Raw genomic sequence first — 144,179 nt, 5'->3', positions numbered from 1 at the left:
GGGACAGATACCCAGAAACAGGTTTGGCAAACAGAAAGCAGGCACAGAAACTAGAAGAGATAAAACAGAGTCTGATGCAAGGGATAAGAAAGGAACCCTAGGCCACAAGTGAGAATAGAGGGACAGGCACGGAGAGGAGAACATTGTCATCTATTCAAGTCTATGGGGAGGTCATGCTGATTCAAGCTTGCAACTTCATTGGAAACAAGTGGCCGGACTTGGGGTTCATCACACCTACAGTGCCCTTGTGCCTTAAGCATAATGCAAAGTCAAGAAAGATGTCTTGAGGACATTGAAGAGAAGAATCGATGCCTCCTTTCCAAGGCCCATAGCATTCTTTGCAGGTCAGTCTCTTTTTCCGAAGCTCTGGTGTCACGTGGGCCCACTGGGCACATGGTAATGTGTCCCAAGAGATGTCTTGGAAGCCTTGAAGGAATGGAGCCCTGTCACGCTTGGGGTATGTCTCTTTGTTTGGAAGTGCTCTACAAGGGTGCTGAAAAGCACCCTCTTCCACAGGGCTTCGTTCCTTCGTGAAGGCTGCCCTCCCAGGCTAGTGTGCTCTGTTTGCCTCCATCGAAATTCTCTCCCCCTACCTCTTGCCGTAGAAGGATTATTGATTATGTGTTTTGACACCATATGTAAGGAAGTTGCACGAAAATTAGAACTTTACAGTTGTGTTTCAAGAAAAATAAACAGGCCAGGGTAGAGGATGTAGGGCAAACAAATGGCACACCCTATAAAAATTAAGTAAGCCCGTATCTGGACGGAATCTAGGGGAACGTTCAAGGATCAGGGGTCAAGTTCGAAACTTCCCAAATCCGGAAAAGAGACAGAAAAATATCTTTCCTGGAGAGTGGAATTCATCCGATTTGTCTAAGTTGTCTTGGAAACATTGTGTCCGTGAAGGGGGTTGCCAGGACCACCTCGAATTTGGAGTTTCTGATCTCAGGATGTCAAACCAACCCACATGACCACGTGTTCTCAGTGCTTAGTTTGACCTAGGCTAGGGTAGCCAAGAGTCCTACAAGTGACCGGTGCAAATTCAAGGACAACAACCAAGAGTCACGAAAGCACTCACACCTCACCCTAGAGAACATACAGCGATTAAAGAAATACAAACTAATCCCTTGGAATGAAGGAGAACGGACTGATAAGCATGTCTAAGGGAGATAGCTGAGAAAGACCATGACGAGTATACTATGGAAAAGAAAAAGAGGACCCAGAAAATGGAAGGTGAACAGAAATCACACCTGAATTATCCACAATGAAAGATGATGTCCGTCTTTAGACAGACTCTGCTGGAACGTTTGAAAGTCAGAGAAATTCACAAGCCAAAAAACGGCAGCGAAGGTCAAGCATGGGCTAACTGGGAAGGGTGAGTTATGAGACTGCTCCAAGCAGGCTCTGAAACCTGTATCCAGGAAGCATGCTGGACCTCAGAGACACAATTATGACAAATCCTCTGACATCACAATGGACCCGAAAAACAACCTAGCCTCATCTACACAGTGCTAGAGTTGGGCTCACTAGTATATTTAACTCCCATTGCACTCAACTGCACGTTGCCACTGAACATGTAAGTGGCCGGCCGGTGGTGCAGTGGTGAGGTCCGCACCTTCTGGGTCTGTGGCCCAGTATGGGCTGGGTGGAATCCTCGGTTTGGGCCCCCTCACCACTGCTTCAGTTGTTCTGGTGCAGGCGTCCGAGGTAGAGTAGAGGCAGATGGGAAGGGACGTTGGACAGGGCCAGACTTCCACAGCAAATACAGGAGCATTGCCAGCAGATGTGAGCACAGCAATGCACTTGTGCCAAAACAAAACCAATTAAAAGTTGCAAAGAACAGAAAAACTGAAGCTAAGGAAAAAAAAAACAAAAAAACAGGAGCTTGCCATTACGAAGAATAGGATCTCTGTGAATAACCTTAGCAAAACAGGTGAATTCTATGTTAATTCAAAAACTAGCAAACCTTTGGGGAAAGAAACTCAAGAAGACACAAGAAAAAAAAAGATATCGAGGGATCGAGGAATGGAAGGATTAACACACTTGAAAGGTTCATACCGCAGTAAGGAATCTCTGGATTCCATGCAATCCCAGTCAAAGTTGCAGCAGTATTTGCCACAGAGAAGAAGAGAGAATCCTAAAGTTTCTAGCCAGCAACACGAGACCCTGACTAGGCAAAGGAATCCTCAGGAAAACGAACAAAGCAGCACGTGTCACAATTTCTGATTTCAACATAGAGGACGAAGCGCTAGGTACCGAAACGGCACAGTCTGGGCCCCAAAACAGGCATGAAGACCCATGCAAAACAATTGAGAGCCCAGAGCCCAACTCAAACTTACATGGACAGCCCATTTTGGACCAGGGAGCCAAGTGGAGACAGCGGAGGAAGGAGAGTCTCTACAATAAACGGTGCTGGGAAGCCTGCACAGCCACATGGAACACAACGAGAGTACACCATGATGTTACACCTGGCACACACACCACCTGAAATGGATTAAAGCCTTGAATGGCAGACTTGAAACCGTGAACCTTGTAGGAGAAGACCTAGGCAGAGTGCTCTTTGCCATCTGTCTGAGCCGCCTATTTGGAAGAAGCATGTCTGACTGGGCAAGGGCAACAAAGGAAACAAGAAACAAACGGGACCACATCAAACGCACACACTTCTGCCCACTCAAGGAAACCATCAACTGAATACTAAGACACCACAACGATTGGGAGAGGATGTTTGCAAACCACACATCGGACAAGGGGTGAAAAGCCCAAAGATACAATCAACTCGCACGTCTCCACAAGAAAAAAAACAAGCCAATGAAAACCTGGTCAAAAGATGGAAGCAGAGATTTCTCCGAAGAAGACAGAAAGAGGGCCAGTAGGTGCATGAAAACTTGTTCACCATCATGAAGTCTCAGGAAAATGCAAATCCAAACTGCAAGGCCATGGCAGCTCACTGTGGTCAGCATGGCTAGAAGGAAGCAGACAGGAAATAACAAGTGTCAGAGAGGAGGTGGAGAGAAGGGAAGCCTCCTGCACTGCTGGTGGGAGTGTAACCCGGTGCAGCCACGATGCCAAAGGTGTGGAACTGCCTCAGAAGTTTAAGTATCCATGTCCCGTATGACCCAGCTATTAATCTGCCGCTTGCTTATCCAAAAAAGTCAGAAAGACTACCGCATAAAGACATGTGCATGGCTGTGTTCACCACAGTCTTACTCCGGATATCCAAGACTTGGAAAGCACCCTGGTGTCCAGCAAGGGATGATTGGAGAAGGAAGATGGGCTATAGCCACACAATGGTATACCACTCAGCCGGAACAAATGATGCAATCCAGCCATTTGTGACCACCAGAATGGCTGTGAGGGTTTTAGGGGAAGTGTAACAAGCCCCAGTGAGAAATTCAAATACCATAGAATCTCACTTACAAGGAGAAGAAAAAGCAAGCACTAACCAACAGGTGGCACTGAACATTTGTATGCGGGCTCCCAGAGGCAAAGAGGGGCGGTGACGGAGGGTGAAAGAGAAGATTAGGCACAAGTGTGTGGTGAGGGCCTGTGATTAGTCTTACACTGGTGAAGATGATGTAAGCTACACAGAAGTCTAAAGCAATGAGGATGTGAATCTGGAAGTTATAGTACGTTCTAATGCAGGGTCATGGCTATAAATTCACCTCAAATCAAAAATCCAAAAAGGGGTCCAGAATGATGTCATAAAGCTTTGGGGGCGGAAAGAGTTTACAGAAGGTGAACTTCCAAGGATGGAAAATCACCTCCAAATGCTTACAGATGCTACAGAAAGGCAGACCATTCCAAATAGGTGAAGAGGAATACTACGAAGAGAACATGATCAGTCCTAAACCCATGAACGAACGGAAAATGTTACCGTCCATGATGTTATTACTAATCACCTTCACGAATAATCCAAACAGGCCCACGTCTTCCCAAGTTCAGGCAAAAGGTTGGTCCAAAAGTACAATTCAGGGCCGGCCCTGTGGTGGAGCAGGTAAGTGCCCACATTCCGCTTGGGCGGCCCGGGCCTCACTGTTTCACCTTACGAGTGCATATCACATTAGTAGTGTTAGGAAATATAGATTTCATGGTATGGTGCGGGCAGAGATCATAAATAAGCAGCAATTGTGAGGATACGTTATCAATACGCACAAGAAAAGGAACCATAAGAATATTACAATCTATGGAAGTATCTGGTACACTTCCCAAAGGCAGAAGGAAGGAAAACTTGTGACCTGCCAAGGTGGAATTGGCAGAGTGCCACGAGATGACACCATCATTGTGCATCAGAACATTCCCTGGGCAACTTCAACTTGTGAGGGAGTCCAGGACTTTTTCTGGGTAAGGTCCACCCATTTTGCCATCTACCCAAGATATAAGAGATAAAACCCAGGATAATCTTACAGGAGTGAAACCAGTGTCTAGAGAGAATGTAGGAGCCCTTTCGAAGTTCAAGGAGAAAGATAGAAACTGACAACAATTGCAGAAAAAGGAAAACTATCCTACCTAGACAGGGTGAGGAGTCAGACTGGTCTGAGATGGCTGTGAAACTCTGTGTGCACGGAGGTTGTCAGGACAACTTCGAATTTTGAGGTCGCTTATGACATCACGGTGAACATGTCCCCCAGGGTGGCCGCATGGTTACAGTCTGAGGATTGGCCTAGGCTAGGCTATTAAAGGGACAGATACCCAGAAACAGGTTTGGCAAACAGAAAGCAGGCACAGAAACTAGAAGAGATAAAACAGAGTCTGATGCAAGGGATAAGAAAGGAACCCTAGGCCACAAGTGAGAATAGAGGGACAGGCACGGAGAGGAGAACATTGTCATCTATTCAAGTCTATGGGGAGGTCATGCTGATTCAAGCTTGCAACTTCATTGGAAACAAGTGGCCGGACTTGGGGTTCATCACACCTACAGTGCCCTTGTGCCTTAAGCATAATGCAAAGTCAAGAAAGATGTCTTGAGGACATTGAAGAGAAGAATCGATGCCTCCTTTCCAAGGCCCATAGCATTCTTTGAAGGTCAGTCTCTTTTTCCGAAGCTCTGGTGTCACGTGGGCCCACTGGGCACATGGTAATGTGTCCCAAGAGATGTCTTGGAAGCCTTGAAGGAATGGAGCCCTGTCACGCTTGGGGTATGTCTCTTTGTTTGGAAGTGCTCTACAAGGGTGCTGAAAAGCACCCTCTTCCACAGGGCTTCGTTCCTTCGTGAAGGCTGCCCTCCCAGGCTAGTGTGCTCTGTTTGCCTCCATCGAAATTCTCTCCCCCTACCTCTTGCCGTAGAAGGATTATTGATTATGTGTTTTGACACCATATGTAAGGAAGTTGCACGAAAATTAGAACTTTACAGTTGTGTTTCAAGAAAAATAAACAGGCCAGGGTAGAGGATGTAGGGCAAACAAATGGCACACCCTATAAAAATTAAGTAAGCCCGTATCTGGACGGAATCTAGGGGAACGTTCAAGGATCAGGGGTCAAGTTCGAAACTTCCCAAATCCGGAAAAGAGACAGAAAAATATCTTTCCTGGAGAGTGGAATTCATCCGATTTGTCTAAGTTGTCTTGGAAACATTGTGTCCGTGAAGGGGGTTGCCAGGACCACCTCGAATTTGGAGTTTCTGATCTCAGGATGTCAAACCAACCCACATGACCACGTGTTCTCAGTGCTTAGTTTGACCTAGGCTAGGGTAGCCAAGAGTCCTACAAGTGACCGGTGCAAATTCAAGGACAACAACCAAGAGTCACGAAAGCACTCACACCTCACCCTAGAGAACATACAGCGATTAACGAAATACAAACTAATCCCTTGGAATGAAGGAGAACGGACTGATAAGCATGTCTAAGGGAGATAGCTGAGAAAGACCATGACGAGTATACTATGGAAAAGAAAAAGAGGACCCAGAAAATGGAAGGTGAACAGAAATCACACCTGAATTATCCACAATGAAAGATGATGTCCGTCTTTAGACAGACTCTGCTGGAACGTTTGAAAGTCAGAGAAATTCACAAGCCAAAAAACGGCAGCGAAGGTCAAGCATGGGCTAACTGGGAAGGGTGAGTTATGAGACTGCTCCAAGCAGGCTCTGAAACCTGTATCCAGGAAGCATGCTGGACCTCAGAGACACAATTATGACAAATCCTCTGACATCACAATGGACCCGAAAAACAACCTAGCCTCATCTACACAGTGCTAGAGTTGGGCTCACTAGTATATTTAACTCCCGTTGCACTCAACTGCACGTTGCCACTGAACATGTAAGTGGCCGGCCGGTGGTGCAGTGGTGAGGTCCGCACCTTCTGGGTCTGTGGCCCAGTATGGGCTGGGTGGAATCCTCGGTTTGGGCCCCCTCACCACTGCTTCAGTTGTTCTGGTGCAGGCGTCCGAGGTAGAGTAGAGGCAGATGGGAAGGGACGTTGGACAGGGCCAGACTTCCACAGCAAATACAGGAGCATTGCCAGCAGATGTGAGCACAGCAATGCACTTGTGCCAAAACAAAACCAATTAAAAGTTGCAAAGAACAGAAAAACTGAAGCTAAGGAAAAAAAAAAACAAAAAAACAGGAGCTTGCCATTACGAAGAATAGGATCTCTGTGAATAACCTTAGCAAAACAGGTGAATTCTATGTTAATTCAAAAACTAGCAAACCTTTGGGGAAAGAAACTCAAGAAGACACAAGAAAAAAAAAGATATCGAGGGATCGAGGAATGGAAGGATTAACACACTTGAAAGGTTCATACCGCAGTAAGGAATCTCTGGATTCCATGCAATCCCAGTCAAAGTTGCAGCAGTATTTGCCACAGAGAAGAAGAGAGAATCCTAAAGTTTCTAGCCAGCAACACGAGACCCTGACTAGGCAAAGGAATCCTCAGGAAAACGAACAAAGCAGCACGTGTCACAATTTCTGATTTCAACATAGAGGACGAAGCGCTAGGTACCGAAACGGCACAGTCTGGGCCCCAAAACAGGCATGAAGACCCATGCAAAACAATTGAGAGCCCAGAGCCCAACTCAAACTTACATGGACAGCCCATTTTGGACCAGGGAGCCAAGTGGAGACAGCGGAGGAAGGAGAGTCTCTACAATAAACGGTGCTGGGAAGCCTGCACAGCCACATGGAACACAACGAGAGTACACCATGATGTTACACCTGGCACACACACCACCTGAAATGGATTAAAGCCTTGAATGGCAGACTTGAAACCGTGAACCTTGTAGGAGAAGACCTAGGCAGAGTGCTCTTTGCCATCTGTCTGAGCCGCCTATTTGGAAGAAGCATGTCTGACTGGGCAAGGGCAACAAAGGAAACAAGAAACAAACGGGACCACATCAAACGCACACACTTCTGCCCACTCAAGGAAACCATCAACTGAATACTAAGACACCACAACGATTGGGAGAGGATGTTTGCAAACCACACATCGGACAAGGGGTGAAAAGCCCAAAGATACAATCAACTCGCACGTCTCCACAAGAAAAAAAACAAGCCAATGAAAACCTGGTCAAAAGATGGAAGCAGAGATTTCTCCGAAGAAGACAGAAAGAGGGCCAGTAGGTGCATGAAAACTTGTTCACCATCATGAAGTCTCAGGAAAATGCAAATCCAAACTGCAAGGCCATGGCAGCTCACTGTGGTCAGCATGGCTAGAAGGAAGCAGACAGGAAATAACAAGTGTCAGAGAGGAGGTGGAGAGAAGGGAAGCCTCCTGCACTGCTGGTGGGAGTGTAACCCGGTGCAGCCACGATGCCAAAGGTGTGGAACTGCCTCAGAAGTTTAAGTATCCATGTCCCGTATGACCCAGCTATTAATCTGCCGCTTGCTTATCCAAAACAGTCAGAAAGACTACCGCATAAAGACATGTGCATGGCTGTGTTCACCACAGTCTTACTCCGGATATCCAAGACTTGGAAAGCACCCTGGTGTCCAGCAAGGGATGATTGGAGAAGGAAGATGGGCTATAGCCACACAATGGTATACCACTCAGCCGGAACAAATGATGCAATCCAGCCATTTGTGACCACCAGAATGGCTGTGAGGGTTTTAGGGGAAGTGTAACAAGCCCCAGTGAGAAATTCAAATACCATAGAATCTCACTTACAAGGAGAAGAAAAAGCAAGCACTAACCAACAGGTGGCACTGAACATTTGTATGCGGGCTCCCAGAGGCAAAGAGGGGCGGTGACGGAGGGTGAAAGAGAAGATTAGGCACAAGTGTGTGGTGAGGGCCTGTGATTAGTCTTACACTGGTGAAGATGATGTAAGCTACACAGAAGTCTAAAGCAATGAGGATGTGAATCTGGAAGTTATAGTACGTTCTAATGCAGGGTCATGGCTATAAATTCACCTCAAATCAAAAATCCAAAAAGGGGTCCAGAATGATGTCATAAAGCTTTGGGGGCGGAAAGAGTTTACAGAAGGTGAACTTCCAAGGATGGAAAATCACCTCCAAATGCTTACAGATGCTACAGAAAGGCAGACCATTCCAAATAGGTGAAGAGGAATACTACGAAGAGAACATGATCAGTCCTAAACCCATGAACGAACGGAAAATGTTACCGTCCATGATGTTATTACTAATCACCTTCACGAATAATCCAAACAGGCCCACGTCTTCCCAAGTTCAGGCAAAAGGTTGGTCCAAAAGTACAATTCAGGGCCGGCCCTGTGGTGGAGCAGGTAAGTGCCCACATTCCGCTTGGGCGGCCCGGGCCTCACTGTTTCACCTTACGAGTGCATATCACATTAGTAGTGTTAGGAAATATAGATTTCATGGTATGGTGCGGGCAGAGATCATAAATAAGCAGCAATTGTGAGGATACGTTATCAATACGCACAAGAAAAGGAACCATAAGAATATTACAATCTATGGAAGTATCTGGTACACTTCCCAAAGGCAGAAGGAAGGAAAACTTGTGACCTGCCAAGGTGGAATTGGCAGAGTGCCACGAGATGACACCATCATTGTGCATCAGAACATTCCCTGGGCAACTTCAACTTGTGAGGGAGTCCAGGACTTTTTCTGGGTAAGGTCCACCCATTTTGCCATCTACCCAAGATATAAGAGATAAAACCCAGGATAATCTTACAGGAGTGAAACCAGTGTCTAGAGAGAATGTAGGAGCCCTTTCGAAGTTCAAGGAGAAAGATAGAAACTGACAACAATTGCAGAAAAAGGAAAACTATCCTACCTAGACAGGGTGAGGAGTCAGACTGGTCTGAGATGGCTGTGAAACTCTGTGTGCACGGAGGTTGTCAGGACAACTTCGAATTTTGAGGTCGCTTATGACATCACGGTGAACATGTCCCCCAGGGTGGCCGCATGGTTACAGTCTGAGGATTGGCCTAGGCTAGGCTATTAAAGGGACAGATACCCAGAAACAGGTTTGGCAAACAGAAAGCAGGCACAGAAACTAGAAGAGATAAAACAGAGTCTGATGCAAGGGATAAGAAAGGAACCCTAGGCCACAAGTGAGAATAGAGGGACAGGCACGGAGAGGAGAACATTGTCATCTATTCAAGTCTATGGGGAGGTCATGCTGATTCAAGCTTGCAACTTCATTGGAAACAAGTGGCCGGACTTGGGGTTCATCACACCTACAGTGCCCTTGTGCCTTAAGCATAATGCAAAGTCAAGAAAGATGTCTTGAGGACATTGAAGAGAAGAATCGATGCCTCCTTTCCAAGGCCCATAGCATTCTTTGAAGGTCAGTCTCTTTTTCCGAAGCTCTGGTGTCACGTGGGCCCACTGGGCACATGGTAATGTGTCCCAAGAGATGTCTTGGAAGCCTTGAAGGAATGGAGCCCTGTCACGCTTGGGGTATGTCTCTTTGTTTGGAAGTGCTCTACAAGGGTGCTGAAAAGCACCCTCTTCCACAGGGCTTCGTTCCTTCGTGAAGGCTGCCCTCCCAGGCTAGTGTGCTCTGTTTGCCTCCATCGAAATTCTCTCCCCCTACCTCTTGCCGTAGAAGGATTATTGATTATGTGTTTTGACACCATATGTAAGGAAGTTGCACGAAAATTAGAACTTTACAGTTGTGTTTCAAGAAAAATAAACAGGCCAGGGTAGAGGATGTAGGGCAAACAAATGGCACACCCTATAAAAATTAAGTAAGCCCGTATCTGGACGGAATCTAGGGGAACGTTCAAGGATCAGGGGTCAAGTTCGAAACTTCCCAAATCCGGAAAAGAGACAGAAAAATATCTTTCCTGGAGAGTGGAATTCATCCGATTTGTCTAAGTTGTCTTGGAAACATTGTGTCCGTGAAGGGGGTTGCCAGGACCACCTCGAATTTGGAGTTTCTGATCTCAGGATGTCAAACCAACCCACATGACCACGTGTTCTCAGTGCTTAGTTTGACCTAGGCTAGGGTAGCCAAGAGTCCTACAAGTGACCGGTGCAAATTCAAGGACAACAACCAAGAGTCACGAAAGCACTCACACCTCACCCTAGAGAACATACAGCGATTAAAGAAATACAAACTAATCCCTTGGAATGAAGGAGAACGGACTGATAAGCATGTCTAAGGGAGATAGCTGAGAAAGACCATGACGAGTATACTATGGAAAAGAAAAAGAGGACCCAGAAAATGGAAGGTGAACAGAAATCACACCTGAATTATCCACAATGAAAGATGATGTCCGTCTTTAGACAGACTCTGCTGGAACGTTTGAAAGTCAGAGAAATTCACAAGCCAAAAAACGGCAGCGAAGGTCAAGCATGGGCTAACTGGGAAGGGTGAGTTATGAGACTGCTCCAAGCAGGCTCTGAAACCTGTATCCAGGAAGCATGCTGGACCTCAGAGACACAATTATGACAAATCCTCTGACATCACAATGGACCCGAAAAACAACCTAGCCTCATCTACACAGTGCTAGAGTTGGGCTCACTAGTATATTTAACTCCCGTTGCACTCAACTGCACGTTGCCACTGAACATGTAAGTGGCCGGCCGGTGGTGCAGTGGTGAGGTCCGCACCTTCTGGGTCTGTGGCCCAGTATGGGCTGGGTGGAATCCTCGGTTTGGGCCTCCTCACCACTGCTTCAGTTGTTCTGGTGCAGGCGTCCGAGGTAGAGTAGAGGCAGATGGGAAGGGACGTTGGACAGGGCCAGACTTCCACAGCAAATACAGGAGCATTGCCAGCAGATGTGAGCACAGCAATGCACTTGTGCCAAAACAAAACCAATTAAAAGTTGCAAAGAACAGAAAAACTGAAGCTAAGGAAAAAAAAAACAAAAAAACAGGAGCTTGCCATTACGAAGAATAGGATCTCTGTGAATAACCTTAGCAAAACAGGTGAATTCTATGTTAATTCAAAAACTAGCAAACCTTTGGGGAAAGAAACTCAAGAAGACACAAGAAAAAAAAAGATATCGAGGGATCGAGGAATGGAAGGATTAACACACTTGAAAGGTTCATACCGCAGTAAGGAATCTCTGGATTCCATGCAATCCCAGTCAAAGTTGCAGCAGTATTTGCCACAGAGAAGAAGAGAGAATCCTAAAGTTTCTAGCCAGCAACACGAGACCCTGACTAGGCAAAGGAATCCTCAGGAAAACGAACAAAGCAGCACGTGTCACAATTTCTGATTTCAACATAGAGGACGAAGCGCTAGGTACCGAAACGGCACAGTCTGGGCCCCAAAACAGGCATGAAGACCCATGCAAAACAATTGAGAGCCCAGAGCCCAACTCAAACTTACATGGACAGCCCATTTTGGACCAGGGAGCCAAGTGGAGACAGCGGAGGAAGGAGAGTCTCTACAATAAACGGTGCTGGGAAGCCTGCACAGCCACATGGAACACAACGAGAGTACACCATGATGTTACACCTGGCACACACACCACCTGAAATGGATTAAAGCCTTGAATGGCAGACTTGAAACCGTGAACCTTGTAGGAGAAGACCTAGGCAGAGTGCTCTTTGCCATCTGTCTGAGCCGCCTATTTGGAAGAAGCATGTCTGACTGGGCAAGGGCAACAAAGGAAACAAGAAACAAACGGGACCACATCAAATGCACACACTTCTGCCCACTCAAGGAAACCATCAACTGAATACTAAGACACCACAACGATTGGGAGAGGATGTTTGCAAACCACACATCGGACAAGGGGTGAAAAGCCCAAAGATACAATCAACTCGCACGTCTCCACAAGAAAAAAAACAAGCCAATGAAAACCTGGTCAAAAGATGGAAGCAGAGATTTCTCCGAAGAAGACAGAAAGAGGGCCAGTAGGTGCATGAAAACTTGTTCACCATCATTAAGTCTCAGGAAAATGCAAATCCAAACTGCAAGGCCATGGCAGCTCACTGTGGTCAGCATGGCTAGAAGGAAGCAGACAGGAAATAACAAGTGTCAGAGAGGAGGTGGAGAGAAGGGAAGCCTCCTGCACTGCTGGTGGGAGTGTAACCCGGTGCAGCCACGATGCCAAAGGTGTGGAACTGCCTCAGAAGTTTAAGTATCCATGTCCCGTATGACCCAGCTATTAATCTGCCGCTTGCTTATCCAAAACAGTCAGAAAGACTACCGCATAAAGACATGTGCATGGCTGTGTTCACCACAGTCTTACTCCGGATATCCAAGACTTGGAAAGCACCCTGGTGTCCAGCAAGGGATGATTGGAGAAGGAAGATGGGCTATAGCCACACAATGGTATACCACTCAGCCGGAACAAATGATGCAATCCAGCCATTTGTGACCACCAGAATGGCTGTGAGGGTTTTAGGGGAAGTGTAACAAGCCCCAGTGAGAAATTCAAATACCATAGAATCTCACTTACAAGGAGAAGAAAAAGCAAGCACTAACCAACAGGTGGCACTGAACATTTGTATGCGGGCTCCCAGAGGCAAAGAGGGGCGGTGACGGAGGGTGAAAGAGAAGATTAGGCACAAGTGTGTGGTGAGGGCCTGTGATTAGTCTTACACTGGTGAAGATGATGTAAGCTACACAGAAGTCTAAAGCAATGAGGATGTGAATCTGGAAGTTATAGTACGTTCTAATGCAGGGTCATGGCTATAAATTCACCTCAAATCAAAAATCCAAAAAGGGGTCCAGAATGATGTCATAAAGCTTTGGGGGCGGAAAGAGTTTACAGAAGGTGAACTTCCAAGGATGGAAAATCACCTCCAAATGCTTACAGATGCTACAGAAAGGCAGACCATTCCAAATAGGTGAAGAGGAATACTACGAAGAGAACATGATCAGTCCTAAACCCATGAACGAACGGAAAATGTTACCGTCCATGATGTTATTACTAATCACCTTCACGAATAATCCAAACAGGCCCACGTCTTCCCAAGTTCAGGCAAAAGGTTGGTCCAAAAGTACAATTCAGGGCCGGCCCTGTGGTGGAGCAGGTAAGTGCCCACATTCCGCTTGGGCGGCCCGGGCCTCACTGTTTCACCTTACGAGTGCATATCACATTAGTAGTGTTAGGAAATATAGATTTCATGGTATGGTGCGGGCAGAGATCATAAATAAGCAGCAATTGTGAGGATACGTTATCAATACGCACAAGAAAAGGAACCATAAGAATATTACAATCTATGGAAGTATCTGGTACACTTCCCAAAGGCAGAAGGAAGGAAAACTTGTGACCTGCCAAGGTGGAATTGGCAGAGTGCCACGAGATGACACCATCATTGTGCATCAGAACATTCCCTGGGCAACTTCAACTTGTGAGGGAGTCCAGGACTTTTTCTGGGTAAGGTCCACCCATTTTGCCATCTACCCAAGATATAAGAGATAAAACCCAGGATAATCTTACAGGAGTGAAACCAGTGTCTAGAGAGAATGTAGGAGCCCTTTCGAAGTTCAAGGAGAAAGATAGAAACTGACAACAATTGCAGAAAAAGGAAAACTATCCTACCTAGACAGGGTGAGGAGTCAGACTGGTCTGAGATGGCTGTGAAACTCTGTGTGCACGGAGGTTGTCAGGACAACTTCGAATTTTGAGGTCGCTTATGACATCACGGTGAACATGTCCCCCAGGGTGGCCGCATGGTTACAGTCTGAGGATTGGCCTAGGCTAGGCTATTAAAGGGACAGATACCCAGAAACAGGTTTGGCAAACAGAAAGCAGGCACAGAAACTAGAAGAGATAAAACAGAGTCTGATGCAAGGGATAAGAAAGGAACCCTAGGCCACAAGTGAGAATAGAGGGACAGGCACGGAGAGGAGAACATTGTCATCTATTCAAGTCTATGGGGAGGTCATGCTGATTCAAGCTTGCAACTTCATTGGAAACAAGTGGCCGGACTTGGGGTTCATCACACCTACAGTGCCCTTGTGCCTTAAGCATAATGCAAAGTCAAGAAAGATGTCTTGAGGACATTGAAGAGAAGAATCGATGCCTCCTTTCCAAGGCCCATAGCATTCTTTGAAGGTCAGTCTCTTTTTCCGAAGCTCTGGTGTCACGTGGGCCCACTGGGCACATGGTAATGTGTCCCAAGAGATGTCTTGGAAGCCTTGAAGGAATGGAGCCCTGTCACGCTTGGGGTATGTCTCTTTGTTTGGAAGTGCTCTACAAGGGTGCTGAAAAGCACCCTCTTCCACAGGGCTTCGTTCCTTCGTGAAGGCTGCCCTCCCAGGCTAGTGTGCTCTGTTTGCCTCCATCGAAATTCTCTCCCCCTACCTCTTGCCGTAGAAGGATTATTGATTATGTGTTTTGACACCATATGTAAGGAAGTTGCACGAAAATTAGAACTTTACAGTTGTGTTTCAAGAAAAATAAACAGGCCAGGGTAGAGGATGTAGGGCAAACAAATGGCACACCCTATAAAAATTAAGTAAGCCCGTATCTGGACGGAATCTAGGGGAACGTTCAAGGATCAGGGGTCAAGTTCGAAACTTCCCAAATCCGGAAAAGAGACAGAAAAATATCTTTCCTGGAGAGTGGAATTCATCCGATTTGTCTAAGTTGTCTTGGAAACATTGTGTCCGTGAAGGGGGTTGCCAGGACCACCTCGAATTTGGAGTTTCTGATCTCAGGATGTCAAACCAACCCACATGACCACGTGTTCTCAGTGCTTAGTTTGACCTAGGCTAGGGTAGCCAAGAGTCCTACAAGTGACCGGTGCAAATTCAAGGACAACAACCAAGAGTCACGAAAGCACTCACACCTCACCCTAGAGAACATACAGCGATTAAAGAAATACAAACTAATCCCTCGGAATGAAGGAGAACGGACTGATAAGCATGTCTAAGGGAGATAGCTGAGAAAGACCATGACGAGTATACTATGGAAAAGAAAAAGAGGACCCAGAAAATGGAAGGTGAACAGAAATCACACCTGAATTATCCACAATGAAAGATGATGTCCGTCTTTAGACAGACTCTGCTGGAACGTTTGAAAGTCAGAGAAATTCACAAGCCAAAAAACGGCAGCGAAGGTCAAGCATGGGCTAACTGGGAAGGGTGAGTTATGAGACTGCTCCAAGCAGGCTCTGAAACCTGTATCCAGGAAGCATGCTGGACCTCAGAGACACAATTATGACAAATCCTCTGACATCACAATGGACCCGAAAAACAACCTAGCCTCATCTACACAGTGCTAGAGTTGGGCTCACTAGTATATTTAACTCCCATTGCACTCAACTGCACGTTGCCACTGAACATGTAAGTGGCCGGCCGGTGGTGCAGTGGTGAGGTCCGCACCTTCTGGGTCTGTGGCCCAGTATGGGCTGGGTGGAATCCTCGGTTTGGGCCTCCTCACCACTGCTTCAGTTGTTCTGGTGCAGGCGTCCGAGGTAGAGTAGAGGCAGATGGGAAGGGACGTTGGACAGGGCCAGACTTCCACAGCAAATACAGGAGCATTGCCAGCAGATGTGAGCACAGCAATGCACTTGTGCCAAAACAAAACCAATTAAAAGTTGCAAAGAACAGAAAAACTGAAGCTAAGGAAAAAAAAAACAAAAAAACAGGAGCTTGCCATTACGAAGAATAGGATCTCTGTGAATAACCTTAGCAAAACAGGTGAATTCTATGTTAATTCAAAAACTAGCAAACCTTTGGGGAAAGAAACTCAAGAAGACACAAGAAAAAAAAAGATATCGAGGGATCGAGGAATGGAAGGATTAACACACTTGAAAGGTTCATACCGCAGTAAGGAATCTCTGGATTCCATGCAATCCCAGTCAAAGTTGCAGCAGTATTTGCCACAGAGAAGAAGAGAGAATCCTAAAGTTTCTAGCCAGCAACACGAGACCCTGACTAGGCAAAGGAATCCTCAGGAAAACGAACAAAGCAGCACGTGTCACAATTTCTGATTTCAACATAGAGGACGAAGCGCTAGGTACCGAAACGGCACAGTCTGGGCCCCAAAACAGGCATGAAGACCCATGCAAAACAATTGAGAGCCCAGAGCCCAACTCAAACTTACATGGACAGCCCATTTTGGACCAGGGAGCCAAGTGGAGACAGCGGAGGAAGGAGAGTCTCTACAATAAACGGTGCTGGGAAGCCTGCACAGCCACATGGAACACAACGAGAGTACACCATGATGTTACACCTGGCACACACACCACCTGAAATGGATTAAAGCCTTGAATGGCAGACTTGAAACCGTGAACCTTGTAGGAGAAGACCTAGGCAGAGTGCTCTTTGCCATCTGTCTGAGCCGCCTATTTGGAAGAAGCATGTCTGACTGGGCAAGGGCAACAAAGGAAACAAGAAACAAACGGGACCACATCAAATGCACACACTTCTGCCCACTCAAGGAAACCATCAACTGAATACTAAGACACCACAACGATTGGGAGAGGATGTTTGCAAACCACACATCGGACAAGGGGTGAAAAGCCCAAAGATACAATCAACTCGCACGTCTCCACAAGAAAAAAAACAAGCCAATGAAAACCTGGTCAAAAGATGGAAGCAGAGATTTCTCCGAAGAAGACAGAAAGAGGGCCAGTAGGTGCATGAAAACTTGTTCACCATCATTAAGTCTCAGGAAAATGCAAATCCAAACTGCAAGGCCATGGCAGCTCACTGTGGTCAGCATGGCTAGAAGGAAGCAGACAGGAAATAACAAGTGTCAGAGAGGAGGTGGAGAGAAGGGAAGCCTCCTGCACTGCTGGTGGGAGTGTAACCCGGTGCAGCCACGATGCCAAAGGTGTGGAACTGCCTCAGAAGTTTAAGTATCCATGTCCCGTATGACCCAGCTATTAATCTGCCGCTTGCTTATCCAAAAAAGTCAGAAAGACTACCGCATAAAGACATGTGCATGGCTGTGTTCACCACAGTCTTACTCCTGATATCCAAGACTTGGAAAGCACCCTGGTGTCCAGCAAGGGATGATTGGAGAAGGAAGATGGGCTATAGCCACACAATGGTATACCACTCAGCCGGAACAAATGATGCAATCCAGCCATTTGTGACCACCAGAATGGCTGTGAGGGTTTTAGGGGAAGTGTAACAAGCCCCAGTGAGAAATTCAAATACCATAGAATCTCACTTACAAGGCGAAGAAAAAGCAAGCACTAACCAACAGGTGGCACTGAACATTTGTATGCGGGCTCCCAGAGGCAAAGAGGGGCGGTGACGGAGGGTGAAAGAGAAGATTAGGCACAAGTGTGTGGTGAGGGCCTGTGATTAGTCTTACACTGGTGAAGATGATGTAAGCTACACAGAAGTCTAAAGCAATGAGGATGTGAATCTGGAAGTTATAGTACGTTCTAATGCAGGGTCATGGCTATAAATTCACCTCAAATCAAAAATCCAAAACGGGGTCCAGAATGATGTCATAAAGCTTTGGGGGCGGAAAGAGTTTACGGAAGGTGAACTTCCAAGGATGGAAAATCACCTCCAAATGCTTACAGATGCTACAGAAAGGCAGACCATTCCAAATAGGTGAAGAGGAATACTACGAAGAGAACATGATCAGTCCTAAACCCATGAACGAACGGAAAATGTTACCGTCCATGATGTTATTACTAATCACCTTCACGAATAATCCAAACAGGCCCACGTCTTCCCAAGTTCAGGCAAAAGGTTGGTCCAAAAGTACAATTCAGGGCCGGCCCTGTGGTGGAGCAGGTAAGTGCCCACATTCCGCTTGGGCGGCCCGGGCCTCACTGTTTCACATTACGAGTGCATATCACATTAGTAGTGTTAGGAAATATAGATTTCATGGTATGGTGCGGGCAGAGATCATAAATAAGCAGCAATTGTGAGGATACGTTATCAATACGCACAAGAAAAGGAACCATAAGAATATTACAATCTATGGAAGTATCTGGTACACTTCCCAAAGGCAGAAGGAAGGAAAACTTGTGACCTGCCAAGGTGGAATTGGCAGAGTGCCACGAGATGACACCATCATTGTGCATCAGAACATTCCCTGGGCAACTTCAACTTGTGAGGGAGTCCAGGACTTTTTCTGGGTAAGGTCCACCCATTTTGCCATCTACCCAAGATATAAGAGATAAAACCCAGGATAATCTTACAGGAGTGAAACCAGTGTCTAGAGAGAATGTAGGAGCCCTTTCGAAGTTCAAGGAGAAAGATAGAAACTGACAACAATTGCAGAAAAAGGAAAACTATCCTACCTAGACAGGGTGAGGAGTCAGACTGGTCTGAGATGGCTGTGAAACTCTGTGTGCACGGAGGTTGTCAGGACAACTTCGAATTTTGAGGTCGCTTATGACATCACGGTGAACATGTCCCCCAGGGTGGCCGCATGGTTACAGTCTGAGGATTGGCCTAGGCTAGGCTATTAAAGGGACAGATACCCAGAAACAGGTTTGGCAAACAGAAAGCAGGCACAGAAACTAGAAGAGATAAAACAGAGTCTGATGCAAGGGATAAGAAAGGAACCCTAGGCCACAAGTGAGAATAGAGGGACAGGCACGGAGAGGAGAACATTGTCATCTATTCAAGTCTATGGGGAGGTCATGCTGATTCAAGCTTGCAACTTCATTGGAAACAAGTGGCCGGACTTGGGGTTCATCACACCTACAGTGCCCTTGTGCCTTAAGCATAATGCAAAGTCAAGAAAGATGTCTTGAGGACATTGAAGAGAAGAATCGATGCCTCCTTTCCAAGGCCCATAGCATTCTTTGAAGGTCAGTCTCTTTTTCCGAAGCTCTGGTGTCACGTGGGCCCACTGGGCACATGGTAATGTGTCCCAAGAGATGTCTTGGAAGCCTTGAAGGAATGGAGCCCTGTCACGCTTGGGGTATGTCTCTTTGTTTGGAAGTGCTCTACAAGGGTGCTGAAAAGCACCCTCTTCCACAGGGCTTCGTTCCTTCGTGAAGGCTGCCCTCCCAGGCTAGTGTGCTCTGTTTGCCTCCATCGAAATTCTCTCCCCCTACCTCTTGCCGTAGAAGGATTATTGATTATGTGTTTTGACACCATATGTAAGGAAGTTGCACGAAAATTAGAACTTTACAGTTGTGTTTCAAGAAAAATAAACAGGCCAGGGTAGAGGATGTAGGGCAAACAAATGGCACACCCTATAAAAATTAAGTAAGCCCGTATCTGGACGGAATCTAGGGGAACGTTCAAGGATCAGGGGTCAAGTTCGAAACTTCCCAAATCCGGAAAAGAGACAGAAAAATATCTTTCCTGGAGAGTGGAATTCATCCGATTTGTCTAAGTTGTCTTGGAAACATTGTGTCCCTGAAGGGGGTTGCCAGGACCACCTCGAATTTGGAGTTTCTGATCTCAGGATGTCAAACCAACCCACATGACCACGTGTTCTCAGTGCTTAGTTTGACCTAGGCTAGGGTAGCCAAGAGTCCTACAAGTGACCGGTGCAAATTCAAGGACAACAACCAAGAGTCACGAAAGCACTCACACCTCACCCTAGAGAACATACAGCGATTAAAGAAATACAAACTAATCCCTCGGAATGAAGGAGAACGGACTGATAAGCATGTCTAAGGGAGATAGCTGAGAAAGACCATGACGAGTATACTATGGAAAAGAAAAAGAGGACCCAGAAAATGGAAGGTGAACAGAAATCACACCTGAATTATCCACAATGAAAGATGATGTCCGTCTTTAGACAGACTCTGCTGGAACGTTTGAAAGTCAGAGAAATTCACAAGCCAAAAAACGGCAGCGAAGGTCAAGCATGGGCTAACTGGGAAGGGTGAGTTATGAGACTGCTCCAAGCAGGCTCTGAAACCTGTATCCAGGAAGCATGCTGGACCTCAGAGACACAATTATGACAAATCCTCTGACATCACAATGGACCCGAAAAACAACCTAGCCTCATCTACACAGTGCTAGAGTTGGGCTCACTAGTATATTTAACTCCCGTTGCACTCAACTGCACGTTGCCACTGAACATGTAAGTGGCCGGCCGGTGGTGCAGTGGTGAGGTCCGCACCTTCTGGGTCTGTGGCCCAGTATGGGCTGGGTGGAATCCTCGGTTTGGGCCCCCTCACCACTGCTTCAGTTGTTCTGGTGCAGGCGTCCGAGGTAGAGTAGAGGCAGATGGGAAGGGACGTTGGACAGGGCCAGACTTCCACAGCAAATACAGGAGCATTGCCAGCAGATGTGAGCACAGCAATGCACTTGTGCCAAAACAAAACCAATTAAAAGTTGCAAAGAACAGAAAAACTGAAGCTAAGGAAAAAAAAAACAAAAAAACAGGAGCTTGCCATTACGAAGAATAGGATCTCTGTGAATAACCTTAGCAAAACAGGTGAATTCTATGTTAATTCAAAAACTAGCAAACCTTTGGGGAAAGAAACTCAAGAAGACACAAGAAAAAAAAAGATATCGAGGGATCGAGGAATGGAAGGATTAACACACTTGAAAGGTTCATACCGCAGTAAGGAATCTCTGGATTCCATGCAATCCCAGTCAAAGTTGCAGCAGTATTTGCCACAGAGAAGAAGAGAGAATCCTAAAGTTTCTAGCCAGCAACACGAGACCCTGACTAGGCAAAGGAATCCTCAGGAAAACGAACAAAGCAGCACGTGTCACAATTTCTGATTTCAACATAGAGGACGAAGCGCTAGGTACCGAAACGGCACAGTCTGGGCCCCAAAACAGGCATGAAGACCCATGCAAAACAATTGAGAGCCCAGAGCCCAACTCAAACTTACATGGACAGCCCATTTTGGACCAGGGAGCCAAGTGGAGACAGCGGAGGAAGGAGAGTCTCTACAATAAACGGTGCTGGGAAGCCTGCACAGCCACATGGAACACAACGAGAGTACACCATGATGTTACACCTGGCACACACACCACCTGAAATGGATTAAAGCCTTGAATGGCAGACTTGAAACCGTGAACCTTGTAGGAGAAGACCTAGGCAGAGTGCTCTTTGCCATCTGTCTGAGCCGCCTATTTGGAAGAAGCATGTCTGACTGGGCAAGGGCAACAAAGGAAACAAGAAACAAACGGGACCACATCAAATGCACACACTTCTGCCCACTCAAGGAAACCATCAACTGAATACTAAGACACCACAACGATTGGGAGAGGATGTTTGCAAACCACACATCGGACAAGGGGTGAAAAGCCCAAAGATACAATCAACTCGCACGTCTCCACAAGAAAAAAACAAGCCAATGAAAACCTGGTCAAAAGATGGAAGCAGAGATTTCTCCGAAGAAGACAGAAAGAGGGCCAGTAGGTGCATGAAAACTTGTTCACCATCATTAAGTCTCAGGAAAATGCAAATCCAAACTGCAAGGCCATGGCAGCTCACTGTGGTCAGCATGGCTAGAAGGAAGCAGACAGGAAATAACAAGTGTCAGAGAGGAGGTGGAGAGAAGGGAAGCCTCCTGCACTGCTGGTGGGAGTGTAACCCGGTGCAGCCACGATGCCAAAGGTGTGGAACTGCCTCAGAAGTTTAAGTATCCATGTCCCGTATGACCCAGCTATTAATCTGCCGCTTGCTTATCCAAAAAAGTCAGAAAGACTACCGCATAAAGACATGTGCATGGCTGTGTTCACCACAGTCTTACTCCTGATATCCAAGACTTGGAAAGCACCCTGGTGTCCAGCAAGGGATGATTGGAGAAGGAAGATGGGCTATAGCCACACAATGGTATACCACTCAGCCGGAACAAATGATGCAATCCAGCCATTTGTGACCACCAGAATGGCTGTGAGGGTTTTAGGGGAAGTGTAACAAGCCCCAGTGAGAAATTCAAATACCATAGAATCTCACTTACAAGGCGAAGAAAAAGCAAGCACTAACCAACAGGTGGCACTGAACATTTGTATGCGGGCTCCCAGAGGCAAAGAGGGGCGGTGACGGAGGGTGAAAGAGAAGATTAGGCACAAGTGTGTGGTGAGGGCCTGTGATTAGTCTTACACTGGTGAAGATGATGTAAGCTACACAGAAGTCTAAAGCAATGAGGATGTGAATCTGGAAGTTATAGTACGTTCTAATGCAGGGTCATGGCTATAAATTCACCTCAAATCAAAAATCCAAAAAGGGGTCCAGAATGATGTCATAAAGCTTTGGGGGCGGAAAGAGTTTACAGAAGGTGAACTTCCAAGGATGGAAAATCACCTCCAAATGCTTACAGATGCTACAGAAAGGCAGACCATTCCAAATAGGTGAAGAGGAATACTACGAAGAGAACATGATCAGTCCTAAACCCATGAACGAACGGAAAATGTTACCGTCCATGATGTTATTACTAATCACCTTCACGAATAATCCAAACAGGCCCACGTCTTCCCAAGTTCAGGCAAAAGGTTGGTCCAAAAGTACAATTCAGGGCCGGCCCTGTGGTGGAGCAGGTAAGTGCCCACATTCCGCTTGGGCGGCCCGGGCCTCACTGTTTCACCTTACGAGTGCATATCACATTAGTAGTGTTAGGAAATATAGATTTCATGGTATGGTGCGGGCAGAGATCATAAATAAGCAGCAATTGTGAGGATACGTTATCAATACGCACAAGAAAAGGAACCATAAGAATATTACAATCTATGGAAGTATCTGGTACACTTCCCAAAGGCAGAAGGAAGGAAAACTTGTGACCTGCCAAGGTGGAATTGGCAGAGTGCCACGAGATGACACCATCATTGTGCATCAGAACATTCCCTGGGCAACTTCAACTTGTGAGGGAGTCCAGGACTTTTTCTGGGTAAGGTCCACCCATTTTGCCATCTACCCAAGATATAAGAGATAAAACCCAGGATAATCTTACAGGAGTGAAACCAGTGTCTAGAGAGAATGTAGGAGCCCTTTCGAAGTTCAAGGAGAAAGATAGAAACTGACAACAATTGCAGAAAAAGGAAAACTATCCTACCTAGACAGGGTGAGGAGTCAGACTGGTCTGAGATGGCTGTGAAACTCTGTGTGCACGGAGGTTGTCAGGACAACTTCGAATTTTGAGGTCGCTTATGACATCACGGTGAACATGTCCCCCAGGGTGGCCGCATGGTTACAGTCTGAGGATTGGCCTAGGCTAGGCTATTAAAGGGACAGATACCCAGAAACAGGTTTGGCAAACAGAAAGCAGGCACAGAAACTAGAAGAGATAAAACAGAGTCTGATGCAAGGGATAAGAAAGGAACCCTAGGCCACAAGTGAGAATAGAGGGACAGGCACGGAGAGGAGAACATTGTCATCTATTCAAGTCTATGGGGAGGTCATGCTGATTCAAGCTTGCAACTTCATTGGAAACAAGTGGCCGGACTTGGGGTTCATCACACCTACAGTGCCCTTGTGCCTTAAGCATAATGCAAAGTCAAGAAAGATGTCTTGAGGACATTGAAGAGAAGAATCGATGCCTCCTTTCCAAGGCCCATAGCATTCTTTGCAGGTCAGTCTCTTTTTCCGAAGCTCTGGTGTCACGTGGGCCCACTGGGCACATGGTAATGTGTCCCAAGAGATGTCTTGGAAGCCTTGAAGGAATGGAGCCCTGTCACGCTTGGGGTATGTCTCTTTGTTTGGAAGTGCTCTACAAGGGTGCTGAAAAGCACCCTCTTCCACAGGGCTTCGTTCCTTCGTGAAGGCTGCCCTCCCAGGCTAGTGTGCTCTGTTTGCCTCCATCGAAATTCTCTCCCCCTACCTCTTGCCGTAGAAGGATTATTGATTATGTGTTTTGACACCATATGTAAGGAAGTTGCACGAAAATTAGAACTTTACAGTTGTGTTTCAAGAAAAATAAACAGGCCAGGGTAGAGGATGTAGGGCAAACAAATGGCACACCCTATAAAAATTAAGTAAGCCCGTATCTGGACGGAATCTAGGGGAACGTTCAAGGATCAGGGGTCAAGTTCGAAACTTCCCAAATCCGGAAAAGAGACAGAAAAATATCTTTCCTGGAGAGTGGAATTCATCCGATTTGTCTAAGTTGTCTTGGAAACATTGTGTCCCTGAAGGGGGTTGCCAGGACCACCTCGAATTTGGAGTTTCTGATCTCAGGATGTCAAACCAACCCACATGACCACGTGTTCTCAGTGCTTAGTTTGACCTAGGCTAGGGTAGCCAAGAGTCCTACAAGTGACCGGTGCAAATTCAAGGACAACAACCAAGAGTCACGAAAGCACTCACACCTCACCCTAGAGAACATACAGCGATTAAAGAAATACAAACTAATCCCTCGGAATGAAGGAGAACGGACTGATAAGCATGTCTAAGGGAGATAGCTGAGAAAGACCATGACGAGTATACTATGGAAAAGAAAAAGAGGACCCAGAAAATGGAAGGTGAACAGAAATCACACCTGAATTATCCACAATGAAAGATGATGTCCGTCTTTAGACAGACTCTGCTGGAACGTTTGAAAGTCAGAGAAATTCACAAGCCAAAAAACGGCAGCGAAGGTCAAGCATGGGCTAACTGGGAAGGGTGAGTTATGAGACTGCTCCAAGCAGGCTCTGAAACCTGTATCCAGGAAGCATGCTGGACCTCAGAGACACAATTATGACAAATCCTCTGACATCACAATGGACCCGAAAAACAACCTAGCCTCATCTACACAGTGCTAGAGTTGGGCTCACTAGTATATTTAACTCCCATTGCACTCAACTGCACGTTGCCACTGAACATGTAAGTGGCCGGCCGGTGGTGCAGTGGTGAGGTCCGCACCTTCTGGGTCTGTGGCCCAGTATGGGCTGGGTGGAATCCTCGGTTTGGGCCCCCTCACCACTGCTTCAGTTGTTCTGGTGCAGGCGTCCGAGGTAGAGTAGAGGCAGATGGGAAGGGACGTTGGACAGGGCCAGACTTCCACAGCAAATACAGGAGCATTGCCAGCAGATGTGAGCACAGCAATGCACTTGTGCCAAAACAAAACCAATTAAAAGTTGCAAAGAACAGAAAAACTGAAGCTAAGGAAAAAAAAAACAAAAAAACAGGAGCTTGCCATTACGAAGAATAGGATCTCTGTGAATAACCTTAGCAAAACAGGTGAATTCTATGTTAATTCAAAAACTAGCAAACCTTTGGGGAAAGAAACTCAAGAAGACACAAGAAAAAAAAAGATATCGAGGGATCTAGGAATGGAAGGATTAACACACTTGAAAGGTTCATACCGCAGTAAGGAATCTCTGGATTCCATGCAATCCCAGTCAAAGTTGCAGCAGTATTTGCCACAGAGAAGAAGAGAGAATCCTAAAGTTTCTAGCCAGCAACACGAGACCCTGACTAGGCAAAGGAATCCTCAGGAAAACGAACAAAGCAGCACGTGTCACAATTTCTGATTTCAACATAGAGGACGAAGCGCTAGGTACCGAAACGGCACAGTCTGGGCCCCAAAACAGGCATGAAGACCCATGCAAAACAATTGAGAGCCCAGAGCCCAACTCAAACTTACATGGACAGCCCATTTTGGACCAGGGAGCCAAGTGGAGACAGCGGAGGAAGGAGAGTCTCTACAATAAACGGTGCTGGGAAGCCTGCACAGCCACATGGAACACAACGAGAGTACACCATGATGTTACACCTGGCACACACACCACCTGAAATGGATTAAAGCCTTGAATGGCAGACTTGAAACCGTGAACCTTGTAGGAGAAGACCTAGGCAGAGTGCTCTTTGCCATCTGTCTGAGCCGCCTATTTGGAAGAAGCATGTCTGACTGGGCAAGGGCAACAAAGGAAACAAGAAACAAACGGGACCACATCAAATGCACACACTTCTGCCCACTCAAGGAAACCATCAACTGAATACTAAGACACCACAACGATTGGGAGAGGATGTTTGCAAACCACACATCGGACAAGGGGTGAAAAGCCCAAAGATACAATCAACTCGCACGTCTCCACAAGAAAAAAAACAAGCCAATGAAAACCTGGTCAAAAGATGGAAGCAGAGATTTCTCCGAAGAAGACAGAAAGAGGGCCAGTAGGTGCATGAAAACTTGTTCACCATCATTAAGTCTCAGGAAAATGCAAATCCAAACTGCAAGGCCATGGCAGCTCACTGTGGTCAGCATGGCTAGAAGGAAGCAGACAGGAAATAACAAGTGTCAGAGAGGAGGTGGAGAGAAGGGAAGCCTCCTGCACTGCTGGTGGGAGTGTAACCCGGTGCAGCCACGATGCCAAAGGTGTGGAACTGCCTCAGAAGTTTAAGTATCCATGTCCCGTATGACCCAGCTATTAATCTGCCGCTTGCTTATCCAAAAAAGTCAGAAAGACTACCGCATAAAGACATGTGCATGGCTGTGTTCACCACAGTCTTACTCCTGATATCCAAGACTTGGAAAGCACCCTGGTGTCCAGCAAGGGATGATTGGAGAAGGAAGATGGGCTATAGCCACACAATGGTATACCACTCAGCCGGAACAAATGATGCAATCCAGCCATTTGTGACCACCAGAATGGCTGTGAGGGTTTTAGGGGAAGTGTAACAAGCCCCAGTGAGAAATTCAAATACCATAGAATCTCACTTACAAGGCGAAGAAAAAGCAAGCACTAACCAACAGGTGGCACTGAACATTTGTATGCGGGCTCCCAGAGGCAAAGAGGGGCGGTGACGGAGGGTGAAAGAGAAGATTAGGCACAAGTGTGTGGTGAGGGCCTGTGATTAGTCTTACACTGGTGAAGATGATGTAAGCTACACAGAAGTCTAAAGCAATGAGGATGTGAATCTGGAAGTTATAGTACGTTCTAATGCAGGGTCATGGCTATAAATTCACCTCAAATCAAAAATCCAAAAAGGGGTCCAGAATGATGTCATAAAGCTTTGGGGGCGGAAAGAGTTTACAGAAGGTGAACTTCCAAGGATGGAAAATCACCTCCAAATGCTTACAGATGCTACAGAAAGGCAGACCATTCCAAATAGGTGAAGAGGAATACTACGAAGAGAACATGATCAGTCCTAAACCCATGAACGAACGGAAAATGTTACCGTCCATGATGTTATTACTAATCACCTTCACGAATAATCCAAACAGGCCCACGTCTTCCCAAGTTCAGGCAAAAGGTTGGTCCAAAAGTACAATTCAGGGCCGGCCCTGTGGTGGAGCAGGTAAGTGCCCACATTCCGCTTGGGCGGCCCGGGCCTCACTGTTTCACCTTACGAGTGCATATCACATTAGTAGTGTTAGGAAATATAGATTTCATGGTATGGTGCGGGCAGAGATCATAAATAAGCAGCAATTGTGAGGATACGTTATCAATACGCACAAGAAAAGGAACCATAAGAATATTACAATCTATGGAAGTATCTGGTACACTTCCCAAAGGCAGAAGGAAGGAAAACTTGTGACCTGCCAAGGTGGAATTGGCAGAGTGCCACGAGATGACACCATCATTGTGCATCAGAACATTCCCTGGGCAACTTCAACTTGTGAGGGAGTCCAGGACTTTTTCTGGGTAAGGTCCACCCATTTTGCCATCTACCCAAGATATAAGAGATAAAACCCAGGATAATCTTACAGGAGTGAAACCAGTGTCTAGAGAGAATGTAGGAGCCCTTTCGAAGTTCAAGGAGAAAGATAGAAACTGACAACAATTGCAGAAAAAGGAAAACTATCCTACCTAGACAGGGTGAGGAGTCAGACTGGTCTGAGATGGCTGTGAAACTCTGTGTGCACGGAGGTTGTCAGGACAACTTCGAATTTTGAGGTCGCTTATGACATCACGGTGAACATGTCCCCCAGGGTGGCCGCATGGTTACAGTCTGAGGATTGGCCTAGGCTAGGCTATTAAAGGGACAGATACCCAGAAACAGGTTTGGCAAACAGAAAGCAGGCACAGAAACTAGAAGAGATAAAACAGAGTCTGATGCAAGGGATAAGAAAGGAACCCTAGGCCACAAGTGAGAATAGAGGGACAGGCACGGAGAGGAGAACATTGTCATCTATTCAAGTCTATGGGGAGGTCATGCTGATTCAAGCTTGCAACTTCATTGGAAACAAGTGGCCGGACTTGGGGTTCATCACACCTACAGTGCCCTTGTGCCTTAAGCATAATGCAAAGTCAAGAAAGATGTCTTGAGGACATTGAAGAGAAGAATCGATGCCTCCTTTCCAAGGCCCATAGCATTCTTTGAAGGTCAGTCTCTTTTTCCGAAGCTCTGGTGTCACGTGGGCCCACTGGGCACATGGTAATGTGTCCCAAGAGATGTCTTGGAAGCCTTGAAGGAATGGAGCCCTGTCACGCTTGGGGTATGTCTCTTTGTTTGGAAGTGCTCTACAAGGGTGCTGAAAAGCACCCTCTTCCACAGGGCTTCGTTCCTTCGTGAAGGCTGCCCTCCCAGGCTAGTGTGCTCTGTTTGCCTCCATCGAAATTCTCTCCCCCTACCTCTTGCCGTAGAAGGATTATTGATTATGTGTTTTGACACCATATGTAAGGAAGTTGCACGAAAATTAGAACTTTACAGTTGTGTTTCAAGAAAAATAAACAGGCCAGGGTAGAGGATGTAGGGCAAACAAATGGCACACCCTATAAAAATTAAGTAAGCCCGTATCTGGACGGAATCTAGGGGAACGTTCAAGGATCAGGGGTCAAGTTCGAAACTTCCCAAATCCGGAAAAGAGACAGAAAAATATCTTTCCTGGAGAGTGGAATTCATCCGATTTGTCTAAGTTGTCTTGGAAACATTGTGTCCCTGAAGGGGGTTGCCAGGACCACCTCGAATTTGGAGTTTCTGATCTCAGGATGTCAAACCAACCCACATGACCACGTGTTCTCAGTGCTTAGTTTGACCTAGGCTAGGGTAGCCAAGAGTCCTACAAGTGACCGGTGCAAATTCAAGGACAACAACCAAGAGTCACGAAAGCACTCACACCTCACCCTAGAGAACATACAGCGATTAAAGAAATACAAACTAATCCCTCGGAATGAAGGAGAACGGACTGATAAGCATGTCTAAGGGAGATAGCTGAGAAAGACCATGACGAGTATACTATGGAAAAGAAAAAGAGGACCCAGAAAATGGAAGGTGAACAGAAATCACACCTGAATTATCCACAATGAAAGATGATGTCCGTCTTTAGACAGACTCTGCTGGAACGTTTGAAAGTCAGAGAAATTCACAAGCCAAAAAACGGCAGCGAAGGTCAAGCATGGGCTAACTGGGAAGGGTGAGTTATGAGACTGCTCCAAGCAGGCTCTGAAACCTGTATCCAGGAAGCATGCTGGACCTCAGAGACACAATTATGACAAATCCTCTGACATCACAATGGACCCGAAAAACAACCTAGCCTCATCTACACAGTGCTAGAGTTGGGCTCACTAGTATATTTAACTCCCATTGCACTCAACTGCACGTTGCCACTGAACATGTAAGTGGCCGGCCGGTGGTGCAGTGGTGAGGTCCGCACCTTCTGGGTCTGTGGCCCAGTATGGGCTGGGTGGAATCCTCGGTTTGGGCCCCCTCACCACTGCTTCAGTTGTTCTGGTGCAGGCGTCCGAGGTAGAGTAGAGGCAGATGGGAAGGGACGTTGGACAGGGCCAGACTTCCACAGCAAATACAGGAGCATTGCCAGCAGATGTGAGCACAGCAATGCACTTGTGCCAAAACAAAACCAATTAAAAGTTGCAAAGAACAGAAAAACTGAAGCTAAGGAAAAAAAAAACAAAAAAACAGGAGCTTGCCATTACGAAGAATAGGATCTCTGTGAATAACCTTAGCAAAACAGGTGAATTCTATGTTAATTCAAAAACTAGCAAACCTTTGGGGAAAGAAACTCAAGAAGACACAAGAAAAAAAAAGATATCGAGGGATCTAGGAATGGAAGGATTAACACACTTGAAAGGTTCATACCGCAGTAAGGAATCTCTGGATTCCATGCAATCCCAGTCAAAGTTGCAGCAGTATTTGCCACAGAGAAGAAGAGAGAATCCTAAAGTTTCTAGCCAGCAACACGAGACCCTGACTAGGCAAAGGAATCCTCAGGAAAACGAACAAAGCAGCACGTGTCACAATTTCTGATTTCAACATAGAGGACGAAGCGCTAGGTACCGAAACGGCACAGTCTGGGCCCCAAAACAGGCATGAAGACCCATGCAAAACAATTGAGAGCCCAGAGCCCAACTCAAACTTACATGGACAGCCCATTTTGGACCAGGGAGCCAAGTGGAGACAGCGGAGGAAGGAGAGTCTCTACAATAAACGGTGCTGGGAAGCCTGCACAGCCACATGGAACACAACGAGAGTACACCATAATGTTACACCTGGCACACACACCACCTGAAATGGATTAAAGCCTTGAATGGCAGACTTGAAACCGTGAACCTTGTAGGAGAAGACCTAGGCAGAGTGCTCTTTGCCATCTGTCTGAGCCGCCTATTTGGAAGAAGCATGTCTGACTGGGCAAGGGCAACAAAGGAAACAAGAAACAAACGGGACCACATCAAATGCACACACTTCTGCCCACTCAAGGAAACCATCAACTGAATACTAAGACACCACAACGATTGGGAGAGGATGTTTGCAAACCACACATCGGACAAGGGGTGAAAAGCCCAAAGATACAATCAACTCGCACGTCTCCACAAGAAAAAAAACAAGCCAATGAAAACCTGGTCAAAAGATGGAAGCAGAGATTTCTCCGAAGAAGACAGAAAGAGGGCCAGTAGGTGCATGAAAACTTGTTCACCATCATTAAGTCTCAGGAAAATGCAAATCCAAACTGCAAGGCCATGGCAGCTCACTGTGGTCAGCATGGCTAGAAGGAAGCAGACAGGAAATAACAAGTGTCAGAGAGGAGGTGGAGAGAAGGGAAGCCTCCTGCACTGCTGGTGGGAGTGTAACCCGGTGCAGCCACGATGCCAAAGGTGTGGAACTGCCTCAGAAGTTTAAGTATCCATGTCCCGTATGACCCAGCTATTAATCTGCCGCTTGCTTATCCAAAACAGTCAGAAAGACTACCGCATAAAGACATGTGCATGGCTGTGTTCACCACAGTCTTACTCCTGATATCCAAGACTTGGAAAGCACCCTGGTGTCCAGCAAGGGATGATTGGAGAAGGAAGATGGGCTATAGCCACACAATGGTATACCACTCAGCCGGAACAAATGATGCAATCCAGCCATTTGTGACCACCAGAATGGCTGTGAGGGTTTTAGGGGAAGTGTAACAAGCCCCAGTGAGAAATTCAAATACCATAGAATCTCACTTACAAGGCGAAGAAAAAGCAAGCACTAACCAACAGGTGGCACTGAACATTTGTATGCGGGCTCCCAGAGGCAAAGAGGGGCGGTGACGGAGGGTGAAAGAGAAGATTAGGCACAAGTGTGTGGTGAGGGCCTGTGATTAGTCTTACACTGGTGAAGATGATGTAAGCTACACAGAAGTCTAAAGCAATGAGGATGTGAATCTGGAAGTTATAGTACGTTCTAATGCAGGGTCATGGCTATAAATTCACCTCAAATCAAAAATCCAAAAAGGGGTCCAGAATGATGTCATAAAGCTTTGGGGGCGGAAAGAGTTTACAGAAGGTGAACTTCCAAGGATGGAAAATCACCTCCAAATGCTTACAGATGCTACAGAAAGGCAGACCATTCCAAATAGGTGAAGAGGAATACTACGAAGAGAACATGATCAGTCCTAAACCCATGAACGAACGGAAAATGTTACCGTCCATGATGTTATTACTAATCACCTTCACGAATAATCCAAACAGGCCCACGTCTTCCCAAGTTCAGGCAAAAGGTTGGTCCAAAAGTACAATTCAGGGCCGGCCCTGTGGTGGAGCAGGTAAGTGCCCACATTCCGCTTGGGCGGCCCGGGCCTCACTGTTTCACCTTACGAGTGCATATCACATTAGTAGTGTTAGGAAATATAGATTTCATGGTATGGTGCGGGCAGAGATCATAAATAAGCAGCAATTGTGAGGATACGTTATCAATACGCACAAGAAAAGGAACCATAAGAATATTACAATCTATGGAAGTATCTGGTACACTTCCCAAAGGCAGAAGGAAGGAAAACTTGTGACCTGCCAAGGTGGAATTGGCAGAGTGCCACGAGATGACACCATCATTGTGCATCAGAACATTCCCTGGGCAACTTCAACTTGTGAGGGAGTCCAGGACTTTTTCTGGGTAAGGTCCACCCATTTTGCCATCTACCCAAGATATAAGAGATAAAACCCAGGATAATCTTACAGGAGTGAAACCAGTGTCTAGAGAGAATGTAGGAGCCCTTTCGAAGTTCAAGGAGAAAGATAGAAACTGACAACAATTGCAGAAAAAGGAAAACTATCCTACCTAGACAGGGTGAGGAGTCAGACTGGTCTGAGATGGCTGTGAAACTCTGTGTGCACGGAGGTTGTCAGGACAACTTCGAATTTTGAGGTCGCTTATGACATCACGGTGAACATGTCCCCCAGGGTGGCCGCATGGTTACAGTCTGAGGATTGGCCTAGGCTAGGCTATTAAAGGGACAGATACCCAGAAACAGGTTTGGCAAACAGAAAGCAGGCACAGAAACTAGAAGAGATAAAACAGAGTCTGATGCAAGGGATAAGAAAGGAACCCTAGGCCACAAGTGAGAATAGAGGGACAGGCACGGAGAGGAGAACATTGTCATCTATTCAAGTCTATGGGGAGGTCATGCTGATTCAAGCTTGCAACTTCATTGGAAACAAGTGGCCGGACTTGGGGTTCATCACACCTACAGTGCCCTTGTGCCTTAAGCATAATGCAAAGTCAAGAAAGATGTCTTGAGGACATTGAAGAGAAGAATCGATGCCTCCTTTCCAAGGCCCATAGCATTCTTTGAAGGTCAGTCTCTTTTTCCGAAGCTCTGGTGTCACGTGGACCCACTGGGCACATGGTAATGTGTCCCAAGAGATGTCTTGGAAGCCTTGAAGGAATGGAGCCCTGTCACGCTTGGGGTATGTCTCTTTGTTTGGAAGTGCTCTACAAGGGTGCTGAAAAGCACCCTCTTCCACAGGGCTTCGTTCCTTCGTGAAGGCTGCCCTCCCAGGCTAGTGTGCTCTGTTTGCCTCCATCGAAATTCTCTCCCCCTACCTCTTGCCGTAGAAGGATTATTGATTATGTGTTTTGACACCATATGTAAGGAAGTTGCACGAAAATTAGAACTTTACAGTTGTGTTTCAAGAAAAATAAACAGGCCAGGGTAGAGGATGTAGGGCAAACAAATGGCACACCCTATAAAAATTAAGTAAGCCCGTATCTGGACGGAATCTAGGGGAACGTTCAAGGATCAGGGGTCAAGTTCGAAACTTCCCAAATCCGGAAAAGAGACAGAAAAATATCTTTCCTGGAGAGTGGAATTCATCCGATTTGTCTAAGTTGTCTTGGAAACATTGTGTCCCTGAAGGGGGTTGCCAGGACCACCTCGAATTTGGAGTTTCTGATCTCAGGATGTCAAACCAACCCACATGACCACGTGTTCTCAGTGCTTAGTTTGACCTAGGCTAGGGTAGCCAAGAGTCCTACAAGTGACCGGTGCAAATTCAAGGACAACAACCAAGAGTCACGAAAGCACTCACACCTCACCCTAGAGAACATACAGCGATTAAAGAAATACAAACTAATCCCTCGGAATGAAGGAGAACGGACTGATAAGCATGTCTAAGGGAGATAGCTGAGAAAGACCATGACGAGTATACTATGGAAAAGAAAAAGAGGACCCAGAAAATGGAAGGTGAACAGAAATCACACCTGAATTATCCACAATGAAAGATGATGTCCGTCTTTAGACAGACTCTGCTGGAACGTTTGAAAGTCAGAGAAATTCACAAGCCAAAAAACGGCAGCGAAGGTCAAGCATGGGCTAACTGGGAAGGGTGAGTTATGAGACTGCTCCAAGCAGGCTCTGAAACCTGTATCCAGGAAGCATGCTGGACCTCAGAGACACAATTATGACAAATCCTCTGACATCACAATGGACCCGAAAAACAACCTAGCCTCATCTACACAGTGCTAGAGTTGGGCTCACTAGTATATTTAACTCCCATTGCACTCAACTGCACGTTGCCACTGAACATGTAAGTGGCCGGCCGGTGGTGCAGTGGTGAGGTCCGCACCTTCTGGGTCTGTGGCCCAGTATGGGCTGGGTGGAATCCTCGGTTTGGGCCCCCTCACCACTGCTTCAGTTGTTCTGGTGCAGGCGTCCGAGGTAGAGTAGAGGCAGATGGGAAGGGACGTTGGACAGGGCCAGACTTCCACAGCAAATACAGGAGCATTGCCAGCAGATGTGAGCACAGCAATGCACTTGTGCCAAAACAAAACCAATTAAAAGTTGCAAAGAACAGAAAAACTGAAGCTAAGGAAAAAAAAAACAAAAAAACAGGAGCTTGCCATTACGAAGAATAGGATCTCTGTGAATAACCTTAGCAAAACAGGTGAATTCTATGTTAATTCAAAAACTAGCAAACCTTTGGGGAAAGAAACTCAAGAAGACACAAGAAAAAAAAAGATATCGAGGGATCTAGGAATGGAAGGATTAACACACTTGAAAGGTTCATACCGCAGTAAGGAATCTCTGGATTCCATGCAATCCCAGTCAAAGTTGCAGCAGTATTTGCCACAGAGAAGAAGAGAGAATCCTAAAGTTTCTAGCCAGCAACACGAGACCCTGACTAGGCAAAGGAATCCTCAGGAAAACGAACAAAGCAGCACGTGTCACAATTTCTGATTTCAACATAGAGGACGAAGCGCTAGGTACCGAAACGGCACAGTCTGGGCCCCAAAACAGGCATGAAGACCCATGCAAAACAATTGAGAGCCCAGAGCCCAACTCAAACTTACATGGACAGCCCATTTTGGACCAGGGAGCCAAGTGGAGACAGCGGAGGAAGGAGAGTCTCTACAATAAACGGTGCTGGGAAGCCTGCACAGCCACATGGAACACAACGAGAGTACACCATGATGTTACACCTGGCACACACACCACCTGAAATGGATTAAAGCCTTGAATGGCAGACTTGAAACCGTGAACCTTGTAGGAGAAGACCTAGGCAGAGTGCTCTTTGCCATCTGTCTGAGCCGCCTATTTGGAAGAAGCATGTCTGACTGGGCAAGGGCAACAAAGGAAACAAGAAACAAACGGGACCACATCAAATGCACACACTTCTGCCCACTCAAGGAAACCATCAACTGAATACTAAGACACCACAACGATTGGGAGAGGATGTTTGCAAACCACACATCGGACAAGGGGTGAAAAGCCCAAAGATACAATCAACTCGCACGTCTCCACAAGAAAAAAAACAAGCCAATGAAAACCTGGTCAAAAGATGGAAGCAGAGATTTCTCCGAAGAAGACAGAAAGAGGGCCAGTAGGTGCATGAAAACTTGTTCACCATCATTAAGTCTCAGGAAAATGCAAATCCAAACTGCAAGGCCATGGCAGCTCACTGTGGTCAGCATGGCTAGAAGGAAGCAGACAGGAAATAACAAGTGTCAGAGAGGAGGTGGAGAGAAGGGAAGCCTCCTGCACTGCTGGTGGGAGTGTAACCCGGTGCAGCCACGATGCCAAAGGTGTGGAACTGCCTCAGAAGTTTAAGTATCCATGTCCCGTATGACCCAGCTATTAATCTGCCGCTTGCTTATCCAAAAAAGTCAGAAAGACTACCGCATAAAGACATGTGCATGGCTGTGTTCACCACAGTCTTACTCCTGATATCCAAGACTTGGAAAGCACCCTGGTGTCCAGCAAGGGATGATTGGAGAAGGAAGATGGGCTATAGCCACACAATGGTATACCACTCAGCCGGAACAAATGATGCAATCCAGCCATTTGTGACCACCAGAATGGCTGTGAGGGTTTTAGGGGAAGTGTAACAAGCCCCAGTGAGAAATTCAAATACCATAGAATCTCACTTACAAGGCGAAGAAAAAGCAAGCACTAACCAACAGGTGGCACTGAACATTTGTATGCGGGCTCCCAGAGGCAAAGAGGGGCGGTGACGGAGGGTGAAAGAGAAGATTAGGCACAAGTGTGTGGTGAGGGCCTGTGATTAGTCTTACACTGGTGAAGATGATGTAAGCTACACAGAAGTCTAAAGCAATGAGGATGTGAATCTGGAAGTTATAGTACGTTCTAATGCAGGGTCATGGCTATAAATTCACCTCAAATCAAAAATCCAAAAAGGGGTCCAGAATGATGTCATAAAGCTTTGGGGGCGGAAAGAGTTTACAGAAGGTGAACTTCCAAGGATGGAAAATCACCTCCAAATGCTTACAGATGCTACAGAAAGGCAGACCATTCCAAATAGGTGAAGAGGAATACTACGAAGAGAACATGATCAGTCCTAAACCCATGAACGAACGGAAAATGTTACCGTCCATGATGTTATTACTAATCACCTTCACGAATAATCCAAACAGGCCCACGTCTTCCCAAGTTCAGGCAAAAGGTTGGTCCAAAAGTACAATTCAGGGCCGGCCCTGTGGTGGAGCAGGTAAGTGCCCACATTCCGCTTGGGCGGCCCGGGCCTCACTGTTTCACCTTACGAGTGCATATCACATTAGTAGTGTTAGGAAATATAGATTTCATGGTATGGTGCGGGCAGAGATCATAAATAAGCAGCAATTGTGAGGATACGTTATCAATACGCACAAGAAAAGGAACCATAAGAATATTACAATCTATGGAAGTATCTGGTACACTTCCCAAAGGCAGAAGGAAGGAAAACTTGTGACCTGCCAAGGTGGAATTGGCAGAGTGCCACGAGATGACACCATCATTGTGCATCAGAACATTCCCTGGGCAACTTCAACTTGTGAGGGAGTCCAGGACTTTTTCTGGGTAAGGTCCACCCATTTTGCCATCTACCCAAGATATAAGAGATAAAACCCAGGATAATCTTACAGGAGTGAAACCAGTGTCTAGAGAGAATGTAGGAGCCCTTTCGAAGTTCAAGGAGAAAGATAGAAACTGACAACAATTGCAGAAAAAGGAAAACTATCCTACCTAGACAGGGTGAGGAGTCAGACTGGTCTGAGATGGCTGTGAAACTCTGTGTGCACGGAGGTTGTCAGGACAACTTCGAATTTTGAGGTCGCTTATGACATCACGGTGAACATGTCCCCCAGGGTGGCCGCATGGTTACAGTCTGAGGATTGGCCTAGGCTAGGCTATTAAAGGGACAGATACCCAGAAACAGGTTTGGCAAACAGAAAGCAGGCACAGAAACTAGAAGAGATAAAACAGAGTCTGATGCAAGGGATAAGAAAGGAACCCTAGGCCACAAGTGAGAATAGAGGGACAGGCACGGAGAGGAGAACATTGTCATCTATTCAAGTCTATGGGGAGGTCATGCTGATTCAAGCTTGCAACTTCATTGGAAACAAGTGGCCGGACTTGGGGTTCATCACACCTACAGTGCCCTTGTGCCTTAAGCATAATGCAAAGTCAAGAAAGATGTCTTGAGGACATTGAAGAGAAGAATCGATGCCTCCTTTCCAAGGCCCATAGCATTCTTTGAAGGTCAGTCTCTTTTTCCGAAGCTCTGGTGTCACGTGGACCCACTGGGCACATGGTAATGTGTCCCAAGAGATGTCTTGGAAGCCTTGAAGGAATGGAGCCCTGTCACGCTTGGGGTATGTCTCTTTGTTTGGAAGTGCTCTACAAGGGTGCTGAAAAGCACCCTCTTCCACAGGGCTTCGTTCCTTCGTGAAGGCTGCCCTCCCAGGCTAGTGTGCTCTGTTTGCCTCCATCGAAATTCTCTCCCCCTACCTCTTGCCGTAGAAGGATTATTGATTATGTGTTTTGACACCATATGTAAGGAAGTTGCACGAAAATTAGAACTTTACAGTTGTGTTTCAAGAAAAATAAACAGGCCAGGGTAGAGGATGTAGGGCAAACAAATGGCACACCCTATAAAAATTAAGTAAGCCCGTATCTGGACGGAATCTAGGGGAACGTTCAAGGATCAGGGGTCAAGTTCGAAACTTCCCAAATCCGGAAAAGAGACAGAAAAATATCTTTCCTGGAGAGTGGAATTCATCCGATTTGTCTAAGTTGTCTTGGAAACATTGTGTCCCTGAAGGGGGTTGCCAGGACCACCTCGAATTTGGAGTTTCTGATCTCAGGATGTCAAACCAACCCACATGACCACGTGTTCTCAGTGCTTAGTTTGACCTAGGCTAGGGTAGCCAAGAGTCCTACAAGTGACCGGTGCAAATTCAAGGACAACAACCAAGAGTCACGAAAGCACTCACACCTCACCCTAGAGAACATACAGCGATTAAAGAAATACAAACTAATCCCTCGGAATGAAGGAGAACGGACTGATAAGCATGTCTAAGGGAGATAGCTGAGAAAGACCATGACGAGTATACTATGGAAAAGAAAAAGAGGACCCAGAAAATGGAAGGTGAACAGAAATCACACCTGAATTATCCACAATGAAAGATGATGTCCGTCTTTAGACAGACTCTGCTGGAACGTTTGAAAGTCAGAGAAATTCACAAGCCAAAAAACGGCAGCGAAGGTCAAGCATGGGCTAACTGGGAAGGGTGAGTTATGAGACTGCTCCAAGCAGGCTCTGAAACCTGTATCCAGGAAGCATGCTGGACCTCAGAGACACAATTATGACAAATCCTCTGACATCACAATGGACCCGAAAAACAACCTAGCCTCATCTACACAGTGCTAGAGTTGGGCTCACTAGTATATTTAACTCCCATTGCACTCAACTGCACGTTGCCACTGAACATGTAAGTGGCCGGCCGGTGGTGCAGTGGTGAGGTCCGCACCTTCTGGGTCTGTGGCCCAGTATGGGCTGGGTGGAATCCTCGGTTTGGGCCCCCTCACCACTGCTTCAGTTGTTCTGGTGCAGGCGTCCGAGGTAGAGTAGAGGCAGATGGGAAGGGACGTTGGACAGGGCCAGACTTCCACAGCAAATACAGGAGCATTGCCAGCAGATGTGAGCACAGCAATGCACTTGTGCCAAAACAAAACCAATTAAAAGTTGCAAAGAACAGAAAAACTGAAGCTAAGGAAAAAAAAAACAAAAAAACAGGAGCTTGCCATTACGAAGAATAGGATCTCTGTGAATAACCTTAGCAAAACAGGTGAATTCTATGTTAATTCAAAAACTAGCAAACCTTTGGGGAAAGAAACTCAAGAAGACACAAGAAAAAAAAAGATATCGAGGGATCGAGGAATGGAAGGATTAACACACTTGAAAGGTTCATACCGCAGTAAGGAATCTCTGGATTCCATGCAATCCCAGTCAAAGTTGCAGCAGTATTTGCCACAGAGAAGAAGAGAGAATCCTAAAGTTTCTAGCCAGCAACACGAGACCCTGACTAGGCAAAGGAATCCTCAGGAAAACGAACAAAGCAGCACGTGTCACAATTTCTGATTTCAACATAGAGGACGAAGCGCTAGGTACCGAAACGGCACAGTCTGGGCCCCAAAACAGGCATGAAGACCCATGCAAAACAATTGAGAGCCCAGAGCCCAACTCAAACTTACATGGACAGCCCATTTTGGACCAGGGAGCCAAGTGGAGACAGCGGAGGAAGGAGAGTCTCTACAATAAACGGTGCTGGGAAGCCTGCACAGCCACATGGAACACAACGAGAGTACACCATGATGTTACACCTGGCACACACACCACCTGAAATGGATTAAAGCCTTGAATGGCAGACTTGAAACCGTGAACCTTGTAGGAGAAGACCTAGGCAGAGTGCTCTTTGCCATCTGTCTGAGCCGCCTATTTGGAAGAAGCATGTCTGACTGGGCAAGGGCAACAAAGGAAACAAGAAACAAACGGGACCACATCAAATGCACACACTTCTGCCCACTCAAGGAAACCATCAACTGAATACTAAGACACCACAACGATTGGGAGAGGATGTTTGCAAACCACACATCGGACAAGGGGTGAAAAGCCCAAAGATACAATCAACTCGCACGTCTCCACAAGAAAAAAAACAAGCCAATGAAAACCTGGTCAAAAGATGGAAGCAGAGATTTCTCCGAAGAAGACAGAAAGAGGGCCAGTAGGTGCATGAAAACTTGTTCACCATCATTAAGTCTCAGGAAAATGCAAATCCAAACTGCAAGGCCATGGCAGCTCACTGTGGTCAGCATGGCTAGAAGGAAGCAGACAGGAAATAACAAGTGTCAGAGAGGAGGTGGAGAGAAGGGAAGCCTCCTGCACTGCTGGTGGGAGTGTAACCCGGTGCAGCCACGATGCCAAAGGTGTGGAACTGCCTCAGAAGTTTAAGTATCCATGTCCCGTATGACCCAGCTATTAATCTGCCGCTTGCTTATCCAAAACAGTCAGAAAGACTACCGCATAAAGACATGTGCATGGCTGTGTTCACCACAGTCTTACTCCTGATATCCAAGACTTGGAAAGCACCCTGGTGTCCAGCAAGGGATGATTGGAGAAGGAAGATGGGCTATAGCCACACAATGGTATACCACTCAGCCGGAACAAATGATGCAATCCAGCCATTTGTGACCACCAGAATGGCTGTGAGGGTTTTAGGGGAAGTGTAACAAGCCCCAGTGAGAAATTCAAATACCATAGAATCTCACTTACAAGGAGAAGAAAAAGCAAGCACTAACCAACAGGTGGCACTGAACATTTGTATGCGGGCTCCCAGAGGCAAAGAGGGGCGGTGACGGAGGGTGAAAGAGAAGATTAGGCACAAGTGTGTGGTGAGGGCCTGTGATTAGTCTTACACTGGTGAAGATGATGTAAGCTACACAGAAGTCTAAAGCAATGAGGATGTGAATCTGGAAGTTATAGTACGTTCTAATGCAGGGTCATGGCTATAAATTCACCTCAAATCAAAAATCCAAAAAGGGGTCCAGAATGATGTCATAAAGCTTTGGGGGCGGAAAGAGTTTACAGAAGGTGAACTTCCAAGGATGGAAAATCACCTCCAAATGCTTACAGATGCTACAGAAAGGCAGACCATTCCAAATAGGTGAAGAGGAATACTACGAAGAGAACATGATCAGTCCTAAACCCATGAACGAACGGAAAATGTTACCGTCCATGATGTTATTACTAATCACCTTCACGAATAATCCAAACAGGCCCACGTCTTCCCAAGTTCAGGCAAAAGGTTGGTCCAAAAGTACAATTCAGGGCCGGCCCTGTGGTGGAGCAGGTAAGTGCCCACATTCCGCTTGGGCGGCCCGGGCCTCACTGTTTCACCTTACGAGTGCATATCACATTAGTAGTGTTAGGAAATATAGATTTCATGGTATGGTGCGGGCAGAGATCATAAATAAGCAGCAATTGTGAGGATACGTTATCAATACGCACAAGAAAAGGAACCATAAGAATATTACAATCTATGGAAGTATCTGGTACACTTCCCAAAGGCAGAAGGAAGGAAAACTTGTGACCTGCCAAGGTGGAATTGGCAGAGTGCCACGAGATGACACCATCATTGTGCATCAGAACATTCCCTGGGCAACTTCAACTTGTGAGGGAGTCCAGGACTTTTTCTGGGTAAGGTCCACCCATTTTGCCATCTACCCAAGATATAAGAGATAAAACCCAGGATAATCTTACAGGAGTGAAACCAGTGTCTAGAGAGAATGTAGGAGCCCTTTCGAAGTTCAAGGAGAAAGATAGAAACTGACAACAATTGCAGAAAAAGGAAAACTATCCTACCTAGACAGGGTGAGGAGTCAGACTGGTCTGAGATGGCTGTGAAACTCTGTGTGCACGGAGGTTGTCAGGACAACTTCGAATTTTGAGGTCGCTTATGACATCACGGTGAACATGTCCCCCAGGGTGGCCGCATGGTTACAGTCTGAGGATTGGCCTAGGCTAGGCTATTAAAGGGACAGATACCCAGAAACAGGTTTGGCAAACAGAAAGCAGGCACAGAAACTAGAAGAGATAAAACAGAGTCTGATGCAAGGGATAAGAAAGGAACCCTAGGCCACAAGTGAGAATAGAGGGACAGGCACGGAGAGGAGAACATTGTCATCTATTCAAGTCTATGGGGAGGTCATGCTGATTCAAGCTTGCAACTTCATTGGAAACAAGTGGCCGGACTTGGCGTTCATCACACCTACAGTGCCCTTGTGCCTTAAGCATAATGCAAAGTCAAGAAAGATGTCTTGAGGACATTGAAGAGAAGAATCGATGCCTCCTTTCCAAGGCCCATAGCATTCTTTGCAGGTCAGTCTCTTTTTCCGAAGCTCTGGTGTCACGTGGGCCCACTGGGCACATGGTAATGTGTCCCAAGAGATGTCTTGGAAGCCTTGAAGGAATGGAGCCCTGTCACGCTTGGGGTATGTCTCTTTGTTTGGAAGTGCTCTACAAGGGTGCTGAAAAGCACCCTCTTCCACAGGGCTTCGTTCCTTCGTGAAGGCTGCCCTCCCAGGCTAGTGTGCTCTGTTTGCCTCCATCGAAATTCTCTCCCCCTACCTCTTGCCGTAGAAGGATTATTGATTATGTGTTTTGACACCATATGTAAGGAAGTTGCACGAAAATTAGAACTTTACAGTTGTGTTTCAAGAAAAATAAACAGGCCAGGGTAGAGGATGTAGGGCAAACAAATGGCACACCCTATAAAAATTAAGTAAGCCCGTATCTGGACGGAATCTAGGGGAACGTTCAAGGATCAGGGGTCAAGTTCGAAACTTCCCAAATCCGGAAAAGAGACAGAAAAATATCTTTCCTGGAGAGTGGAATTCATCCGATTTGTCTAAGTTGTCTTGGAAACATTGTGTCCGTGAAGGGGGTTGCCAGGACCACCTCGAATTTGGAGTTTCTGATCTCAGGATGTCAAACCAACCCACATGACCACGTGTTCTCAGTGCTTAGTTTGACCTAGGCTAGGGTAGCCAAGAGTCCTACAAGTGACCGGTGCAAATTCAAGGACAACAACCAAGAGTCACGAAAGCACTCACACCTCACCCTAGAGAACATACAGCGATTAAAGAAATACAAACTAATCCCTCGGAATGAAGGAGAACGGACTGATAAGCATGTCTAAGGGAGATAGCTGAGAAAGACCATGACGAGTATACTATGGAAAAGAAAAAGAGGACCCAGAAAATGGAAGGTGAACAGAAATCACACCTGAATTATCCACAATGAAAGATGATGTCCGTCTTTAGACAGACTCTGCTGGAACGTTTGAAAGTCAGAGAAATTCACAAGCCAAAAAACGGCAGCGAAGGTCAAGCATGGGCTAACTGGGAAGGGTGAGTTATGAGACTGCTCCAAGCAGGCTCTGAAACCTGTATCCAGGAAGCATGCTGGACCTCAGAGACACAATTATGACAAATCCTCTGACATCACAATGGACCCGAAAAACAACCTAGCCTCATCTACACAGTGCTAGAGTTGGGCTCACTAGTATATTTAACTCCCGTTGCACTCAACTGCACGTTGCCACTGAACATGTAAGTGGCCGGCCGGTGGTGCAGTGGTGAGGTCCGCACCTTCTGGGTCTGTGGCCCAGTATGGGCTGGGTGGAATCCTCGGTTTGGGCCCCCTCACCACTGCTTCAGTTGTTCTGGTGCAGGCGTCCGAGGTAGAGTAGAGGCAGATGGGAAGGGACGTTGGACAGGGCCAGACTTCCACAGCAAATACAGGAGCATTGCCAGCAGATGTGAGCACAGCAATGCACTTGTGCCAAAACAAAACCAATTAAAAGTTGCAAAGAACAGAAAAACTGAAGCTAAGGAAAAAAAAAACAAAAAAACAGGAGCTTGCCATTACGAAGAATAGGATCTCTGTGAATAACCTTAGCAAAACAGGTGAATTCTATGTTAATTCAAAAACTAGCAAACCTTTGGGGAAAGAAACTCAAGAAGACACAAGAAAAAAAAAGATATCGAGGGATCGAGGAATGGAAGGATTAACACACTTGAAAGGTTCATACCGCAGTAAGGAATCTCTGGATTCCATGCAATCCCAGTCAAAGTTGCAGCAGTATTTGCCACAGAGAAGAAGAGAGAATCCTAAAGTTTCTAGCCAGCAACACGAGACCCTGACTAGGCAAAGGAATCCTCAGGAAAACGAACAAAGCAGCACGTGTCACAATTTCTGATTTCAACATAGAGGACGAAGCGCTAGGTACCGAAACGGCACAGTCTGGGCCCCAAAACAGGCATGAAGACCCATGCAAAACAATTGAGAGCCCAGAGCCCAACTCAAACTTACATGGACAGCCCATTTTGGACCAGGGAGCCAAGTGGAGACAGCGGAGGAAGGAGAGTCTCTACAATAAACGGTGCTGGGAAGCCTGCACAGCCACATGGAACACAACGAGAGTACACCATGATGTTACACCTGGCACACACACCACCTGAAATGGATTAAAGCCTTGAATGGCAGACTTGAAACCGTGAACCTTGTAGGAGAAGACCTAGGCAGAGTGCTCTTTGCCATCTGTCTGAGCCGCCTATTTGGAAGAAGCATGTCTGACTGGGCAAGGGCAACAAAGGAAACAAGAAACAAACGGGACCACATCAAATGCACACACTTCTGCCCACTCAAGGAAACCATCAACTGAATACTAAGACACCACAACGATTGGGAGAGGATGTTTGCAAACCACACATCGGACAAGGGGTGAAAAGCCCAAAGATACAATCAACTCGCACGTCTCCACAAGAAAAAAAACAAGCCAATGAAAACCTGGTCAAAAGATGGAAGCAGAGATTTCTCCGAAGAAGACAGAAAGAGGGCCAGTAGGTGCATGAAAACTTGTTCACCATCATTAAGTCTCAGGAAAATGCAAATCCAAACTGCAAGGCCATGGCAGCTCACTGTGGTCAGCATGGCTAGAAGGAAGCAGACAGGAAATAACAAGTGTCAGAGAGGAGGTGGAGAGAAGGGAAGCCTCCTGCACTGCTGGTGGGAGTGTAACCCGGTGCAGCCACGATGCCAAAGGTGTGGAACTGCCTCAGAAGTTTAAGTATCCATGTCCCGTATGACCCAGCTATTAATCTGCCGCTTGCTTATCCAAAACAGTCAGAAAGACTACCGCATAAAGACATGTGCATGGCTGTGTTCACCACAGTCTTACTCCTGATATCCAAGACTTGGAAAGCACCCTGGTGTCCAGCAAGGGATGATTGGAGAAGGAAGATGGGCTATAGCCACACAATGGTATACCACTCAGCCGGAACAAATGATGCAATCCAGCCATTTGTGACCACCAGAATGGCTGTGAGGGTTTTAGGGGAAGTGTAACAAGCCCCAGTGAGAAATTCAAATACCATAGAATCTCACTTACAAGGCGAAGAAAAAGCAAGCACTAACCAACAGGTGGCACTGAACATTTGTATGCGGGCTCCCAGAGGCAAAGAGGGGCGGTGACGGAGGGTGAAAGAGAAGATTAGGCACAAGTGTGTGGTGAGGGCCTGTGATTAGTCTTACACTGGTGAAGATGATGTAAGCTACACAGAAGTCTAAAGCAATGAGGATGTGAATCTGGAAGTTATAGTACGTTCTAATGCAGGGTCATGGCTATAAATTCACCTCAAATCAAAAATCCAAAAAGGGGTCCAGAATGATGTCATAAAGCTTTGGGGGCGGAAAGAGTTTACAGAAGGTGAACTTCCAAGGATGGAAAATCACCTCCAAATGCTTACAGATGCTACAGAAAGGCAGACCATTCCAAATAGGTGAAGAGGAATACTACGAAGAGAACATGATCAGTCCTAAACCCATGAACGAACGGAAAATGTTACCGTCCATGATGTTATTACTAATCACCTTCACGAATAATCCAAACAGGCCCACGTCTTCCCAAGTTCAGGCAAAAGGTTGGTCCAAAAGTACAATTCAGGGCCGGCCCTGTGGTGGAGCAGGTAAGTGCCCACATTCCGCTTGGGCGGCCCGGGCCTCACTGTTTCACCTTACGAGTGCATATCACATTAGTAGTGTTAGGAAATATAGATTTCATGGTATGGTGCGGGCAGAGATCATAAATAAGCAGCAATTGTGAGGATACGTTATCAATACGCACAAGAAAAGGAACCATAAGAATATTACAATCTATGGAAGTATCTGGTACACTTCCCAAAGGCAGAAGGAAGGAAAACTTGTGACCTGCCAAGGTGGAATTGGCAGAGTGCCACGAGATGACACCATCATTGTGCATCAGAACATTCCCTGGGCAACTTCAACTTGTGAGGGAGTCCAGGACTTTTTCTGGGTAAGGTCCACCCATTTTGCCATCTACCCAAGATATAAGAGATAAAACCCAGGATAATCTTACAGGAGTGAAACCAGTGTCTAGAGAGAATGTAGGAGCCCTTTCGAAGTTCAAGGAGAAAGATAGAAACTGACAACAATTGCAGAAAAAGGAAAACTATCCTACCTAGACAGGGTGAGGAGTCAGACTGGTCTGAGATGGCTGTGAAACTCTGTGTGCACGGAGGTTGTCAGGACAACTTCGAATTTTGAGGTCGCTTATGACATCACGGTGAACATGTCCCCCAGGGTGGCCGCATGGTTACAGTCTGAGGATTGGCCTAGGCTAGGCTATTAAAGGGACAGATACCCAGAAACAGGTTTGGCAAACAGAAAGCAGGCACAGAAACTAGAAGAGATAAAACAGAGTCTGATGCAAGGGATAAGAAAGGAACCCTAGGCCACAAGTGAGAATAGAGGGACAGGCACGGAGAGGAGAACATTGTCATCTATTCAAGTCTATGGGGAGGTCATGCTGATTCAAGCTTGCAACTTCATTGGAAACAAGTGGCCGGACTTGGGGTTCATCACACCTACAGTGCCCTTGTGCCTTAAGCATAATGCAAAGTCAAGAAAGATGTCTTGAGGACATTGAAGAGAAGAATCGATGCCTCCTTTCCAAGGCCCATAGCATTCTTTGCAGGTCAGTCTCTTTTTCCGAAGCTCTGGTGTCACGTGGGCCCACTGGGCACATGGTAATGTGTCCCAAGAGATGTCTTGGAAGCCTTGAAGGAATGGAGCCCTGTCACGCTTGGGGTATGTCTCTTTGTTTGGAAGTGCTCTACAAGGGTGCTGAAAAGCACCCTCTTCCACAGGGCTTCGTTCCTTCGTGAAGGCTGCCCTCCCAGGCTAGTGTGCTCTGTTTGCCTCCATCGAAATTCTCTCCCCCTACCTCTTGCCGTAGAAGGATTATTGATTATGTGTTTTGACACCATATGTAAGGAAGTTGCACGAAAATTAGAACTTTACAGTTGTGTTTCAAGAAAAATAAACAGGCCAGGGTAGAGGATGTAGGGCAAACAAATGGCACACCCTATAAAAATTAAGTAAGCCCGTATCTGGACGGAATCTAGGGGAACGTTCAAGGATCAGGGGTCAAGTTCGAAACTTCCCAAATCCGGAAAAGAGACAGAAAAATATCTTTCCTGGAGAGTGGAATTCATCCGATTTGTCTAAGTTGTCTTGGAAACATTGTGTCCGTGAAGGGGGTTGCCAGGACCACCTCGAATTTGGAGTTTCTGATCTCAGGATGTCAAACCAACCCACATGACCACGTGTTCTCAGTGCTTAGTTTGACCTAGGCTAGGGTAGCCAAGAGTCCTACAAGTGACCGGTGCAAATTCAAGGACAACAACCAAGAGTCACGAAAGCACTCACACCTCACCCTAGAGAACATACAGCGATTAAAGAAATACAAACTAATCCCTTGGAATGAAGGAGAACGGACTGATAAGCATGTCTAAGGGAGATAGCTGAGAAAGACCATGACGAGTATACTATGGAAAAGAAAAAGAGGACCCAGAAAATGGAAGGTGAACAGAAATCACACCTGAATTATCCACAATGAAAGATGATGTCCGTCTTTAGACAGACTCTGCTGGAACGTTTGAAAGTCAGAGAAATTCACAAGCCAAAAAACGGCAGCGAAGGTCAAGCATGGGCTAACTGGGAAGGGTGAGTTATGAGACTGCTCCAAGCAGGCTCTGAAACCTGTATCCAGGAAGCATGCTGGACCTCAGAGACACAATTATGACAAATCCTCTGACATCACAATGGACCCGAAAAACAACCTAGCCTCATCTACACAGTGCTAGAGTTGGGCTCACTAGTATATTTAACTCCCATTGCACTCAACTGCACGTTGCCACTGAACATGTAAGTGGCCGGCCGGTGGTGCAGTGGTGAGGTCCGCACCTTCTGGGTCTGTGGCCCAGTATGGGCTGGGTGGAATCCTCGGTTTGGGCCTCCTCACCACTGCTTCAGTTGTTCTGGTGCAGGCGTCCGAGGTAGAGTAGAGGCAGATGGGAAGGGACGTTGGACAGGGCCAGACTTCCACAGCAAATACAGGAGCATTGCCAGCAGATGTGAGCACAGCAATGCACTTGTGCCAAAACAAAACCAATTAAAAGTTGCAAAGAACAGAAAAACTGAAGCTAAGGAAAAAAAAAACAAAAAAACAGGAGCTTGCCATTACGAAGAATAGGATCTCTGTGAATAACCTTAGCAAAACAGGTGAATTCTATGTTAATTCAAAAACTAGCAAACCTTTGGGGAAAGAAACTCAAGAAGACACAAGAAAAAAAAAGATATCGAGGGATCGAGGAATGGAAGGATTAACACCCTTGAAAGGTTCATACCGCAGTAAGGAATCTCTGGATTCCATGCAATCCCAGTCAAAGTTGCAGCAGTATTTGCCACAGAGAAGAAGAGAGAATCCTAAAGTTTCTAGCCAGCAACGCGAGACCCTGACTAGGCAAAGGAATCCTCAGGAAAACGAACAAAGCAGCACGTGTCACAATTTCTGATTTCAACATAGAGGACGAAGCGCTAGGTACCGAAACGGCACAGTCTGGGCCCCAAAACAGGCATGAAGACCCATGCAAAACAATTGAGAGCCCAGAGCCCAACTCAAACTTACATGGACAGCCCATTTTGGACCAGGGAGCCAAGTGGAGACAGCGGAGGAAGGAGAGTCTCTACAATAAACGGTGCTGGGAAGCCTGCACAGCCACATGGAACACAACGAGAGTACACCATGATGTTACACCTGGCACACACACCACCTGAAATGGATTAAAGCCTTGAATGGCAGACTTGAAACCGTGAACCTTGTAGGAGAAGACCTAGGCAGAGTGCTCTTTGCCATCTGTCTGAGCCGCCTATTTGGAAGAAGCATGTCTGACTGGGCAAGGGCAACAAAGGAAACAAGAAACAAACGGGACCACATCAAACGCACACACTTCTGCCCACTCAAGGAAACCATCAACTGAATACTAAGACACCACAACGATTGGGAGAGGATGTTTGCAAACCACACATCGGACAAGGGGTGAAAAGCCCAAAGATACAATCAACTCGCACGTCTCCACAAGAAAAAAAACAAGCCAATGAAAACCTGGTCAAAAGATGGAAGCAGAGATTTCTCCGAAGAAGACAGAAAGAGGGCCAGTAGGTGCATGAAAACTTGTTCACCATCATTAAGTCTCAGGAAAATGCAAATCCAAACTGCAAGGCCATGGCAGCTCACTGTGGTCAGCATGGCTAGAAGGAAGCAGACAGGAAATAACAAGTGTCAGAGAGGAGGTGGAGAGAAGGGAAGCCTCCTGCACTGCTGGTGGGAGTGTAACCCGGTGCAGCCACGATGCCAAAGGTGTGGAACTGCCTCAGAAGTTTAAGTATCCATGTCCCGTATGACCCAGCTATTAATCTGCCGCTTGCTTATCCAAAACAGTCAGAAAGACTACCGCATAAAGACATGTGCATGGCTGTGTTCACCACAGTCTTACTCCGGATATCCAAGACTTGGAAAGCACCCTGGTGTCCAGCAAGGGATGATTGGAGAAGGAAGATGGGCTATAGCCACACAATGGTATACCACTCAGCCGGAACAAATGATGCAATCCAGCCATTTGTGACCACCAGAATGGCTGTGAGGGTTTTAGGGGAAGTGTAACAAGCCCCAGTGAGAAATTCAAATACCATAGAATCTCACTTACAAGGAGAAGAAAAAGCAAGCACTAACCAACAGGTGGCACTGAACATTTGTATGCGGGCTCCCAGAGGCAAAGAGGGGCGGTGACGGAGGGTGAAAGAGAAGATTAGGCACAAGTGTGTGGTGAGGGCCTGTGATTAGTCTTACACTGGTGAAGATGATGTAAGCTACACAGAAGTCTAAAGCAATGAGGATGTGAATCTGGAAGTTATAGTACGTTCTAATGCAGGGTCATGGCTATAAATTCACCTCAAATCAAAAATCCAAAAAGGGGTCCAGAATGATGTCATAAAGCTTTGGGGGCGGAAAGAGTTTACAGAAGGTGAACTTCCAAGGATGGAAAATCACCTCCAAATGCTTACAGATGCTACAGAAAGGCAGACCATTCCAAATAGGTGAAGAGGAATACTACGAAGAGAACATGATCAGTCCTAAACCCATGAACGAACGGAAAATGTTACCGTCCATGATGTTATTACTAATCACCTTCACGAATAATCCAAACAGGCCCACGTCTTCCCAAGTTCAGGCAAAAGGTTGGTCCAAAAGTACAATTCAGGGCCGGCCCTGTGGTGGAGCAGGTAAGTGCCCACATTCCGCTTGGGCGGCCCGGGCCTCACTGTTTCACCTTACGAGTGCATATCACATTAGTAGTGTTAGGAAATATAGATTTCATGGTATGGTGCGGGCAGAGATCATAAATAAGCAGCAATTGTGAGGATACGTTATCAATACGCACAAGAAAAGGAACCATAAGAATATTACAATCTATGGAAGTATCTGGTACACTTCCCAAAGGCAGAAGGAAGGAAAACTTGTGACCTGCCAAGGTGGAATTGGCAGAGTGCCACGAGATGACACCATCATTGTGCATCAGAACATTCCCTGGGCAACTTCAACTTGTGAGGGAGTCCAGGACTTTTTCTGGGTAAGGTCCACCCATTTTGCCATCTACCCAAGATATAAGAGATAAAACCCAGGATAATCTTACAGGAGTGAAACCAGTGTCTAGAGAGAATGTAGGAGCCCTTTCGAAGTTCAAGGAGAAAGATAGAAACTGACAACAATTGCAGAAAAAGGAAAACTATCCTACCTAGACAGGGTGAGGAGTCAGACTGGTCTGAGATGGCTGTGAAACTCTGTGTGCACGGAGGTTGTCAGGACAACTTCGAATTTTGAGGTCGCTTATGACATCACGGTGAACATGTCCCCCAGGGTGGCCGCATGGTTACAGTCTGAGGATTGGCCTAGGCTAGGCTATTAAAGGGACAGATACCCAGAAACAGGTTTGGCAAACAGAAAGCAGGCACAGAAACTAGAAGAGATAAAACAGAGTCTGATGCAAGGGATAAGAAAGGAACCCTAGGCCACAAGTGAGAATAGAGGGACAGGCACGGAGAGGAGAACATTGTCATCTATTCAAGTCTATGGGGAGGTCATGCTGATTCAAGCTTGCAACTTCATTGGAAACAAGTGGCCGGACTTGGGGTTCATCACACCTACAGTGCCCTTGTGCCTTAAGCATAATGCAAAGTCAAGAAAGATGTCTTGAGGACATTGAAGAGAAGAATCGATGCCTCCTTTCCAAGGCCCATAGCATTCTTTGAAGGTCAGTCTCTTTTTCCGAAGCTCTGGTGTCACGTGGGCCCACTGGGCACATGGTAATGTGTCCCAAGAGATGTCTTGGAAGCCTTGAAGGAATGGAGCCCTGTCACGCTTGGGGTATGTCTCTTTGTTTGGAAGTGCTCTACAAGGGTGCTGAAAAGCACCCTCTTCCACAGGGCTTCGTTCCTTCGTGAAGGCTGCCCTCCCAGGCTAGTGTGCTCTGTTTGCCTCCATCGAAATTCTCTCCCCCTACCTCTTGCCGTAGAAGGATTATTGATTATGTGTTTTGACACCATATGTAAGGAAGTTGCACGAAAATTAGAACTTTACAGTTGTGTTTCAAGAAAAATAAACAGGCCAGGGTAGAGGATGTAGGGCAAACAAATGGCACACCCTATAAAAATTAAGTAAGCCCGTATCTGGACGGAATCTAGGGGAACGTTCAAGGATCAGGGGTCAAGTTCGAAACTTCCCAAATCCGGAAAAGAGACAGAAAAATATCTTTCCTGGAGAGTGGAATTCATCCGATTTGTCTAAGTTGTCTTGGAAACATTGTGTCCGTGAAGGGGGTTGCCAGGACCACCTCGAATTTGGAGTTTCTGATCTCAGGATGTCAAACCAACCCACATGACCACGTGTTCTCAGTGCTTAGTTTGACCTAGGCTAGGGTAGCCAAGAGTCCTACAAGTGACCGGTGCAAATTCAAGGACAACAACCAAGAGTCACGAAAGCACTCACACCTCACCCTAGAGAACATACAGCGATTAAAGAAATACAAACTAATCCCTTGGAATGAAGGAGAACGGACTGATAAGCATGTCTAAGGGAGATAGCTGAGAAAGACCATGACGAGTATACTATGGAAAAGAAAAAGAGGACCCAGAAAATGGAAGGTGAACAGAAATCACACCTGAATTATCCACAATGAAAGATGATGTCCGTCTTTAGACAGACTCTGCTGGAACGTTTGAAAGTCAGAGAAATTCACAAGCCAAAAAACGGCAGCGAAGGTCAAGCATGGGCTAACTGGGAAGGGTGAGTTATGAGACTGCTCCAAGCAGGCTCTGAAACCTGTATCCAGGAAGCATGCTGGACCTCAGAGACACAATTATGACAAATCCTCTGACATCACAATGGACCCGAAAAACAACCTAGCCTCATCTACACAGTGCTAGAGTTGGGCTCACTAGTATATTTAACTCCCATTGCACTCAAGTGCACGTTGCCACTGAACATGTAAGTGGCCGGCCGGTGGTGCAGTGGTGAGGTCCGCACCTTCTGGGTCTGTGGCCCAGTATGGGCTGGGTGGAATCCTCGGTTTGGGCCTCCTCACCACTGCTTCAGTTGTTCTGGTGCAGGCGTCCGAGGTAGAGTAGAGGCAGATGGGAAGGGACGTTGGACAGGGCCAGACTTCCACAGCAAATACAGGAGCATTGCCAGCAGATGTGAGCACAGCAATGCACTTGTGCCAAAACAAAACCAATTAAAAGTTGCAAAGAACAGAAAAACTGAAGCTAAGGAAAAAAAAAACAAAAAAACAGGAGCTTGCCATTACGAAGAATAGGATCTCTGTGAATAACCTTAGCAAAACAGGTGAATTCTGTGTTAATTCAAAAACTAGCAAACCTTTGGGGAAAGAAACTCAAGAAGACACAAGAAAAAAAAAGATATCGAGGGATCGAGGAATGGAAGGATTAACACACTTGAAAGGTTCATACCGCAGTAAGGAATCTCTGGATTCCATGCAATCCCAGTCAAAGTTGCAGCAGTATTTGCCACAGAGAAGAAGAGAGAATCCTAAAGTTTCTAGCCAGCAACACGAGACCCTGACTAGGCAAAGGAATCCTCAGGAAAACGAACAAAGCAGCACGTGTCACAATTTCTGATTTCAACATAGAGGACGAAGCGCTAGGTACCGAAACGGCACAGTCTGGGCCCCAAAACAGGCATGAAGACCCATGCAAAACAATTGAGAGCCCAGAGCCCAACTCAAACTTACATGGACAGCCCATTTTGGACCAGGGAGCCAAGTGGAGACAGCGGAGGAAGGAGAGTCTCTACAATAAACGGTGCTGGGAAGCCTGCACAGCCACATGGAACACAACGAGAGTACACCATGATGTTACACCTGGCACACACACCACCTGAAATGGATTAAAGCCTTGAATGGCAGACTTGAAACCGTGAACCTTGTAGGAGAAGCCCTAGGCAGAGTGCTCTTTGCCATCTGTCTGAGCCGCCTATTTGGAAGAAGCATGTCTGACTGGGCAAGGGCAACAAAGGAAACAAGAAACAAACGGGACCACATCAAATGCACACACTTCTGCCCACTCAAGGAAACCATCAACTGAATACTAAGACACCACAACGATTGGGAGAGGATGTTTGCAAACCACACATCGGACAAGGGGTGAAAAGCCCAAAGATACAATCAACTCGCACGTCTCCACAAGAAAAAAAACAAGCCAATGAAAACCTGGTCAAAAGATGGAAGCAGAGATTTCTCCGAAGAAGACAGAAAGAGGGCCAGTAGGTGCATGAAAACTTGTTCACCATCATTAAGTCTCAGGAAAATGCAAATCCAAACTGCAAGGCCATGGCAGCTCACTGTGGTCAGCATGGCTAGAAGGAAGCAGACAGGAAATAACAAGTGTCAGAGAGGAGGTGGAGAGAAGGGAAGCCTCCTGCACTGCTGGTGGGAGTGTAACCCGGTGCAGCCACGATGCCAAAGGTGTGGAACTGCCTCAGAAGTTTAAGTATCCATGTCCCGTATGACCCAGCTATTAATCTGCCGCTTGCTTATCCAAAACAGTCAGAAAGACTACCGCATAAAGACATGTGCATGGCTGTGTTCACCACAGTCTTACTCCGGATATCCAAGACTTGGAAAGCACCCTGGTGTCCAGCAAGGGATGATTGGAGAAGGAAGATGGGCTATAGCCACACAATGGTATACCACTCAGCCGGAACAAATGATGCAATCCAGCCATTTGTGACCACCAGAATGGCTGTGAGGGTTTTAGGGGAAGTGTAACAAGCCCCAGTGAGAAATTCAAATACCATAGAATCTCACTTACAAGGAGAAGAAAAAGCAAGCACTAACCAACAGGTGGCACTGAACATTTGTATGCGGGCTCCCAGAGGCAAAGAGGGGCGGTGACGGAGGGTGAAAGAGAAGATTAGGCACAAGTGTGTGGTGAGGGCCTGTGATTAGTCTTACACTGGTGAAGATGATGTAAGCTACACAGAAGTCTAAAGCAATGAGGACGTGAATCTGGAAGTTATAGTACGTTCTAATGCAGGGTCATGGCTATAAATTCACCTCAAATCAAAAATCCAAAAAGGGGTCCAGAATGATGTCATAAAGCTTTGGGGGCGGAAAGAGTTTACAGAAGGTGAACTTCCAAGGATGGAAAATCACCTCCAAATGCTTACAGATGCTACAGAAAGGCAGACCATTCCAAATAGGTGAAGAGGAATACTACGAAGAGAACATGATCAGTCCTAAACCCATGAACGAACGGAAAATGTTACCGTCCATGATGTTATTACTAATCACCTTCACGAATAATCCAAACAGGCCCACGTCTTCCCAAGTTCAGGCAAAAGGTTGGTCCAAAAGTACAATTCAGGGCCGGCCCTGTGGTGGAGCAGGTAAGTGCCCACATTCCGCTTGGGCGGCCCGGGCCTCACTGTTTCACATTACGAGTGCATATCACATTAGTAGTGTTAGGAAATATAGATTTCATGGTATGGTGCGGGCAGAGATCATAAATAAGCAGCAATTGTGAGGATACGTTATCAATACGCACAAGAAAAGGAACCATAAGAATATTACAATCTATGGAAGTATCTGGTACACTTCCCAAAGGCAGAAGGAAGGAAAACTTGTGACCTGCCAAGGTGGAATTGGCAGAGTGCCACGAGATGACACCATCATTGTGCATCAGAACATTCCCTTGGCAACTTCAACTTGTGAGGGAGTCCAGGACTTTTTCTGGGTAAGGTCCACCCATTTTGCCATCTACCCAAGATATAAGAGATAAAACCCAGGATAATCTTACAGGAGTGAAACCAGTGTCTAGAGAGAATGTAGGAGCCCTTTCGAAGTTCAAGGAGAAAGATAGAAACTGACAACAATTGCAGAAAAAGGAAAACTATCCTACCTAGACAGGGTGAGGAGTCAGACTGGTCTGAGATGGCTGTGAAACTCTGTGTGCACGGAGGTTGTCAGGACAACTTCGAATTTTGAGGTCGCTTATGACATCACGGTGAACATGTCCCCCAGGGTGGCCGCATGGTTACAGTCTGAGGATTGGCCTAGGCTAGGCTATTAAAGGGACAGACACCCAGAAACAGGTTTGGCAAACAGAAAGCAGGCACAGAAACTAGAAGAGATAAAACAGAGTCTGATGCAAGGGATAAGAAAGGAACCCTAGGCCACAAGTGAGAATAGAGGGACAGGCACGGAGAGGAGAACATTGTCATCTATTCAAGTCTATGGGGAGGTCATGCTGATTCAAGCTTGCAACTTCATTGGAAACAAGTGGCCGGACTTGGCGTTCATCACACCTACAGTGCCCTTGTGCCTTAAGCATAATGCAAAGTCAAGAAAGATGTCTTGAGGACATTGAAGAGAAGAATCGATGCCTCCTTTCCAAGGCCCATAGCATTCTTTGCAGGTCAGTCTCTTTTTCCGAAGCTCTGGTGTCACGTGGGCCCACTGGGCACATGGTAATGTGTCCCAAGAGATGTCTTGGAAGCCTTGAAGGAATGGAGCCCTGTCACGCTTGGGGTATGTCTCTTTGTTTGGAAGTGCTCTACAAGGGTGCTGAAAAGCACCCTCTTCCACAGGGCTTCGTTCCTTCGTGAAGGCTGCCCTCCCAGGCTAGTGTGCTCTGTTTGCCTCCATCGAAATTCTCTCCCCCTACCTCTTGCCGTAGAAGGATTATTGATTATGTGTTTTGACACCATATGTAAGGAAGTTGCACGAAAATTAGAACTTTACAGTTGTGTTTCAAGAAAAATAAACAGGCCAGGGTAGAGGATGTAGGGCAAACAAATGGCACACCCTATAAAAATTAAGTAAGCCCGTATCTGGACGGAATCTAGGGGAACGTTCAAGGATCAGGGGTCAAGTTCGAAACTTCCCAAATCCGGAAAAGAGACAGAAAAATATCTTTCCTGGAGAGTGGAATTCATCCGATTTGTCTAAGTTGTCTTGGAAACATTGTGTCCGTGAAGGGGGTTGCCAGGACCACCTCGAATTTGGAGTTTCTGATCTCAGGATGTCAAACCAACCCACATGACCACGTGTTCTCAGTGCTTAGTTTGACCTAGGCTAGGGTAGCCAAGAGTCCTACAAGTGACCGGTGCAAATTCAAGGACAACAACCAAGAGTCACGAAAGCACTCACACCTCACCCTAGAGAACATACAGCGATTAAAGAAATACAAACTAATCCCTCGGAATGAAGGAGAACGGACTGATAAGCATGTCTAAGGGAGATAGCTGAGAAAGACCATGACGAGTATACTATGGAAAAGAAAAAGAGGACCCAGAAAATGGAAGGTGAACAGAAATCACACCTGAATTATCCACAATGAAAGATGATGTCCGTCTTTAGACAGACTCTGCTGGAACGTTTGAAAGTCAGAGAAATTCACAAGCCGAAAAACGGCAGCGAAGGTCAAGCATGGGCTAACTGGGAAGGGTGAGTTATGAGACTGCTCCAAGCAGGCTCTGAAACCTGTATCCAGGAAGCATGCTGGACCTCAGAGACACAATTATGACAAATCCTCTGACATCACAATGGACCCGAAAAACAACCTAGCCTCATCTACACAGTGCTAGAGTTGGGCTCACTAGTATATTTAACTCCCATTGCACTCAACTGCACGTTGCCACTGAACATGTAAGTGGCCGGCCGGTGGTGCAGTGGTGAGGTCCGCACCTTCTGGGTCTGTGGCCCAGTATGGGCTGGGTGGAATCCTCGGTTTGGGCCTCCTCACCACTGCTTCAGTTGTTCTGGTGCAGGCGTCCGAGGTAGAGTAGAGGCAGATGGGAAGGGACGTTGGACAGGGCCAGACTTCCACAGCAAATACAGGAGCATTGCCAGCAGATGTGAGCACAGCAATGCACTTGTGCCAAAACAAAACCAATTAAAAGTTGCAAAGAACAGAAAAACTGAAGCTAAGGAAAAAAAAAACAAAAAAACAGGAGCTTGCCATTACGAAGAATAGGATCTCTGTGAATAACCTTAGCAAAACAGGTGAATTCTATGTTAATTCAAAAACTAGCAAACCTTTGGGGAAAGAAACTCAAGAAGACACAAGAAAAAAAAAGATATCGAGGGATCGAGGAATGGAAGGATTAACACACTTGAAAGGTTCATACCGCAGTAAGGAATCTCTGGATTCCATGCAATCCCAGTCAAAGTTGCAGCAGTATTTGCCACAGAGAAGAAGAGAGAATCCTAAAGTTTCTAGCCAGCAACACGAGACCCTGACTAGGCAAAGGAATCCTCAGGAAAACGAACAAAGCAGCACGTGTCACAATTTCTGATTTCAACATAGAGGACGAAGCGCTAGGTACCGAAACGGCACAGTCTGGGCCCCAAAACAGGCATGAAGACCCATGCAAAACAATTGAGAGCCCAGAGCCCAACTCAAACTTACATGGACAGCCCATTTTGGACCAGGGAGCCAAGTGGAGACAGCGGAGGAAGGAGAGTCTCTACAATAAACGGTGCTGGGAAGCCTGCACAGCCACATGGAACACAACGAGAGTACACCATGATGTTACACCTGGCACACACACCACCTGAAATGGATTAAAGCCTTGAATGGCAGACTTGAAACCGTGAACCTTGTAGGAGAAGACCTAGGCAGAGTGCTCTTTGCCATCTGTCTGAGCCGCCTATTTGGAAGAAGCATGTCTGACTGGGCAAGGGCAACAAAGGAAACAAGAAACAAACGGGACCACATCAAATGCACACACTTCTGCCCACTCAAGGAAACCATCAACTGAATACTAAGACACCACAACGATTGGGAGAGGATGTTTGCAAACCACACATCGGACAAGGGGTGAAAAGCCCAAAGATACAATCAACTCGCACGTCTCCACAAGAAAAAAAACAAGCCAATGAAAACCTGGTCAAAAGATGGAAGCAGAGATTTCTCCGAAGAAGACAGAAAGAGGGCCAGTAGGTGCATGAAAACTTGTTCACCATCATTAAGTCTCAGGAAAATGCAAATCCAAACTGCAAGGCCATGGCAGCTCACTGTGGTCAGCATGGCTAGAAGGAAGCAGACAGGAAATAACAAGTGTCAGAGAGGAGGTGGAGAGAAGGGAAGCCTCCTGCACTGCTGGTGGGAGTGTAACCCGGTGCAGCCACGATGCCAAAGGTGTGGAACTGCCTCAGAAGTTTAAGTATCCATGTCCCGTATGACCCAGCTATTAATCTGCCGCTTGCTTATCCAAAACAGTCAGAAAGACTACCGCATAAAGACATGTGCATGGCTGTGTTCACCACAGTCTTACTCCTGATATCCAAGACTTGGAAAGCACCCTGGTGTCCAGCAAGGGATGATTGGAGAAGGAAGATGGGCTATAGCCACACAATGGTATACCACTCAGCCGGAACAAATGATGCAATCCAGCCATTTGTGACCACCAGAATGGCTGTGAGGGTTTTAGGGGAAGTGTAACAAGCCCCAGTGAGAAATTCAAATACCATAGAATCTCACTTACAAGGCGAAGAAAAAGCAAGCACTAACCAACAGGTGGCACTGAACATTTGTATGCGGGCTCCCAGAGGCAAAGAGGGGCGGTGACGGAGGGTGAAAGAGAAGATTAGGCACAAGTGTGTGGTGAGGGCCTGTGATTAGTCTTACACTGGTGAAGATGATGTAAGCTACACAGAAGTCTAAAGCAATGAGGACGTGAATCTGGAAGTTATAGTACGTTCTAATGCAGGGTCATGGCTATAAATTCACCTCAAATCAAAAATCCAAAAAGGGGTCCAGAATGATGTCATAAAGCTTTGGGGGCGGAAAGAGTTTACAGAAGGTGAACTTCCAAGGATGGAAAATCACCTCCAAATGCTTACAGATGCTACAGAAAGGCAGACCATTCCAAATAGGTGAAGAGGAATACTACGAAGAGAACATGATCAGTCCTAAACCCATGAACGAACGGAAAATGTTACCGTCCATGATGTTATTACTAATCACCTTCACGAATAATCCAAACAGGCCCACGTCTTCCCAAGTTCAGGCAAAAGGTTGGTCCAAAAGTACAATTCAGGGCCGGCCCTGTGGTGGAGCAGGTAAGTGCCCACATTCCGCTTGGGCGGCCCGGGCCTCACTGTTTCACATTACGAGTGCATATCACATTAGTAGTGTTAGGAAATATAGATTTCATGGTATGGTGTGGGCAGAGATCATAAATAAGCAGCAATTGTGAGGATACGTTATCAATACGCACAAGAAAAGGAACCATAAGAATATTACAATCTATGGAAGTATCTGGTACACTTCCCAAAGGCAGAAGGAAGGAAAACTTGTGACCTGCCAAGGTGGAATTGGCAGAGTGCCACGAGATGACACCATCATTGTGCATCAGAACATTCCCTTGGCAACTTCAACTTGTGAGGGAGTCCAGGACTTTTTCTGGGTAAGGTCCACCCATTTTGCCATCTACCCAAGATATAAGAGATAAAACCCAGGATAATCTTACAGGAGTGAAACCAGTGTCTAGAGAGAATGTAGGAGCCCTTTCGAAGTTCAAGGAGAAAGATAGAAACTGACAACAATTGCAGAAAAAGGAAAACTATCCTACCTAGACAGGGTGAGGAGTCAGACTGGTCTGAGATGGCTGTGAAACTCTGTGTGCACGGAGGTTGTCAGGACAACTTCGAATTTTGAGGTCGCTTATGACATCACGGTGAACATGTCCCCCAGGGTGGCCGCATGGTTACAGTCTGAGGATTGGCCTAGGCTAGGCTATTAAAGGGACAGACACCCAGAAACAGGTTTGGCAAACAGAAAGCAGGCACAGAAACTAGAAGAGATAAAACAGAGTCTGATGCAAGGGATAAGATAGGAACCCTAGGCCACAAGTGAGAATAGAGGGACAGGCACGGAGAGGAGAACATTGTCATCTATTCAAGTCTATGGGGAGGTCATGCTGATTCAAGCTTGCAACTTCATTGGAAACAAGTGGCCGGACTTGGGGTTCATCACACCTACAGTGCCCTTGTGCCTTAAGCATAATGCAAAGTCAAGAAAGATGTCTTGAGGACATTGAAGAGAAGAATCGATGCCTCCTTTCCAAGGCCCATAGCATTCTTTGAAGGTCAGTCTCTTTTTCCGAAGCTCTGGTGTCACGTGGGCCCACTGGGCACATGGTAATGTGTCCCAAGAGATGTCTTGGAAGCCTTGAAGGAATGGAGCCCTGTCACGCTTGGGGTATGTCTCTTTGTTTGGAAGTGCTCTACAAGGGTGCTGAAAAGCACCCTCTTCCACAGGGCTTCGTTCCTTCGTGAAGGCTGCCCTCCCAGGCTAGTGTGCTCTGTTTGCCTCCATCGAAATTCTCTCCCCCTACCTCTTGCCGTAGAAGGATTATTGATTATGTGTTTTGACACCATATGTAAGGAAGTTGCACGAAAATTAGAACTTTACAGTTGTGTTTCAAGAAAAATAAACAGGCCAGGGTAGAGGATGTAGGGCAAACAAATGGCACACCCTATAAAAATTAAGTAAGCCCGTATCTGGACGGAATCTAGGGGAACGTTCAAGGATCAGGGGTCAAGTTCGAAACTTCCCAAATCCGGAAAAGAGACAGAAAAATATCTTTCCTGGAGAGTGGAATTCATCCGATTTGTCTAAGTTGTCTTGGAAACATTGTGTCCGTGAAGGGGGTTGCCAGGACCACCTCGAATTTGGAGTTTCTGATCTCAGGATGTCAAACCAACCCACATGACCACGTGTTCTCAGTGCTTAGTTTGACCTAGGCTAGGGTAGCCAAGAGTCCTACAAGTGACCGGTGCAAATTCAAGGACAACAACCAAGAGTCACGAAAGCACTCACACCTCACCCTAGAGAACATACAGCGATTAAAGAAATACAAACTAATCCCTTGGAATGAAGGAGAACGGACTGATAAGCATGTCTAAGGGAGATAGCTGAGAAAGACCATGACGAGTATACTATGGAAAAGAAAAAGAGGACCCAGAAAATGGAAGGTGAACAGAAATCACACCTGAATTATCCACAATGAAAGATGATGTCCGTCTTTAGACAGACTCTGCTGGAACGTTTGAAAGTCAGAGAAATTCACAAGCCAAAAAACGGCAGCGAAGGTCAAGCATGGGCTAACTGGGAAGGGTGAGTTATGAGACTGCTCCAAGCAGGCTCTGAAACCTGTATCCAGGAAGCATGCTGGACCTCAGAGACACAATTATGACAAATCCTCTGACATCACAATGGACCCGAAAAACAACCTAGCCTCATCTACACAGTGCTAGAGTTGGGCTCACTAGTATATTTAACTCCCATTGCACTCAACTGCACGTTGCCACTGAACATGTAAGTGGCCGGCCGGTGGTGCAGTGGTGAGGTCCGCACCTTCTGGGTCTGTGGCCCAGTATGGGCTGGGTGGAATCCTCGGTTTGGGCCCCCTCACCTCTGCTTCAGTTGTTCTGGTGCAGGCGTCCGAGGTAGAGTAGAGGCAGATGGGAAGGGACGTTGGACAGGGCCAGACTTCCACAGCAAATACAGGAGCATTGCCAGCAGATGTGAGCACAGCAATGCACTTGTGCCAAAACAAAACCAATTAAAAGTTGCAAAGAACAGAAAAACTGAAGCTAAGGAAAAAAAAAACAAAAAAACAGGAGCTTGCCATTACGAAGAATAGGATCTCTGTGAATAACCTTAGCAAAACAGGTGAATTCTATGTTAATTCAAAAACTAGCAAACCTTTGGGGAAAGAAACTCAAGAAGACACAAGAAAAAAAAAGATATCGAGGGATCGAGGAATGGAAGGATTAACACACTTGAAAGGTTCATACCGCAGTAAGGAATCTCTGGATTCCATGCAATCCCAGTCAAAGTTGCAGCAGTATTTGCCACAGAGAAGAAGAGAGAATCCTAAAGTTTCTAGCCAGCAACACGAGACCCTGACTAGGCAAAGGAATCCTCAGGAAAACGAACAAAGCAGCACGTGTCACAATTTCTGATTTCAACATAGAGGACGAAGCGCTAGGTACCGAAACGGCACAGTCTGGGCCCCAAAACAGGCATGAAGACCCATGCAAAACAATTGAGAGCCCAGAGCCCAACTCAAACTTACATGGACAGCCCATTTTGGACCAGGGAGCCAAGTGGAGACAGCGGAGGAAGGAGAGTCTCTACAATAAACGGTGCTGGGAAGCCTGCACAGCCACATGGAACACAACGAGAGTACACCATGATGTTACACCTGGCACACACACCACCTGAAATGGATTAAAGCCTTGAATGGCAGACTTGAAACCGTGAACCTTGTAGGAGAAGACCTAGGCAGAGTGCTCTTTGCCATCTGTCTGAGCCGCCTATTTGGAAGAAGCATGTCTGACTGGGCAAGGGCAACAAAGGAAACAAGAAACAAACGGGACCACATCAAATGCACACACTTCTGCCCACTCAAGGAAACCATCAACTGAATACTAAGACACCACAACGATTGGGAGAGGATGTTTGCAAACCACACATCGGACAAGGGGTGAAAAGCCCAAAGATACAATCAACTCGCACGTCTCCACAAGAAAAAAAACAAGCCAATGAAAACCTGGTCAAAAGATGGAAGCAGAGATTTCTCCGAAGAAGACAGAAAGAGGGCCAGTAGGTGCATGAAAACTTGTTCACCATCATTAAGTCTCAGGAAAATGCAAATCCAAACTGCAAGGCCATGGCAGCTCACTGTGGTCAGCATGGCTAGAAGGAAGCAGACAGGAAATAACAAGTGTCAGAGAGGAGGTGGAGAGAAGGGAAGCCTCCTGCACTGCTGGTGGGAGTGTAACCCGGTGCAGCCACGATGCCAAAGGTGTGGAACTGCCTCAGAAGTTTAAGTATCCATGTCCCGTATGACCCAGCTATTAATCTGCCGCTTGCTTATCCAAAACAGTCAGAAAGACTACCGCATAAAGACATGTGCATGGCTGTGTTCACCACAGTCTTACTCCTGATATCCAAGACTTGGAAAGCACCCTGGTGTCCAGCAAGGGATGATTGGAGAAGGAAGATGGGCTATAGCCACACAATGGTATACCACTCAGCCGGAACAAATGATGCAATCCAGCCATTTGTGACCACCAGAATGGCTGTGAGGGTTTTAGGGGAAGTGTAACAAGCCCCAGTGAGAAATTCAAATACCATAGAATCTCACTTACAAGGCGAAGAAAAAGCAAGCACTAACCAACAGGTGGCACTGAACATTTGTATGCGGGCTCCCAGAGGCAAAGAGGGGCGGTGACGGAGGGTGAAAGAGAAGATTAGGCACAAGTGTGTGGTGAGGGCCTGTGATTAGTCTTACACTGGTGAAGATGATGTAAGCTACACAGAAGTCTAAAGCAATGAGGATGTGAATCTGGAAGTTATAGTACGTTCTAATGCAGGGTCATGGCTATAAATTCACCTCAAATCAAAAATCCAAAAAGGGGTCCAGAATGATGTCATAAAGCTTTGGGGGCGGAAAGAGTTTACAGAAGGTGAACTTCCAAGGATGGAAAATCACCTCCAAATGCTTACAGATGCTACAGAAAGGCAGACCATTCCAAATAGGTGAAGAGGAATACTACGAAGAGAACATGATCAGTCCTAAACCCATGAACGAACGGAAAATGTTACCGTCCATGATGTTATTACTAATCACCTTCACGAATAATCCAAACAGGCCCACGTCTTCCCAAGTTCAGGCAAAAGGTTGGTCCAAAAGTACAATTCAGGGCCGGCCCTGTGGTGGAGCAGGTAAGTGCCCACATTCCGCTTGGGCGGCCCGGGCCTCACTGTTTCACCTTACGAGTGCATATCACATTAGTAGTGTTAGGAAATATAGATTTCATGGTATGGTGCGGGCAGAGATCACAAATAAGCAGCAATTGTGAGGATACGTTATCAATACGCACAAGAAAAGGAACCATAAGAATATTACAATCTATGGAAGTATCTGGTACACTTCCCAAAGGCAGAAGGAAGGAAAACTTGTGACCTGCCAAGGTGGAATTGGCAGAGTGCCACGAGATGACACCATCATTGTGCATCAGAACATTCCCTGGGCAACTTCAACTTGTGAGGGACTCCAGGACTTTTTCTGGGTAAGGTCCACCCATTTTGCCATCTACCCAAGATATAAGAGATAAAACCCAGGATAATCTTACAGGAGTGAAACCAGTGTCTAGAGAGAATGTAGGAGCCCTTTCGAAGTTCAAGGAGAAAGATAGAAACTGACAACAATTGCAGAAAAAGGAAAACTATCCTACCTAGACAGGGTGAGGAGTCAGACTGGTCTGAGATGGCTGTGAAACTCTGTGTGCACGGTGGTTGTCAGGACAACTTCGAATTTTGAGGTCGCTTATGACATCACGGTGAACATGTCCCCCAGGGTGGCCGCATGGTTACAGTCTGAGGATTGGCCTAGGCTAGGCTATTAAAGGGACAGATACCCAGAAACAGGTTTGGCAAACAGAAAGCAGGCACAGAAACTAGAAGAGATAAAACAGAGTCTGATGCAAGGGATAAGATAGGAACCCTAGGCCACAAGTGAGAATAGAGGGACAGGCACGGAGAGGAGAACATTGTCATCTATTCAAGTCTATGGGGAGGTCATGCTGATTCAAGCTTGCAACTTCATTGGAAACAAGTGGCCGGACTTGGGGTTCATCACACCTACAGTGCCCTTGTGCCTTAAGCATAATGCAAAGTCAAGAAAGATGTCTTGAGGACATTGAAGAGAAGAATCGATGCCTCCTTTCCAAGGCCCATAGCATTCTTTGAAGGTCAGTCTCTTTTTCCGAAGCTCTGGTGTCACGTGGGCCCACTGGGCACATGGTAATGTGTCCCAAGAGATGTCTTGGAAGCCTTGAAGGAATGGAGCCCTGTCACGCTTGGGGTATGTCTCTTTGTTTGGAAGTGCTCTACAAGGGTGCTGAAAAGCACCCTCTTCCACAGGGCTTCGTTCCTTCGTGAAGGCTGCCCTCCCAGGCTAGTGTGCTCTGTTTGCCTCCATCGAAATTCTCTCCCCCTACCTCTTGCCGTAGAAGGATTATTGATTATGTGTTTTGACACCATATGTAAGGAAGTTGCACGAAAATTAGAACTTTACAGTTGTGTTTCAAGAAAAATAAACAGGCCAGGGTAGAGGATGTAGGGCAAACAAATGGCACACCCTATAAAAATTAAGTAAGCCCGTATCTGGACGGAATCTAGGGGAACGTTCAAGGATCAGGGGTCAAGTTCGAAACTTCCCAAATCCGGAAAAGAGACAGAAAAATATCTTTCCTGGAGAGTGGAATTCATCCGATTTGTCTAAGTTGTCTTGGAAACATTGTGTCCGTGAAGGGGGTTGCCAGGACCACCTCGAATTTGGAGTTTCTGATCTCAGGATGTCAAACCAACCCACATGACCACGTGTTCTCAGTGCTTAGTTTGACCTAGGCTAGGGTAGCCAAGAGTCCTACAAGTGACCGGTGCAAATTCAAGGACAACAACCAAGAGTCACGAAAGCACTCACACCTCACCCTAGAGAACATACAGCGATTAAAGAAATACAAACTAATCCCTTGGAATGAAGGAGAACGGACTGATAAGCATGTCTAAGGGAGATAGCTGAGAAAGACCATGACGAGTATACTATGGAAAAGAAAAAGAGGACCCAGAAAATGGAAGGTGAACAGAAATCACACCTGAATTATCCACAATGAAAGATGATGTCCGTCTTTAGACAGACTCTGCTGGAACGTTTGAAAGTCAGAGAAATTCACAAGCCAAAAAACGGCAGCGAAGGTCAAGCATGGGCTAACTGGGAAGGGTGAGTTATGAGACTGCTCCAAGCAGGCTCTGAAACCTGTATCCAGGAAGCATGCTGGACCTCAGAGACACAATTATGACAAATCCTCTGACATCACAATGGACCCGAAAAACAACCTAGCCTCATCTACACAGTGCTAGAGTTGGGCTCACTAGTATATTTAACTCCCATTGCACTCAACTGCACGTTGCCACTGAACATGTAAGTGGCCGGCCGGTGGTGCAGTGGTGAGGTCCGCACCTTCTGGGTCTGTGGCCCAGTATGGGCTGGGTGGAATCCTCGGTTTGGGCCTCCTCACCACTGCTTCAGTTGTTCTGGTGCAGGCGTCCGAGGTAGAGTAGAGGCAGATGGGAAGGGACGTTGGACAGGGCCAGACTTCCACAGCAAATACAGGAGCATTGCCAGCAGATGTGAGCACAGCAATGCACTTGTGCCAAAACAAAACCAATTAAAAGTTGCAAAGAACAGAAAAACTGAAGCTAAGGAAAAAAAAAACAAAAAAACAGGAGCTTGCCATTACGAAGAATAGGATCTCTGTGAATAACCTTAGCAAAACAGGTGAATTCTATGTTAATTCAAAAACTAGCAAACCTTTGGGGAAAGAAACTCAAGAAGACACAAGAAAAAAAAAGATATCGAGGGATCGAGGAATGGAAGGATTAACACCCTTGAAAGGTTCATACCGCAGTAAGGAATCTCTGGATTCCATGCAATCCCAGTCAAAGTTGCAGCAGTATTTGCCACAGAGAAGAAGAGAGAATCCTAAAGTTTCTAGCCAGCAACACGAGACCCTGACTAGGCAAAGGAATCCTCAGGAAAACGAACAAAGCAGCACGTGTCACAATTTCTGATTTCAACATAGAGGACGAAGCGCTAGGTACCGAAACGGCACAGTCTGGGCCCCAAAACAGGCATGAAGACCCATGCAAAACAATTGAGAGCCCAGAGCCCAACTCAAACTTACATGGACAGCCCATTTTGGACCAGGGAGCCAAGTGGAGACAGCGGAGGAAGGAGAGTCTCTACAATAAACGGTGCTGGGAAGCCTGCACAGCCACATGGAACACAACGAGAGTACACCATGATGTTACACCTGGCACACACACCACCTGAAATGGATTAAAGCCTTGAATGGCAGACTTGAAACCGTGAACCTTGTAGGAGAAGACCTAGGCAGAGTGCTCTTTGCCATCTGTCTGAGCCGCCTATTTGGAAGAAGCATGTCTGACTGGGCAAGGGCAACAAAGGAAACAAGAAACAAACGGGACCACATCAAATGCACACACTTCTGCCCACTCAAGGAAACCATCAACTGAATACTAAGACACCACAACGATTGGGAGAGGATGTTTGCAAACCACACATCGGACAAGGGGTGAAAAGCCCAAAGATACAATCAACTCGCACGTCTCCACAAGAAAAAAAACAAGCCAATGAAAACCTGGTCAAAAGATGGAAGCAGAGATTTCTCCGAAGAAGACAGAAAGAGGGCCAGTAGGTGCATGAAAACTTGTTCACCATCATTAAGTCTCAGGAAAATGCAAATCCAAACTGCAAGGCCATGGCAGCTCACTGTGGTCAGCATGGCTAGAAGGAAGCAGACAGGAAATAACAAGTGTCAGAGAGGAGGTGGAGAGAAGGGAAGCCTCCTGCACTGCTGGTGGGAGTGTAACCCGGTGCAGCCACGATGCCAAAGGTGTGGAACTGCCTCAGAAGTTTAAGTATCCATGTCCCGTATGACCCAGCTATTAATCTGCCGCTTGCTTATCCAAAACAGTCAGAAAGACTACCGCATAAAGACATGTGCATGGCTGTGTTCACCACAGTCTTACTCCTGATATCCAAGACTTGGAAAGCACCCTGGTGTCCAGCAAGGGATGATTGGAGAAGGAAGATGGGCTATAGCCACACAATGGTATACCACTCAGCCGGAACAAATGATGCAATCCAGCCATTTGTGACCACCAGAATGGCTGTGAGGGTTTTAGGGGAAGTGTAACAAGCCCCAGTGAGAAATTCAAATACCATAGAATCTCACTTACAAGGCGAAGAAAAAGCAAGCACTAACCAACAGGTGGCACTGAACATTTGTATGCGGGCTCCCAGAGGCAAAGAGGGGCGGTGACGGAGGGTGAAAGAGAAGATTAGGCACAAGTGTGTGGTGAGGGCCTGTGATTAGTCTTACACTGGTGAAGATGATGTAAGCTACACAGAAGTCTAAAGCAATGAGGACGTGAATCTGGAAGTTATAGTACGTTCTAATGCAGGGTCATGGCTATAAATTCACCTCAAATCAAAAATCCAAAAAGGGGTCCAGAATGATGTCATAAAGCTTTGGGGGCGGAAAGAGTTTACAGAAGGTGAACTTCCAAGGATGGAAAATCACCTCCAAATGCTTACAGATGCTACAGAAAGGCAGACCATTCCAAATAGGTGAAGAGGAATACTACGAAGAGAACATGATCAGTCCTAAACCCATGAACGAACGGAAAATGTTACCGTCCATGATGTTATTACTAATCACCTTCACGAATAATCCAAACAGGCCCACGTCTTCCCAAGTTCAGGCAAAAGGTTGGTCCAAAAGTACAATTCAGGGCCGGCCCTGTGGTGGAGCAGGTAAGTGCCCACATTCCGCTTGGGCGGCCCGGGCCTCACTGTTTCACATTACGAGTGCATATCACATTAGTAGTGTTAGGAAATATAGATTTCATGGTATGGTGTGGGCAGAGATCATAAATAAGCAGCAATTGTGAGGATACGTTATCAATACGCACAAGAAAAGGAACCATAAGAATATTACAATCTATGGAAGTATCTGGTACACTTCCCAAAGGCAGAAGGAAGGAAAACTTGTGACCTGCCAAGGTGGAATTGGCAGAGTGCCACGAGATGACACCATCATTGTGCATCAGAACATTCCCTTGGCAACTTCAACTTGTGAGGGAGTCCAGGACTTTTTCTGGGTAAGGTCCACCCATTTTGCCATCTACCCAAGATATAAGAGATAAAACCCAGGATAATCTTACAGGAGTGAAACCAGTGTCTAGAGAGAATGTAGGAGCCCTTTCGAAGTTCAAGGAGAAAGATAGAAACTGACAACAATTGCAGAAAAAGGAAAACTATCCTACCTAGACAGGGTGAGGAGTCAGACTGGTCTGAGATGGCTGTGAAACTCTGTGTGCACGGAGGTTGTCAGGACAACTTCGAATTTTGAGGTCGCTTATGACATCACGGTGAACATGTCCCCCAGGGTGGCCGCATGGTTACAGTCTGAGGATTGGCCTAGGCTAGGCTATTAAAGGGACAGACACCCAGAAACAGGTTTGGCAAACAGAAAGCAGGCACAGAAACTAGAAGAGATAAAACAGAGTCTGATGCAAGGGATAAGATAGGAACCCTAGGCCACAAGTGAGAATAGAGGGACAGGCACGGAGAGGAGAACATTGTCATCTATTCAAGTCTATGGGGAGGTCATGCTGATTCAAGCTTGCAACTTCATTGGAAACAAGTGGCCGGACTTGGGGTTCATCACACCTACAGTGCCCTTGTGCCTTAAGCATAATGCAAAGTCAAGAAAGATGTCTTGAGGACATTGAAGAGAAGAATCGATGCCTCCTTTCCAAGGCCCATAGCATTCTTTGAAGGTCAGTCTCTTTTTCCGAAGCTCTGGTGTCACGTGGGCCCACTGGGCACATGGTAATGTGTCCCAAGAGATGTCTTGGAAGCCTTGAAGGAATGGAGCCCTGTCACGCTTGGGGTATGTCTCTTTGTTTGGAAGTGCTCTACAAGGGTGCTGAAAAGCACCCTCTTCCACAGGGCTTCGTTCCTTCGTGAAGGCTGCCCTCCCAGGCTAGTGTGCTCTGTTTGCCTCCATCGAAATTCTCTCCCCCTACCTCTTGCCGTAGAAGGATTATTGATTATGTGTTTTGACACCATATGTAAGGAAGTTGCACGAAAATTAGAACTTTACAGTTGTGTTTCAAGAAAAATAAACAGGCCAGGGTAGAGGATGTAGGGCAAACAAATGGCACACCCTATAAAAATTAAGTAAGCCCGTATCTGGACGGAATCTAGGGGAACGTTCAAGGATCAGGGGTCAAGTTCGAAACTTCCCAAATCCGGAAAAGAGACAGAAAAATATCTTTCCTGGAGAGTGGAATTCATCCGATTTGTCTAAGTTGTCTTGGAAACATTGTGTCCGTGAAGGGGGTTGCCAGGACCACCTCGAATTTGGAGTTTCTGATCTCAGGATGTCAAACCAACCCACATGACCACGTGTTCTCAGTGCTTAGTTTGACCTAGGCTAGGGTAGCCAAGAGTCCTACAAGTGACCGGTGCAAATTCAAGGACAACAACCAAGAGTCACGAAAGCACTCACACCTCACCCTAGAGAACATACAGCGATTAAAGAAATACAAACTAATCCCTTGGAATGAAGGAGAACGGACTGATAAGCATGTCTAAGGGAGATAGCTGAGAAAGACCATGACGAGTATACTATGGAAAAGAAAAAGAGGACCCAGAAAATGGAAGGTGAACAGAAATCACACCTGAATTATCCACAATGAAAGATGATGTCCGTCTTTAGACAGACTCTGCTGGAACGTTTGAAAGTCAGAGAAATTCACAAGCCAAAAAACGGCAGCGAAGGTCAAGCATGGGCTAACTGGGAAGGGTGAGTTATGAGACTGCTCCAAGCAGGCTCTGAAACCTGTATCCAGGAAGCATGCTGGACCTCAGAGACACAATTATGACAAATCCTCTGACATCACAATGGACCCGAAAAACAACCTAGCCTCATCTACACAGTGCTAGAGTTGGGCTCACTAGTATATTTAACTCCCATTGCACTCAACTGCACGTTGCCACTGAACATGTAAGTGGCCGGCCGGTGGTGCAGTGGTGAGGTCCGCACCTTCTGGGTCTGTGGCCCAGTATGGGCTGGGTGGAATCCTCGGTTTGGGCCCCCTCACCTCTGCTTCAGTTGTTCTGGTGCAGGCGTCCGAGGTAGAGTAGAGGCAGATGGGAAGGGACGTTGGACAGGGCCAGACTTCCACAGCAAATACAGGAGCATTGCCAGCAGATGTGAGCACAGCAATGCACTTGTGCCAAAACAAAACCAATTAAAAGTTGCAAAGAACAGAAAAACTGAAGCTAAGGAAAAAAAAAACAAAAAAACAGGAGCTTGCCATTACGAAGAATAGGATCTCTGTGAATAACCTTAGCAAAACAGGTGAATTCTATGTTAATTCAAAAACTAGCAAACCTTTGGGGAAAGAAACTCAAGAAGACACAAGAAAAAAAAAGATATCGAGGGATCGAGGAATGGAAGGATTAACACACTTGAAAGGTTCATACCGCAGTAAGGAATCTCTGGATTCCATGCAATCCCAGTCAAAGTTGCAGCAGTATTTGCCACAGAGAAGAAGAGAGAATCCTAAAGTTTCTAGCCAGCAACACGAGACCCTGACTAGGCAAAGGAATCCTCAGGAAAACGAACAAAGCAGCACGTGTCACAATTTCTGATTTCAACATAGAGGACGAAGCGCTAGGTACCGAAACGGCACAGTCTGGGCCCCAAAACAGGCATGAAGACCCATGCAAAACAATTGAGAGCCCAGAGCCCAACTCAAACTTACATGGACAGCCCATTTTGGACCAGGGAGCCAAGTGGAGACAGCGGAGGAAGGAGAGTCTCTACAATAAACGGTGCTGGGAAGCCTGCACAGCCACATGGAACACAACGAGAGTACACCATGATGTTACACCTGGCACACACACCACCTGAAATGGATTAAAGCCTTGAATGGCAGACTTGAAACCGTGAACCTTGTAGGAGAAGACCTAGGCAGAGTGCTCTTTGCCATCTGTCTGAGCCGCCTATTTGGAAGAAGCATGTCTGACTGGGCAAGGGCAACAAAGGAAACAAGAAACAAACGGGACCACATCAAATGCACACACTTCTGCCCACTCAAGGAAACCATCAACTGAATACTAAGACACCACAACGATTGGGAGAGGATGTTTGCAAACCACACATCGGACAAGGGGTGAAAAGCCCAAAGATACAATCAACTCGCACGTCTCCACAAGAAAAAAAACAAGCCAATGAAAACCTGGTCAAAAGATGGAAGCAGAGATTTCTCCGAAGAAGACAGAAAGAGGGCCAGTAGGTGCATGAAAACTTGTTCACCATCATTAAGTCTCAGGAAAATGCAAATCCAAACTGCAAGGCCATGGCAGCTCACTGTGGTCAGCATGGCTAGAAGGAAGCAGACAGGAAATAACAAGTGTCAGAGAGGAGGTGGAGAGAAGGGAAGCCTCCTGCACTGCTGGTGGGAGTGTAACCCGGTGCAGCCACGATGCCAAAGGTGTGGAACTGCCTCAGAAGTTTAAGTATCCATGTCCCGTATGACCCAGCTATTAATCTGCCGCTTGCTTATCCAAAACAGTCAGAAAGACTACCGCATAAAGACATGTGCATGGCTGTGTTCACCACAGTCTTACTCCTGATATCCAAGACTTGGAAAGCACCCTGGTGTCCAGCAAGGGATGATTGGAGAAGGAAGATGGGCTATAGCCACACAATGGTATACCACTCAGCCGGAACAAATGATGCAATCCAGCCATTTGTGACCACCAGAATGGCTGTGAGGGTTTTAGGGGAAGTGTAACAAGCCCCAGTGAGAAATTCAAATACCATAGAATCTCACTTACAAGGCGAAGAAAAAGCAAGCACTAACCAACAGGTGGCACTGAACATTTGTATGCGGGCTCCCAGAGGCAAAGAGGGGCGGTGACGGAGGGTGAAAGAGAAGATTAGGCACAAGTGTGTGGTGAGGGCCTGTGATTAGTCTTACACTGGTGAAGATGATGTAAGCTACACAGAAGTCTAAAGCAATGAGGATGTGAATCTGGAAGTTATAGTACGTTCTAATGCAGGGTCATGGCTATAAATTCACCTCAAATCAAAAATCCAAAAAGGGGTCCAGAATGATGTCATAAAGCTTTGGGGGCGGAAAGAGTTTACAGAAGGTGAACTTCCAAGGATGGAAAATCACCTCCAAATGCTTACAGATGCTACAGAAAGGCAGACCATTCCAAATAGGTGAAGAGGAATACTACGAAGAGAACATGATCAGTCCTAAACCCATGAACGAACGGAAAATGTTACCGTCCATGATGTTATTACTAATCACCTTCACGAATAATCCAAACAGGCCCACGTCTTCCCAAGTTCAGGCAAAAGGTTGGTCCAAAAGTACAATTCAGGGCCGGCCCTGTGGTGGAGCAGGTAAGTGCCCACATTCCGCTTGGGCGGCCCGGGCCTCACTGTTTCACCTTACGAGTGCATATCACATTAGTAGTGTTAGGAAATATAGATTTCATGGTATGGTGCGGGCAGAGATCACAAATAAGCAGCAATTGTGAGGATACGTTATCAATACGCACAAGAAAAGGAACCATAAGAATATTACAATCTATGGAAGTATCTGGTACACTTCCCAAAGGCAGAAGGAAGGAAAACTTGTGACCTGCCAAGGTGGAATTGGCAGAGTGCCACGAGATGACACCATCATTGTGCATCAGAACATTCCCTGGGCAACTTCAACTTGTGAGGGACTCCAGGACTTTTTCTGGGTAAGGTCCACCCATTTTGCCATCTACCCAAGATATAAGAGATAAAACCCAGGATAATCTTACAGGAGTGAAACCAGTGTCTAGAGAGAATGTAGGAGCCCTTTCGAAGTTCAAGGAGAAAGATAGAAACTGACAACAATTGCAGAAAAAGGAAAACTATCCTACCTAGACAGGGTGAGGAGTCAGACTGGTCTGAGATGGCTGTGAAACTCTGTGTGCACGGTGGTTGTCAGGACAACTTCGAATTTTGAGGTCGCTTATGACATCACGGTGAACATGTCCCCCAGGGTGGCCGCATGGTTACAGTCTGAGGATTGGCCTAGGCTAGGCTATTAAAGGGACAGATACCCAGAAACAGGTTTGGCAAACAGAAAGCAGGCACAGAAACTAGAAGAGATAAAACAGAGTCTGATGCAAGGGATAAGATAGGAACCCTAGGCCACAAGTGAGAATAGAGGGACAGGCACGGAGAGGAGAACATTGTCATCTATTCAAGTCTATGGGGAGGTCATGCTGATTCAAGCTTGCAACTTCATTGGAAACAAGTGGCCGGACTTGGGGTTCATCACACCTACAGTGCCCTTGTGCCTTAAGCATAATGCAAAGTCAAGAAAGATGTCTTGAGGACATTGAAGAGAAGAATCGATGCCTCCTTTCCAAGGCCCATAGCATTCTTTGAAGGTCAGTCTCTTTTTCCGAAGCTCTGGTGTCACGTGGGCCCACTGGGCACATGGTAATGTGTCCCAAGAGATGTCTTGGAAGCCTTGAAGGAATGGAGCCCTGTCACGCTTGGGGTATGTCTCTTTGTTTGGAAGTGCTCTACAAGGGTGCTGAAAAGCACCCTCTTCCACAGGGCTTCGTTCCTTCGTGAAGGCTGCCCTCCCAGGCTAGTGTGCTCTGTTTGCCTCCATCGAAATTCTCTCCCCCTACCTCTTGCCGTAGAAGGATTATTGATTATGTGTTTTGACACCATATGTAAGGAAGTTGCACGAAAATTAGAACTTTACAGTTGTGTTTCAAGAAAAATAAACAGGCCAGGGTAGAGGATGTAGGGCAAACAAATGGCACACCCTATAAAAATTAAGTAAGCCCGTATCTGGACGGAATCTAGGGGAACGTTCAAGGATCAGGGGTCAAGTTCGAAACTTCCCAAATCCGGAAAAGAGACAGAAAAATATCTTTCCTGGAGAGTGGAATTCATCCGATTTGTCTAAGTTGTCTTGGAAACATTGTGTCCGTGAAGGGGGTTGCCAGGACCACCTCGAATTTGGAGTTTCTGATCTCAGGATGTCAAACCAACCCACATGACCACGTGTTCTCAGTGCTTAGTTTGACCTAGGCTAGGGTAGCCAAGAGTCCTACAAGTGACCGGTGCAAATTCAAGGACAACAACCAAGAGTCACGAAAGCACTCACACCTCACCCTAGAGAACATACAGCGATTAAAGAAATACAAACTAATCCCTTGGAATGAAGGAGAACGGACTGATAAGCATGTCTAAGGGAGATAGCTGAGAAAGACCATGACGAGTATACTATGGAAAAGAAAAAGAGGACCCAGAAAATGGAAGGTGAACAGAAATCACACCTGAATTATCCACAATGAAAGATGATGTCCGTCTTTAGACAGACTCTGCTGGAACGTTTGAAAGTCAGAGAAATTCACAAGCCAAAAAACGGCAGCGAAGGTCAAGCATGGGCTAACTGGGAAGGGTGAGTTATGAGACTGCTCCAAGCAGGCTCTGAAACCTGTATCCAGGAAGCATGCTGGACCTCAGAGACACAATTATGACAAATCCTCTGACATCACAATGGACCCGAAAAACAACCTAGCCTCATCTACACAGTGCTAGAGTTGGGCTCACTAGTATATTTAACTCCCATTGCACTCAACTGCACGTTGCCACTGAACATGTAAGTGGCCAGCCGGTGGTGCAGTGGTGAGGTCCGCACCTTCTGGGTCTGTGGCCCAGTATGGGCTGGGTGGAATCCTCGGTTTGGGCCCCCTCACCTCTGCTTCAGTTGTTCTGGTGCAGGCGTCCGAGGTAGAGTAGAGGCAGATGGGAAGGGACGTTGGACAGGGCCAGACTTCCACAGCAAATACAGGAGCATTGCCAGCAGATGTGAGCACAGCAATGCACTTGTGCCAAAACAAAACCAATTAAAAGTTGCAAAGAACAGAAAAACTGAAGCTAAGGAAAAAAAAAACAAAAAAACAGGAGCTTGCCATTACGAAGAATAGGATCTCTGTGAATAACCTTAGCAAAACAGGTGAATTCTATGTTAATTCAAAAACTAGCAAACCTTTGGGGAAAGAAACTCAAGAAGACACAAGAAAAAAAAAGATATCGAGGGATCGAGGAATGGAAGGATTAACACACTTGAAAGGTTCATACCGCAGTAAGGAATCTCTGGATTCCATGCAATCCCAGTCAAAGTTGCAGCAGTATTTGCCACAGAGAAGAAGAGAGAATCCTAAAGTTTCTAGCCAGCAACACGAGACCCTGACTAGGCAAAGGAATCCTCAGGAAAACGAACAAAGCAGCACGTGTCACAATTTCTGATTTCAACATAGAGGACGAAGCGCTAGGTACCGAAACGGCACAGTCTGGGCCCCAAAACAGGCATGAAGACCCATGCAAAACAATTGAGAGCCCAGAGCCCAACTCAAACTTACATGGACAGCCCATTTTGGACCAGGGAGCCAAGTGGAGACAGCGGAGGAAGGAGAGTCTCTACAATAAACGGTGCTGGGAAGCCTGCACAGCCACATGGAACACAACGAGAGTACACCATGATGTTACACCTGGCACACACACCACCTGAAATGGATTAAAGCCTTGAATGGCAGACTTGAAACCGTGAACCTTGTAGGAGAAGACCTAGGCAGAGTGCTCTTTGCCATCTGTCTGAGCCGCCTATTTGGAAGAAGCATGTCTGACTGGGCAAGGGCAACAAAGGAAACAAGAAACAAACGGGACCACATCAAATGCACACACTTCTGCCCACTCAAGGAAACCATCAACTGAATACTAAGACACCACAACGATTGGGAGAGGATGTTTGCAAACCACACATCGGACAAGGGGTGAAAAGCCCAAAGATACAATCAACTCGCACGTCTCCACAAGAAAAAAAACAAGCCAATGAAAACCTGGTCAAAAGATGGAAGCAGAGATTTCTCCGAAGAAGACAGAAAGAGGGCCAGTAGGTGCATGAAAACTTGTTCACCATCATTAAGTCTCAGGAAAATGCAAATCCAAACTGCAAGGCCATGGCAGCTCACTGTGGTCAGCATGGCTAGAAGGAAGCAGACAGGAAATAACAAGTGTCAGAGAGGAGGTGGAGAGAAGGGAAGCCTCCTGCACTGCTGGTGGGAGTGTAACCCGGTGCAGCCACGATGCCAAAGGTGTGGAACTGCCTCAGAAGTTTAAGTATCCATGTCCCGTATGACCCAGCTATTAATCTGCCGCTTGCTTATCCAAAACAGTCAGAAAGACTACCGCATAAAGACATGTGCATGGCTGTGTTCACCACAGTCTTACTCCTGATATCCAAGACTTGGAAAGCACCCTGGTGTCCAGCAAGGGATGATTGGAGAAGGAAGATGGGCTATAGCCACACAATGGTATACCACTCAGCCGGAACAAATGATGCAATCCAGCCATTTGTGACCACCAGAATGGCTGTGAGGGTTTTAGGGGAAGTGTAACAAGCCCCAGTGAGAAATTCAAATACCATAGAATCTCACTTACAAGGCGAAGAAAAAGCAAGCACTAACCAACAGGTGGCACTGAACATTTGTATGCGGGCTCCCAGAGGCAAAGAGGGGCGGTGACGGAGGGTGAAAGAGAAGATTAGGCACAAGTGTGTGGTGAGGGCCTGTGATTAGTCTTACACTGGTGAAGATGATGTAAGCTACACAGAAGTCTAAAGCAATGAGGATGTGAATCTGGAAGTTATAGTACGTTCTAATGCAGGGTCATGGCTATAAATTCACCTCAAATCAAAAATCCAAAAAGGGGTCCAGAATGATGTCATAAAGCTTTGGGGGCGGAAAGAGTTTACAGAAGGTGAACTTCCAAGGATGGAAAATCACCTCCAAATGCTTACAGATGCTACAGAAAGGCAGACCATTCCAAATAGGTGAAGAGGAATACTACGAAGAGAACATGATCAGTCCTAAACCCATGAACGAACGGAAAATGTTACCGTCCATGATGTTATTACTAATCACCTTCACGAATAATCCAAACAGGCCCACGTCTTCCCAAGTTCAGGCAAAAGGTTGGTCCAAAAGTACAATTCAGGGCCGGCCCTGTGGTGGAGCAGGTAAGTGCCCACATTCCGCTTGGGCGGCCCGGGCCTCACTGTTTCACCTTACGAGTGCATATCACATTAGTAGTGTTAGGAAATATAGATTTCATGGTATGGTGCGGGCAGAGATCACAAATAAGCAGCAATTGTGAGGATACGTTATCAATACGCACAAGAAAAGGAACCATAAGAATATTACAATCTATGGAAGTATCTGGTACACTTCCCAAAGGCAGAAGGAAGGAAAACTTGTGACCTGCCAAGGTGGAATTGGCAGAGTGCCACGAGATGACACCATCATTGTGCATCAGAACATTCCCTGGGCAACTTCAACTTGTGAGGGACTCCAGGACTTTTTCTGGGTAAGGTCCACCCATTTTGCCATCTACCCAAGATATAAGAGATAAAACCCAGGATAATCTTACAGGAGTGAAACCAGTGTCTAGAGAGAATGTAGGAGCCCTTTCGAAGTTCAAGGAGAAAGATAGAAACTGACAACAATTGCAGAAAAAGGAAAACTATCCTACCTAGACAGGGTGAGGAGTCAGACTGGTCTGAGATGGCTGTGAAACTCTGTGTGCACGGAGGTTGTCAGGACAACTTCGAATTTTGAGGTCGCTTATGACATCACGGTGAACATGTCCCCCAGGGTGGCCGCATGGTTACAGTCTGAGGATTGGCCTAGGCTAGGCTATTAAAGGGACAGATACCCAGAAACAGGTTTGGCAAACAGAAAGCAGGCACAGAAACTAGAAGAGATAAAACAGAGTCTGATGCAAGGGATAAGATAGGAACCCTAGGCCACAAGTGAGAATAGAGGGACAGGCACGGAGAGGAGAACATTGTCATCTATTCAAGTCTATGGGGAGGTCATGCTGATTCAAGCTTGCAACTTCATTGGAAACAAGTGGCCGGACTTGGGGTTCATCACACCTACAGTGCCCTTGTGCCTTAAGCATAATGCAAAGTCAAGAAAGATGTCTTGAGGACATTGAAGAGAAGAATCGATGCCTCCTTTCCAAGGCCCATAGCATTCTTTGCAGGTCAGTCTCTTTTTCCGAAGCTCTGGTGTCACGTGGGCCCACTGGGCACATGGTAATGTGTCCCAAGAGATGTCTTGGAAGCCTTGAAGGAATGGAGCCCTGTCACGCTTGGGGTATGTCTCTTTGTTTGGAAGTGCTCTACAAGGGTGCTGAAAAGCACCCTCTTCCACAGGGCTTCGTTCCTTCGTGAAGGCTGCCCTCCCAGGCTAGTGTGCTCTGTTTGCCTCCATCGAAATTCTCTCCCCCTACCTCTTGCCGTAGAAGGATTATTGATTATGTGTTTTGACACCATATGTAAGGAAGTTGCACGAAAATTAGAACTTTACAGTTGTGTTTCAAGAAAAATAAACAGGCCAGGGTAGAGGATGTAGGGCAAACAAATGGCACACCCTATAAAAATTAAGTAAGCCCGTATCTGGACGGAATCTAGGGGAACGTTCAAGGATCAGGGGTCAAGTTCGAAACTTCCCAAATCCGGAAAAGAGACAGAAAAATATCTTTCCTGGAGAGTGGAATTCATCCGATTTGTCTAAGTTGTCTTGGAAACATTGTGTCCGTGAAGGGGGTTGCCAGGACCACCTCGAATTTGGAGTTTCTGATCTCAGGATGTCAAACCAACCCACATGACCACGTGTTCTCAGTGCTTAGTTTGACCTAGGCTAGGGTAGCCAAGAGTCCTACAAGTGACCGGTGCAAATTCAAGGACAACAACCAAGAGTCACGAAAGCACTCACACCTCACCCTAGAGAACATACAGCGATTAAAGAAATACAAACTAATCCCTTGGAATGAAGGAGAACGGACTGATAAGCATGTCTAAGGGAGATAGCTGAGAAAGACCATGACGAGTATACTATGGAAAAGAAAAAGAGGACCCAGAAAATGGAAGGTGAACAGAAATCACACCTGAATTATCCACAATGAAAGATGATGTCCGTCTTTAGACAGACTCTGCTGGAACGTTTGAAAGTCAGAGAAATTCACAAGCCAAAAAACGGCAGCGAAGGTCAAGCATGGGCTAACTGGGAAGGGTGAGTTATGAGACTGCTCCAAGCAGGCTCTGAAACCTGTATCCAGGAAGCATGCTGGACCTCAGAGACACAATTATGACAAATCCTCTGACATCACAATGGACCCGAAAAACAACCTAGCCTCATCTACACAGTGCTAGAGTTGGGCTCACTAGTATATTTAACTCCCGTTGCACTCAACTGCACGTTGCCACTGAACATGTAAGTGGCCGGCCGGTGGTGCAGTGGTGAGGTCCGCACCTTCTGGGTCTGTGGCCCAGTATGGGCTGGGTGGAATCCTCGGTTTGGTCCTCCTCACCACTGCTTCAGTTGTTCTGGTGCAGGCGTCCGAGGTAGAGTAGAGGCAGATGGGAAGGGACGTTGGACAGGGCCAGACTTCCACAGCAAATACAGGAGCATTGCCAGCAGATGTGAGCACAGCAATGCACTTGTGCCAAAACAAAACCAATTAAAAGTTGCAAAGAACAGAAAAACTGAAGCTAAGGAAAAAAAAAACAAAAAAACAGGAGCTTGCCATTACGAAGAATAGGATCTCTGTGAATAACCTTAGCAAAACAGGTGAATTCTATGTTAATTCAAAAACTAGCAAACCTTTGGGGAAAGAAACTCAAGAAGACACAAGAAAAAAAAAGATATCGAGGGATCGAGGAATGGAAGGATTAACACACTTGAAAGGTTCATACCGCAGTAAGGAATCTCTGGATTCCATGCAATCCCAGTCAAAGTTGCAGCAGTATTTGCCACAGAGAAGAAGAGAGAATCCTAAAGTTTCTAGCCAGCAACACGAGACCCTGACTAGGCAAAGGAATCCTCAGGAAAACGAACAAAGCAGCACGTGTCACAATTTCTGATTTCAACATAGAGGACGAAGCGCTAGGTACCGAAACGGCACAGTCTGGGCCCCAAAACAGGCATGAAGACCCATGCAAAACAATTGAGAGCCCAGAGCCCAACTCAAACTTACATGGACAGCCCATTTTGGACCAGGGAGCCAAGTGGAGACAGCGGAGGAAGGAGAGTCTCTACAATAAACGGTGCTGGGAAGCCTGCACAGCCACATGGAACACAACGAGAGTACACCATGATGTTACACCTGGCACACACACCACCTGAAATGGATTAAAGCCTTGAATGGCAGACTTGAAACCGTGAACCTTGTAGGAGAAGACCTAGGCAGAGTGCTCTTTGCCATCTGTCTGAGCCGCCTATTTGGAAGAAGCATGTCTGACTGGGCAAGGGCAACAAAGGAAACAAGAAACAAACGGGACCACATCAAATGCACACACTTCTGCCCACTCAAGGAAACCATCAACTGAATACTAAGACACCACAACGATTGGGAGAGGATGTTTGCAAACCACACATCGGACAAGGGGTGAAAAGCCTAAAGATACAATCAACTCGCACGTCTCCACAAGAAAAAAAACAAGCCAATGAAAACCTGGTCAAAAGATGGAAGCAGAGATTTCTCCGAAGAAGACAGAAAGAGGGCCAGTAGGTGCATGAAAACTTGTTCACCATCATTAAGTCTCAGGAAAATGCAAATCCAAACTGCAAGGCCATGGCAGCTCACTGTGGTCAGCATGGCTAGAAGGAAGCAGACAGGAAATAACAAGTGTCAGAGAGGAGGTGGAGAGAAGGGAAGCCTCCTGCACTGCTGGTGGGAGTGTAACCCGGTGCAGCCACGATGCCAAAGGTGTGGAACTGCCTCAGAAGTTTAAGTATCCATGTCCCGTATGACCCAGCTATTAATCTGCCGCTTGCTTATCCAAAACAGTCAGAAAGACTACCGCATAAAGACATGTGCATGGCTGTGTTCACCACAGTCTTACTCCTGATATCCAAGACTTGGAAAGCACCCTGGTGTCCAGCAAGGGATGATTGGAGAAGGAAGATGGGCTATAGCCACACAATGGTATACCACTCAGCCGGAACAAATGATGCAATCCAGCCATTTGTGACCACCAGAATGGCTGTGAGGGTTTTAGGGGAAGTGTAACAAGCCCCAGTGAGAAATTCAAATACCATAGAATCTCACTTACAAGGCGAAGAAAAAGCAAGCACTAACCAACAGGTGGCACTGAACATTTGTATGCGGGCTCCCAGAGGCAAAGAGGGGCGGTGACGGAGGGTGAAAGAGAAGATTAGGCACAAGTGTGTGGTGAGGGCCTGTGATTAGTCTTACACTGGTGAAGATGATGTAAGCTACACAGAAGTCTAAAGCAATGAGGATGTGAATCTGGAAGTTATAGTACGTTCTAATGCAGGGTCATGGCTATAAATTCACCTCAAATCAAAAATCCAAAAAGGGGTCCAGAATGATGTCATAAAGCTTTGGGGGCGGAAAGAGTTTACAGAAGGTGAACTTCCAAGGATGGAAAATCACCTCCAAATGCTTACAGATGCTACAGAAAGGCAGACCATTCCAAATAGGTGAAGAGGAATACTACGAAGAGAACATGATCAGTCCTAAACCCATGAACGAACGGAAAATGTTACCGTCCATGATGTTATTACTAATCACCTTCACGAATAATCCAAACAGGCCCACGTCTTCCCAAGTTCAGGCAAAAGGTTGGTCCAAAAGTACAATTCAGGGCCGGCCCTGTGGTGGAGCAGGTAAGTGCCCACATTCCGCTTGGGCGGCCCGGGCCTCACTGTTTCACCTTACGAGTGCATATCACATTAGTAGTGTTAGGAAATATAGATTTCATGGTATGGTGCGGGCAGAGATCACAAATAAGCAGCAATTGTGAGGATACGTTATCAATACGCACAAGAAAAGGAACCATAAGAATATTACAATCTATGGAAGTATCTGGTACACTTCCCAAAGGCAGAAGGAAGGAAAACTTGTGACCTGCCAAGGTGGAATTGGCAGAGTGCCACGAGATGACACCATCATTGTGCATCAGAACATTCCCTGGGCAACTTCAACTTGTGAGGGACTCCAGGACTTTTTCTGGGTAAGGTCCACCCATTTTGCCATCTACCCAAGATATAAGAGATAAAACCCAGGATAATCTTACAGGAGTGAAACCAGTGTCTAGAGAGAATGTAGGAGCCCTTTCGAAGTTCAAGGAGAAAGATAGAAACTGACAACAATTGCAGAAAAAGGAAAACTATCCTACCTAGACAGGGTGAGGAGTCAGACTGGTCTGAGATGGCTGTGAAACTCTGTGTGCACGGAGGTTGTCAGGACAACTTCGAATTTTGAGGTCGCTTATGACATCACGGTGAACATGTCCCCCAGGGTGGCCGCATGGTTACAGTCTGAGGATTGGCCTAGGCTAGGCTATTAAAGGGACAGATACCCAGAAACAGGTTTGGCAAACAGAAAGCAGGCACAGAAACTAGAAGAGATAAAACAGAGTCTGATGCAAGGGATAAGATAGGAACCCTAGGCCACAAGTGAGAATAGAGGGACAGGCACGGAGAGGAGAACATTGTCATCTATTCAAGTCTATGGGGAGGTCATGCTGATTCAAGCTTGCAACTTCATTGGAAACAAGTGGCCGGACTTGGCGTTCATCACACCTACAGTGCCCTTGTGCCTTAAGCATAATGCAAAGTCAAGAAAGATGTCTTGAGGACATTGAAGAGAAGAATCGATGCCTCCTTTCCAAGGCCCATAGCATTCTTTGCAGGTCAGTCTCTTTTTCCGAAGCTCTGGTGTCACGTGGGCCCACTGGGCACATGGTAATGTGTCCCAAGAGATGTCTTGGAAGCCTTGAAGGAATGGAGCCCTGTCACGCTTGGGGTATGTCTCTTTGTTTGGAAGTGCTCTACAAGGGTGCTGAAAAGCACCCTCTTCCACAGGGCTTCGTTCCTTCGTGAAGGCTGCCCTCCCAGGCTAGTGTGCTCTCTTTGCCTCCATCGAAATTCTCTCCCCCTACCTCTTGCCGTAGAAGGATTATTGATTATGTGTTTTGACACCATATGTAAGGAAGTTGCACGAAAATTAGAACTTTACAGTTGTGTTTCAAGAAAAATAAACAGGCCAGGGTAGAGGATGTAGGGCAAACAAATGGCACACCCTATAAAAATTAAGTAAGCCCGTATCTGGACGGAATCTAGGGGAACGTTCAAGGATCAGGGGTCAAGTTCGAAACTTCCCAAATCCGGAAAAGAGACAGAAAAATATCTTTCCTGGAGAGTGGAATTCATCCGATTTGTCTAAGTTGTCTTGGAAACATTGTGTCCGTGAAGGGGGTTGCCAGGACCACCTCGAATTTGGAGTTTCTGATCTCAGGATGTCAAACCAACCCACATGACCACGTGTTCTCAGTGCTTAGTTTGACCTAGGCTAGGGTAGCCAAGAGTCCTACAAGTGACCGGTGCAAATTCAAGGACAACAACCAAGAGTCACGAAAGCACTCACACCTCACCCTAGAGAACATACAGCGATTAAAGAAATACAAACTAATCCCTTGGAATGAAGGAGAACGGACTGATAAGCATGTCTAAGGGAGATAGCTGAGAAAGACCATGACGAGTATACTATGGAAAAGAAAAAGAGGACCCAGAAAATGGAAGGTGAACAGAAATCACACCTGAATTATCCACAATGAAAGATGATGTCCGTCTTTAGACAGACTCTGCTGGAACGTTTGAAAGTCAGAGAAATTCACAAGCCAAAAAACGGCAGCGAAGGTCAAGCATGGGCTAACTGGGAAGGGTGAGTTATGAGACTGCTCCAAGCAGGCTCTGAAACCTGTATCCAGGAAGCATGCTGGACCTCAGAGACACAATTATGACAAATCCTCTGACATCACAATGGACCCGAAAAACAACCTAGCCTCATCTACACAGTGCTAGAGTTGGGCTCACTAGTATATTTAACTCCCATTGCACTCAACTGCACGTTGCCACTGAACATGTAAGTGGCCAGCCGGTGGTGCAGTGGTGAGGTCCGCACCTTCTGGGTCTGTGGCCCAGTATGGGCTGGGTGGAATCCTCGGTTTGGGCCTCCTCACCACTGCTTCAGTTGTTCTGGTGCAGGCGTCCGAGGTAGAGTAGAGGCAGATGGGAAGGGACGTTGGACAGGGCCAGACTTCCACAGCAAATACAGGAGCATTGCCAGCAGATGTGAGCACAGCAATGCACTTGTGCCAAAACAAAACCAATTAAAAGTTGCAAAGAACAGAAAAACTGAAGCTAAGGAAAAAAAAAACAAAAAAACAGGAGCTTGCCATTACGAAGAATAGGATCTCTGTGAATAACCTTAGCAAAACAGGTGAATTCTATGTTAATTCAAAAACTAGCAAACCTTTGGGGAAAGAAACTCAAGAAGACACAAGAAAAAAAAAGATATCGAGGGATCGAGGAATGGAAGGATTAACACACTTGAAAGGTTCATACCGCAGTAAGGAATCTCTGGATTCCATGCAATCCCAGTCAAAGTTGCAGCAGTATTTGCCACAGAGAAGAAGAGAGAATCCTAAAGTTTCTAGCCAGCAACACGAGACCCTGACTAGGCAAAGGAATCCTCAGGAAAACGAACAAAGCAGCACGTGTCACAATTTCTGATTTCAACATAGAGGACGAAGCGCTAGGTACCGAAACGGCACAGTCTGGGCCCCAAAACAGGCATGAAGACCCATGCAAAACAATTGAGAGCCCAGAGCCCAACTCAAACTTACATGGACAGCCCATTTTGGACCAGGGAGCCAAGTGGAGACAGCGGAGGAAGGAGAGTCTCTACAATAAACGGTGCTGGGAAGCCTGCACAGCCACATGGAACACAACGAGAGTACACCATGATGTTACACCTGGCACACACACCACCTGAAATGGATTAAAGCCTTGAATGGCAGACTTGAAACCGTGAACCTTGTAGGAGAAGACCTAGGCAGAGTGCTCTTTGCCATCTGTCTGAGCCGCCTATTTGGAAGAAGCATGTCTGACTGGGCAAGGGCAACAAAGGAAACAAGAAACAAACGGGACCACATCAAACGCACACACTTCTGCCCACTCAAGGAAACCATCAACTGAATACTAAGACACCACAACGATTGGGAGAGGATGTTTGCAAACCACACATCGGACAAGGGGTGAAAAGCCCAAAGATACAATCAACTCGCACGTCTCCACAAGAAAAAAAACAAGCCAATGAAAACCTGGTCAAAAGATGGAAGCAGAGATTTCTCCGAAGAAGACAGAAAGAGGGCCAGTAGGTGCATGAAAACTTGTTCACCATCATGAAGTCTCAGGAAAATGCAAATCCAAACTGCAAGGCCATGGCAGCTCACTGTGGTCAGCATGGCTAGAAGGAAGCAGACAGGAAATAACAAGTGTCAGAGAGGAGGTGGAGAGAAGGGAAGCCTCCTGCACTGCTGGTGGGAGTGTAACCCGGTGCAGCCACGATGCCAAAGGTGTGGAACTGCCTCAGAAGTTTAAGTATCCATGTCCCGTATGACCCAGCTATTAATCTGCCGCTTGCTTATCCAAAACAGTCAGAAAGACTACCGCATAAAGACATGTGCATGGCTGTGTTCACCACAGTCTTACTCCTGATATCCAAGACTTGGAAAGCACCCTGGTGTCCAGCAAGGGATGATTGGAGAAGGAAGATGGGCTATAGCCACACAATGGTATACCACTCAGCCGGAACAAATGATGCAATCCAGCCATTTGTGACCACCAGAATGGCTGTGAGGGTTTTAGGGGAAGTGTAACAAGCCCCAGTGAGAAATTCAAATACCATAGAATCTCACTTACAAGGCGAAGAAAAAGCAAGCACTAACCAACAGGTGGCACTGAACATTTGTATGCGGGCTCCCAGAGGCAAAGAGGGGCGGTGACGGAGGGTGAAAGAGAAGATTAGGCACAAGTGTGTGGTGAGGGCCTGTGATTAGTCTTACACTGGTGAAGATGATGTAAGCTACACAGAAGTCTAAAGCAATGAGGATGTGAATCTGGAAGTTATAGTACGTTCTAATGCAGGGTCATGGCTATAAATTCACCTCAAATCAAAAATCCAAAAAGGGGTCCAGAATGATGTCATAAAGCTTTGGGGGCGGAAAGAGTTTACAGAAGGTGAACTTCCAAGGATGGAAAATCACCTCCAAATGCTTACAGATGCTACAGAAAGGCAGACCATTCCAAATAGGTGAAGAGGAATACTACGAAGAGAACATGATCAGTCCTAAACCCATGAACGAACGGAAAATGTTACCGTCCATGATGTTATTACTAATCACCTTCACGAATAATCCAAACAGGCCCACGTCTTCCCAAGTTCAGGCAAAAGGTTGGTCCAAAAGTACAATTCAGGGCCGGCCCTGTGGTGGAGCAGGTAAGTGCCCACATTCCGCTTGGGCGGCCCGGGCCTCACTGTTTCACCTTACGAGTGCATATCACATTAGTAGTGTTAGGAAATATAGATTTCATGGTATGGTGCGGGCAGAGATGACAAATAAGCAGCAATTGTGAGGATACGTTATCAATACGCACAAGAAAAGGAACCATAAGAATATTACAATCTATGGAAGTATCTGGTACACTTCCCAAAGGCAGAAGGAAGGAAAACTTGTGACCTGCCAAGGTGGAATTGGCAGAGTGCCACGAGATGACACCATCATTGTGCATCAGAACATTCCCTGGGCAACTTCAACTTGTGAGGGAGTCCAGGACTTTTTCTGGGTAAGGTCCACCCATTTTGCCATCTACCCAAGATATAAGAGATAAAACCCAGGATAATCTTACAGGAGTGAAACCAGTGTCTAGAGAGAATGTAGGAGCCCTTTCGAAGTTCAAGGAGAAAGATAGAAACTGACAACAATTGCAGAAAAAGGAAAACTATCCTACCTAGACAGGGTGAGGAGTCAGACTGGTCTGAGATGGCTGTGAAACTCTGTGTGCACGGAGGTTGTCAGGACAACTTCGAATTTTGAGGTCGCTTATGACATCACGGTGAACATGTCCCCCAGGGTGGCCGCATGGTTACAGTCTGAGGATTGGCCTAGGCTAGGCTATTAAAGGGACAGATACCCAGAAACAGGTTTGGCAAACAGAAAGCAGGCACAGAAACTAGAAGAGATAAAACAGAGTCTGATGCAAGGGATAAGAAAGGAACCCTAGGCCACAAGTGAGAATAGAGGGACAGGCACGGAGAGGAGAACATTGTCATCTATTCAAGTCTATGGGGAGGTCATGCTGATTCAAGCTTGCAACTTCATTGGAAACAAGTGGCCGGACTTGGGGTTCATCACACCTACAGTGCCCTTGTGCCTTAAGCATAATGCAAAGTCAAGAAAGATGTCTTGAGGACATTGAACAGAAGAATCGATGCCTCCTTTCCAAGGCCCATAGCATTCTTTGCAGGTCAGTCTCTTTTTCCGAAGCTCTGGTGTCACGTGGGCCCACTGGGCACATGGTAATGTGTCCCAAGAGATGTCTTGGAAGCCTTGAAGGAATGGAGCCCTGTCACGCTTGGGGTATGTCTCTTTGTTTGGAAGTGCTCTACAAGGGTGCTGAAAAGCACCCTCTTCCACAGGGCTTCGTTCCTTCGTGAAGGCTGCCCTCCCAGGCTAGTGTGCTCTGTTTGCCTCCATCGAAATTCTCTCCCCCTACCTCTTGCCGTAGAAGGATTATTGATTATGTGTTTTGACACCATATGTAAGGAAGTTGCACGAAAATTAGAACTTTACAGTTGTGTTTCAAGAAAAATAAACAGGCCAGGGTAGAGGATGTAGGGCAAACAAATGGCACACCCTATAAAAATTAAGTAAGCCCGTATCTGGACGGAATCTAGGGGAACGTTCAAGGATCAGGGGTCAAGTTCGAAACTTCCCAAATCCGGAAAAGAGACAGAAAAATATCTTTCCTGGAGAGTGGAATTCATCCGATTTGTCTAAGTTGTCTTGGAAACATTGTGTCCGTGAAGGGGGTTGCCAGGACCACCTCGAATTTGGAGTTTCTGATCTCAGGATGTCAAACCAACCCACATGACCACGTGTTCTCAGTGCTTAGTTTGACCTAGGCTAGGGTAGCCAAGAGTCCTACAAGTGACCGGTGCAAATTCAAGGACAACAACCAAGAGTCACGAAAGCACTCACACCTCACCCTAGAGAACATACAGCGATTAAAGAAATACAAACTAATCCCTTGGAATGAAGGAGAACGGACTGATAAGCATGTCTAAGGGAGATAGCTGAGAAAGACCATGACGAGTATACTATGGAAAAGAAAAAGAGGACCCAGAAAATGGAAGGTGAACAGAAATCACACCTGAATTATCCACAATGAAAGATGATGTCCGTCTTTAGACAGACTCTGCTGGAACGTTTGAAAGTCAGAGAAATTCACAAGCCAAAAAACGGCAGCGAAGGTCAAGCATGGGCTAACTGGGAAGGGTGAGTTATGAGACTGCTCCAAGCAGGCTCTGAAACCTGTATCCAGGAAGCATGCTGGACCTCAGAGACACAATTATGACAAATCCTCTGACATCACAATGGACCCGAAAAACAACCTAGCCTCATCTACACAGTGCTAGAGTTGGGCTCACTAGTATATTTAACTCCCATTGCACTCAACTGCACGTTGCCACTGAACATGTAAGTGGCCGGCCGGTGGTGCAGTGGTGAGGTCCGCACCTTCTGGGTCTGTGGCCCAGTATGGGCTGGGTGGAATCCTCGGTTTGGGCCTCCTCACCACTGCTTCAGTTGTTCTGGTGCAGGCGTCCGAGGTAGAGTAGAGGCAGATGGGAAGGGACGTTGGACAGGGCCAGACTTCCACAGCAAATACAGGAGCATTGCCAGCAGATGTGAGCACAGCAATGCACTTGTGCCAAAACAAAACCAATTAAAAGTTGCAAAGAACAGAAAAACTGAAGCTAAGGAAAAAAAAAACAAAAAAACAGGAGCTTGCCATTACGAAGAATAGGATCTCTGTGAATAACCTTAGCAAAACAGGTGAATTCTATGTTAATTCAAAAACTAGCAAACCTTTGGGGAAAGAAACTCAAGAAGACACAAGAAAAAAAAAGATATCGAGGGATCGAGGAATGGAAGGATTAACACACTTGAAAGGTTCATACCGCAGTAAGGAATCTCTGGATTCCATGCAATCCCAGTCAAAGTTGCAGCAGTATTTGCCACAGAGAAGAAGAGAGAATCCTAAAGTTTCTAGCCAGCAACACGAGACCCTGACTAGGCAAAGGAATCCTCAGGAAAACGAACAAAGCAGCACGTGTCACAATTTCTGATTTCAACATAGAGGACGAAGCGCTAGGTACCGAAACGGCACAGTCTGGGCCCCAAAACAGGCATGAAGACCCATGCAAAACAATTGAGAGCCCAGAGCCCAACTCAAACTTACATGGACAGCCCATTTTGGACCAGGGAGCCAAGTGGAGACAGCGGAGGAAGGAGAGTCTCTACAATAAACGGTGCTGGGAAGCCTGCACAGCCACATGGAACACAACGAGAGTACACCATGATGTTACACCTGGCACACACACCACCTGAAATGGATTAAAGCCTTGAATGGCAGACTTGAAACCGTGAACCTTGTAGGAGAAGACCTAGGCAGAGTGCTCTTTGCCATCTGTCTGAGCCGCCTATTTGGAAGAAGCATGTCTGACTGGGCAAGGGCAACAAAGGAAACAAGAAACAAACGGGACCACATCAAACGCACACACTTCTGCCCACTCAAGGAAACCATCAACTGAATACTAAGACACCACAACGATTGGGAGAGGATGTTTGCAAACCACACATCGGACAAGGGGTGAAAAGCCCAAAGATACAATCAACTCGCACGTCTCCACAAGAAAAAAAACAAGCCAATGAAAACCTGGTCAAAAGATGGAAGCAGAGATTTCTCCGAAGAAGACAGAAAGAGGGCCAGTAGGTGCATGAAAACTTGTTCACCATCATTAAGTCTCAGGAAAATGCAAATCCAAACTGCAAGGCCATGGCAGCTCACTGTGGTCAGCATGGCTAGAAGGAAGCAGACAGGAAATAACAAGTGTCAGAGAGGAGGTGGAGAGAAGGGAAGCCTCCTGCACTGCTGGTGGGAGTGTAACCCGGTGCAGCCACGATGCCAAAGGTGTGGAACTGCCTCAGAAGTTTAAGTATCCATGTCCCGTATGACCCAGCTATTAATCTGCCGCTTGCTTATCCAAAACAGTCAGAAAGACTACCGCATAAAGACATGTGCATGGCTGTGTTCACCACAGTCTTACTCCGGATATCCAAGACTTGGAAAGCACCCTGGTGTCCAGCAAGGGATGATTGGAGAAGGAAGATGGGCTATAGCCACACAATGGTATACCACTCAGCCGGAACAAATGATGCAATCCAGCCATTTGTGACCACCAGAATGGCTGTGAGGGTTTTAGGGGAAGTGTAACAAGCCCCAGTGAGAAATTCAAATACCATAGAATCTCACTTACAAGGAGAAGAAAAAGCAAGCACTAACCAACAGGTGGCACTGAACATTTGTATGCGGGCTCCCAGAGGCAAAGAGGGGCGGTGACGGAGGGTGAAAGAGAAGATTAGGCACAAGTGTGTGGTGAGGGCCTGTGATTAGTCTTACACTGGTGAAGATGATGTAAGCTACACAGAAGTCTAAAGCAATGAGGATGTGAATCTGGAAGTTATAGTACGTTCTAATGCAGGGTCATGGCTATAAATTCACCTCAAATCAAAAATCCAAAAAGGGGTCCAGAATGATGTCATAAAGCTTTGGGGGCGGAAAGAGTTTACAGAAGGTGAACTTCCAAGGATGGAAAATCACCTCCAAATGCTTACAGATGCTACAGAAAGGCAGACCATTCCAAATAGGTGAAGAGGAATACTACGAAGAGAACATGATCAGTCCTAAACCCATGAACGAACGGAAAATGTTACCGTCCATGATGTTATTACTAATCACCTTCACGAATAATCCAAACAGGCCCACGTCTTCCCAAGTTCAGGCAAAAGGTTGGTCCAAAAGTACAATTCAGGGCCGGCCCTGTGGTGGAGCAGGTAAGTGCCCACATTCCGCTTGGGCGGCCCGGGCCTCACTGTTTCACCTTACGAGTGCATATCACATTAGTAGTGTTAGGAAATATAGATTTCATGGTATGGTGCGGGCAGAGATCACAAATAAGCAGCAATTGTGAGGATACGTTATCAATACGCACAAGAAAAGGAACCATAAGAATATTACAATCTATGGAAGTATCTGGTACACTTCCCAAAGGCAGAAGGAAGGAAAACTTGTGACCTGCCAAGGTGGAATTGGCAGAGTGCCACGAGATGACACCATCATTGTGCATCAGAACATTCCCTGGGCAACTTCAACTTGTGAGGGAGTCCAGGACTTTTTCTGGGTAAGGTCCACCCATTTTGCCATCTACCCAAGATATAAGAGATAAAACCCAGGATAATCTTACAGGAGTGAAACCAGTGTCTAGAGAGAATGTAGGAGCCCTTTCGAAGTTCAAGGAGAAAGATAGAAACTGACAACAATTGCAGAAAAAGGAAAACTATCCTACCTAGACAGGGTGAGGAGTCAGACTGGTCTGAGATGGCTGTGAAACTCTGTGTGCACGGAGGTTGTCAGGACAACTTCGAATTTTGAGGTCGCTTATGACATCACGGTGAACATGTCCCCCAGGGTGGCCGCATGGTTACAGTCTGAGGATTGGCCTAGGCTAGGCTATTAAAGGGACAGATACCCAGAAACAGGTTTGGCAAACAGAAAGCAGGCACAGAAACTAGAAGAGATAAAACAGAGTCTGATGCAAGGGATAAGAAAGGAACCCTAGGCCACAAGTGAGAATAGAGGGACAGGCACGGAGAGGAGAACATTGTCATCTATTCAAGTCTATGGGGAGGTCATGCTGATTCAAGCTTGCAACTTCATTGGAAACAAGTGGCCGGACTTGGCGTTCATCACACCTACAGTGCCCTTGTGCCTTAAGCATAATGCAAAGTCAAGAAAGATGTCTTGAGGACATTGAACAGAAGAATCGATGCCTCCTTTCCAAGGCCCATAGCATTCTTTGCAGGTCAGTCTCTTTTTCCGAAGCTCTGGTGTCACGTGGGCCCACTGGGCACATGGTAATGTGTCCCAAGAGATGTCTTGGAAGCCTTGAAGGAATGGAGCCCTGTCACGCTTGGGGTATGTCTCTTTGTTTGGAAGTGCTCTACAAGGGTGCTGAAAAGCACCCTCTTCCACAGGGCTTCGTTCCTTCGTGAAGGCTGCCCTCCCAGGCTAGTGTGCTCTGTTTGCCTCCATCGAAATTCTCTCCCCCTACCTCTTGCCGTAGAAGGATTATTGATTATGTGTTTTGACACCATATGTAAGGAAGTTGCACGAAAATTAGAACTTTACAGTTGTGTTTCAAGAAAAATAAACAGGCCAGGGTAGAGGATGTAGGGCAAACAAATGGCACACCCTATAAAAATTAAGTAAGCCCGTATCTGGACGGAATCTAGGGGAACGTTCAAGGATCAGGGGTCAAGTTCGAAACTTCCCAAATCCGGAAAAGAGACAGAAAAATATCTTTCCTGGAGAGTGGAATTCATCCGATTTGTCTAAGTTGTCTTGGAAACATTGTGTCCGTGAAGGGGGTTGCCAGGACCACCTCGAATTTGGAGTTTCTGATCTCAGGATGTCAAACCAACCCACATGACCACGTGTTCTCAGTGCTTAGTTTGACCTAGGCTAGGGTAGCCAAGAGTCCTACAAGTGACCGGTGCAAATTCAAGGACAACAACCAAGAGTCACGAAAGCACTCACACCTCACCCTAGAGAACATACAGCGATTAAAGAAATACAAACTAATCCCTTGGAATGAAGGAGAACGGACTGATAAGCATGTCTAAGGGAGATAGCTGAGAAAGACCATGACGAGTATACTATGGAAAAGAAAAAGAGGACCCAGAAAATGGAAGGTGAACAGAAATCACACCTGAATTATCCACAATGAAAGATGATGTCCGTCTTTAGACAGACTCTGCTGGAACGTTTGAAAGTCAGAGAAATTCACAAGCCAAAAAACGGCAGCGAAGGTCAAGCATGGGCTAACTGGGAAGGGTGAGTTATGAGACTGCTCCAAGCAGGCTCTGAAACCTGTATCCAGGAAGCATGCTGGACCTCAGAGACACAATTATGACAAATCCTCTGACATCACAATGGACCCGAAAAACAACCTAGCCTCATCTACACAGTGCTAGAGTTGGGCTCACTAGTATATTTAACTCCCATTGCACTCAACTGCACGTTGCCACTGAACATGTAAGTGGCCGGCCGGTGGTGCAGTGGTGAGGTCCGCACCTTCTGGGTCTGTGGCCCAGTATGGGCTGGGTGGAATCCTCGGTTTGGGCCTCCTCACCACTGCTTCAGTTGTTCTGGTGCAGGCGTCCGAGGTAGAGTAGAGGCAGATGGGAAGGGACGTTGGACAGGGCCAGACTTCCACAGCAAATACAGGAGCATTGCCAGCAGATGTGAGCACAGCAATGCACTTGTGCCAAAACAAAACCAATTAAAAGTTGCAAAGAACAGAAAAACTGAAGCTAAGGAAAAAAAAAACAAAAAAACAGGAGCTTGCCATTACGAAGAATAGGATCTCTGTGAATAACCTTAGCAAAACAGGTGAATTCTATGTTAATTCAAAAACTAGCAAACCTTTGGGGAAAGAAACTCAAGAAGACACAAGAAAAAAAAAGATATCGAGGGATCGAGGAATGGAAGGATTAACACACTTGAAAGGTTCATACCGCAGTAAGGAATCTCTGGATTCCATGCAATCCCAGTCAAAGTTGCAGCAGTATTTGCCACAGAGAAGAAGAGAGAATCCTAAAGTTTCTAGCCAGCAACACGAGACCCTGACTAGGCAAAGGAATCCTCAGGAAAACGAACAAAGCAGCACGTGTCACAATTTCTGATTTCAACATAGAGGACGAAGCGCTAGGTACCGAAACGGCACAGTCTGGGCCCCAAAACAGGCATGAAGACCCATGCAAAACAATTGAGAGCCCAGAGCCCAACTCAAACTTACATGGACAGCCCATTTTGGACCAGGGAGCCAAGTGGAGACAGCGGAGGAAGGAGAGTCTCTACAATAAACGGTGCTGGGAAGCCTGCACAGCCACATGGAACACAACGAGAGTACACCATGATGTTACACCTGGCACACACACCACCTGAAATGGATTAAAGCCTTGAATGGCAGACTTGAAACCGTGAACCTTGTAGGAGAAGACCTAGGCAGAGTGCTCTTTGCCATCTGTCTGAGCCGCCTATTTGGAAGAAGCATGTCTGACTGGGCAAGGGCAACAAAGGAAACAAGAAACAAACGGGACCACATCAAACGCACACACTTCTGCCCACTCAAGGAAACCATCAACTGAATACTAAGACACCACAACGATTGGGAGAGGATGTTTGCAAACCACACATCGGACAAGGGGTGAAAAGCCCAAAGATACAATCAACTCGCACGTCTCCACAAGAAAAAAAACAAGCCAATGAAAACCTGGTCAAAAGATGGAAGCAGAGATTTCTCCGAAGAAGACAGAAAGAGGGCCAGTAGGTGCATGAAAACTTGTTCACCATCATTAAGTCTCAGGAAAATGCAAATCCAAACTGCAAGGCCATGGCAGCTCACTGTGGTCAGCATGGCTAGAAGGAAGCAGACAGGAAATAACAAGTGTCAGAGAGGAGGTGGAGAGAAGGGAAGCCTCCTGCACTGCTGGTGGGAGTGTAACCCGGTGCAGCCACGATGCCAAAGGTGTGGAACTGCCTCAGAAGTTTAAGTATCCATGTCCCGTATGACCCAGCTATTAATCTGCCGCTTGCTTATCCAAAACAGTCAGAAAGACTACCGCATAAAGACATGTGCATGGCTGTGTTCACCACAGTCTTACTCCGGATATCCAAGACTTGGAAAGCACCCTGGTGTCCAGCAAGGGATGATTGGAGAAGGAAGATGGGCTATAGCCACACAATGGTATACCACTCAGCCGGAACAAATGATGCAATCCAGCCATTTGTGACCACCAGAATGGCTGTGAGGGTTTTAGGGGAAGTGTAACAAGCCCCAGTGAGAAATTCAAATACCATAGAATCTCACTTACAAGGAGAAGAAAAAGCAAGCACTAACCAACAGGTGGCACTGAACATTTGTATGCGGGCTCCCAGAGGCAAAGAGGGGCGGTGACGGAGGGTGAAAGAGAAGATTAGGCACAAGTGTGTGGTGAGGGCCTGTGATTAGTCTTACACTGGTGAAGATGATGTAAGCTACACAGAAGTCTAAAGCAATGAGGATGTGAATCTGGAAGTTATAGTACGTTCTAATGCAGGGTCATGGCTATAAATTCACCTCAAATCAAAAATCCAAAAAGGGGTCCAGAATGATGTCATAAAGCTTTGGGGGCGGAAAGAGTTTACAGAAGGTGAACTTCCAAGGATGGAAAATCACCTCCAAATGCTTACAGATGCTACAGAAAGGCAGACCATTCCAAATAGGTGAAGAGGAATACTACGAAGAGAACATGATCAGTCCTAAACCCATGAACGAACGGAAAATGTTACCGTCCATGATGTTATTACTAATCACCTTCACGAATAATCCAAACAGGCCCACGTCTTCCCAAGTTCAGGCAAAAGGTTGGTCCAAAAGTACAATTCAGGGCCGGCCCTGTGGTGGAGCAGGTAAGTGCCCACATTCCGCTTGGGCGGCCCGGGCCTCACTGTTTCACCTTACGAGTGCATATCACATTAGTAGTGTTAGGAAATATAGATTTCATGGTATGGTGCGGGCAGAGATCATAAATAAGCAGCAATTGTGAGGATACGTTATCAATACGCACAAGAAAAGGAACCATAAGAATATTACAATCTATGGAAGTATCTGGTACACTTCCCAAAGGCAGAAGGAAGGAAAACTTGTGACCTGCCAAGGTGGAATTGGCAGAGTGCCACGAGATGACACCATCATTGTGCATCAGAACATTCCCTGGGCAACTTCAACTTGTGAGGGAGTCCAGGACTTTTTCTGGGTAAGGTCCACCCATTTTGCCATCTACCCAAGATATAAGAGATAAAACCCAGGATAATCTTACAGGAGTGAAACCAGTGTCTAGAGAGAATGTAGGAGCCCTTTCGAAGTTCAAGGAGAAAGATAGAAACTGACAACAATTGCAGAAAAAGGAAAACTATCCTACCTAGACAGGGTGAGGAGTCAGACTGGTCTGAGATGGCTGTGAAACTCTGTGTGCACGGAGGTTGTCAGGACAACTTCGAATTTTGAGGTCGCTTATGACATCACGGTGAACATGTCCCCCAGGGTGGCCGCATGGTTACAGTCTGAGGATTGGCCTAGGCTAGGCTATTAAAGGGACAGATACCCAGAAACAGGTTTGGCAAACAGAAAGCAGGCACAGAAACTAGAAGAGATAAAACAGAGTCTGATGCAAGGGATAAGAAAGGAACCCTAGGCCACAAGTGAGAATAGAGGGACAGGCACGGAGAGGAGAACATTGTCATCTATTCAAGTCTATGGGGAGGTCATGCTGATTCAAGCTTGCAACTTCATTGGAAACAAGTGGCCGGACTTGGCGTTCATCACACCTACAGTGCCCTTGTGCCTTAAGCATAATGCAAAGTCAAGAAAGATGTCTTGAGGACATTGAACAGAAGAATCGATGCCTCCTTTCCAAGGCCCATAGCATTCTTTGCAGGTCAGTCTCTTTTTCCGAAGCTCTGGTGTCACGTGGGCCCACTGGGCACATGGTAATGTGTCCCAAGAGATGTCTTGGAAGCCTTGAAGGAATGGAGCCCTGTCACGCTTGGGGTATGTCTCTTTGTTTGGAAGTGCTCTACAAGGGTGCTGAAAAGCACCCTCTTCCACAGGGCTTCGTTCCTTCGTGAAGGCTGCCCTCCCAGGCTAGTGTGCTCTGTTTGCCTCCATCGAAATTCTCTCCCCCTACCTCTTGCCGTAGAAGGATTATTGATTATGTGTTTTGACACCATATGTAAGGAAGTTGCACGAAAATTAGAACTTTACAGTTGTGTTTCAAGAAAAATAAACAGGCCAGGGTAGAGGATGTAGGGCAAACAAATGGCACACCCTATAAAAATTAAGTAAGCCCGTATCTGGACGGAATCTAGGGGAACGTTCAAGGATCAGGGGTCAAGTTCGAAACTTCCCAAATCCGGAAAAGAGACAGAAAAATATCTTTCCTGGAGAGTGGAATTCATCCGATTTGTCTAAGTTGTCTTGGAAACATTGTGTCCGTGAAGGGGGTTGCCAGGACCACCTCGAATTTGGAGTTTCTGATCTCAGGATGTCAAACCAACCCACATGACCACGTGTTCTCAGTGCTTAGTTTGACCTAGGCTAGGGTAGCCAAGAGTCCTACAAGTGACCGGTGCAAATTCAAGGACAACAACCAAGAGTCACGAAAGCACTCACACCTCACCCTAGAGAACATACAGCGATTAAAGAAATACAAACTAATCCCTTGGAATGAAGGAGAACGGACTGATAAGCATGTCTAAGGGAGATAGCTGAGAAAGACCATGACGAGTATACTATGGAAAAGAAAAAGAGGACCCAGAAAATGGAAGGTGAACAGAAATCACACCTGAATTATCCACAATGAAAGATGATGTCCGTCTTTAGACAGACTCTGCTGGAACGTTTGAAAGTCAGAGAAATTCACAAGCCAAAAAACGGCAGCGAAGGTCAAGCATGGGCTAACTGGGAAGGGTGAGTTATGAGACTGCTCCAAGCAGGCTCTGAAACCTGTATCCAGGAAGCATGCTGGACCTCAGAGACACAATTATGACAAATCCTCTGACATCACAATGGACCCGAAAAACAACCTAGCCTCATCTACACAGTGCTAGAGTTGGGCTCACTAGTATATTTAACTCCCATTGCACTCAACTGCACGTTGCCACTGAACATGTAAGTGGCCGGCCGGTGGTGCAGTGGTGAGGTCCGCACCTTCTGGGTCTGTGGCCCAGTATGGGCTGGGTGGAATCCTCGGTTTGGGCCTCCTCACCACTGCTTCAGTTGTTCTGGTGCAGGCGTCCGAGGTAGAGTAGAGGCAGATGGGAAGGGACGTTGGACAGGGCCAGACTTCCACAGCAAATACAGGAGCATTGCCAGCAGATGTGAGCACAGCAATGCACTTGTGCCAAAACAAAACCAATTAAAAGTTGCAAAGAACAGAAAAACTGAAGCTAAGGAAAAAAAAAACAAAAAAACAGGAGCTTGCCATTACGAAGAATAGGATCTCTGTGAATAACCTTAGCAAAACAGGTGAATTCTATGTTAATTCAAAAACTAGCAAACCTTTGGGGAAAGAAACTCAAGAAGACACAAGAAAAAAAAAGATATCGAGGGATCGAGGAATGGAAGGATTAACACACTTGAAAGGTTCATACCGCAGTAAGGAATCTCTGGATTCCATGCAATCCCAGTCAAAGTTGCAGCAGTATTTGCCACAGAGAAGAAGAGAGAATCCTAAAGTTTCTAGCCAGCAACACGAGACCCTGACTAGGCAAAGGAATCCTCAGGAAAACGAACAAAGCAGCACGTGTCACAATTTCTGATTTCAACATAGAGGACGAAGCGCTAGGTACCGAAACGGCACAGTCTGGGCCCCAAAACAGGCATGAAGACCCATGCAAAACAATTGAGAGCCCAGAGCCCAACTCAAACTTACATGGACAGCCCATTTTGGACCAGGGAGCCAAGTGGAGACAGCGGAGGAAGGAGAGTCTCTACAATAAACGGTGCTGGGAAGCCTGCACAGCCACATGGAACACAACGAGAGTACACCATGATGTTACACCTGGCACACACACCACCTGAAATGGATTAAAGCCTTGAATGGCAGACTTGAAACCGTGAACCTTGTAGGAGAAGACCTAGGCAGAGTGCTCTTTGCCATCTGTCTGAGCCGCCTATTTGGAAGAAGCATGTCTGACTGGGCAAGGGCAACAAAGGAAACAAGAAACAAACGGGACCACATCAAACGCACACACTTCTGCCCACTCAAGGAAACCATCAACTGAATACTAAGACACCACAACGATTGGGAGAGGATGTTTGCAAACCACACATCGGACAAGGGGTGAAAAGCCCAAAGATACAATCAACTCGCACGTCTCCACAAGAAAAAAAACAAGCCAATGAAAACCTGGTCAAAAGATGGAAGCAGAGATTTCTCCGAAGAAGACAGAAAGAGGGCCAGTAGGTGCATGAAAACTTGTTCACCATCATTAAGTCTCAGGAAAATGCAAATCCAAACTGCAAGGCCATGGCAGCTCACTGTGGTCAGCATGGCTAGAAGGAAGCAGACAGGAAATAACAAGTGTCAGAGAGGAGGTGGAGAGAAGGGAAGCCTCCTGCACTGCTGGTGGGAGTGTAACCCGGTGCAGCCACGATGCCAAAGGTGTGGAACTGCCTCAGAAGTTTAAGTATCCATGTCCCGTATGACCCAGCTATTAATCTGCCGCTTGCTTATCCAAAACAGTCAGAAAGACTACCGCATAAAGACATGTGCATGGCTGTGTTCACCACAGTCTTACTCCTGATATCCAAGACTTGGAAAGCACCCTGGTGTCCAGCAAGGGATGATTGGAGAAGGAAGATGGGCTATAGCCACACAATGGTATACCACTCAGCCGGAACAAATGATGCAATCCAGCCATTTGTGACCACCAGAATGGCTGTGAGGGTTTTAGGGGAAGTGTAACAAGCCCCAGTGAGAAATTCAAATACCATAGAATCTCACTTACAAGGAGAAGAAAAAGCAAGCACTAACCAACAGGTGGCACTGAACATTTGTATGCGGGCTCCCAGAGGCAAAGAGGGGCGGTGACGGAGGGTGAAAGAGAAGATTAGGCACAAGTGTGTGGTGAGGGCCTGTGATTAGTCTTACACTGGTGAAGATGATGTAAGCTACACAGAAGTCTAAAGCAATGAGGATGTGAATCTGGAAGTTATAGTACGTTCTAATGCAGGGTCATGGCTATAAATTCACCTCAAATCAAAAATCCAAAAAGGGGTCCAGAATGATGTCATAAAGCTTTGGGGGCGGAAAGAGTTTACAGAAGGTGAACTTCCAAGGATGGAAAATCACCTCCAAATGCTTACAGATGCTACAGAAAGGCAGACCATTCCAAATAGGTGAAGAGGAATACTACGAAGAGAACATGATCAGTCCTAAACCCATGAACGAACGGAAAATGTTACCGTCCATGATGTTATTACTAATCACCTTCACGAATAATCCAAACAGGCCCACGTCTTCCCAAGTTCAGGCAAAAGGTTGGTCCAAAAGTACAATTCAGGGCCGGCCCTGTGGTGGAGCAGGTAAGTGCCCACATTCCGCTTGGGCGGCCCGGGCCTCACTGTTTCACCTTACGAGTGCATATCACATTAGTAGTGTTAGGAAATATAGATTTCATGGTATGGTGCGGGCAGAGATGACAAATAAGCAGCAATTGTGAGGATACGTTATCAATACGCACAAGAAAAGGAACCATAAGAATATTACAATCTATGGAAGTATCTGGTACACTTCCCAAAGGCAGAAGGAAGGAAAACTTGTGACCTGCCAAGGTGGAATTGGCAGAGTGCCACGAGATGACACCATCATTGTGCATCAGAACATTCCCTGGGCAACTTCAACTTGTGAGGGAGTCCAGGACTTTTTCTGGGTAAGGTCCACCCATTTTGCCATCTACCCAAGATATAAGAGATAAAACCCAGGATAATCTTACAGGAGTGAAACCAGTGTCTAGAGAGAATGTAGGAGCCCTTTCGAAGTTCAAGGAGAAAGATAGAAACTGACAACAATTGCAGAAAAAGGAAAACTATCCTACCTAGACAGGGTGAGGAGTCAGACTGGTCTGAGATGGCTGTGAAACTCTGTGTGCACGGAGGTTGTCAGGACAACTTCGAATTTTGAGGTCGCTTATGACATCACGGTGAACATGTCCCCCAGGGTGGCCGCATGGTTACAGTCTGAGGATTGGCCTAGGCTAGGCTATTAAAGGGACAGATACCCAGAAACAGGTTTGGCAAACAGAAAGCAGGCACAGAAACTAGAAGAGATAAAACAGAGTCTGATGCAAGGGATAAGAAAGGAACCCTAGGCCACAAGTGAGAATAGAGGGACAGGCACGGAGAGGAGAACATTGTCATCTATTCAAGTCTATGGGGAGGTCATGCTGATTCAAGCTTGCAACTTCATTGGAAACAAGTGGCCGGACTTGGCGTTCATCACACCTACAGTGCCCTTGTGCCTTAAGCATAATGCAAAGTCAAGAAAGATGTCTTGAGGACATTGAAGAGAAGAATCGATGCCTCCTTTCCAAGGCCCATAGCATTCTTTGCAGGTCAGTCTCTTTTTCCGAAGCTCTGGTGTCACGTGGCCCCACTGGGCACATGGTAATGTGTCCCAAGAGATGTCTTGGAAGCCTTGAAGGAATGGAGCCCTGTCACGCTTGGGGTATGTCTCTTTGTTTGGAAGTGCTCTACAAGGGTGCTGAAAAGCACCCTCTTCCACAGGGCTTCGTTCCTTCGTGAAGGCTGCCCTCCCAGGCTAGTGTGCTCTGTTTGCCTCCATCGAAATTCTCTCCCCCTACCTCTTGCCGTAGAAGGATTATTGATTATGTGTTTTGACACCATATGTAAGGAAGTTGCACGAAAATTAGAACTTTACAGTTGTGTTTCAAGAAAAATAAACAGGCCAGGGTAGAGGATGTAGGGCAAACAAATGGCACACCCTATAAAAATTAAGTAAGCCCGTATCTGGACGGAATCTAGGGGAACGTTCAAGGATCAGGGGTCAAGTTCGAAACTTCCCAAATCCGGAAAAGAGACAGAAAAATATCTTTCCTGGAGAGTGGAATTCATCCGATTTGTCTAAGTTGTCTTGGAAACATTGTGTCCGTGAAGGGGGTTGCCAGGACCACCTCGAATTTGGAGTTTCTGATCTCAGGATGTCAAACCAACCCACATGACCACGTGTTCTCAGTGCTTAGTTTGACCTAGGCTAGGGTAGCCAAGAGTCCTACAAGTGACCGGTGCAAATTCAAGGACAACAACCAAGAGTCACGAAAGCACTCACACCTCACCCTAGAGAACATACAGCGATTAAAGAAATACAAACTAATCCCTTGGAATGAAGGAGAACGGACTGATAAGCATGTCTAAGGGAGATAGCTGAGAAAGACCATGACGAGTATACTATGGAAAAGAAAAAGAGGACCCAGAAAATGGAAGGTGAACAGAAATCACACCTGAATTATCCACAATGAAAGATGATGTCCGTCTTTAGACAGACTCTGCTGGAACGTTTGAAAGTCAGAGAAATTCACAAGCCAAAAAACGGCAGCGAAGGTCAAGCATGGGCTAACTGGGAAGGGTGAGTTATGAGACTGCTCCAAGCAGGCTCTGAAACCTGTATCCAGGAAGCATGCTGGACCTCAGAGACACAATTATGACAAATCCTCTGACATCACAATGGACCCGAAAAACAACCTAGCCTCATCTACACAGTGCTAGAGTTGGGCTCACTAGTATATTTAACTCCCATTGCACTCAACTGCACGTTGCCACTGAACATGTAAGTGGCCGGCCGGTGGTGCAGTGGTGAGGTCCGCACCTTCTGGGTCTGTGGCCCAGTATGGGCTGGGTGGAATCCTCGGTTTGGGCCTCCTCACCACTGCTTCAGTTGTTCTGGTGCAGGCGTCCGAGGTAGAGTAGAGGCAGATGGGAAGGGACGTTGGACAGGGCCAGACTTCCACAGCAAATACAGGAGCATTGCCAGCAGATGTGAGCACAGCAATGCACTTGTGCCAAAACAAAACCAATTAAAAGTTGCAAAGAACAGAAAAACTGAAGCTAAGGAAAAAAAAAACAAAAAAACAGGAGCTTGCCATTACGAAGAATAGGATCTCTGTGAATAACCTTAGCAAAACAGGTGAATTCTATGTTAATTCAAAAACTAGCAAACCTTTGGGGAAAGAAACTCAAGAAGACACAAGAAAAAAAAAGATATCGAGGGATCGAGGAATGGAAGGATTAACACACTTGAAAGGTTCATACCGCAGTAAGGAATCTCTGGATTCCATGCAATCCCAGTCAAAGTTGCAGCAGTATTTGCCACAGAGAAGAAGAGAGAATCCTAAAGTTTCTAGCCAGCAACACGAGACCCTGACTAGGCAAAGGAATCCTCAGGAAAACGAACAAAGCAGCACGTGTCACAATTTCTGATTTCAACATAGAGGACGAAGCGCTAGGTACCGAAACGGCACAGTCTGGGCCCCAAAACAGGCATGAAGACCCATGCAAAACAATTGAGAGCCCAGAGCCCAACTCAAACTTACATGGACAGCCCATTTTGGACCAGGGAGCCAAGTGGAGACAGCGGAGGAAGGAGAGTCTCTACAATAAACGGTGCTGGGAAGCCTGCACAGCCACATGGAACACAACGAGAGTACACCATGATGTTACACCTGGCACACACACCACCTGAAATGGATTAAAGCCTTGAATGGCAGACTTGAAACCGTGAACCTTGTAGGAGAAGACCTAGGCAGAGTGCTCTTTGCCATCTGTCTGAGCCGCCTATTTGGAAGAAGCATGTCTGACTGGGCAAGGGCAACAAAGGAAACAAGAAACAAACGGGACCACATCAAACGCACACACTTCTGCCCACTCAAGGAAACCATCAACTGAATACTAAGACACCACAACGATTGGGAGAGGATGTTTGCAAACCACACATCGGACAAGGGGTGAAAAGCCCAAAGATACAATCAACTCGCACGTCTCCACAAGAAAAAAAACAAGCCAATGAAAACCTGGTCAAAAGATGGAAGCAGAGATTTCTCCGAAGAAGACAGAAAGAGGGCCAGTAGGTGCATGAAAACTTGTTCACCATCATTAAGTCTCAGGAAAATGCAAATCCAAACTGCAAGGCCATGGCAGCTCACTGTGGTCAGCATGGCTAGAAGGAAGCAGACAGGAAATAACAAGTGTCAGAGAGGAGGTGGAGAGAAGGGAAGCCTCCTGCACTGCTGGTGGGAGTGTAACCCGGTGCAGCCACGATGCCAAAGGTGTGGAACTGCCTCAGAAGTTTAAGTATCCATGTCCCGTATGACCCAGCTATTAATCTGCCACTTGCTTATCCAAAACAGTCAGAAAGACTACCGCATAAAGACATGTGCATGGCTGTGTTCACCACAGTCTTACTCCTGATATCCAAGACTTGGAAAGCACCCTGGTGTCCAGCAAGGGATGATTGGAGAAGGAAGATGGGCTATAGCCACACAATGGTATACCACTCAGCCGGAACAAATGATGCAATCCAGCCATTTGTGACCACCAGAATGGCTGTGAGGGTTTTAGGGGAAGTGTAACAAGCCCCAGTGAGAAATTCAAATACCATAGAATCTCACTTACAAGGAGAAGAAAAAGCAAGCACTAACCAACAGGTGGCACTGAACATTTGTATGCGGGCTCCCAGAGGCAAAGAGGGGCGGTGACGGAGGGTGAAAGAGAAGATTAGGCACAAGTGTGTGGTGAGGGCCTGTGATTAGTCTTACACTGGTGAAGATGATGTAAGCTACACAGAAGTCTAAAGCAATGAGGATGTGAATCTGGAAGTTATAGTACGTTCTAATGCAGGGTCATGGCTATAAATTCACCTCAAATCAAAAATCCAAAAAGGGGTCCAGAATGATGTCATAAAGCTTTGGGGGCGGAAAGAGTTTACAGAAGGTGAACTTCCAAGGATGGAAAATCACCTCCAAATGCTTACAGATGCTACAGAAAGGCAGACCATTCCAAATAGGTGAAGAGGAATACTACGAAGAGAACATGATCAGTCCTAAACCCATGAACGAACGGAAAATGTTACCGTCCATGATGTTATTACTAATCACCTTCACGAATAATCCAAACAGGCCCACGTCTTCCCAAGTTCAGGCAAAAGGTTGGTCCAAAAGTACAATTCAGGGCCGGCCCTGTGGTGGAGCAGGTAAGTGCCCACATTCCGCTTGGGCGGCCCGGGCCTCACTGTTTCACCTTACGAGTGCATATCACATTAGTAGTGTTAGGAAATATAGATTTCATGGTATGGTGCGGGCAGAGATGACAAATAAGCAGCAATTGTGAGGATACGTTATCAATACGCACAAGAAAAGGAACCATAAGAATATTACAATCTATGGAAGTATCTGGTACACTTCCCAAAGGCAGAAGGAAGGAAAACTTGTGACCTGCCAAGGTGGAATTGGCAGAGTGCCACGAGATGACACCATCATTGTGCATCAGAACATTCCCTGGGCAACTTCAACTTGTGAGGGAGTCCAGGACTTTTTCTGGGTAAGGTCCACCCATTTTGCCATCTACCCAAGATATAAGAGATAAAACCCAGGATAATCTTACAGGAGTGAAACCAGTGTCTAGAGAGAATGTAGGAGCCCTTTCGAAGTTCAAGGAGAAAGATAGAAACTGACAACAATTGCAGAAAAAGGAAAACTATCCTACCTAGACAGGGTGAGGAGTCAGACTGGTCTGAGATGGCTGTGAAACTCTGTGTGCACGGAGGTTGTCAGGACAACTTCGAATTTTGAGGTCGCTTATGACATCACGGTGAACATGTCCCCCAGGGTGGCCGCATGGTTACAGTCTGAGGATTGGCCTAGGCTAGGCTATTAAAGGGACAGATACCCAGAAACAGGTTTGGCAAACAGAAAGCAGGCACAGAAACTAGAAGAGATAAAACAGAGTCTGATGCAAGGGATAAGAAAGGAACCCTAGGCCACAAGTGAGAATAGAGGGACAGGCACGGAGAGGAGAACATTGTCATCTATTCAAGTCTATGGGGAGGTCATGCTGATTCAAGCTTGCAACTTCATTGGAAACAAGTGGCCGGACTTGGGGTTCATCACACCTACAGTGCCCTTGTGCCTTAAGCATAATGCAAAGTCAAGAAAGATGTCTTGAGGACATTGAACAGAAGAATCGATGCCTCCTTTCCAAGGCCCATAGCATTCTTTGCAGGTCAGTCTCTTTTTCCGAAGCTCTGGTGTCACGTGGCCCCACTGGGCACATGGTAATGTGTCCCAAGAGATGTCTTGGAAGCCTTGAAGGAATGGAGCCCTGTCACGCTTGGGGTATGTCTCTTTGTTTGGAAGTGCTCTACAAGGGTGCTGAAAAGCACCCTCTTCCACAGGGCTTCGTTCCTTCGTGAAGGCTGCCCTCCCAGGCTAGTGTGCTCTGTTTGCCTCCATCGAAATTCTCTCCCCCTACCTCTTGCCGTAGAAGGATTATTGATTATGTGTTTTGACACCATATGTAAGGAAGTTGCACGAAAATTAGAACTTTACAGTTGTGTTTCAAGAAAAATAAACAGGCCAGGGTAGAGGATGTAGGGCAAACAAATGGCACACCCTATAAAAATTAAGTAAGCCCGTATCTGGACGGAATCTAGGGGAACGTTCAAGGATCAGGGGTCAAGTTCGAAACTTCCCAAATCCGGAAAAGAGACAGAAAAATATCTTTCCTGGAGAGTGGAATTCATCCGATTTGTCTAAGTTGTCTTGGAAACATTGTGTCCGTGAAGGGGGTTGCCAGGACCACCTCGAATTTGGAGTTTCTGATCTCAGGATGTCAAACCAACCCACATGACCACGTGTTCTCAGTGCTTAGTTTGACCTAGGCTAGGGTAGCCAAGAGTCCTACAAGTGACCGGTGCAAATTCAAGGACAACAACCAAGAGTCACGAAAGCACTCACACCTCACCCTAGAGAACATACAGCGATTAAAGAAATACAAACTAATCCCTTGGAATGAAGGAGAACGGACTGATAAGCATGTCTAAGGGAGATAGCTGAGAAAGACCATGACGAGTATACTATGGAAAAGAAAAAGAGGACCCAGAAAATGGAAGGTGAACAGAAATCACACCTGAATTATCCACAATGAAAGATGATGTCCGTCTTTAGACAGACTCTGCTGGAACGTTTGAAAGTCAGAGAAATTCACAAGGCAAAAAACGGCAGCGAAGGTCAAGCATGGGCTAACTGGGAAGGGTGAGTTATGAGACTGCTCCAAGCAGGCTCTGAAACCTGTATCCAGGAAGCATGCTGGACCTCAGAGACACAATTATGACAAATCCTCTGACATCACAATGGACCCGAAAAACAACCTAGCCTCATCTACACAGTGCTAGAGTTGGGCTCACTAGTATATTTAACTCCCATTGCACTCAACTGCACGTTGCCACTGAACATGTAAGTGGCCGGCCGGTGGTGCAGTGGTGAGGTCCGCACCTTCTGGGTCTGTGGCCCAGTATGGGCTGGGTGGAATCCTCGGTTTGGGCCTCCTCACCACTGCTTCAGTTGTTCTGGTGCAGGCGTCCGAGGTAGAGTAGAGGCAGATGGGAAGGGACGTTGGACAGGGCCAGACTTCCACAGCAAATACAGGAGCATTGCCAGCAGATGTGAGCACAGCAATGCACTTGTGCCAAAACAAAACCAATTAAAAGTTGCAAAGAACAGAAAAACTGAAGCTAAGGAAAAAAAAAACAAAAAAACAGGAGCTTGCCATTACGAAGAATAGGATCTCTGTGAATAACCTTAGCAAAACAGGTGAATTCTATGTTAATTCAAAAACTAGCAAACCTTTGGGGAAAGAAACTCAAGAAGACACAAGAAAAAAAAAGATATCGAGGGATCGAGGAATGGAAGGATTAACACACTTGAAAGGTTCATACCGCAGTAAGGAATCTCTGGATTCCATGCAATCCCAGTCAAAGTTGCAGCAGTATTTGCCACAGAGAAGAAGAGAGAATCCTAAAGTTTCTAGCCAGCAACACGAGACCCTGACTAGGCAAAGGAATCCTCAGGAAAACGAACAAAGCAGCACGTGTCACAATTTCTGATTTCAACATAGAGGACGAAGCGCTAGGTACCGAAACGGCACAGTCTGGGCCCCAAAACAGGCATGAAGACCCATGCAAAACAATTGAGAGCCCAGAGCCCAACTCAAACTTACATGGACAGCCCATTTTGGACCAGGGAGCCAAGTGGAGACAGCGGAGGAAGGAGAGTCTCTACAATAAACGGTGCTGGGAAGCCTGCACAGCCACATGGAACACAACGAGAGTACACCATGATGTTACACCTGGCACACACACCACCTGAAATGGATTAAAGCCTTGAATGGCAGACTTGAAACCGTGAACCTTGTAGGAGAAGACCTAGGCAGAGTGCTCTTTGCCATCTGTCTGAGCCGCCTATTTGGAAGAAGCATGTCTGACTGGGCAAGGGCAACAAAGGAAACAAGAAACAAACGGGACCACATCAAACGCACACACTTCTGCCCACTCAAGGAAACCATCAACTGAATACTAAGACACCACAACGATTGGGAGAGGATGTTTGCAAACCACACATCGGACAAGGGGTGAAAAGCCCAAAGATACAATCAACTCGCACGTCTCCACAAGAAAAAAAACAAGCCAATGAAAACCTGGTCAAAAGATGGAAGCAGAGATTTCTCCAAAGAAGACAGAAAGAGGGCCAGTAGGTGCATGAAAACTTGTTCACCATCATTAAGTCTCAGGAAAATGCAAATCCAAACTGCAAGGCCATGGCAGCTCACTGTGGTCAGCATGGCTAGAAGGAAGCAGACAGGAAATAACAAGTGTCAGAGAGGAGGTGGAGAGAAGGGAAGCCTCCTGCACTGCTGGTGGGAGTGTAACCCGGTGCAGCCATGATGCCAAAGGTGTGGAACTGCCTCAGAAGTTTAAGTATCCATGTCCCGTATGACCCAGCTATTAATCTGCCGCTTGCTTATCCAAAACAGTCAGAAAGACTACCGCATAAAGACATGTGCATGGCTGTGTTCACCACAGTCTTACTCCGGATATCCAAGACTTGGAAAGCACCCTGGTGTCCAGCAAGGGATGATTGGAGAAGGAAGATGGGCTATAGCCACACAATGGTATACCACTCAGCCGGAACAAATGATGCAATCCAGCCATTTGTGACCACCAGAATGGCTGTGAGGGTTTTAGGGGAAGTGTAACAAGCCCCAGTGAGAAATTCAAATACCATAGAATCTCACTTACAAGGAGAAGAAAAAGCAAGCACTAACCAACAGGTGGCACTGAACATTTGTATGCGGGCTCCCAGAGGCAAAGAGGGGCGGTGACGGAGGGTGAAAGAGAAGATTAGGCACAAGTGTGTGGTGAGGGCCTGTGATTAGTCTTACACTGGTGAAGATGATGTAAGCTACACAGAAGTCTAAAGCAATGAGGATGTGAATCTGGAAGTTATAGTACGTTCTAATGCAGGGTCATGGCTATAAATTCACCTCAAATCAAAAATCCAAAAAGGGGTCCAGAATGATGTCATAAAGCTTTGGGGGCGGAAAGAGTTTACAGAAGGTGAACTTCCAAGGATGGAAAATCACCTCCAAATGCTTACAGATGCTACAGAAAGGCAGACCATTCCAAATAGGTGAAGAGGAATACTACGAAGAGAACATGATCAGTCCTAAACCCATGAACGAACGGAAAATGTTACCGTCCATGATGTTATTACTAATCACCTTCACGAATAATCCAAACAGGCCCACGTCTTCCCAAGTTCAGGCAAAAGGTTGGTCCAAAAGTACAATTCAGGGCCGGCCCTGTGGTGGAGCAGGTAAGTGCCCACATTCCGCTTGGGCGGCCCGGGCCTCACTGTTTCACCTTACGAGTGCATATCACATTAGTAGTGTTAGGAAATATAGATTTCATGGTATGGTGCGGGCAGAGATCATAAATAAGCAGCAATTGTGAGGATACGTTATCAATACGCACAAGAAAAGGAACCATAAGAATATTACAATCTATGGAAGTATCTGGTACACTTCCCAAAGGCAGAAGGAAGGAAAACTTGTGACCTGCCAAGGTGGAATTGGCAGAGTGCCACGAGATGACACCATCATTGTGCATCAGAACATTCCCTGGGCAACTTCAACTTGTGAGGGAGTCCAGGACTTTTTCTGGGTAAGGTCCACCCATTTTGCCATCTACCCAAGATATAAGAGATAAAACCCAGGATAATCTTACAGGAGTGAAACCAGTGTCTAGAGAGAATGTAGGAGCCCTTTCGAAGTTCAAGGAGAAAGATAGAAACTGACAACAATTGCAGAAAAAGGAAAACTATCCTACCTAGACAGGGTGAGGAGTCAGACTGGTCTGAGATGGCTGTGAAACTCTGTGTGCACGGAGGTTGTCAGGACAACTTCGAATTTTGAGGTCGCTTATGACATCACGGTGAACATGTCCCCCAGGGTGGCCGCATGGTTACAGTCTGAGGATTGGCCTAGGCTAGGCTATTAAAGGGACAGATACCCAGAAACAGGTTTGGCAAACAGAAAGCAGGCACAGAAACTAGAAGAGATAAAACAGAGTCTGATGCAAGGGATAAGAAAGGAACCCTAGGCCACAAGTGAGAATAGAGGGACAGGCACGGAGAGGAGAACATTGTCATCTATTCAAGTCTATGGGGAGGTCATGCTGATTCAAGCTTGCAACTTCATTGGAAACAAGTGGCCGGACTTGGGGTTCATCACACCTACAGTGCCCTTGTGCCTTAAGCATAATGCAAAGTCAAGAAAGATGTCTTGAGGACATTGAACAGAAGAATCGATGCCTCCTTTCCAAGGCCCATAGCATTCTTTGCAGGTCAGTCTCTTTTTCCGAAGCTCTGGTGTCACGTGGGCCCACTGGGCACATGGTAATGTGTCCCAAGAGATGTCTTGGAAGCCTTGAAGGAATGGAGCCCTGTCACGCTTGGGGTATGTCTCTTTGTTTGGAAGTGCTCTACAAGGGTGCTGAAAAGCACCCTCTTCCACAGGGCTTCGTTCCTTCGTGAAGGCTGCCCTCCCAGGCTAGTGTGCTCTGTTTGCCTCCATCGAAATTCTCTCCCCCTACCTCTTGCCGTAGAAGGATTATTGATTATGTGTTTTGACACCATATGTAAGGAAGTTGCACGAAAATTAGAACTTTACAGTTGTGTTTCAAGAAAAATAAACAGGCCAGGGTAGAGGATGTAGGGCAAACAAATGGCACACCCTATAAAAATTAAGTAAGCCCGTATCTGGACGGAATCTAGGGGAACGTTCAAGGATCAGGGGTCAAGTTCAAAACTTCCCAAATCCGGAAAAGAGACAGAAAAATATCTTTCCTGGAGAGTGGAATTCATCCGATTTGTCTAAGTTGTCTTGGAAACATTGTGTCCGTGAAGGGGGTTGCCAGGACCACCTCGAATTTGGAGTTTCTGATCTCAGGATGTCAAACCAACCCACATGACCACGTGTTCTCAGTGCTTAGTTTGACCTAGGCTAGGGTAGCCAAGAGTCCTACAAGTGACCGGTGCAAATTCAAGGACAACAACCAAGAGTCACGAAAGCACTCACACCTCACCCTAGAGAACATACAGCGATTAAAGAAATACAAACTAATCCCTTGGAATGAAGGAGAACGGACTGATAAGCATGTCTAAGGGAGATAGCTGAGAAAGACCATGACGAGTATACTATGGAAAAGAAAAAGAGGACCCAGAAAATGGAAGGTGAACAGAAATCACACCTGAATTATCCACAATGAAAGATGATGTCCGTCTTTAGACAGACTCTGCTGGAACGTTTGAAAGTCAGAGAAATTCACAAGGCAAAAAACGGCAGCGAAGGTCAAGCATGGGCTAACTGGGAAGGGTGAGTTATGAGACTGCTCCAAGCAGGCTCTGAAACCTGTATCCAGGAAGCATGCTGGACCTCAGAGACACAATTATGACAAATCCTCTGACATCACAATGGACCCGAAAAACAACCTAGCCTCATCTACACAGTGCTAGAGTTGGGCTCACTAGTATATTTAACTCCCATTGCACTCAACTGCACGTTGCCACTGAACATGTAAGTGGCCGGCCGGTGGTGCAGTGGTGAGGTCCGCACCTTCTGGGTCTGTGGCCCAGTATGGGCTGGGTGGAATCCTCGGTTTGGGCCTCCTCACCACTGCTTCAGTTGTTCTGGTGCAGGCGTCCGAGGTAGAGTAGAGGCAGATGGGAAGGGACGTTGGACAGGGCCAGACTTCCACAGCAAATACAGGAGCATTGCCAGCAGATGTGAGCACAGCAATGCACTTGTGCCAAAACAAAACCAATTAAAAGTTGCAAAGAACAGAAAAACTGAAGCTAAGGAAAAAAAAAACAAAAAAACAGGAGCTTGCCATTACGAAGAATAGGATCTCTGTGAATAACCTTAGCAAAACAGGTGAATTCTATGTTAATTCAAAAACTAGCAAACCTTTGGGGAAAGAAACTCAAGAAGACACAAGAAAAAAAAAGATATCGAGGGATCGAGGAATGGAAGGATTAACACACTTGAAAGGTTCATACCGCAGTAAGGAATCTCTGGATTCCATGCAATCCCAGTCAAAGTTGCAGCAGTATTTGCCACAGAGAAGAAGAGAGAATCCTAAAGTTTCTAGCCAGCAACACGAGACCCTGACTAGGCAAAGGAATCCTCAGGAAAACGAACAAAGCAGCACGTGTCACAATTTCTGATTTCAACATAGAGGACGAAGCACTAGGTACCGAAACGGCACAGTCTGGGCCCCAAAACAGGCATGAAGACCCATGCAAAACAATTGAGAGCCCAGAGCCCAACTCAAACTTACATGGACAGCCCATTTTGGACCAGGGAGCCAAGTGGAGACAGCGGAGGAAGGAGAGTCTCTACAATAAACGGTGCTGGGAAGCCTGCACAGCCACATGGAACACAACGAGAGTACACCATGATGTTACACCTGGCACACACACCACCTGAAATGGATTAAAGCCTTGAATGGCAGACTTGAAACCGTGAACCTTGTAGGAGAAGACCTAGGCAGAGTGCTCTTTGCCATCTGTCTGAGCCGCCTATTTGGAAGAAGCATGTCTGACTGGGCAAGGGCAACAAAGGAAACAAGAAACAAACGGGACCACATCAAACGCACACACTTCTGCCCACTCAAGGAAACCATCAACTGAATACTAAGACACCACAACGATTGGGAGAGGATGTTTGCAAACCACACATCGGACAAGGGGTGAAAAGCCCAAAGATACAATCAACTCGCACGTCTCCACAAGAAAAAAAACAAGCCAATGAAAACCTGGTCAAAAGATGGAAGCAGAGATTTCTCCGAAGAAGACAGAAAGAGGGCCAGTAGGTGCATGAAAACTTGTTCACCATCATGAAGTCTCAGGAAAATGCAAATCCAAACTGCAAGGCCATGGCAGCTCACTGTGGTCAGCATGGCTAGAAGGAAGCAGACAGGAAATAACAAGTGTCAGAGAGGAGGTGGAGAGAAGGGAAGCCTCCTGCACTGCTGGTGGGAGTGTAACCCGGTGCAGCCACGATGCCAAAGGTGTGGAACTGCCTCAGAAGTTTAAGTATCCATGTCCCGTATGACCCAGCTATTAATCTGCCGCTTGCTTATCCAAAACAGTCAGAAAGACTACCGCATAAAGACATGTGCATGGCTGTGTTCACCACAGTCTTACTTCTGATATCCAAGACTTGGAAAGCACCCTGGTGTCCAGCAAGGGATGATTGGAGAAGGAAGATGGGCTATAGCCACACAATGGTATACCACTCAGCCGGAACAAATGATGCAATCCAGCCATTTGTGACCACCAGAATGGCTGTGAGGGTTTTAGGGGAAGTGTAACAAGCCCCAGTGAGAAATTCAAATACCATAGAATCTCACTTACAAGGAGAAGAAAAAGCAAGCACTAACCAACAGGTGGCACTGAACATTTGTATGCGGGCTCCCAGAGGCAAAGAGGGGCGGTGACGGAGGGTGAAAGAGAAGATTAGGCACAAGTGTGTGGTGAGGGCCTGTGATTAGTCTTACACTGGTGAAGATGATGTAAGCTACACAGAAGTCTAAAGCAATGAGGATGTGAATCTGGAAGTTATAGTACGTTCTAATGCAGGGTCATGGCTATAAATTCACCTCAAATCAAAAATCCAAAAAGGGGTCCAGAATGATGTCATAAAGCTTTGGGGGCGGAAAGAGTTTACAGAAGGTGAACTTCCAAGGATGGAAAATCACCTCCAAATGCTTACAGATGCTACAGAAAGGCAGACCATTCCAAATAGGTGAAGAGGAATACTACGAAGAGAACATGATCAGTCCTAAACCCATGAACGAACGGAAAATGTTACCGTCCATGATGTTATTACTAATCACCTTCACGAATAATCCAAACAGGCCCACGTCTTCCCAAGTTCAGGCAAAAGGTTGGTCCAAAAGTACAATTCAGGGCCGGCCCTGTTGGGGAGCAGGTAAGTGCCCACATTCCGCTTGGGCGGCCCGGGCCTCACTGTTTCACATTACGAGTGCATATCACATTAGTAGTGTTAGGAAATATAGATTTCATGGTATGGTGCGGGCAGAGATCATAAATAAGCAGCAATTGTGAGGATACGTTATCAATACGCACAAGAAAAGGAACCATAAGAATATTACAATCTATGGAAGTATCTGGTACACTTCCCAAAGGCAGAAGGAAGGAAAACTTGTGACCTGCCAAGGTGGAATTGGCAGAGTGCCACGAGATGACACCATCATTGTGCATCAGAACATTCCCTGGGCAACTTCAACTTGTGAGGGAGTCCAGGACTTTTTCTGGGTAAGGTCCACCCATTTTGCCATCTACCCAAGATATAAGAGATAAAACCCAGGATAATCTTACAGGAGTGACACCAGTGTCTAGAGAGAATGTAGGAGCCCTTTCGAAGTTCAAGGAGAAAGATAGAAACTGACAACAATTGCAGAAAAAGGAAAACTATCCTACCTAGACAGGGTGAGGAGTCAGACTGGTCTGAGATGGCTGTGAAACTCTGTGTGCACGGAGGTTGTCAGGACAACTTCGAATTTTGAGGTCGCTTACGACATCACGGTGAACATGTCCCCCAGGGTGGCCGCATGGTTACAGTCTGAGGATTGGCCTAGGCTAGGCTATTAAAGGGACAGATACCCAGAAACAGGTTTGGCAAACAGAAAGCAGGCACAGAAACTAGAAGAGATAAAACAGAGTCTGATGCAAGGGATAAGAAAGGAACCCTAGGCCACAAGTGAGAATAGAGGGACAGGCACGGAGAGGAGAACATTGTCATCTATTCAAGTCTATGGGGAGGTCATGCTGATTCAAGCTTGCAACTTCATTGGAAACAAGTGGCCGGACTTGGCGTTCATCACACCTACAGTGCCCTTGTGCCTTAAGCATAATGCAAAGTCAAGAAAGATGTCTTGAGGACATTGAAGAGAAGAATCGATGCCTCCTTTCCAAGGCCCATAGCATTCTTTGAAGGTCAGTCTCTTTTTCCGAAGCTCTGGTGTCACGTGGGCCCACTGGGCACATGGTAATGTGTCCCAAGAGATGTCTTGGAAGCCTTGAAGGAATGGAGCCCTGTCACGCTTGGGGTATGTCTCTTTGTTTGGAAGTGCTCTACAAGGGTGCTGAAAAGCACCCTCTTCCACAGGGCTTCGTTCCTTCGTGAAGGCTGCCCTCCCAGGCTAGTGTGCTCTGTTTGCCTCCATCGAAATTCTCTCCCCCTACCTCTTGCCGTAGAAGGATTATTGATTATGTGTTTTGACACCATATGTAAGGAAGTTGCACGAAAATTAGAACTTTACAGTTGTGTTTCAAGAAAAATAAACAGGCCAGGGTAGAGGATGTAGGGCAAACAAATGGCACACCCTATAAAAATTAAGTAAGCCCGTATCTGGACGGAATCTAGGGGAACGTTCAAGGATCAGGGGTCAAGTTCGAAACTTCCCAAATCCGGAAAAGAGACAGAAAAATATCTTTCCTGGAGAGTGGAATTCATCCGATTTGTCTAAGTTGTCTTGGAAACATTGTGTCCGTGAAGGGGGTTGCCAGGACCACCTCGAATTTGGAGTTTCTGATCTCAGGATGTCAAACCAACCCACATGACCACGTGTTCTCAGTGCTTAGTTTGACCTAGGCTAGGGTAGCCAAGAGTCCTACAAGTGACCGGTGCAAATTCAAGGACAACAACCAAGAGTCACGAAAGCACTCACACCTCACCCTAGAGAACATACAGCGATTAAAGAAATACAAACTAATCCCTTGGAATGAAGGAGAACGGACTGATAAGCATGTCTAAGGGAGATAGCTGAGAAAGACCATGACGAGTATACTATGGAAAAGAAAAAGAGGACCCAGAAAATGGAAGGTGAACAGAAATCACACCTGAATTATCCACAATGAAAGATGATGTCCGTCTTTAGACAGACTCTGCTGGAACGTTTGAAAGTCAGAGAAATTCACAAGCCAAAAAACGGCAGCGAAGGTCAAGCATGGGCTAACTGGGAAGGGTGAGTTATGAGACTGCTCCAAGCAGGCTCTGAAACCTGTATCCAGGAAGCATGCTGGACCTCAGAGACACAATTATGACAAATCCTCTGACATCACAATGGACCCGAAAAACAACCTAGCCTCATCTACACAGTGCTAGAGTTGGGCTCACTAGTATATTTAACTCCCATTGCACTCAACTGCACGTTGCCACTGAACATGTAAGTGGCCGGCCGGTGGTGCAGTGGTGAGGTCCGCACCTTCTGGGTCTGTGGCCCAGTATGGGCTGGGTGGAATCCTCGGTTTGGGCCTCCTCACCACTGCTTCAGTTGTTCTGGTGCAGGCGTCCGAGGTAGAGTAGAGGCAGATGGGAAGGGACGTTGGACAGGGCCAGACTTCCACAGCAAATACAGGAGCATTGCCAGCAGATGTGAGCACAGCAATGCACTTGTGCCAAAACAAAACCAATTAAAAGTTGCAAAGAATAGAAAAACTGAAGCTAAGGAAAAAAAAAACAAAAAAACAGGAGCTTGCCATTACGAAGAATAGGATCTCTGTGAATAACCTTAGCAAAACAGGTGAATTCTATGTTAATTCAAAAACTAGCAAACCTTTGGGGAAAGAAACTCAAGAAGACACAAGAAAAAAAAAGATATCGAGGGATCGAGGAATGGAAGGATTAACACACTTGAAAGGTTCATACCGCAGTAAGGAATCTCTGGATTCCATGCAATCCCAGTCAAAGTTGCAGCAGTATTTGCCACAGAGAAGAAGAGAGAATCCTAAAGTTTCTAGCCAGCAACACGAGACCCTGACTAGGCAAAGGAATCCTCAGGAAAACGAACAAAGCAGCACGTGTCACAATTTCTGATTTCAACATAGAGGACGAAGCACTAGGTACCGAAACGGCACAGTCTGGGCCCCAAAACAGGCATGAAGACCCATGCAAAACAATTGAGAGCCCAGAGCCCAACTCAAACTTACATGGACAGCCCATTTTGGACCAGGGAGCCAAGTGGAGACAGCGGAGGAAGGAGAGTCTCTACAATAAACGGTGCTGGGAAGCCTGCACAGCCACATGGAACACAACGAGAGTACACCATGATGTTACACCTGGCACACACACCACCTGAAATGGATTAAAGCCTTGAATGGCAGACTTGAAACCGTGAACCTTGTAGGAGAAGACCTAGGCAGAGTGCTCTTTGCCATCTGTCTGAGCCGCCTATTTGGAAGAAGCATGTCTGACTGGGCAAGGGCAACAAAGGAAACAAGAAACAAACGGGACCACATCAAACGCACACACTTCTGCCCACTCAAGGAAACCATCAACTGAATACTAAGACACCACAACGATTGGGAGAGGATGTTTGCAAACCACACATCGGACAAGGGGTGAAAAGCCCAAAGATACAATCAACTCGCACGTCTCCACAAGAAAAAAAACAAGCCAATGAAAACCTGGTCAAAAGATGGAAGCAGAGATTTCTCCGAAGAAGACAGAAAGAGGGCCAGTAGGTGCATGAAAACTTGTTCACCATCATGAAGTCTCAGGAAAATGCAAATCCAAACTGCAAGGCCATGGCAGCTCACTGTGGTCAGCATGGCTAGAAGGAAGCAGACAGGAAATAACAAGTGTCAGAGAGGAGGTGGAGAGAAGGGAAGCCTCCTGCACTGCTGGTGGGAGTGTAACCCGGTGCAGCCACGATGCCAAAGGTGTGGAACTGCCTCAGAAGTTTAAGTATCCATGTCCCGTATGACCCAGCTATTAATCTGCCGCTTGCTTATCCAAAACAGTCAGAAAGACTACCGCATAAAGACATGTGCATGGCTGTGTTCACCACAGTCTTACTTCTGATATCCAAGACTTGGAAAGCACCCTGGTGTCCAGCAAGGGATGATTGGAGAAGGAAGATGGGCTATAGCCACACAATGGTATACCACTCAGCCGGAACAAATGATGCAATCCAGCCATTTGTGACCACCAGAATGGCTGTGAGGGTTTTAGGGGAAGTGTAACAAGCCCCAGTGAGAAATTCAAATACCATAGAATCTCACTTACAAGGAGAAGAAAAAGCAAGCACTAACCAACAGGTGGCACTGAACATTTGTATGCGGGCTCCCAGAGGCAAAGAGGGGCGGTGACGGAGGGTGAAAGAGAAGATTAGGCACAAGTGTGTGGTGAGGGCCTGTGATTAGTCTTACACTGGTGAAGATGATGTAAGCTACACAGAAGTCTAAAGCAATGAGGATGTGAATCTGGAAGTTATAGTACGTTCTAATGCAGGGTCATGGCTATAAATTCACCTCAAATCAAAAATCCAAAAAGGGGTCCAGAATGATGTCATAAAGCTTTGGGGGCGGAAAGAGTTTACAGAAGGTGAACTTCCAAGGATGGAAAATCACCTCCAAATGCTTACAGATGCTACAGAAAGGCAGACCATTCCAAATAGGTGAAGAGGAATACTACGAAGAGAACATGATCAGTCCTAAACCCATGAACGAACGGAAAATGTTACCGTCCATGATGTTATTACTAATCACCTTCACGAATAATCCAAACAGGCCCACGTCTTCCCAAGTTCAGGCAAAAGGTTGGTCCAAAAGTACAATTCAGGGCCGGCCCTGTTGGGGAGCAGGTAAGTGCCCACATTCCGCTTGGGCGGCCCGGGCCTCACTGTTTCACATTACGAGTGCATATCACATTAGTAGTGTTAGGAAATATAGATTTCATGGTATGGTGCGGGCAGAGATCATAAATAAGCAGCAATTGTGAGGATACGTTATCAATACGCACAAGAAAAGGAACCATAAGAATATTACAATCTATGGAAGTATCTGGTACACTTCCCAAAGGCAGAAGGAAGGAAAACTTGTGACCTGCCAAGGTGGAATTGGCAGAGTGCCACGAGATGACACCATCATTGTGCATCAGAACATTCCCTGGGCAACTTCAACTTGTGAGGGAGTCCAGGACTTTTTCTGGGTAAGGTCCACCCATTTTGCCATCTACCCAAGATATAAGAGATAAAACCCAGGATAATCTTACAGGAGTGACACCAGTGTCTAGAGAGAATGTAGGAGCCCTTTCGAAGTTCAAGGAGAAAGATAGAAACTGACAACAATTGCAGAAAAAGGAAAACTATCCTACCTAGACAGGGTGAGGAGTCAGACTGGTCTGAGATGGCTGTGAAACTCTGTGTGCACGGAGGTTGTCAGGACAACTTCGAATTTTGAGGTCGCTTACGACATCACGGTGAACATGTCCCCCAGGGTGGCCGCATGGTTACAGTCTGAGGATTGGCCTAGGCTAGGCTATTAAAGGGACAGATACCCAGAAACAGGTTTGGCAAACAGAAAGCAGGCACAGAAACTAGAAGAGATAAAACAGAGTCTGATGCAAGGGATAAGAAAGGAACCCTAGGCCACAAGTGAGAATAGAGGGACAGGCACGGAGAGGAGAACATTGTCATCTATTCAAGTCTATGGGGAGGTCATGCTGATTCAAGCTTGCAACTTCATTGGAAACAAGTGGCCGGACTTGGCGTTCATCACACCTACAGTGCCCTTGTGCCTTAAGCATAATGCAAAGTCAAGAAAGATGTCTTGAGGACATTGAAGAGAAGAATCGATGCCTCCTTTCCAAGGCCCATAGCATTCTTTGAAGGTCAGTCTCTTTTTCCGAAGCTCTGGTGTCACGTGGGCCCACTGGGCACATGGTAATGTGTCCCAAGAGATGTCTTGGAAGCCTTGAAGGAATGGAGCCCTGTCACGCTTGGGGTATGTCTCTTTGTTTGGAAGTGCTCTACAAGGGTGCTGAAAAGCACCCTCTTCCACAGGGCTTCGTTCCTTCGTGAAGGCTGCCCTCCCAGGCTAGTGTGCTCTGTTTGCCTCCATCGAAATTCTCTCCCCCTACCTCTTGCCGTAGAAGGATTATTGATTATGTGTTTTGACACCATATGTAAGGAAGTTGCACGAAAATTAGAACTTTACAGTTGTGTTTCAAGAAAAATAAACAGGCCAGGGTAGAGGATGTAGGGCAAACAAATGGCACACCCTATAAAAATTAAGTAAGCCCGTATCTGGACGGAATCTAGGGGAACGTTCAAGGATCAGGGGTCAAGTTCGAAACTTCCCAAATCCGGAAAAGAGACAGAAAAATATCTTTCCTGGAGAGTGGAATTCATCCGATTTGTCTAAGTTGTCTTGGAAACATTGTGTCCGTGAAGGGGGTTGCCAGGACCACCTCGAATTTGGAGTTTCTGATCTCAGGATGTCAAACCAACCCACATGACCACGTGTTCTCAGTGCTTAGTTTGACCTAGGCTAGGGTAGCCAAGAGTCCTACAAGTGACCGGTGCAAATTCAAGGACAACAACCAAGAGTCACGAAAGCACTCACACCTCACCCTAGAGAACATACAGCGATTAAAGAAATACAAACTAATCCCTTGGAATGAAGGAGAACGGACTGATAAGCATGTCTAAGGGAGATAGCTGAGAAAGACCATGACGAGTATACTATGGAAAAGAAAAAGAGGACCCAGAAAATGGAAGGTGAACAGAAATCACACCTGAATTATCCACAATGAAAGATGATGTCCGTCTTTAGACAGACTCTGCTGGAACGTTTGAAAGTCAGAGAAATTCACAAGCCAAAAAACGGCAGCGAAGGTCAAGCATGGGCTAACTGGGAAGGGTGAGTTATGAGACTGCTCCAAGCAGGCTCTGAAACCTGTATCCAGGAAGCATGCTGGACCTCAGAGACACAATTATGACAAATCCTCTGACATCACAATGGACCCGAAAAACAACCTAGCCTCATCTACACAGTGCTAGAGTTGGGCTCACTAGTATATTTAACTCCCATTGCACTCAACTGCACGTTGCCACTGAACATGTAAGTGGCCGGCCGGTGGTGCAGTGGTGAGGTCCGCACCTTCTGGGTCTGTGGCCCAGTATGGGCTGGGTGGAATCCTCGGTTTGGGCCTCCTCACCACTGCTTCAGTTGTTCTGGTGCAGGCGTCCGAGGTAGAGTAGAGGCAGATGGGAAGGGACGTTGGACAGGGCCAGACTTCCACAGCAAATACAGGAGCATTGCCAGCAGATGTGAGCACAGCAATGCACTTGTGCCAAAACAAAACCAATTAAAAGTTGCAAAGAACAGAAAAACTGAAGCTAAGGAAAAAAAAAACAAAAAAACAGGAGCTTGCCATTACGAAGAATAGGATCTCTGTGAATAACCTTAGCAAAACAGGTGAATTCTATGTTAATTCAAAAACTAGCAAACCTTTGGGGAAAGAAACTCAAGAAGACACAAGAAAAAAAAAGATATCGAGGGATCGAGGAATGGAAGGATTAACACACTTGAAAGGTTCATACCGCAGTAAGGAATCTCTGGATTCCATGCAATCCCAGTCAAAGTTGCAGCAGTATTTGCCACAGAGAAGAAGAGAGAATCCTAAAGTTTCTAGCCAGCAACACGAGACCCTGACTAGGCAAAGGAATCCTCAGGAAAACGAACAAAGCAGCACGTGTCACAATTTCTGATTTCAACATAGAGGACGAAGCGCTAGGTACCGAAACGGCACAGTCTGGGCCCCAAAACAGGCATGAAGACCCATGCAAAACAATTGAGAGCCCAGAGCCCAACTCAAACTTACATGGACAGCCCATTTTGGACCAGGGAGCCAAGTGGAGACAGCGGAGGAAGGAGAGTCTCTACAATAAACGGTGCTGGGAAGCCTGCACAGCCACATGGAACACAACGAGAGTACACCATGATGTTACACCTGGCACACACACCACCTGAAATGGATTAAAGCCTTGAATGGCAGACTTGAAACCGTGAACCTTGTAGGAGAAGACCTAGGCAGAGTGCTCTTTGCCATCTGTCTGAGCCGCCTATTTGGAAGAAGCATGTCTGACTGGGCAAGGGCAACAAAGGAAACAAGAAACAAACGGGACCACATCAAATGCACACACTTCTGCCCACTCAAGGAAACCATCAACTGAATACTAAGACACCACAACGATTGGGAGAGGATGTTTGCAAACCACACATCGGACAAGGGGTGAAAAGCCCAAAGATACAATCAACTCGCACGTCTCCACAAGAAAAAAAACAAGCCAATGAAAACCTGGTCAAAAGATGGAAGCAGAGATTTCTCCGAAGAAGACAGAAAGAGGGCCAGTAGGTGCATGAAAACTTGTTCACCATCATTAAGTCTCAGGAAAATGCAAATCCAAACTGCAAGGCCATGGCAGCTCACTGTGGTCAGCATGGCTAGAAGGAAGCAGACAGGAAATAACAAGTGTCAGAGAGGAGGTGGAGAGAAGGGAAGCCTCCTGCACTGCTGGTGGGAGTGTAACCCGGTGCAGCCACGATGCCAAAGGTGTGGAACTGCCTCAGAAGTTTAAGTATCCATGTCCCGTATGACCCAGCTATTAATCTGCCGCTTGCTTATCCAAAACAGTCAGAAAGACTACCGCATAAAGACATGTGCATGGCTGTGTTCACCACAGTCTTACTCCGGATATCCAAGACTTGGAAAGCACCCTGGTGTCCAGCAAGGGATGATTGGAGAAGGAAGATGGGCTATAGCCACACAATGGTATACCACTCAGCCGGAACAAATGATGCAATCCAGCCATTTGTGACCACCAGAATGGCTGTGAGGGTTTTAGGGGAAGTGTAACAAGCCCCAGTGAGAAATTCAAATACCATAGAATCTCACTTACAAGGCGAAGAAAAAGCAAGCACTAACCAACAGGTGGCACTGAACATTTGTATGCGGGCTCCCAGAGGCAAAGAGGGGCGGTGACGGAGGGTGAAAGAGAAGATTAGGCACAAGTGTGTGGTGAGGGCCTGTGATTAGTCTTACACTGGTGAAGATGATGTAAGCTACACAGAAGTCTAAAGCAATGAGGATGTGAATCTGGAAGTTATAGTACGTTCTAATGCAGGGTCATGGCTATAAATTCACCTCAAATCAAAAATCCAAAAAGGGGTCCAGAATGATGTCATAAAGCTTTGGGGGCGGAAAGAGTTTACAGAAGGTGAACTTCCAAGGATGGAAAATCACCTCCAAATGCTTACAGATGCTACAGAAAGGCAGACCATTCCAAATAGGTGAAGAGGAATACTACGAAGAGAACATGATCAGTCCTAAACCCATGAACGAACGGAAAATGTTACCGTCCATGATGTTATTACTAATCACCTTCACGAATAATCCAAACAGGCCCACGTCTTCCCAAGTTCAGGCAAAAGGTTGGTCCAAAAGTACAATTCAGGGCCGGCCCTGTGGTGGAGCAGGTAAGTGCCCACATTCCGCTTGGGCGGCCCGGGCCTCACTGTTTCACATTACGAGTGCATATCACATTAGTAGTGTTAGGAAATATAGATTTCATGGTATGGTGCGGGCAGAGATCATAAATAAGCAGCAATTGTGAGGATACGTTATCAATACGCACAAGAAAAGGAACCATAAGAATATTACAATCTATGGAAGTATCTGGTACACTTCCCAAAGGCAGAAGGAAGGAAAACTTGTGACCTGCCAAGGTGGAATTGGCAGAGTGCCACGAGATGACACCATCATTGTGCATCAGAACATTCCCTGGGCAACTTCAACTTGTGAGGGAGTCCAGGACTTTTTCTGGGTAAGGTCCACCCATTTTGCCATCTACCCAAGATATAAGAGATAAAACCCAGGATAATCTTACAGGAGTGAAACCAGTGTCTAGAGAGAATGTAGGAGCCCTTTCGAAGTTCAAGGAGAAAGATAGAAACTGACAACAATTGCAGAAAAAGGAAAACTATCCTACCTAGACAGGGTGAGGAGTCAGACTGGTCTGAGATGGCTGTGAAACTCTGTGTGCACGGAGGTTGTCAGGACAACTTCGAATTTTGAGGTCGCTTATGACATCACGGTGAACATGTCCCCCAGGGTGGCCGCATGGTTACAGTCTGAGGATTGGCCTAGGCTAGGCTATTAAAGGGACAGATACCCAGAAACAGGTTTGGCAAACAGAAAGCAGGCACAGAAACTAGAAGAGATAAAACAGAGTCTGATGCAAGGGATAAGAAAGGAACCCTAGGCCACAAGTGAGAATAGAGGGACAGGCACGGAGAGGAGAACATTGTCATCTATTCAAGTCTATGGGGAGGTCATGCTGATTCAAGCTTGCAACTTCATTGGAAACAAGTGGCCGGACTTGGGGTTCATCACACCTACAGTGCCCTTGTGCCTTAAGCATAATGCAAAGTCAAGAAAGATGTCTTGAGGACATTGAACAGAAGAATCGATGCCTCCTTTCCAAGGCCCATAGCATTCTTTGCAGGTCAGTCTCTTTTTCCGAAGCTCTGGTGTCACGTGGCCCCACTGGGCACATGGTAATGTGTCCCAAGAGATGTCTTGGAAGCCTTGAAGGAATGGAGCCCTGTCACGCTTGGGGTATGTCTCTTTGTTTGGAAGTGCTCTACAAGGGTGCTGAAAAGCACCCTCTTCCACAGGGCTTCGTTCCTTCGTGAAGGCTGCCCTCCCAGGCTAGTGTGCTCTGTTTGCCTCCATCGAAATTCTCTCCCCCTACCTCTTGCCGTAGAAGGATTATTGATTATGTGTTTTGACACCATATGTAAGGAAGTTGCACGAAAATTAGAACTTTACAGTTGTGTTTCAAGAAAAATAAACAGGCCAGCGTAGAGGATGTAGGGCAAACAAATGGCACACCCTATAAAAAGTAAGTAAGCCCGTATCTGGACGGAATCTAGGGGAACGTTCAAGGATCAGGGGTCAAGTTCGAAACTTCCCAAATCCGGAAAAGAGACAGAAAAATATCTTTCCTGGAGAGTGGAATTCATCCGATTTGTCTAAGTTGTCTTGGAAACATTGTGTCCGTGAAGGGGGTTGCCAGGACCACCTCGAATTTGGAGTTTCTGATCTCAGGATGTCAAACCAACCCACATGACCACGTGTTCTCAGTGCTTAGTTTGACCTAGGCTAGGGTAGCCAAGAGTCCTACAAGTGACCGGTGCAAATTCAAGGACAACAACCAAGAGTCACGAAAGCACTCACACCTCACCCTAGAGAACATACAGCGATTAACGAAATACAAACTAATCCCTTGGAATGAAGGAGAACGGACTGATAAGCATGTCTAAGGGAGATAGCTGAGAAAGACCATGACGAGTATACTATGGAAAAGAAAAAGAGGACCCAGAAAATGGAAGGTGAACAGAAATCACACCTGAATTATCCACAATGAAAGATGATGTCCGTCTTTAGACAGACTCTGCTGGAACGTTTGAAAGTCAGAGAAATTCACAAGCCAAAAAACGGCAGCGAAGGTCAAGCATGGGCTAACTGGGAAGGGTGAGTTATGAGACTGCTCCAAGCAGGCTCTGAAACCTGTATCCAGGAAGCATGCTGGACCTCAGAGACACAATTATGACAAATCCTCTGACATCACAATGGACCCGAAAAACAACCTAGCCTCATCTACACAGTGCTAGAGTTGGGCTCACTAGTATATTTAACTCCCATTGCACTCAACTGCACGTTGCCACTGAACATGTAAGTGGCCGGCCGGTGGTGCAGTGGTGAGGTCCGCACCTTCTGGGTCTGTGGCCCAGTATGGGCTGGGTGGAATCCTCGGTTTGGGCCCCCTCACCACTGCTTCAGTTGTTCTGGTGCAGGCGTCTGAGGTAGAGTAGAGGCAGATGGGAAGGGACGTTGGACAGGGCCAGACTTCCACAGCAAATACAGGAGCATTGCCAGCAGATGTGAGCACAGCAATGCACTTGTGCCAAAACAAAACCAATTAAAAGTTGCAAAGAACAGAAAAACTGAAGCTAAGGAAAAAAAAAACAAAAAAACAGGAGCTTGCCATTACGAAGAATAGGATCTCTGTGAATAACCTTAGCAAAACAGGTGAATTCTATGTTAATTCAAAAACTAGCAAACCTTTGGGGAAAGAAACTCAAGAAGACACAAGAAAAAAAAAGATATCGAGGGATCGAGGAATGGAAGGATTAACACACTTGAAAGGTTCATACCGCAGTAAGGAATCTCTGGATTCCATGCAATCCCAGTCAAAGTTGCAGCAGTATTTGCCACAGAGAAGAAGAGAGAATCCTAAAGTTTCTAGCCAGCAACACGAGACCCTGACTAGGCAAAGGAATCCTCAGGAAAACGAACAAAGCAGCACGTGTCACAATTTCTGATTTCAACATAGAGGACGAAGCGCTAGGTACCGAAACGGCACAGTCTGGGCCCCAAAACAGGCATGAAGACCCATGCAAAACAATTGAGAGCCCAGAGCCCAACTCAAACTTACATGGACAGCCCATTTTGGACCAGGGAGCCAAGTGGAGACAGCGGAGGAAGGAGAGTCTCTACAATAAACGGTGCTGGGAAGCCTGCACAGCCACATGGAACACAACGAGAGTACACCATGATGTTACACCTGGCACACACACCACCTGAAATGGATTAAAGCCTTGAATGGCAGACTTGAAACCGTGAACCTTGTAGGAGAAGACCTAGGCAGAGTGCTCTTTGCCATCTGTCTGAGCCGCCTATTTGGAAGAAGCATGTCTGACTGGGCAAGGGCAACAAAGGAAACAAGAAACAAACGGGACCACATCAAATGCACACACTTCTGCCCACTCAAGGAAACCATCAACTGAATACTAAGACACCACAACGATTGGGAGAGGATGTTTGCAAACCACACATCGGACAAGGGGTGAAAAGCCCAAAGATACAATCAACTCGCACGTCTCCACAAGAAAAAAAACAAGCCAATGAAAACCTGGTCAAAAGATGGAAGCAGAGATTTCTCCGAAGAAGACAGAAAGAGGGCCAGTAGGTGCATGAAAACTTGTTCACCATCATTAAGTCTCAGGAAAATGCAAATCCAAACTGCAAGGCCATGGCAGCTCACTGTGGTCAGCATGGCTAGAAGGAAGCAGACAGGAAATAACAAGTGTCAGAGAGGAGGTGGAGAGAAGGGAAGCCTCCTGCACTGCTGGTGGGAGTGTAACCCGGTGCAGCCACGATGCCAAAGGTGTGGAACTGCCTCAGAAGTTTAAGTATCCATGTCCCGTATGACCCAGCTATTAATCTGCCGCTTGCTTATCCAAAACAGTCAGAAAGACTACCGCATAAAGACATGTGCATGGCTGTGTTCACCACAGTCTTACTCCTGATATCCAAGACTTGGAAAGCACCCTGGTGTCCAGCAAGGGATGATTGGAGAAGGAAGATGGGCTATAGCCACACAATGGTATACCACTCAGCCGGAACAAATGATGCAATCCAGCCATTTGTGACCACCAGAATGGCTGTGAGGGTTTTAGGGGAAGTGTAACAAGCCCCAGTGAGAAATTCAAATACCATAGAATCTCACTTACAAGGCGAAGAAAAAGCAAGCACTAACCAACAGGTGGCACTGAACATTTGTATGCGGGCTCCCAGAGGCAAAGAGGGGCGGTGACGGAGGGTGAAAGAGAAGATTAGGCACAAGTGTGTGGTGAGGGCCTGTGATTAGTCTTACACTGGTGAAGATGATGTAAGCTACACAGAAGTCTAAAGCAATGAGGATGTGAATCTGGAAGTTATAGTACGTTCTAATGCAGGGTCATGGCTATAAATTCACCTCAAATCAAAAATCCAAAAAGGGGTCCAGAATGATGTCATAAAGCTTTGGGGGCGGAAAGAGTTTACAGAAGGTGAACTTCCAAGGATGGAAAATCACCTCCAAATGCTTACAGATGCTACAGAAAGGCAGACCATTCCAAATAGGTGAAGAGGAATACTACGAAGAGAACATGATCAGTCCTAAACCCATGAACGAACGGAAAATGTTACCGTCCATGATGTTATTACTAATCACCTTCACGAATAATCCAAACAGGCCCACGTCTTCCCAAGTTCAGGCAAAAGGTTGGTCCAAAAGTACAATTCAGGGCCGGCCCTGTGGTGGAGCAGGTAAGTGCCCACATTCCGCTTGGGCGGCCCGGGCCTCACTGTTTCACATTACGAGTGCATATCACATTAGTAGTGTTAGGAAATATAGATTTCATGGTATGGTGCGGGCAGAGATCATAAATAAGCAGCAATTGTGAGGATACGTTATCAATACGCACAAGAAAAGGAACCATAAGAATATTACAATCTATGGAAGTATCTGGTACACTTCCCAAAGGCAGAAGGAAGGAAAACTTGTGACCTGCCAAGGTGGAATTGGCAGAGTGCCACGAGATGACACCATCATTGTGCATCAGAACATTCCCTGGGCAACTTCAACTTGTGAGGGAGTCCAGGACTTTTTCTGGGTAAGGTCCACCCATTTTGCCATCTACCCAAGATATAAGAGATAAAACCCAGGATAATCTTACAGGAGTGAAACCAGTGTCTAGAGAGAATGTAGGAGCCCTTTCGAAGTTCAAGGAGAAAGATAGAAACTGACAACAATTGCAGAAAAAGGAAAACTATCCTACCTAGACAGGGTGAGGAGTCAGACTGGTCTGAGATGGCTGTGAAACTCTGTGTGCACGGTGGTTGTCAGGACAACTTCGAATTTTGAGGTCGCTTATGACATCACGGTGAACATGTCCCCCAGGGTGGCCGCATGGTTACAGTCTGAGGATTGGCCTAGGCTAGGCTATTAAAGGGACAGATACCCAGAAACAGGTTTGGCAAACAGAAAGCAGGCACAGAAACTAGAAGAGATAAAACAGAGTCTGATGCAAGGGATAAGATAGGAACCCTAGGCCACAAGTGAGAATAGAGGGACAGGCACGGAGAGGAGAACATTGTCATCTATTCAAGTCTATGGGGAGGTCATGCTGATTCAAGCTTGCAACTTCATTGGAAACAAGTGGCCGGACTTGGGGTTCATCACACCTACAGTGCCCTTGTGCCTTAAGCATAATGCAAAGTCAAGAAAGATGTCTTGAGGACATTGAACAGAAGAATCGATGCCTCCTTTCCAAGGCCCATAGCATTCTTTGCAGGTCAGTCTCTTTTTCCGAAGCTCTGGTGTCACGTGGGCCCACTGGGCACATGGTAATGTGTCCCAAGAGATGTCTTGGAAGCCTTGAAGGAATGGAGCCCTGTCACGCTTGGGGTATGTCTCTTTGTTTGGAAGTGCTCTACAAGGGTGCTGAAAAGCACCCTCTTCCACAGGGCTTCGTTCCTTCGTGAAGGCTGCCCTCCCAGGCTAGTGTGCTCTGTTTGCCTCCATCGAAATTCTCTCCCCCTACCTCTTGCCGTAGAAGGATTATTGATTATGTGTTTTGACACCATATGTAAGGAAGTTGCACGAAAATTAGAACTTTACAGTTGTGTTTCAAGAAAAATAAACAGGCCAGGGTAGAGGATGTAGGGCAAACAAATGGCACACCCTATAAAAATTAAGTAAGCCCGTATCTGGACGGAATCTAGGGGAACGTTCAAGGATCAGGGGTCAAGTTCGAAACTTCCCAAATCCGGAAAAGAGACAGAAAAATATCTTTCCTGGAGAGTGGAATTCATCCGATTTGTCTAAGTTGTCTTGGAAACATTGTGTCCGTGAAGGGGGTTGCCAGGACCACCTCGAATTTGGAGTTTCTGATCTCAGGATGTCAAACCAACCCACATGACCACGTGTTCTCAGTGCTTAGTTTGACCTAGGCTAGGGTAGCCAAGAGTCCTACAAGTGACCAGTGCAAATTCAAGGACAACAACCAAGAGTCACGAAAGCACTCACACCTCACCCTAGAGAACATACAGCGATTAACGAAATACAAACTAATCCCTTGGAATGAAGGAGAACGGACTGATAAGCATGTCTAAGGGAGATAGCTGAGAAAGACCATGACGAGTATACTATGGAAAAGAAAAAGAGGACCCAGAAAATGGAAGGTGAACAGAAATCACACCTGAATTATCCACAATGAAAGATGATGTCCGTCTTTAGACAGACTCTGCTGGAACGTTTGAAAGTCAGAGAAATTCACAAGCCAAAAAACGGCAGCGAAGGTCAAGCATGGGCTAACTGGGAAGGGTGAGTTATGAGACTGCTCCAAGCAGGCTCTGAAACCTGTATCCAGGAAGCATGCTGGACCTCAGAGACACAATTATGACAAATCCTCTGACATCACAATGGACCCGAAAAACAACCTAGCCTCATCTACACAGTGCTAGAGTTGGGCTCACTAGTATATTTAACTCCCATTGCACTCAACTGCACGTTGCCACTGAACATGTAAGTGGCCGGCCGGTGGTGCAGTGGTGAGGTCCGCACCTTCTGGGTCTGTGGCCCAGTATGGGCTGGGTGGAATCCTCGGTTTGGGCCCCCTCACCACTGCTTCAGTTGTTCTGGTGCAGGCGTCTGAGGTAGAGTAGAGGCAGATGGGAAGGGACGTTGGACAGGGCCAGACTTCCACAGCAAATACAGGAGCATTGCCAGCAGATGTGAGCACAGCAATGCACTTGTGCCAAAACAAAACCAATTAAAAGTTGCAAAGAACAGAAAAACTGAAGCTAAGGAAAAAAAAAACAAAAAAACAGGAGCTTGCCATTACGAAGAATAGGATCTCTGTGAATAACCTTAGCAAAACAGGTGAATTCTATGTTAATTCAAAAACTAGCAAACCTTTGGGGAAAGAAACTCAAGAAGACACAAGAAAAAAAAAGATATCGAGGGATCGAGGAATGGAAGGATTAACACACTTGAAAGGTTCATACCGCAGTAAGGAATCTCTGGATTCCATGCAATCCCAGTCAAAGTTGCAGCAGTATTTGCCACAGAGAAGAAGAGAGAATCCTAAAGTTTCTAGCCAGCAACACGAGACCCTGACTAGGCAAAGGAATCCTCAGGAAAACGAACAAAGCAGCACGTGTCACAATTTCTGATTTCAACATAGAGGACGAAGCGCTAGGTACCGAAACGGCACAGTCTGGGCCCCAAAACAGGCATGAAGACCCATGCAAAACAATTGAGAGCCCAGAGCCCAACTCAAACTTACATGGACAGCCCATTTTGGACCAGGGAGCCAAGTGGAGACAGCGGAGGAAGGAGAGTCTCTACAATAAACGGTGCTGGGAAGCCTGCACAGCCACATGGAACACAACGAGAGTACACCATGATGTTACACCTGGCACACACACCACCTGAAATGGATTAAAGCCTTGAATGGCAGACTTGAAACCGTGAACCTTGTAGGAGAAGACCTAGGCAGAGTGCTCTTTGCCATCTGTCTGAGCCGCCTATTTGGAAGAAGCATGTCTGACTGGGCAAGGGCAACAAAGGAAACAAGAAACAAACGGGACCACATCAAATGCACACACTTCTGCCCACTCAAGGAAACCATCAACTGAATACTAAGACACCACAACGATTGGGAGAGGATGTTTGCAAACCACACATCGGACAAGGGGTGAAAAGCCCAAAGATACAATCAACTCGCACGTCTCCACAAGAAAAAAAACAAGCCAATGAAAACCTGGTCAAAAGATGGAAGCAGAGATTTCTCCGAAGAAGACAGAAAGAGGGCCAGTAGGTGCATGAAAACTTGTTCACCATCATTAAGTCTCAGGAAAATGCAAATCCAAACTGCAAGGCCATGGCAGCTCACTGTGGTCAGCATGGCTAGAAGGAAGCAGACAGGAAATAACAAGTGTCAGAGAGGAGGTGGAGAGAAGGGAAGCCTCCTGCACTGCTGGTGGGAGTGTAACCCGGTGCAGCCACGATGCCAAAGGTGTGGAACTGCCTCAGAAGTTTAAGTATCCATGTCCCGTATGACCCAGCTATTAATCTGCCGCTTGCTTATCCAAAACAGTCAGAAAGACTACCGCATAAAGACATGTGCATGGCTGTGTTCACCACAGTCTTACTCCTGATATCCAAGACTTGGAAAGCACCCTGGTGTCCAGCAAGGGATGATTGGAGAAGGAAGATGGGCTATAGCCACACAATGGTATACCACTCAGCCGGAACAAATGATGCAATCCAGCCATTTGTGACCACCAGAATGGCTGTGAGGGTTTTAGGGGAAGTGTAACAAGCCCCAGTGAGAAATTCAAATACCATAGAATCTCACTTACAAGGCGAAGAAAAAGCAAGCACTAACCAACAGGTGGCACTGAACATTTGTATGCGGGCTCCCAGAGGCAAAGAGGGGCGGTGACGGAGGGTGAAAGAGAAGATTAGGCACAAGTGTGTGGTGAGGGCCTGTGATTAGTCTTACACTGGTGAAGATGATGTAAGCTACACAGAAGTCTAAAGCAATGAGGATGTGAATCTGGAAGTTATAGTACGTTCTAATGCAGGGTCATGGCTATAAATTCACCTCAAATCAAAAATCCAAAAAGGGGTCCAGAATGATGTCATAAAGCTTTGGGGGCGGAAAGAGTTTACAGAAGGTGAACTTCCAAGGATGGAAAATCACCTCCAAATGCTTACAGATGCTACAGAAAGGCAGACCATTCCAAATAGGTGAAGAGGAATACTACGAAGAGAACATGATCAGTCCTAAACCCATGAACGAACGGAAAATGTTACCGTCCATGATGTTATTACTAATCACCTTCACGAATAATCCAAACAGGCCCACGTCTTCCCAAGTTCAGGCAAAAGGTTGGTCCAAAAGTACAATTCAGGGCCGGCCCTGTGGTGGAGCAGGTAAGTGCCCACATTCCGCTTGGGCGGCCCGGGCCTCACTGTTTCACATTACGAGTGCATATCACATTAGTAGTGTTAGGAAATATAGATTTCATGGTATGGTGCGGGCAGAGATCATAAATAAGCAGCAATTGTGAGGATACGTTATCAATACGCACAAGAAAAGGAACCATAAGAATATTACAATCTATGGAAGTATCTGGTACACTTCCCAAAGGCAGAAGGAAGGAAAACTTGTGACCTGCCAAGGTGGAATTGGCAGAGTGCCACGAGATGACACCATCATTGTGCATCAGAACATTCCCTGGGCAACTTCAACTTGTGAGGGAGTCCAGGACTTTTTCTGGGTAAGGTCCACCCATTTTGCCATCTACCCAAGATATAAGAGATAAAACCCAGGATAATCTTACAGGAGTGAAACCAGTGTCTAGAGAGAATGTAGGAGCCCTTTCGAAGTTCAAGGAGAAAGATAGAAACTGACAACAATTGCAGAAAAAGGAAAACTATCCTACCTAGACAGGGTGAGGAGTCAGACTGGTCTGAGATGGCTGTGAAACTCTGTGTGCACGGTGGTTGTCAGGACAACTTCGAATTTTGAGGTCGCTTATGACATCACGGTGAACATGTCCCCCAGGGTGGCCGCATGGTTACAGTCTGAGGATTGGCCTAGGCTAGGCTATTAAAGGGACAGATACCCAGAAACAGGTTTGGCAAACAGAAAGCAGGCACAGAAACTAGAAGAGATAAAACAGAGTCTGATGCAAGGGATAAGATAGGAACCCTAGGCCACAAGTGAGAATAGAGGGACAGGCACGGAGAGGAGAACATTGTCATCTATTCAAGTCTATGGGGAGGTCATGCTGATTCAAGCTTGCAACTTCATTGGAAACAAGTGGCCGGACTTGGGGTTCATCACACCTACAGTGCCCTTGTGCCTTAAGCATAATGCAAAGTCAAGAAAGATGTCTTGAGGACATTGAACAGAAGAATCGATGCCTCCTTTCCAAGGCCCATAGCATTCTTTGCAGGTCAGTCTCTTTTTCCGAAGCTCTGGTGTCACGTGGGCCCACTGGGCACATGGTAATGTGTCCCAAGAGATGTCTTGGAAGCCTTGAAGGAATGGAGCCCTGTCACGCTTGGGGTATGTCTCTTTGTTTGGAAGTGCTCTACAAGGGTGCTGAAAAGCACCCTCTTCCACAGGGCTTCGTTCCTTCGTGAAGGCTGCCCTCCCAGGCTAGTGTGCTCTGTTTGCCTCCATCGAAATTCTCTCCCCCTACCTCTTGCCGTAGAAGGATTATTGATTATGTGTTTTGACACCATATGTAAGGAAGTTGCACGAAAATTAGAACTTTACAGTTGTGTTTCAAGAAAAATAAACAGGCCAGGGTAGAGGATGTAGGGCAAACAAATGGCACACCCTATAAAAATTAAGTAAGCCCGTATCTGGACGGAATCTAGGGGAACGTTCAAGGATCAGGGGTCAAGTTCGAAACTTCCCAAATCCGGAAAAGAGACAGAAAAATATCTTTCCTGGAGAGTGGAATTCATCCGATTTGTCTAAGTTGTCTTGGAAACATTGTGTCCGTGAAGGGGGTTGCCAGGACCACCTCGAATTTGGAGTTTCTGATCTCAGGATGTCAAACCAACCCACATGACCACGTGTTCTCAGTGCTTAGTTTGACCTAGGCTAGGGTAGCCAAGAGTCCTACAAGTGACCGGTGCAAATTCAAGGACAACAACCAAGAGTCACGAAAGCACTCACACCTCACCCTAGAGAACATACAGCGATTAACGAAATACAAACTAATCCCTTGGAATGAAGGAGAACGGACTGATAAGCATGTCTAAGGGAGATAGCTGAGAAAGACCATGACGAGTATACTATGGAAAAGAAAAAGAGGACCCAGAAAATGGAAGGTGAACAGAAATCACACCTGAATTATCCACAATGAAAGATGATGTCCGTCTTTAGACAGACTCTGCTGGAACGTTTGAAAGTCAGAGAAATTCAGAAGCCAAAAAACGGCAGCGAAGGTCAAGCATGGGCTAACTGGGAAGGGTGAGTTATGAGACTGCTCCAAGCAGGCTCTGAAACCTGTATCCAGGAAGCATGCTGGACCTCAGAGACACAATTATGACAAATCCTCTGACATCACAATGGACCCGAAAAACAACCTAGCCTCATCTACACAGTGCTAGAGTTGGGCTCACTAGTATATTTAACTCCCATTGCACTCAACTGCACGTTGCCACTGAACATGTAAGTGGCCGGCCGGTGGTGCAGTGGTGAGGTCCGCACCTTCTGGGTCTGTGGCCCAGTATGGGCTGGGTGGAATCCTCGGTTTGGGCCCCCTCACCACTGCTTCAGTTGTTCTGGTGCAGGCGTCCGAGGTAGAGTAGAGGCAGATGGGAAGGGACGTTGGACAGGGCCAGACTTCCACAGCAAATACAGGAGCATTGCCAGCAGATGTGAGCACAGCAATGCACTTGTGCCAAAACAAAACCAATTAAAAGTTGCAAAGAACAGAAAAACTGAAGCTAAGGAAAAAAAAAACAAAAAAACAGGAGCTTGCCATTACGAAGAATAGGATCTCTGTGAATAACCTTAGCAAAACAGGTGAATTCTATGTTAATTCAAAAACTAGCAAACCTTTGGGGAAAGAAACTCAAGAAGACACAAGAAAAAAAAAGATATCGAGGGATCGAGGAATGGAAGGATTAACACACTTGAAAGGTTCATACCGCAGTAAGGAATCTCTGGATTCCATGCAATCCCAGTCAAAGTTGCAGCAGTATTTGCCACAGAGAAGAAGAGAGAATCCTAAAGTTTCTAGCCAGCAACACGAGACCCTGACTAGGCAAAGGAATCCTCAGGAAAACGAACAAAGCAGCACGTGTCACAATTTCTGATTTCAACATAGAGGACGAAGCGCTAGGTACCGAAACGGCACAGTCTGGGCCCCAAAACAGGCATGAAGACCCATGCAAAACAATTGAGAGCCCAGAGCCCAACTCAAACTTACATGGACAGCCCATTTTGGACCAGGGAGCCAAGTGGAGACAGCGGAGGAAGGAGAGTCTCTACAATAAACGGTGCTGGGAAGCCTGCACAGCCACATGGAACACAACGAGAGTACACCATGATGTTACACCTGGCACACACACCACCTGAAATGGATTAAAGCCTTGAATGGCAGACTTGAAACCGTGAACCTTGTAGGAGAAGACCTAGGCAGAGTGCTCTTTGCCATCTGTCTGAGCCGCCTATTTGGAAGAAGCATGTCTGACTGGGCAAGGGCAACAAAGGAAACAAGAAACAAACGGGACCACATCAAATGCACACACTTCTGCCCACTCAAGGAAACCATCAACTGAATACTAAGACACCACAACGATTGGGAGAGGATGTTTGCAAACCACACATCGGACAAGGGGTGAAAAGCCCAAAGATACAATCAACTCGCACGTCTCCACAAGAAAAAAAACAAGCCAATGAAAACCTGGTCAAAAGATGGAAGCAGAGATTTCTCCGAAGAAGACAGAAAGAGGGCCAGTAGGTGCATGAAAACTTGTTCACCATCATTAAGTCTCAGGAAAATGCAAATCCAAACTGCAAGGCCATGGCAGCTCACTGTGGTCAGCATGGCTAGAAGGAAGCAGACAGGAAATAACAAGTGTCAGAGAGGAGGTGGAGAGAAGGGAAGCCTCCTGCACTGCTGGTGGGAGTGTAACCCGGTGCAGCCACGATGCCAAAGGTGTGGAACTGCCTCAGAAGTTTAAGTATCCATGTCCCGTATGACCCAGCTATTAATCTGCCGCTTGCTTATCCAAAACAGTCAGAAAGACTACCGCATAAAGACATGTGCATGGCTGTGTTCACCACAGTCTTACTCCTGATATCCAAGACTTGGAAAGCACCCTGGTGTCCAGCAAGGGATGATTGGAGAAGGAAGATGGGCTATAGCCACACAATGGTATACCACTCAGCCGGAACAAATGATGCAATCCAGCCATTTGTGACCACCAGAATGGCTGTGAGGGTTTTAGGGGAAGTGTAACAAGCCCCAGTGAGAAATTCAAATACCATAGAATCTCACTTACAAGGCGAAGAAAAAGCAAGCACTAACCAACAGGTGGCACTGAACATTTGTATGCGGGCTCCCAGAGGCAAAGAGGGGCGGTGACGGAGGGTGAAAGAGAAGATTAGGCACAAGTGTGTGGTGAGGGCCTGTGATTAGTCTTACACTGGTGAAGATGATGTAAGCTACACAGAAGTCTAAAGCAATGAGGATGTGAATCTGGAAGTTATAGTACGTTCTAATGCAGGGTCATGGCTATAAATTCACCTCAAATCAAAAATCCAAAAAGGGGTCCAGAATGATGTCATAAAGCTTTGGGGGCGGAAAGAGTTTACAGAAGGTGAACTTCCAAGGATGGAAAATCACCTCCAAATGCTTACAGATGCTACAGAAAGGCAGACCATTCCAAATAGGTGAAGAGGAATACTACGAAGAGAACATGATCAGTCCTAAACCCATGAACGAACGGAAAATGTTACCGTCCATGATGTTATTACTAATCACCTTCACGAATAATCCAAACAGGCCCATGTCTTCCCAAGTTCAGGCAAAAGGTTGGTCCAAAAGTACAATTCAGGGCCGGCCCTGTGGTGGAGCAGGTAAGTGCCCACATTCCGCTTGGGCGGCCCGGGCCTCACTGTTTCACATTACGAGTGCATATCACATTAGTAGTGTTAGGAAATATAGATTTCATGGTATGGTGCGGGCAGAGATCATAAATAAGCAGCAATTGTGAGGATACGTTATCAATACGCACAAGAAAAGGAACCATAAGAATATTACAATCTATGGAAGTATCTGGTACACTTCCCAAAGGCAGAAGGAAGGAAAACTTGTGACCTGCCAAGGTGGAATTGGCAGAGTGCCACGAGATGACACCATCATTGTGCATCAGAACATTCCCTGGGCAACTTCAACTTGTGAGGGAGTCCAGGACTTTTTCTGGGTAAGGTCCACCCATTTTGCCATCTACCCAAGATATAAGAGATAAAACCCAGGATAATCTTACAGGAGTGAAACCAGTGTCTAGAGAGAATGTAGGAGCCCTTTCGAAGTTCAAGGAGAAAGATAGAAACTGACAACAATTGCAGAAAAAGGAAAACTATCCTACCTAGACAGGGTGAGGAGTCAGACTGGTCTGAGATGGCTGTGAAACTCTGTGTGCACGGAGGTTGTCAGGACAACTTCGAATTTTGAGGTCGCTTATGACATCACGGTGAACATGTCCCCCAGGGTGGCCGCATGGTTACAGTCTGAGGATTGGCCTAGGCTAGGCTATTAAAGGGACAGATACCCAGAAACAGGTTTGGCAAACAGAAAGCAGGCACAGAAACTAGAAGAGATAAAACAGAGTCTGATGCAAGGGATAAGAAAGGAACCCTAGGCCACAAGTGAGAATAGAGGGACAGGCACGGAGAGGAGAACATTGTCATCTATTCAAGTCTATGGGGAGGTCATGCTGATTCAAGCTTGCAACTTCATTGGAAACAAGTGGCCGGACTTGGGGTTCATCACACCTACAGTGCCCTTGTGCCTTAAGCATAATGCAAAGTCAAGAAAGATGTCTTGAGGACATTGAACAGAAGAATCGATGCCTCCTTTCCAAGGCCCATAGCATTCTTTGCAGGTCAGTCTCTTTTTCCGAAGCTCTGGTGTCACGTGGCCCCACTGGGCACATGGTAATGTGTCCCAAGAGATGTCTTGGAAGCCTTGAAGGAATGGAGCCCTGTCACGCTTGGGGTATGTCTCTTTGTTTGGAAGTGCTCTACAAGGGTGCTGAAAAGCACCCTCTTCCACAGGGCTTCGTTCCTTCGTGAAGGCTGCCCTCCCAGGCTAGTGTGCTCTGTTTGCCTCCATCGAAATTCTCTCCCCCTACCTCTTGCCGTAGAAGGATTATTGATTATGTGTTTTGACACCATATGTAAGGAAGTTGCACGAAAATTAGAACTTTACAGTTGTGTTTCAAGAAAAATAAACAGGCCAGGGTAGAGGATGTAGGGCAAACAAATGGCACACCCTATAAAAATTAAGTAAGCCCGTATCTGGACGGAATCTAGGGGAACGTTCAAGGATCAGGGGTCAAGTTCGAAACTTCCCAAATCCGGAAAAGAGACAGAAAAATATCTTTCCTGGAGAGTGGAATTCATCCGATTTGTCTAAGTTGTCTTGGAAACATTGTGTCCGTGAAGGGGGTTGCCAGGACCACCTCGAATTTGGAGTTTCTGATCTCAGGATGTCAAACCAACCCACATGACCACGTGTTCTCAGTGCTTAGTTTGACCTAGGCTAGGGTAGCCAAGAGTCCTACAAGTGACCGGTGCAAATTCAAGGACAACAACCAAGAGTCACGAAAGCACTCACACCTCACCCTAGAGAACATACAGCGATTAACGAAATACAAACTAATCCCTTGGAATGAAGGAGAACGGACTGATAAGCATGTCTAAGGGAGATAGCTGAGAAAGACCATGACGAGTATACTATGGAAAAGAAAAAGAGGACCCAGAAAATGGAAGGTGAACAGAAATCACACCTGAATTATCCACAATGAAAGATGATGTCCGTCTTTAGACAGACTCTGCTGGAACGTTTGAAAGTCAGAGAAATTCACAAGCCAAAAAACGGCAGCGAAGGTCAAGCATGGGCTAACTGGGAAGGGTGAGTTATGAGACTGCTCCAAGCAGGCTCTGAAACCTGTATCCAGGAAGCATGCTGGACCTCAGAGACACAATTATGACAAATCCTCTGACATCACAATGGACCCGAAAAACAACCTAGCCTCATCTACACAGTGCTAGAGTTGGGCTCACTAGTATATTTAACTCCCATTGCACTCAACTGCACGTTGCCACTGAACATGTAAGTGGCCGGCCGGTGGTGCAGTGGTGAGGTCCGCACCTTCTGGGTCTGTGGCCCAGTATGGGCTGGGTGGAATCCTCGGTTTGGGCCCCCTCACCACTGCTTCAGTTGTTCTGGTGCAGGCGTCCGAGGTAGAGTAGAGGCAGATGGGAAGGGACGTTGGACAGGGCCAGACTTCCACAGCAAATACAGGAGCATTGCCAGCAGATGTGAGCACAGCAATGCACTTGTGCCAAAACAAAACCAATTAAAAGTTGCAAAGAACAGAAAAACTGAAGCTAAGGAAAAAAAAAAACAAAAAAACAGGAGCTTGCCATTACGAAGAATAGGATCTCTGTGAATAACCTTAGCAAAACAGGTGAATTCTATGTTAATTCAAAAACTAGCAAACCTTTGGGGAAAGAAACTCAAGAAGACACAAGAAAAAAAAAGATATCGAGGGATCGAGGAATGGAAGGATTAACACACTTGAAAGGTTCATACCGCAGTAAGGAATCTCTGGATTCCATGCAATCCCAGTCAAAGTTGCAGCAGTATTTGCCACAGAGAAGAAGAGAGAATCCTAAAGTTTCTAGCCAGCAACACGAGACCCTGACTAGGCAAAGGAATCCTCAGGAAAACGAACAAAGCAGCACGTGTCACAATTTCTGATTTCAACATAGAGGACGAAGCGCTAGGTACCGAAACGGCACAGTCTGGGCCCCAAAACAGGCATGAAGACCCATGCAAAACAATTGAGAGCCCAGAGCCCAACTCAAACTTACATGGACAGCCCATTTTGGACCAGGGAGCCAAGTGGAGACAGCGGAGGAAGGAGAGTCTCTACAATAAACGGTGCTGGGAAGCCTGCACAGCCACATGGAACACAACGAGAGTACACCATGATGTTACACCTGGCACACACACCACCTGAAATGGATTAAAGCCTTGAATGGCAGACTTGAAACCGTGAACCTTGTAGGAGAAGACCTAGGCAGAGTGCTCTTTGCCATCTGTCTGAGCCGCCTATTTGGAAGAAGCATGTCTGACTGGGCAAGGGCAACAAAGGAAACAAGAAACAAACGGGACCACATCAAATGCACACACTTCTGCCCACTCAAGGAAACCATCAACTGAATACTAAGACACCACAACGATTGGGAGAGGATGTTTGCAAACCACACATCGGACAAGGGGTGAAAAGCCCAAAGATACAATCAACTCGCACGTCTCCACAAGAAAAAAAACAAGCCAATGAAAACCTGGTCAAAAGATGGAAGCAGAGATTTCTCCGAAGAAGACAGAAAGAGGGCCAGTAGGTGCATGAAAACTTGTTCACCATCATTAAGTCTCAGGAAAATGCAAATCCAAACTGCAAGGCCATGGCAGCTCACTGTGGTCAGCATGGCTAGAAGGAAGCAGACAGGAAATAACAAGTGTCAGAGAGGAGGTGGAGAGAAGGGAAGCCTCCTGCACTGCTGGTGGGAGTGTAACCCGGTGCAGCCACGATGCCAAAGGTGTGGAACTGCCTCAGAAGTTTAAGTATCCATGTCCCGTATGACCCAGCTATTAATCTGCCGCTTGCTTATCCAAAACAGTCAGAAAGACTACCGCATAAAGACATGTGCATGGCTGTGTTCACCACAGTCTTACTCCTGATATCCAAGACTTGGAAAGCACCCTGGTGTCCAGCAAGGGATGATTGGAGAAGGAAGATGGGCTATAGCCACACAATGGTATACCACTCAGCCGGAACAAATGATGCAATCCAGCCATTTGTGACCACCAGAATGGCTGTGAGGGTTTTAGGGGAAGTGTAACAAGCCCCAGTGAGAAATTCAAATACCATAGAATCTCACTTACAAGGCGAAGAAAAAGCAAGCACTAACCAACAGGTGGCACTGAACATTTGTATGCGGGCTCCCAGAGGCAAAGAGGGGCGGTGACGGAGGGTGAAAGAGAAGATTAGGCACAAGTGTGTGGTGAGGGCCTGTGATTAGTCTTACACTGGTGAAGATGATGTAAGCTACACAGAAGTCTAAAGCAATGAGGATGTGAATCTGGAAGTTATAGTACGTTCTAATGCAGGGTCATGGCTATAAATTCACCTCAAATCAAAAATCCAAAAAGGGGTCCAGAATGATGTCATAAAGCTTTGGGGGCGGAAAGAGTTTACAGAAGGTGAACTTCCAAGGATGGAAAATCACCTCCAAATGCTTACAGATGCTACAGAAAGGCAGACCATTCCAAATAGGTGAAGAGGAATACTACGAAGAGAACATGA

This window comes from Equus asinus, chromosome 24 (genome assembly GCF_041296235.1).
Source record: "Equus asinus isolate D_3611 breed Donkey chromosome 24, EquAss-T2T_v2, whole genome shotgun sequence".
NCBI lineage: Eukaryota > Metazoa > Chordata > Mammalia > Perissodactyla > Equidae > Equus > Equus asinus.
This window is presented reverse-complemented; position numbering follows the sequence as displayed.